The following is a 144,179-nucleotide window of genomic DNA, read 5'->3' as shown; positions in this document are numbered from 1 at the left end:
ATGGAATTCTATAGAGACTACTATGCGAAGAGCAGAAAGAGGTGCTGGACTAAACATTTAAATTTAGAATAATCGAGCATTCACAAATAAATTCTTTTATTGTTGAGTAGAAACGATTGTGCTGATATAGATATAGATATAGATATAGATATAGATATAGATTGAGATATAGATATAGATATAGATATAGATATAGATATAGATATAGATATAGATATAGATATAGATATAGATATAGATATAGATATAGATATAGATATAGATATAGATATAGATATAGATATAGATATAGATATAGATATAGATATAGATATAGATATAGATATAGATATAGATATAGATATAGATATAGATATAGATATAGATATATATAGATATAGATATAGATATAGATATAGATATAGATATAGATATAGATATAGATATAGATATAGATATAGATATAGATATAGATATAGATATAGATATAGATATAGATATAGATATAGATATAGATATAGATATAGATATAGATATAGATATATAGATATAGATATAGATATAGATATAGATATAGATATAGATATAGATATAGATATAGATTAAGGGCTTGTAGTTTTCAATAGCTTGAAACTTCCATCTCTCTGGTAGATAGAATATGTGCTCATACTGCTATGATATGTATAGTATTAAATCTAACATATATTTTTTAAATAATTCAACTTACATTATTGACTTTGGGCATATGCATATATCCATACGTACCTGCAATTGAAAATAGAAACAAAGATTAATGCGATTTCTTAAATTTAAATAAAAACAAGTAAAAATAGGCTAGGTTCGGGAGCAACCGAACATTTTTTACTCTTGCAATATTCTGGAAATACCTTAAGGTATACGTCAACCAACGGATCGAAATTCAAATAATTGTATACATATGTATATACTTATAAATAATAAATAAATATTAAATCATTGTATGGTGTTGTATTATCATGACACCTACTAAAAAAAATGTTCTCTGGGTTTCATTAAGGTACCTCACATACTCCATCATATGGAGTAATGTCAGCCGGATGTTCGAAAATCCTGATAACAGTTATGGTAAGTCTAGTTTTCCCTCAATTGAATCTATTTTAGGCACAAAGATATACTGTTATGAATAAAACACGTTCTCTCAATTTCATTGAGAATATTGACCGACATATTCAATAATAAATTCACCTAGAAGTTCGAAAATCATTATATTAGGTATATTCAGGGAAGTATTGACCCGATTCAGCCCATTTTTGATATACAGAATTATTATTAACAGAAAAGGATTCTCTCTGAAATTCAAATGTATATCTCACATATTGAGCTATATCTTCGGTCAAAAGTCAACTATAGATACTGGGGTCCACATATTCGGTATCTAGGAGCTTGAATAGTTTTGGTAGTATAGGAATTATTAGTGCAAAATTTTATTCCGTTCTATTAATTACTTCTTGATTTGTGAACTGGAAAGTGAAAGAATCAAGTGAAATTTAAAATTGTTTTATATAGTAAGTAGGCGAGGTTGTGGTCCGAATTCGACCGTTTTCGTACTGTTATATGGGAATGTGGGGAAAATTCTTTGTAGTAAATTTAGTCGAAATCGCTCTGCCAAGTGTCGAGATATGTGATTTCACAAAAAAGTGGGCGGTGCCAAGCCCATCGTAAAAATTTTCACCGGCTCCCCTTAAAGCCCTCTTTTACCGCCTCGAAGGTAAAATTAAATGTCTCTAGCGATTTTATTATTGATTTATTACGCTTTTAATAGTTTTGAACAGTACCTTTACATGGGGAGTGAGTAGGGTTATCTTCCAATTTTATCCATTTTCACATTGTCGTTAGGAGTTTTTATAATATTAGCGTTTAGCAAACTTAATTGTTATAGCTTTTGTGATTTAGAAGATATGTACATTAAACTTTCCCACAGTTGCCCCTCACTAGTGCGATCCCTTGTGCTAAACTACTGTTCTAAATCTTTTTTAGTGCTTAGTTATGGCACTTTATAAGTTTTCCTTAAAAAGTGGAATATATTAAATATTCCAGTGATGCTGCATTTTCAAATTACCAAGATACTTCTTCATTGAAAAGGGCGAGACGTGACGATTAGACAACATTTCTGAAGTGGTTCAGGATTAAAATCACCAAACAGTATCAGAAGGATGGGGTCATGTGTAGAAGTTCACGCAAGTGAGGAAAGTTCTCTGATCGCCATTCACTTGGGAGTGGCCAGAAACGATTCTTTTACATATGACTCAAGCAGCCCACGACTTCCGGTCTTTGACCAAGTATCCTCTGGTTAGCCTAAGAACATCCGTTCGAAGGTGAGCTAAAGTGAGAAGGCGAAACATCCCCTGCATAGGGTTGTGCGCTGGGTTTGGGACCCGCCACGTAAAAAGCCTACCCCAATGAACAGTAACAACCAGCCTCGGATGAGAGACCCCCCTTTTGATGACGACCACGGCAAACGAAATAAGGACTACGATTTAAGGGCATGCACCTGGAATGTCCGGTCCCTTAATTGGGAAGGTGCCGCTGCCCAGCTGGTTGATGTCCTCGTGAAAATAAAGGCTGACATCACCGCCGTCCAAGAAATGCGATGGACGGGACAAGGACAAAGACGAGTAGGTCCTTGTGACATTTACTACAGTGGCCATATAAAGGAGCGCAAGTTTGGTGTGGGATTCGTGGTGGGAGAGAGACTCCGTCGCCGAGTACTATCATTCACTCCGGTGAATGAACGTCTAGCCACAATCCGCATCAAAGCGAGGTTCTTCAACATATCGCTGATCTGCGCCCACGCTCCGACGGATGAGAAGGACGATGTCACCAAAGATGCCTTTTATGAGTGCTTGGAACGCACTTATGAGAGATGCCCCCGCCACGATGTCAAAATCGTGCTTGGCGACTTTAACGCCAGGGTGGGCAAAGAAGGTATCTTTAGCACTATGGTCGGTAAATTCAGCCTCCACGAGGAAACATCCCCAAATGGGTTGAGGCTGATCGACTTCGCTGGGGCCCGAAATATGGTTATCTGTAGTACTAGATTCCAGCACAAAAAAATTCATCAAGCTACCTGGCTGTCTCCGGATCGAAAAACTACCAACCAGATCGATCATGTTGTGATAGACGGAAGACACGTCTCCAGTGTTTTAGATGTGCGTGCGCTCCGAGGTCCTAACATCGACTCGGACCACTATCTTGTTGCAGCCAAGATTCGCACCCGCCTCTGTGCAGCAAAAAACGCACGCCAACAAACACAAGGAAGGTTCCACGTCGAAAAGCTGCAATCACAACAGACTGCCGAACGATTTTCTACTCGGCTTGCACTCCTGCTCTCTGAGAGCACTCATCAACAACTCGGTATAAGGGAACTGTGGGACGGCATTTCAAACTCCTTACGTACAGCTGCATCCGAAACCCTTGGTTTTCGGAAAGTGCAAAGGAACAACTGGTACGACGAGGAGTGCCGCGCCGCAGCGGAGAGAAAACAGGCTGCCTACCTCGCAACGTTACGATCGACCACAACACGTGCGGGATGGGATAGATACCGAGAATTGAAGAGGGAAGCGAGACGCATCTGCAGACAGAAAAAGAAAGAGGCCGAAATGCGTGAGTATGAAGAGCTTGATAAGCTGGCCGACAGGGGTAATGCTCGAAAATTCTACGAAAAAATGCGGCGGCTTACAGAAGGTTTCAAGACCGGAGCATACTCTTGTAGAACCCCCAAAGGTGATCTAGTGACCGATGCCCAGAGCATACTTAAATTATGGAGGGAACACTTCTCCAGCCTGCTGAATGGCAGTGAATGCACAACGCCAGGAGAAAGCGAACCCGATTCCCCAATCGATGACGATGGAGCAGACGTTCCATTACCCGACCATGAAGAAGTTCGAATAGCAATTGCCCGCCTGAAGATCAACAAAGCGGAAGGGGCCGACGGATTGCCGGCCGAGTTATTCAAACACGGCGGCGAAGAACTGATAAGGTGCATGCATCAGCTTCTTTGTAAAATATGGTCGGACGAAAGCATGCCCAACGATTGGAATTTAAGTGTGCTATGCCCAATCCATAAAAAAGGACACCCCACAATCTGCGCCAACTACCGTGGGATTAGCCTCCTCAACATCGCATATAAGGTTCTATCGAGCGTATTGAGTGAAAGATTAAAGCCCACCGTCAACAAACTGATTGGACCTTATCAGTGTGGCTTTAGACCTGGAAAATCAACAACCGACCAGATATTCACCATGCGCCAAATCTTGGAAAAGACCCGTGAAAGGAGAATCGACACACACCACCTCTTCGTCGATTTCAAAGCTGCTTTCGACTGCACGAAAAGGAACTGCCTCTATGCCGCGATGTCTGAATTTGGTATCCCCGCAAAACTAATACGGCTGTGTAAACTGACGCTGAGCAACACGAAGAGCTCCGTCAGAATCGGGAAGGACCTCTCCGAGCCGTTCGATACCAAACGAGGTTTCAGACAAGGCGATTCCCTATCGTGTGACTTTTTCAACCTGCTTCTGGAGAAAATAGTTCGAGCTGCAGAACTTAGTAGAGAAGGTACCATCTTTTATAAGAGTGTACAGCTGCTGGCGTATGCTGATGATATTGATATCATCGGCCTTAACACCCGCGCCGTTAGTTCTGCTTTCTCCAGACTAGACAAGGAAGCAAAACAAATGGGTCTGGCAGTGAACGAGGGTAAGACGAAATATCTCCTGTCATCAAACAAACAGTCGTCGCACTCGCGACTTGGCACTCACGTCACTGTTGACAGTCATAACTTTGAAGTTGTAGATAATTTCGTCTATTTAGGAACCAGTATTAACACCACCAACAATGTCAGCCTGGAAATCCAACGCAGGATTGCTCTTGCCAACAGGTGCTACTTCGGACTGAGTAGGCAATTGAAAAGTAAAGTCCTCTCTCGACGAACAAAAGCCAAACTCTATAAGTCGCTCATAATTCCCGTCCTGCTATATGGTGCAGAGGCTTGGACGATGTCAACAACTGATGAGTCGACATTGCGAGTTTTCGAGAGAAAAGTTCTGCGAAAGATTTATGGTCCTTTGCGCGTTGGCCACGGCGAATATCGCATTCGATGGAACGATGAGCTGTACGAGATATACGACGACATTGACATAGTTCAGCGAATTAAAAGACAGCGGCTACGCTGGCTAGGTCATGTTGTCCGGATGGACGAAAACACTCCAGCTCTGAAAGTATTCGACGCTGTACCCGCCGGGGGAAGCAGAGGAAGAGGAAGACCTCCACTCCGTTGGAAGGACCAAGTGGAGAAGGACCTGGCTACGCTTGGAATATCCAATTGGCGCCACGTAGCGAAAAGGAGAAACGACTGGCGCGCTGTTGTTAACTCGGCTATAATCGCGTAAGCGGTGTCTACGCCAATTAAGAAGAAGAAGAAGTATCAGAATCCCCAATATCAACTCAAAAGAAACATAAAATGGAGTTATTAGAGCATTTTGTATTCTATCCAGACTTAAATTATTGGGTTCGAATTTGAGGTGTTTTATTCCAATTGTGCTCGTTATGTAATGTGGAATATTAAAAAAGTGATCTACAATAAATAAAAGAATTAAAAGAAATTATCTTAAACAGCTACGCAATTTTATCAAATATCAATCAAACAGCCAACCAATTCACCAGGATTATCTTGTAACAATTGTGACATTTATTGATGAATTAAAGTTGAGTAACAGACACAATAAGTTCCGAGGGTATTACGTATCTAAACAGCAAACAACGCGCGCCCGCGAAGTTCTCAACAAGCCATAAACAATAGCCACCTAGCAGTAAGCGTGTAATACGGTACACCTATGTATATGTGACTTATATATTTATGGAAAAGTGGCAGCAGATTAGTATGGCAATTAAAAGGGTATTAGTTTTTATACGCCATAAAATGGCTGCGGACCGTCAGAAAAATCTTCTAAAGGCAAGTATGAAAAATAATTATAATAGAAAAGAGAAAAGAAGATAAAAACAATTATTTTGAAAATCAGGTTAGGTAAGGTGATCCATTTCGAGGTATCCTACTTTTTTAAAATAAAAACACAAAAATTTCAGATTTAATGGAGAAAGTATATTATCATTCGAAATAGCATTCTTCGGAGTTTATTTTTGAATATTATCTCTTTGAAATGTTAGCCGCGGCTACGTCTCAGATGGTCCATCCTTTCAGTCCAATTTTCAATGACTCGTTCAAGCATTTCAACTGGTAACTGACGAATGACGCGCGTGATGTTTTTCTCCAAGGCCTCAATCGATGCGGGATTGTAGGCATAGATCTTAGACTTACATATCCTCACAGGAAAAAGACTAACAGTGTGAATTTATACGAACTTAGTGGCCTATATACCGACCCAAAACGTGAAGTTATCTGCTCACGGAAGTGTTCTCTTAATAAATTCATTGATTGATGCGATGTGTAGGAAATGCGCCGTCGAATTGAAATCAAATATCGCCCACATGCAAGCTTAAATTTCAAGCATCAAATCTTCGGTTATCATGGCTCGTTAACAATCGCCATTGACGTTTAGATCACCGGCATCATTTTTTCTTTACTGGCGTAGACACCTCTTACGCGATTATAGCCGAGTTAACAACAGCGCGCCAGCCGTTTCTTCTTTTCGCAAGGTGGCTCCCATTGGAGATTCCAAGCGAAGCCAGGTTCTTCTCCATCTGCTCTTTCCAACGAAGTGGAGGTCTTCCTCTTCATCTGCTTCTCCCGGCTTTCAGAGGTGCAGTGTTTTTGTCGTATAACTCATACAGCTCATCGTTCCGTCGAATGCGATATTCGCCGTCTACTAAAAGGATAACAGATATAAGTAGTTTCATTAAGAGCACCAAACGGTTTGAGCACAACAATGAAACGGAATAGCAAGATTATAATCTCCTACCATAGTGTATCAATATGGCGCATCCAGCGCTAATTGAGTCTCAGAAAGCAGTACCCTACCTACCTATAATTTAACCCCATAATTTTATAAGAAGCAACGGCTGCCCTTATATTAAGTAAATTTATCTACATCGTATTGTAAATACTTTGAATATCCTTCATTCTCATAATCCTACGCCTCCCTCATCTGTCATAAAACATTTTCAGTTTGCATTGGGACTCACAATAATTACACAAATGACATCTGTCAAATTTGATTTTCTGATATAATAATAATGGCCTTTGTCACATTCATACATATCTTGTTTTTTACTGGCGGAGTTAATACATATACATTCATACAAATCGAAATATCTTTCATAACCAAAAATCTTACGAGATGGTCATTATGGTAGCTAGACAATTATTCGTACTCAATTCTCAAATTGTTCTGGTAAATGACTATCACTTCTACATATGAAACCGATTCAATTAGTATTTGCTACTGAACGTGCGGAAAATTTACATACCGTAGAAACAATTTTAGCAGACAACCCTCGATTGAATGTTAGGCATTTGCTTAAACTCCGTCATTTTGAAGTGAACATCAATATTATTTGTTGCAGTAAAGTTTGTTAATTTTTATCCACTCTTTAGCAATTCCTCATTCGCTTAACTACCGTTGCCATCCATTGATTTTGTAGATGTGAAGTTCGACTTTCCTGCAGCTACGTCAATCCGTCGTTGCAGCAAAATGTTCAATTTGCAATCAGCAAATCTCTAGAACCACTTCGCCATGCATTGTGGTAAAAGCCAAACTACGTTAAGCTCGCTTGTGTTACTTTCTTTGGATTTTCCAACTACAAAACTATGATATTCGTGACCTTTATCTGTAGAGCTTTGAACGCATATTTAGGTGGGTTTGGTGAAGTAATTAGTGTTTTGTTCATATCTTGCATATGCAGAATTAATTTTAGCTGCTGCTTTGCTATGATCTCGCACCGCTTCCACTATTTTTAACTTTTTCGGAACAGGCGAAAGACTTCACAGTTTTGTTTAGTAATTGTTTTCGATGTGTGGGATCATTTGGGCGAGTTTTCCAATACCCACACATGGAGGGTATTGTAATTGATTAATTTCAATAAACCCCATAAACATAAAGCTGTGAAATACTAGAAGCACAGAAGTTGAGCGTTGCTCTTTAGTTGATAGTATGCAGAAACTTCAGTGGGTTTAATGGGTAGTGGATTTTATGCTGAATTGTAAGCTGTTTATTTACGGTGACTCTTAATGAAGTTTCCAATCGAGTTCATTTAAACATTGTTAATTGCATTGATTTATGTTTCGAGATTTTCCCAAATTTTCCTGAATAGTGCGCTCGAAAATAAAGCAGTTAATACATATATAATTGGGCAACGAATGGAAAAGAAGTTATAAGTAACTTATGTACATCCTCTTAGCCAAAAATCCTTATTTAAAGCCATTGTGTTGAAAGATTTAAAAATGACACTGAACAATTTTAAATTTGGCTTGAAATTACATTACTTTCATCAATCAAATATATTTCATATGCAAATATGCACTTTTACCCGCTCTGTTCAATCTTCTGTGGCACATGCTCTTGATTTTGAAAGAGCATGTGTATAAAGGGTGTTATTTTAGACATTTCGTTTAGAAGAAGAAATAAAACTCATATAATTTAGTGTTTTGTCCATGAATTTAGCTTCATTTTAAAGTTGAGAGTGTACTATTTGGTTTAACCCTGGTCGAGACCAACGGTCTGATATACTTAACATTTTGAGAAAAATTACATTTTTCTTAACCTTTGAAACGCTCTAGCGGCTAAAGTATTTGACCTAGATAAACATACAAACCATTGGACATGTAACGAACATGAAAACAGATAAATCAACCGTGCGAAGTGATAGAAACATATCAAAGTTCATATATTTTCATACAAAATACATATATGGGGTCTAGCCAAGCACCATTGGTGCACTAAGGTGTAATATTATAATATCCTTTTTTCGTCTTTTTTGATACGATATCCTTGATTTTTTTCTGCATTCTATAGATAATAAAATTCTAGAAAGCTACCTGGAAGCGCAAGTCGTTTGCTATACTCTAAATATATTTAAATAACATTTAAAAACAAAATATGCCTGGCCAGACCCGAGGGTCTCGATGAGGGTTAAAAATGATTTCGGGCAAGTGACCGCCGAATAAAATTCAGTCAAGAATTCCAATTCTACAATTCTTCTTCGATCACTTTTTGAAGCAACTGGGGTTGTATGTCAGTCGTCTTGGACTTATCTACGTAGACTACTTCATATAATCCCACAAAATATATAGTAACTGTGTTTAATCGCGCCATCTTGAAGGCCACGCCTAGGCCCACAACATGAATAATTTACCAAAAGTTTTCTTCAATAAATTGGTTGTTTCTTTGGCTGTATGGTATGTAGCATGTTGAAACCAATGGTCGTCCACATTAACACCTTCCAATTCAGACATCAAAAAGTCTTTTATAATGGCTCTATGACATTCCTCATAGACTCTAAAACTGTGGATTGTGGCCGGCTTTACTTTTGAAGAAACATGGACCAAAAAATCCCTCTGCCCATAAAGCACACCAAATAATGGTTTTTTGAAGATGTAACGACGTCCAATTGGTTGTGGATTATCATCAATCCTTCCGCAAAACTGTTTATAAAGTGGATGAGCACAGTTCCAATAGTTAAGCGCAATTGCGGAGGGACTTATTGGGGTTTTCACTAAAAATCGCACATCTAAAAAAACACCCTTTACAAGTTTTATTTGACGCAATAACGCGCAGAGAGGGTTTGAATTTTCAGCATTTTAAATACCTCAAATCAGTCAACCACATAATACTAATAATATAATTATGTAAATGTCTGCCTGACACTGAATTATTTATTAAAATTAGAATAAAATTTCAAATTTCTAAAATTCAAAATCTAATGATTTCATATATATAAAGGTACCGTATTTGATTTTATGGTATTTAATAATAATCCTATTAAGGGCTTCTGATAGCCAAATTATAACTTCAACTACTAAATTGTTGAATTTTGCTGACAATTGCTTTAAAGCATAATTGAGTGCTCGCATTGAGTGTGAAATAGCCGCAACACAATTTCACGCTACAGCACAGTACAACATTCATTCATTCACAACTCTTCCATACCTTTCCCTTTATCTCTTTCTACTCGCGCCTTTCATTGGCGTCAGTTTCAGTTACTTCTGCAATCTTTTTGTTTCAATTGCATTTTAAACAATGGCATTCATAAACACTTAAGTTTTGCTGTTCAACTCAAAGCGCTGGCAGGCAGTCGAGCGTGATAGCCATTTATGTGGGGCGCACTCGCGTACATTACTGTGAATGTGACTATAGCACCCGCTGTAGTATGTATAAAAGAAGAATGGAGGCTTCTACCGAGGGAAACACTATATTGTTTGAATAGGACGTTGCAAAATATGACTGCAAGCAATGCAACAGTTGCGACAACAGCGCTATGCAATACAAGCAAGGGAATACTGCCGCCACTTTAAACACTTGTCCAGAGATAAATCCACGCAAATGCCCACAAGGCACACAAGGCAATAAACCGTGAAAATATTATATGTAATAAAGTAATACTGGTTACTGTAAACCGTTTTATAGGAATACTTTAAGGTATGATCTTTTAAAGCTTAATCAGGAACTGTAACCAACAAAATTGAAGTAAAAATGTAAAAATATTACGATCCAATAATCGGATTTCAGGCCTTTCCCCGCTTCTATTTCAAACGTTGGAGAGACTGAGGAGGCGCTGTAACATTTTTCACAAATGGATTGAAGTTAGCAGGGAAGGTTGGATAGGGAGTTTTCTGTGAGGAGCTCCACGTCAATCTTAGTTTTGGGCTGCCGGACCAGTGAAATATTTTCAGGCAGAAGTGACTGATATTAAAGTAGCGGTCTGTTTTTACTAGAAGTAGTATCAAGCTCCTTCATCATCAGACTCGTTTGGGTGCCTGGTCATAGCTCTGATAACTGCAAAGCCGAAGACCTAGCCAGAGCCGGCAGCCTTGCTCTGCTCAAATTGGAATGAAACTGTGGTAGATCTCCTTTGGCATCTTACGTTCCAGGACGGTACCCATGAATCTCAAGGGTCTTATGATCTATTACATGGAAATTGCAGGTAAAACAACGGAACGGCGTTCCAAGTGAGATCCCTGTTAGGATCGACGTGCTATTTTGCGTATATGGGAGCGTTGACACGTTGACAGCGCTAACAACAATCTGGTGGCATATTAGCACCACTGAAGATGAAGAAGAAGATTCTGAAAGCGATCTATGTATAAATATTGTTATTCGCCATGACGGTGTGCAATATTTGTTCGATATGCATATATTTTTACTTTTATTGTATATGTGTATTAGAGTGATTCAAAAAAAAAATTATTTTTATTTAGTTTTTAATTGTAACGGGAAGGTCCTCCTACATACAGTTTTCTATTTTTTCTTATTATCAGATAGAAAAATTAATATCTCGCTTCCAACAACTTGAAAAAATATCTTGTTCCTTAGTTTTTGTAGGAAATTGAATGCTCTACAAAAAAGGTTTATTATGATTTTTTCGTAAACCCAAACGTTTAAAAGATATTAACAGTTAAAGTTTGATTATTTTTGGGAAAATTTTTTATTTCTTATGAATTTTATAACTCAATGAAAAAAAATTATTATGAATGATGAAACTCATAGTTTTGTAGGAAATTTACTGCTCAATAAAAATGGTCTCATATGATTTTTCGATTAAGTTAAGCGTTTACGAGATATTCATCGTCAAACATCAATGCATATTAAGGTGGAAATAGGTTCCTAGACACCTCTAAGAAAGCTTATATGTTTAATAACTGTTAATATCTTTTAAACGTTTGGGTTTACGAAAAAATCATAGGGGGCCTTTTTTGTAGAGCATTCAATTTCCTACAAAACTATGGAACAAGATATTTTTTCAAGTAGTTGGAAGCGAGATATTAATTTTTCTATCCGATATATAAATATATATAGGACCTTCCCGTTACAATTAAAAACACAGTTTGGAGAGGCTTTCTTAGAGGTATCAAGGAACCTATTTTTCCGAGTACCAAACGAAAAAAAAAATTTTTTTTTGAATCACTAATGTGTATGTAGTAATCGTGAATATATGTATATATATTTAATGCCTATATGACAATTTCAAAACATGAAATACTCTCACAGGAACCATTTCAACCGTATATTAAGTTAAACTACCGCTAACTGCTTTCCAGCAGGTTCTACCATTGGAATGAGAAATTTCGCCTCAAACGATTTGTACAAAATTCAATAAACGTATGTTTAGATTGTGACGTTCCAACATGTTGTGGATGCCGCAAGCAATGAATTTTTGACAATATTTCTATAAATTTCTGCGAAGTATTCGAATTTATTTTTATTATGCCATTTCCCTTTTAATTCCAGTTGAAGGCTGCAACGAGTGAAAATATCACCCATTCAATACATTGGAATGGAAATATACATTATATATGTGTGATTTTATTTTAAAACTTTTGCTTTCAAATACAAAACTGAATTATGGGAATTATTATATATGAGTAAAGAAAAAAACATAATTAAGAAGAAGCTCTTTTATTTATAAATGTTTGTCTACACATTCTTGATGAACACGTAATTGCAATCCATAAAATAAGCCTATTTATCAGTAAATAAAATGTTAAATTTCATGAGTAAAAATTACTTTTAAAAATCTTGTTTACTCTTACACCATGGACATGAAAAGAAAGCTATTAGCTTGTGATCACATATATTCCCCTTAGATGAGTCACTATTCCGATCAAAACTCCAATACATTGTTGTTTCACTTATTAATAATTTTCAACGAAGAAAAATGTTTCTTGGTGTCTTCACAGAATTTGTCTGCTACGCTGTAAATTGTATTACAAATTCACAGAATATTCAAAGCAAAGCAAATTTAATAATAAGCTCAATATAATTCAATAAGAAACATGCCTTTGGCATGCGACAAATTTGCATGGGCAGACAGGAATGTGACGACGAGCCAGAACTGAAAAATATAATAAATAATGCGAAGCTAAATTTAATCTTTTTTGCAAAACTTTTACAAAAATAAGAAAAAACGCTAAATTCGGCTGCACCGAAGCAAATATACCCTTCACAGGTGCATTTCTTTTAGTAACTATGTGACTATGTTATTACCTTAAGCAGTAATCCATGTCAAAATTTCGTGAAGATACCACGTCAAATGCGAAAGTTTTTCATACAAGCCTTTGATTCGGTTTGTATGGCAGCTATATGCTATAGTTAACCGATCTGAACAAGTTTTTCGGAGATTACATTGTTGCCTTAGAAAAGAATCTATACCAAATTTCGTGAATATATCTTGTCAAATGTAAAAGTTTTCCATACAAGAACTTGATTCCGATCGTTCAGTTCGTATGGCAGCTATATGTTATAGCAGTCCGATATCGGCAGTTCCGACAAATGAGCAGCTTCTTGATGAGAAAATGACGTTTGCATAATTTCAAAACAATATCTTAAAACCTAAGGGACTAGTTCGTATATATACAGACAGACGGGCATGGCTAAATCGACTCAGCTCAACATACTGATCATTTATGTATATACTTTATAGGGTCTCCGACGCTTCCTTCTGGGTGTTACAAACTTCGTGACAAACTTAATATACCCTGTTCAGGGTATAAAATACTAAGAAATATTAACAGTAAACGAGGACGAGAAAATGTAATGATAGCAGAAAGAAAACAAAAGGAAAACACATTTAGTATATATACATATATATATATATATATATATTATGGCTACCGTTATAAGTTTTTTGCTTTCAACAAATTCTTCAATACATATAGCTCTTTATTTTCAAATTAAATCGTACGAAAGTCATATTATTTTTCCAGAGTATATAGCATGGAATTTTTTGATTTTATCCATTATTTTTTTTTCTTTTTCAAAGCAAGTAAACTTATAGCATTAAAAATATTCTTATACAAAAAACTTGATTTTCTATTTTTGTGGAAAAAGCTCAAAGCTTTGGGCTATGACAGTTATACATCAATTATAATGTACTTATACTAGTCGATGCCGATTAATATTTTGTTTCTCCAAACAAACTGGTTAATATTTAAAGTAGGTCATCCCATGGGGCCTCCTGTTTTATAGGAATTTTTCCCATGATCAGTTAAGAGATAGAGCTATACGTTTATTTTCATCTATTAAGATATATTTCGACAGCATAAAATATTGTGTAACATATGAATTACAACACCCCCTTGGAAAAAATTGAGTCGCACTTTCATCACGCTTCCGACTTAATTGAAATAAAAAGAATTAGCGGCGTTTTAATCTGTATGCTTAAAAGTACGAAATGAACTATTATCAAATGAATATAACCAAAATCATCTAAAAAAAAATTGCGAATTTTACTTATTTGTTTTTTGCGATAGAAAATCGGAATTTTGAGAATTTATAATTGTAGGCATTTACATGTGTTGAGAGTATTTTGAAGTCATTTCCTCAAATCGTTTTTGAGATACGATGTAGGAAGGTTTGAACGACACAGTTTTCAGAAAAAAGCGTTTAAAGTTTCAAGTCCGCCATTGGCCGCACCGCAATGGTTCTTCTTCTAATTGCTGTATCATTAAAATGATTTCGAGTTTAAAAAAAAATATTCTAGGCATCGGCCATGCCTTGTAGCTCTAACAGTTACAAATGAAACAAATTTAAATAGCCAAAATATATATCAATAACTTTTAGCATTTTTTCCCCATTCATTTTTTGTTAAGAAAAATATGTTTTATTTTACAAAGTATACTTTAGGTTGAACTCTATATGGAATGAAAATGAATGCTCAAAGTGTATAGCAATAACTTTTAGTTTGGCAAAACATCTCCGTAAGTTTCAGAATAATCTACCACTCAACTTTCCTTATTCTTAAAAAAAAACGCAAAAATACCAAGAAGTCCCATTTTATAACGATTACTCTACACAATTATTTTACGTTAACCTTTCTTGCCAACAAATTTAAAAATTTATACCCTCACCGCTTTTATAAAATAATTGCATGAATACTTTCAATAGAAGGTAATTTGCAGGTCTCAAATAATTTGCATATTGCCCAGGTTTATTTGGGAAACAGTTCTTCAATCAATGTTAAGATTGAAAATCAAAAATTCTTTACATAAAATGGTCTGGCGGTACAAAGCTCAAAAGAAACAATAAACAAGAACGAATCAGTTGGCTAAACAAAAATTCATTTAAAATCAAAGGGTAAAAATGCTAATGGGGAAGTGAACTTGAACTATGTAAAGCGAGTAGCCTTCCAAGGAAACAAGCAAAATAAAAAAGAAATAATTAATTAAAACACCAGTTGATCCAAAGTAAACTGTATTTACTCGGTACCAATGAAAGCTTCAAAAAGCTGAAAATTAAATAATGTAAAAAACCAATGCTTCTTGTACATACACTTTAAGTGTTCTAGGTCTGTAAATTGGCTAAATGAAGAACCAATTAACACATGTTAACCGCAAAGTCAATCAAAAGCTTCATTATTATTTTCAATCAGCCAAGGAAATATTTAGAAATCAAAGCATTGTGTTTGGTTACCTTGATGCACAGATGGTAATTGCTAAGGCAAATTAAAGGCATGAAGAATAAAATCAATACGTTTCAGGTCTGAAATACAATAATTACAAATTACTAAGCCAAGCACATAAATCGACCAAACAGAGAGTTTTAATTAAACTGAAAAAGGCAAAGATAATTCAAGGAAATAAGTAGAACAAGCAATCACTGCTTATCAAAGCACTCATGGCTTAAAGGTGTCCATACAAGCACCTGATTCCGATCATTCGGTTTTTGCCAGTTATATGCTTTAGTGGTCCGATATTGGCAGTTCTGACATATGGGTATCTGTTCACTAAGCTTACAGAGGCTGTTCTGTTTTAAATATATATATGAATAAATAAATACAATTCTAAAAAAAAATAATAATAAATTCAGCAATATCTTGACATGCTTCGTAATGGTGTCATAATTATAACATTTTTTTTGAATGAAATGGTATAGAATACTCAACTGTGAAATGTATGCATACAGTTTACAGCGAAATTTATATATTCACTACTTCGACGGTTGTGTTCGTTGGCACGATTGCAAAGATGCACCCGTGCATAACAACCCCCGGGATATAGCTTCATTGCAAATGCATTTTATTGGACGGCACACACTTTATCCTTATCATCCGTGGGCAGGACATTTCGGTTGAGTGCCTCGCGTTTATTGCATTACCGCAAAAGCCAAACAACCAGTGCTGGTCCGGAGCAACACACAAACACAATAATACACGTGGATGTCTACAGCAGTAATAATGGAAAGGAAACGCTTAAAGGTGGTAGCTATGTATATAAATATATACAACACATCAAGTTCCAATGTCATAGCAATAGGTAAACTACAGAGAGCTGTGACACATACATTGGTGCAAAGATCTTGAAGGAAGTGGCGAACTATAGAGCGGAATATCGAAAATATGCACACGTATAGGCACCTAAATATGCTTTTGTCAGCATATACTAAATGACTTAGCATTTGCCTATAGTATTGCAATTCAATGCAAACCATTAAGACAGACACCACAACCACGCAGAATATAGAATATAGAATAGAATATACATGTGTATTTATAGTATTTTTCGGAAGCCAATCAATATTCTAATTTGAATTTATGTAAGTCTACATAAGCTCTTTGAAACTAATATTTTCATTTATTAACCAAACCACTAAGAATATTAAGAATTTACACATATTTGGCCTAGCGCAATTCCTAAATAATTCAATATATTATATTAGATATAGAATAAGTTTATTGATTTCGATCGAAGTGCTTCTAAAAATGGTATTGTATTAATATAGCAATATGAAAAGTAAGTTAAGTAATAATATCAAACTTGAGTTGGTTATCAAAGCCGTGTTTGATATAAACTTATATTTATTCGAGATTTTAAATTGAAAGCGTACAAAACACAGCTTGTGCAAGACCCCAGCGTCATCGCTTAGCTTTATGAAAAGTTCCAAGAAGATCCGACGTTTTCGAGCCAAATTTTGTTCAGCGAAGATTTCTGGCTTAATGGGTATGTAAACAAGCAAAACTGCCGCATTTGGGACGAAGAGCAACCTGAAAAGATTCGAGAGCTACCATTTCATCCAGAAAAATCCAGGATTGGTGGGGTTTGTGGGCCGGTGGAATCATTGGTTCATAATTCTTCAAAAATGATGCCAGGGAGAACGTAGCCGTCAATGACGACCGTTATCGTGCAATGATAACCGACAATTTGATGCCTGAAATTGAAGCTCGTGTTCCCGGTAATATTTGATTTCAACAAAACGACGGTACCTCCCACACAAAACACTTCGGTGAACAGATAATTTCACGTTTTCGGCCGGTCGATTGGCCACCAAAATCATGTGATATCGCACCGTTAGACTTTTTCCTGTGGGGATATGTACAGTCTAAAGTCTATGTGGACAATCCCGCTTAGATTCAGGCCTTGGAACAAAAGAGTACGCGTGTCGTTCGCCAGTTACCAGTAGAAATGCTCGAAGGATTCATCGAAAATTAGACTCAATGGATGGACCATCTAAAGCGTAGCCGTGACCAATATTTGAAAGAGATAATCTTCAAAAAATAAATGCCAAAGAATGTTCTTTCGAATTATGATAAGCATTACCCATTAAATTTGAAATTTTTGTGTTTTTTCTTTACAAAAAAGTTGGGAACTTCGAAATTAATTACCCTATATAATATATAATTAAATATATAAAGACGACAATATTTTTAGTTCTGAAAGAAGATAAACTAAGCCGTTACAAAAATTTTTTAAAATGCCAAAGCAGTATTTGCATTACACTAAAAAATTGTATAAAATAAGAGAGCTTAACTAAGTTGCTTATACACTTCACTTGGCTGAATAGAAATTTTTACTTCGTAAACTTAGAACTAACACAATGACTTAAGACTTATAAAATTAGAAATGCTTTTTAGTATTTTACAAAATAGGAAGAAGGAAAACTCTAGCACACTAACAGTGGTTATACTAACAAAGGATTCAAATAAAAACATTTCCATTTATAAGAGAATGAAAACAATGTTATCCTAAATAGCAAAAATCCTTCTTTTTGGGTATGCCGCAGACTATACCTATGTATGCACGTGAACAACAGCAACTTAAGGCAAAAGCTATACAGTTAGAAAAGTATTTCCATATAGAAAAATGTGTCTGAAACTTTTAAGTTGCCTAAAATGATAGCAATAAAATTGTATACTATATAAAGGCTTCGTTAGTACCTTAAACAGCCTTAGCAACATAACGAACAAATTTCTTGTGGCATATTAAAAGTGAAACTATTCCCGCAGAAACTTATTAACATTTCTCACATGCATATTTACTGATCTTCAACTAATGCTCAAGCAAAGAAAAGCATGTTTAAGTACTGAAAATAATGTGTGTATACTTTAGGTGTGTTTATCACTATACTATTCTATACATACATATACTGTATTATGACTATTAGAGTGATTCAAAAAAAAAATTGAGTTTTTAATTGTAACGGAAGGAAAAGAAAAATTCGGTCAATTATCAGTACATCTCGGTTCCAAAAATGTTCATATTTTCAGTCACCAATTTGTCCTGATAATACTCTCAAACTCACATTTCTTTCCCGCTTTTGCGGTCAACTGATTTATTAACGTATAAGCAGTAAGAACTATTGTGATATACATTCAGAAAGAAATTAGTCTTCTTCTTCTTCTTAATTGGCGTAGACACCGCTTACGCGATTATAGCCGAGTTAACAACAGCGCGCCAGTCGTTTCTTCTTTTCGTTACGTGGCGCCAATTGGATATTCCAAGCGAAGCCAGGTCCTTCTCCACTTGGTCCTTCCAACGGAGTGGAGGTCATCCTCTTCCTCTGCTTCCCCCGGCGGGTACTGCGTCGAATACTTTCAGAGCTGGAGTGTTTTCATCCATCCGGACAGCATGACCTAGCCAGCGTAGCCGCTGTCTTTTAATTCGCTGAACTATGTCAATGTCGTCATATATCTCGTACAGCTCATCGTTCCATCGGATGCGATATTCGCCGTTGCCAATGCGTAAAGGACCATAAATCTTTCGCAGAATTTTTCTCTCGAAAACTCGTAACGTCAACTCATCGGTTGCTGTCATCGCCCAAGCCTCTGCACCATATAGCAGGACGGGAATTATGAGCGACTCATAGAGTTTAGCTTTTGTTCGTCGAGGGAGGACTTTACTTTTCAATTGCCTACTCAGTCCGAAGTAGCACCTGTTGGCAAGAGCAATCCTGCGTTGGATTTCCAGGCTGACATTATTGGTGGTGTTAATGCTGGTTCCTAAATAGACGAAATTATCTACAACTTCAAAGTTATGTCTGTCAACAGTGACGTGAGAGCCAAGTCGCGAGTGCGACGACTGTTTGTTTGATGACAGGAGATATTTCGTTTTGCCCTCGTTCACTTACCAGACCCATTTTCTGTGCTTCCTTGTCCAGCCTGGAGAAAGCAGAACTAACGGCGCGGGTATTGAGGCCGATGATATCAATATCGTCGGCATACGCCAGCAGCTGTACACTCTTATAGAAGATGGTACCTTCTCTCTCTGTTTAGTTCTGCAGCTCGAACTATTTTCTCCAGGAGCAGGTTGAAGAAGTCGCACGATAGGGAGTCGCCTTGTCTGAAACCTCGTTTGGTATCGAACGGCTCGGAGAGGTCCTTCCCGATCCTGACGGAGCTTTTCGTGTTGCTCAACGTCAGTTTACACAGCCGTATTAGTTTTGCGGGGATACCAAATTCAGACATCGCGGCATAAAGGCAGCTCCTTTTCGTGCTGTCGAAAGCAGCTTTGAAATCCACGAAGAGATAGTGTGTGTCGATTCTCCTTTCACGGGTCTTTTCCAAGATTTGGCGCATGGTGAATATCTGGTCGGTTGTTGATTTTCCAGGTCTGAAGCCACACTGATAAGGTCCAATCAGTTTGTTGACGGTGGGCTTTAATCTTTCACACAATACGCTCGATAGAACCTTATATGCGATGATGAGGAGGCTAATCCCACGGTAGTTGGCGCAGATTGAGGGGTCATCCAAATTAGTCAGTCAATTCAAATCCTTAATTTCCTTCGCTTCTTATATTTTAGTAGTAGACTCATTTTGTATTCCTGACTTGCAGGAAAACGTCAAAGCTAATTGTGTAGCCGCAATTAATTAACAAAAGATTAGATCTACAGGAATTCGAGGAAGGACGACCAATTAGCACTTTATCAAAAAAGCTGTTTGCCTTTCTATTAGTGAACGTAGATAAATCAGAAGAAAGGTTGATAATTTGGCGCGTGCAGACATCGCTGTCAATTTGCTGTGGCATAGCACAAAACAACAACACAAAAGCGCACTCAACCAACTGGTAAATCAAATCAAATTCCAATAACAGCATACCACTTTGCTGACCCAACGACAAGCTCGTGTCACCAGCAGCCAAGTACTGGAATTCAAATGAAATGGAAATCGGTAAATATAGCGTTGTGTTGATTATGACCGTATTGCTGATTACTATAATTTGTGTAAATAAAAATCACACGGTGATGAAGTGTGACGGTGCGTATACGTGAGGAAAATTGTTTTGATTTTGTTATATGAAAAAGTCACTGGAGAATTGTGTAATTGCTGAAGAATTAAGAAAATAATTTTAGTGACTTGCTTACTAAGTCTCAAGGAAACTTTTCCAATTTTTTACTGTTTCTTATAATAGTATATTGAGGCTAAGTAACCCAGAGTATATTAAATTATTTTAATGATGATTGAAAAAAAGTTGAAATGCAAAAACATGGATAAATTATATATTATTATAAACTGATTTTTAAGCGCTTTAGGTGTTTTACATTTCTGATTGTACGCTGAACAGTTGAAAGGCTTGCTTTTACTCCGGCTGATTCCTTAATCTTAGCTGCAGACTTTGTCGAATTTGAAGCAATTCTAACAATTTCGCGTACTAATTGTTCAGAGAGAGCTTTCTTTCCTCTGGATCCTTTAAAAATCTATCAACGGTTCTGGAGCTGCTTTTTATCTGTTTGGCGATGTTTCGATTGGGTAGTCCTTGGGAGTGAAAAAAGTATACTTTTTCACGTTCCAATAAGCTCAGAATAGCAGCTTTTCCCATTATTACTTTATATGTAGCTCGAAAACCATTTATTTGTTTATCTTTAGTACTTTCTCAATAAAAAAAAACCTGCACTTGTTTACGCAAGACAAAGAAATGTAAAGTGCGTCTATTTCAATGACCAACCGCAAGCGCACTTGATTGCCATAGACATTTCTGGAATCTTCGAATGTACAGTTATTTTTTCGCAAATCAACCAACTATGAGCAAATATTTTTCGGACAAGATTCGAACTTTGATAAGAAAAACATTTTGGACAATAAGAACAAGCGTGATTATAAATATAACAATTTATTATAAAAAACGTTGGTGCGTCTAACCTAAGGCCAGCAGTGTGTATGGATCCAAATCAGTGCAATATACATTTCAAATGAAATTACTCCAGCGTCTGAAATCCAAGGCAGAAAAACTCTTGGCGACAGGTGCTACTTCGGACTGAGTAAGCAATTGAGAAGTAAAGTCCTCTCTAGACGAACAAAGACCAAATTCTATAAGTCACTCATCAGTCCTGTCCTGCTATAGGGAGTGGTGAGTAAGAGGTACCTAACAGTGTCATAACCAAAGTAATGTAAGGATACCTGTGTCGGTAAATATGTATCCTCTCGGATAAAATTTAGAAGTTAAGCTGTTACTTTTACCTGCTCCATAAGTTCTCATTAAATAACGAACTTCCAGCTGGGTAGATACAGTGATAAATGTGGAGACACCTGCACAAGTTTGTACCAATCCATTTGCTAACTTTATAAAGACATACGAAGCTAAGCCATTATGACAGCCACCACAATCAAGCACACACGCTACGTAAGTGTAAAGAGCATTAGGGTTTTATGTGTTAAGCTATTGCGTTATAAATAAATGAAGAAGTAAGTGATAACAAAAAGTTTTAGGAAACTTTTGCACATAAATTACAGAAATTTGACTTGGATTCAGTAGAATTCCCAGTTTGGTAAATTTTTTGTTTAGCAAGCATCAATATTTTTTTATTTTGAGTAATTTTTCATAAAGAATGGCAAGAGTGCAAGAAAGCCATTTTATTGACATTCGTTTGTTGCATTAGAATTTATGAAAATTAGCAAGACATCGCATTAAGTCTATTTGTCTCAAAACTTTTTAAAATGTTCATTAATTTCAATTTGACATCGCTTTACTTTAGAATAACTATTTACGGCTTCAACATAATTTTCCATACCCTGATTAAAGCTCACAGTAAATTGATGCTTCTATAGTGGTTATCTGTGTATTGGGTATAATAAGAAAATATAAAAAGTTTTCCTAAATAATGTGAGCACTATGTACGTTACACTATATACACTCTTACCACCAAATAAATGAATAACGCCTTTTGGGTAAACTGCTCTAAAGATCAGACTTAAGCTGGCGTCTCGATTTTTACAATTGATAAAAATATCAAACAAAGAATTTGTCTCAAAAACCTTCCACCTCTTCAAATGATAAAAATACTAAAAAAAGTGAAGGATATTGTGCTTTAAAATCGACGGGCAATTTTTAGAAAGATGGCAAGAGAGTTCGACATCTCTCGCGTGTCCGTTCGAACATGATTTTGGTAAATATGTTGAGTATGAAACGCGTTCTTGCTCAACTCGTACCGATAAATCTATTTTTTTCAAAAAAAGTACGATTATGACTGAAATTAAAGCCAAGAATGCAATAAATACCATCTATCAACTACCGTATTCACCAGATTTAACTCCGTGTGATTTTTCCTTGTTCCCTAAACTAAAATTGCCGTTTCATGGAACCTATTTTCAATCGATCGAAGAAATAAAACAAAATTCGCTGTAGAAGCTTAAGGTTACCCAAAAAGTGCTTATGAAAAGTGTTTCAAGGACTCGAAAAATCGTTGACATAAGTGTATTAAGTGTAATGGCGGTACTTTTTTGCCACAATGTATGATCTTTTGCACACATATTTCAACAACAACGTTACTCATACGCCCTTTAAATAACCACAAGCAAGTTCAGCAATATTTTACAAATATTTCCGGCAAAGTGTTGAAGCAATAGTCTTCTCTTCACTGAATATATACATCGAAAATCGCATCTTAATTTTAATGCACCTATTTACCACCTTTATTCATTTTTCGTTCACTTCGCACATTTTCCTGCACAAAAACACTTTTGACACTGGAAGTGGTTCTAGCATCTGGATCTTTCAACCTTGTTTAAAGAAAGTTTTAAGCATCAGCAATTAAATGTTGGCTTTTGCGTCTGTTTTTATTCCACAAGCTTGATTACGTAGCTTGTCTTTTATATGTATTTCGTGATTTGGCAGCCTGGCAACTCACAACTTTATCATAAAGTTTGATATGTTATACGTTTTGACATATATACGAGTACTATTTGTGTTATCTCATCGAGAGTGCTTAGATGAACTTAATTCAATTATTGGCGACGAAGTTCCATCAAGGGTCAGGGTTTATCGATGATATGGTAAATTCAATTGAGGTCCTAGATCACTCCTTGTCCAAAATCAGTTGTTGTTCCGGAAACTGTTGATGTTGTGACTGATATTGCAAGAACGTCATGTGACCTATCAGAAGATTGAGACAAATATAGTCAATAGTGAGACTAGCGTAGATTCAAAATTGCATGAAAATTTGATTGTAGAATTTTTTTTCGCGTTGAATTCCACACAATTAGTCAATCGCTCGAAAAACGGCTCGTGTCGATTGGTCGAGAGTAATGTTAACAAAATACTATAATTATACTTAGAAACACGTCTTTGACATTGTAACAGCTGATGAATCGTGGATTTAGGCGTATGAGTTCGAAACTGAATAGCAGTCGACTATATGAACGTTTCAAAATAAGCCGAATTCATCAAAAGTTGTTTGACCAAGAATCACTTCCAAAAAAATGCGAGCTCTCACTAATCGACTGTAAAACATCATTTTGAGCAATCAAAAAATCCATTACGATCCGCCGTATGATCGTAAGTTAGGAATAAAAGTAACATCTTTTTTTTAAGTGACTCCGTTTTATTCCCGTATGTAAAAAATAAACTAAGTAGTCAACGTTTACCGACACCTGAAGAGACGGTTAATGCCTTCAGAACTCATGTTTTGGAGATACCTTAATCAGAGTGACAAAACTGCTTCGACAATTGGTTCAAACATATGCAAAAGTTAAAGTTGGAGAATATTTTAAAAACAATAAAGTGGTTTTCAATGACTAATATACGGTAAATTTTTTGTTCTCTAATCCAGAAATATAAAAGGCAACCTACGTAAACTATTTGATACAGCTGGGTAAAAACCTTTGTACTAAAAAGTAAAACCTTTTAAGTTTCATAAAACTTTCTTACAATGAAAAACGTTTACTTCTATATACAATCTACAATCTTTCGTCAGTTGAACTGGTATTTTTTAAAGCTTTTCAATTTGCTGAAAAATATTAAAACGAGCTCTTTCAAACGTAGCAAAAACATGGGAAAAATCAAATTTAAAGTCAATCACGTACGGATATACGACTTTGCCCTAAATATATGTGAGAACAAATCTATTGTTAGAAATTTAGGTTCTTTCATTGATGTGGCTTCCTTTTAAAAGATGCGAAATTAGTTTAGTTTCTTATACTTTCCTTATAAAATTCACATTATTTATAGGTACGAGTTATTTATTTCATAGAAAATAAAAATAAGCTAACTTATTTCCAACGAAACATCCGTTCCGCCACATTTTAATAAATTGAGTTGTGGCACAGCGTTGGCGTTGACGTTATACGTAGTTGCGGCACAAAGGCTGTTCGAGGCAGGTAAATCTATAATAATATCTACACAAGTGTATTGGTAACTTTTCTCAAAGCTTTCGCTTTCTATATGCGCACATCTCGGCATGTTACTTCCGCTGTTCAACTTCCGTTTTCCGGTGACAGGCAAAATATACAAGTAAGAGAATAAAATAAATTAGAAAGAAGAACAAAACAAAACGGTAAACGAGTAACAAATAATCCAACAAAGACAGCTTCAAGAACATAGATCATTATCAGAAACTAATAGACAATAAAATGCAGTGCCTATTGTTCCTACACACATGTTTGTTTAGATAACATGGTGTACAAAACATGCTCGCTTGTTGTTTAACTATGTAACAGTTGAGTAATAACAAACTTGTGCACAGAAAAGCACAGAACTCGTGCACAATAAATGTGATAATGTTGTAAAAGCATAGTATTTATATAAATAATATATTACTAAGGAAATCAGTGAAGTAGCACTCGAATTCGTATAATAGAAACGAATCAAGCTGGTATCAAATGACGAAAATACAGTGCAGCAATTAAAGTGTTTCCCACGCTTTGTCTAAGAAAATAATTCCTACTGTAGGAGCATTATATTTCCGTAGTAGCTTTTATTTGAAACTAATTTGTTTTTAAAATTTTTATAAATGACTGTTTACGATTAAACCAATCCAAATCCCTTCTTTACATTCACTTAAGAAAACATTATTATGTTACTTAAGCATATTCTATAGTATTTACTTAGAGTTATGTATATAAGTTAGGTAGGTATATATGTATGTCTATAAACAACCTTAAACCGCTAATTTGAGTATAGAAGTTTTTCATTTCCTTCACTTCTCGTGTGTAATCTTAACGCTTGACTATTATACTATATATTATAATGTACATATACATATGTTATACATATATTAATGTTAACATAAATGGGAATTATATGTGAACCTAAATATATAACTTAAATTACAAACACCTCAGATCAACAGTGTTGCTTATTCAAATTGATAATACGTCAACCAAAACAAACCTTCAGACACGCACTCACCTTCAAACACGCACTCACACATGTGTGCTTACTTCTATTCAAGCAATTTCTTTTATTACCAGAAAAGTTTTATTGTCCGCTTTTCCTTCCCACTAGGTATCCTTTGCCATTCTTGTATCGCTACTGGAAACTGACAACGAGACAAATATCCGTAGGTGTTATGTTGCAGCAAAACTTCTTACTACCATTTTTCCTGGTATTTTTGTTTTATAATTTTTCTGAGAATTTATACAACCTTGCGTATCGATGTTTATTGGCAAGTACAGATATGTAGCAATATAAAAGTTATTGGGATGGCAAAGGAATTTCAATAGTGGTATATACATATATATATAGTATAAGGTACACGAGTACGAAATATGGCGAAGGTTACCAATTGAAATATGATGATTTAATGGAATTTACACTTATCTCTTAATGATGAGTTCAGAAGGGGATTTATCTAATGGCAAGTGTATGATACAGTGATCTAATCTGAGTTATTTGCCTTGGATAATAAGTCATGCGAAATTTCATGAAGATTTGTTATACAAAAACTTGATTCCGATCATTCATTTTGTATAACAGCTTATAGCATATAGCGATTAGGGCAAATACAAATTTTCTTGGGACAGGTCTAAATCAACTCAGCTCGTCAAGCTGATCGCTTATATATATTTTATACGGTTTCCGACGCTTCCTTCTGGGTATTACAAACATTGAAGAAAACTGAGGGTATATTCAGAGTATAATGATATATGTTAATTGTTAGTGATAACCGTACATGTAAATGTGAACCCCAAACGAGACAAGGAATAAAAGCAAATTTCTGTGCAAATGACTATTACAGCAACCGAAAGATGCCAGAAATATACTACATGACCTTCTAAGGTGGGTGCTTCAAAATATTAATTAATCTATATATATTTATATCTATCAGTATTTGAAATTTGATAACGGTAAATATGTTGAAATTTAGCAGATATATATACTTTAAACGAAAGTTCCCTTCAACCCTCAAGTAATTTCTTTTTTTTTTATAAAAGGTAAAAAATGTATTATATCAAGATAAGTACATCTTAAAACATGTTCAGCAGGCAATCAAAATGAGCTTGACATATATTTTTTAAGGAGCTAAAAGAATAAGTTTTGGATAAAATATTTTCTTAGAGAATTTTTTATTTTCTTAATGCTATATAAAAATAGACTTTCATTACACGGCCGAATATCTGTAAAATTTTTACTTGCCTTCTTTTGACTGCAAATCGATAGTCAATCGTTAAAGTGGCAAGTTTTTAATTACCTGAAAACAGAAAAAGAGAAACATGTTAGAAATCAATCATTGAAAACAAAACATTCTTTAAATATACAATCGACCAAAGGCGTGAAATATTGCCAAGGGCATAGACAGGTGTTATGGCATATATGTATGTATCTACACTAGACCGGGTCGATATTTTTATTATAAAATGACGTATGCTGAAAATGTTCCAAGGATCATTCTTAACAACTTTGCCTAAGAGGCTATGAGTCTAAAATCGGCTTCGAGTCAACGATTTTAAATGCAAAGTTAAAAAATCTAAAAAATCGGTGGCAAAGGAGATTTGTGATGTAGTTGTCTCATCTTGCCAATTTTGACAAATGACCAATTGAATATCAGAATGCACCTCAATATTAAATGAAGGGATATTGTATGCAGCACCAATATGGATCATCCGGGCATGAACTAGTGCATAGACAGCCGACATGGGAACCTAGATTTCTACCTGACACAAATACTTATTAGACATGGTTGTGTTAGAAGCTACCTTTACAGATTCCACAATGACATTAATTTGAACTGTCCGACATGTACTCTGAAAATATATTATTTTACTGCCCTCGCTGTTCAAATACAAGGGTAAAACTAAAAACCACACGCGGTGTTAGTTTTACGGTCGATAATTTAACGACACTAATATGTCAGTCGATTGAGAAATGAAAAGCTGTTAGCGAAGCGTCAGCATTCATAATGATAAAACTGAGATTTTTTCAACAGATTGGGAGTCCGGCAGTGCGCACAATAGAGGAGACTTAAATGTCCTGTCCCTCCCACGAAGTGATACTTAGCCGGTGGTTCCATGGGAAACTCTTGAGTTGGGAGTTGGTTAGGTTTAGCGAATTAAATTACCGCACTCCAGCTTTCGAAAAAAAATTAGTATATCTCAAAAACTGATGGATATATTTTTATAATCCCTAAAAAATTTTAACTTAAAAATTGCAGGCTCCGAACCGATTTTAGACCCACAGAGTCCTTTGCTGTAGAACATTTCCCACTTACGCCATTTTTTCCATTTTTTGGCTCCCAGTAAATTAATCCGATCTAATGAACATGTATTCCGTCACAGACTTTTATCAACTATTTTAAAGTTGAAACACTAACTCGTTAATCCCTTTCCCGTTCTAACTTTTTAGTTCACACCCACTTAACATTGATTTGGGTTTTTAACCGCAGCTCAGACTAATTAATATTACAGCTTATTGACACTTGGCCACATTTAACACTCTCAGTGCTCAAAAAACAATCAAGAAACAATAAATTCTTTGTAAACTCTTAAGGCTACTTAAGTGGTAATTAGCACACACAAACAATACGTTTAAAAGAGTTTTAATGTGAAGGAAAAGTTTTTCTTACAAAGCCTAAAAGCCGCAGATGGTAAAAGTTTTTAGACAACAAGATTATGAGGATTAAACTTTACTCACATAAAGCTATTAATAAGTCTAGTTTAGTGGTCGGCATGAGAGGAATTCTGTGCATGTGAAGTGAGCCAACAAATGTACTAACAAATGCCAACTAATGGTCTAGTTATAACGATTAAGTAAACTTTATAATATCCTTAAATTTTGATTTTGTCATAGTGAAATTGTCTTGTTGCTTAAAGATTTAGAGACCTTGGAAAAAGTAAGGCCAACACATTGCCTATAGGGATTCACAGTTGTTTTCATATTTAAAACTAAAGAACCATGAATTTCACACACGTCGTACCGCAAACAAGTAATCTTTCACAGCACAATTTTGCCTACACATGCACATGCGTATATGTATGTTTTTTTTTTTTTTTGCGATAAACCGCTCAGCTGCCACATAACATAAGCTTTGGTGATGCATCAAACTTTTTGCCAATTCTGATTGCTGTATTCGTTTTCATTCGAAGCTCTCGTTTCTTGCCAATTCTCCCACCAGCAATCTATTTTTAAGCGCTTTGCACTTTTTTGCTTTATCGCTGACAAATTACTATGGTAATCTAGAAGCAAAAAGCATGCAACTTCATGCTGAGGTCAGCATAACATAGACTTACGCAATAAAAGGGAATTGCGTGCAAAAAATGAGACTATGGGAGAATATGCTAGGCAAATGCAATGTAATTTGGTAGGACACTGTCAGTACGATGAGCTTGCTCATCTAACCGAATGGTAAAATTTCATTCCTCAGTTGTTGGTAGCGCATTTAGTGTTGTCACATAGTTATGCTCTGGCAAAAGGAAGGATATGAAAGCACTGCACCTCTATTATTTCACTCATTTGGACTGAAGAACAAAGGGCGAAAACCGCAAAGATTTTTGAGAAATTTATATGGTTTGGGGCTGAATAAGTCGATTATAAAAGTATTTAGCTAAATTAAATATATACTACTTCAAATGACCCGAACTCATTTTTCTTTAACTCTGCGAATATGCAGAGCTGCTCACCACTTAGGTAACTCATTGAGCTTCATTTGGCCATCCATTGGCATTAATAAATAAATATCTTTGATTAGACCTAAAGACCGAAATTGACATTTACATGTGAACCCATAAGTAAAGTTTTCTTTCCTTTGAGCGTAGGCTAAGTAATTTTAGTTCTGCTTTCTCCAGGTTGAACAAATCAGCGAAGCAAATGGGTTTGGTAGTGAATGAGAGCTAGAGGAAATATCTGTTGACAGTTTTAAAGAAGTCGTACATAATTTCGTCTATCTTGGAACCAGTATCAACACTACCAACAATGTCAGCCTGGAAATCCAACGCAGAATAACTCTTGCCAACAGATGCTACTTTGGACTGAGTAGGCAATTGAGAAAGATAGTCCTCTCTCAACGAACAAAGACCAAACTCTAGAAGTCACTAATCATCTCTGTTTTGCGATATGATGCAGAAGCACGGACGATGACAACATCTGATGAGTCGACGTTACGAAATTTCGGGAGAAAGGTTCTGCGGAAGATTTATGGTCCTTTGCGCATTCGCAATGGCGAATACCACAGTCGATGAAACGATGAGCTGTATGAGATATACGAGGACATTGACATGTTGAATTAAATTTATTACAAATACAAGCAAAGGCATAATAAATACCCTCACTAACTAAACGCAAGCCAAACATTAACAATTAAATGGAATTAATATTGAATAGTAACTAATTTTTGATCATTTAATATTTTAAACTTAATTTTCCGTAAAAATAAATTAATATTTTTTTGAAATATTTTTAATTAAATTAATTTTTAATATTTTTAATATTAATTTTCATTTTTCACTCAATGCACTTTTTCCTCGATTAATCAAACTTAAAGCAGTTTGATAAGTACCTACTTATATCGCAATTACTCTCACCGGCTTCATAAATAATACATAAATATACTCGCCATGTTGAGGCCTAACTTTGTTGCAGTACTTTTCACTTGATGTGGATATCATAAAATATATATAAACCAACAAAAGCGTCAACACTTCCATCAAAGGTAAACATAAAATCGCAAGTACGTGCGGATGGAGGCTGTGTATATGTACATATGTATAGGCTAACAACAAAGTTCAAAAAGTGTTTACAGTTCGTTTACGCCGTTGCAGGGTTATGTTGGAAAAAAACAACAGCTTGTAATAAAGCATAAAACACGCGCAAAATAAAGTCAACACGCGCTTGGAAACGAAAAAGAGGAACAACAGCAATACGTATGTTTACGCTTTTTACATGTACATACGTATGTATGTGTACATCGCATCAACGCACATCAAACATTTTCATTACTTTCTGTTGTCAACTCATTTTCATGACTCAGTTCGGTTAACATTACAAAAAGAGCAGGCAATTATGTACACTTCAGTATATTGTGAGCACAGATGTGTACATATATTTATGTGAATATAAGTATGAGTGCATAGTGTAAGTGATCACATTTGTGGGTATTTTGTTTGTATGGGTACATATTGTGCATATCCCTGTTACTGCACTTTGGAAATCTATCTATAAACACAGTACAACCCGTACGCTTACGGATTTACTAAACCGAAAGGAAAGTCTTAAAGGGTCTTTCAATCGGTTTTCACAACTAACAACTAGTATAAACGCTCGAAGGACAAATAAAATACTACTACCAGGTTCTGTTACCTAATTCCTTTCAATTCACTTTGTATTGAAACTTTTGGTGAAAGGCTAATGTTGAAATCTTTCCAGAATTAATTGTGTAATTTTGTGTAGCTAACACTTGTTTAAAGGGTTACATTGGTTAACGGGTGTCAAAAAATCGTTCTTGTCTTATTATTTTGTCTTATTAAATTGTACAACACCTCTAGAATATTGTCCTAAATTTTCATGCTGATCTGAGTAATAATTTCTGAGATACAGCTTTAAGAACGTGTGCGCTCGAGGCTAGCTAGGCTAAGTGCGACATCTTTTAACGCGGTTTTCCTGAAGTCGGTTAGCAAGATTTCTCGAGAACTTCTATACTCTTCATGAAATCTTATACAGTTCTTTGAGATACAATTCTTAAAGACTTGGACGAAGGATTTTTTTCGATGACAACTATTTGAAAAAAAATATCGCGATATTTTCACTGAAATTTAAATATTTTTGTAAAAATTTCTGCCAAAAATCCAGTTTTTAGTTTTTTTCCTTCGTCCAAGTTCTAAGTTAAGGTTTTAACTAAAACACGTATTTCTTCACTTTAGATGCTCCTTTTCCGAAAGGCCACCGGAAATGGCGTCGTAAATGGCCAAGTGTATGTTTGTAACAATAAAAAATTTTAATAAAATATTTCATTTTTTATATGAAAAAAGAAATTTGAAAAAAGGGCTGATTTTTACCCGAGGAAACCCATGTAACCCCTTAATAAAATTTTTTTGTTTTCATTTCTTATTATACTTGTAAAATCAAATCTTTATAATCACATTTTGGACAACTTTTCATAAATACGAAAGTTGTTATTTCTACACGGCCACATATATACATTGTATATATTTTTCGTTACAATGTGAAAACCAGCCATTCCAACTAACACTCTCCCAACGAACTAATGAACATGCTTACCACCATATTTCCTGTATGCTTGCACCAACTGGCGCTCTTAATGAAACGCTACAGGACACCTAACGAACACACAGATACACATTCTATTTTAATCTAGGCTCTTCTTATTAAAGCTGACGGATTCCATAAATTGATGGACGCCAAAGTATACCCCAACTCACCATCTAACCACAAGCGTGGCAAAATCGGATTAATGTTGACCGTTGGTAAGGATAGAAGGTGAACACTTTGGTGTAAATCGGCAATTTCCTGAAATTGAGGTTGGCACAGTGAAACCCTCACAGCAACAGAACATAGTCAATCCTCTAAAAAGGCAGAACAAACTTTGAGATAAACTTGTATTTTTCCCTCACTGCGTATGAGTAACCTGAATTTACTGAAAACTCCCGTGAAGGAAACAAATATAAGACTATGAGACTGTATTAGTAGAAAATAATGAACTGAGTGACAGTCACTATTATATAGATGAGGGCTTATGCGCTTGCAGAAATAGAAAATGCAATTTACTTTCATCATTAGAACATCACTTGCACTTGACACCTGCCTTTATGTGTTCTCTATTTCTTCGAACTGCCTTTCAACAACTTTGAAGAATGCATTCACTTGACTTCGACGCTTTCACAGTTGTTAGCATAGTGGGTACCTTTTGTGAATTTATCAACTTCGGTTCGTTCGTATAAATTTTTGATGTCTTACCTCCGCAATGGAGGAATAAGGAATGAATGTAGGGACATTTATTCAACGGGCATATAGACGCATTGTCACTCACTTTTATTAAGTTTATTCATGTGCATGTGAATGCTCTCAGTTCTACATTTTTATGCTTCTTGTGAGCGGTAACAATACCATTACGCAAAATTTTAATTTCTGTATTTTTGCTAAATATCATTATTGTATTCTATATTTATGGCATTGTAGAATTATCATCATATTTTGGAGGTTTAAAACATTTTAACTGAACTACATATATATATGTGTATGTACAAGTATAAACATTCTAATAATCTTTATCACCACTGTTATTTGTCTTCATTTACCCATAATTTTATATAAATTTACACTCCTAAACCATTTTTATCACTAAATAAAAATTATTCCAAACAAAACCGAAAACACTAAACTTCGCCCGACTTCTGTGGTTCATTTCGTTATATTGACACGAATAACGGCCGCCTTTGCTGTTTACCAAATCATGTTGTTTCATGTTAATGAAGCTGTTGTTGATATGTTTGTACACTGTGGTGACCAGGTGTAAATATCAACATAAAAGAAAATGTGTCAAATTAGTTTTGCTAATTAGGGAAAATTGGTTGTGGCTAAACTGGGCATACACGTGAATTTACATTTTCCACTTAAAAAATTGGGGGGCTTGTTCAATGAAATGGCAACATCATGCTTATCAGCTGAAATATGCACAACAAAAATATCAGAAAATATCAACCACAGAAATTTGATTTCGCATTGATTCTGTCGGTATGTACATTGGTATCCAGCTAACTAGATGAGGTGCTGTGATTACTGAAAACACCAGTTTCAGTTGTAAGCAATGGTGGTATAACAATTCAATAGCCAAATATGCAAAAATAAATTTTGACAAACCAAACAGATACAGCTACAGGCAATTGGTTTACAGTGTATACATTAGCGCGGATTTTTTTAATGGGAGAAAAAAACGGAATATTGCGAATGCAGGAAATGTTCTATGGAACATTATGAACAGGGGGGTAGGGTTTTCAAGGTAAAAAAAAGACTTTTTTGTGAATTTATTTCTCAAATCTGGATTGAGTAATTTTATTCGGACCTTTTGTACATTATAGAGCAGACTATTGACAATGTAAGGTAATTTTTTTATGCAGAAATATTAAGGCATAAGCCGGAAACAGATATTCTCCCAGAAACACTTGAGTAAAAAGGCCTTTGCTTTGTTCACCATAACTCGGCTGGAAATTATGCGAAAATAAAAAATTAAGAAAAATTAGTTTAACTATAATCAAATATTCCCCCCAACGTTCTCTGAATTTTTTTTTTGCATTCAAAAATTTTTGGCGGCCATCTAAAGTATAAAACTGTTATTTTCCACTAAAAATTCCGCATTTTGTAGGTGGAAAACACGCTTAATGAAAAAAAAAAAAAATTATTTAATAAACGTTGGGGACGGTATTTTATATATTAAAAATGTGTTCAAAGTTTGAAATGAATCGATCAAGTAGTTTTGAAATGACAGTGAACACGGACTTTGAAAAAGAAGTTTTGAGAAAAACACGCCTAAAGCTGCACTTCTATCCCGACCGCCCTCAGCTGTTAGAGTTAGAGCGTTAAAGGCCAGGAGACTAATAAACCGATAACTTTAAGAATATTTCTTCTATCGACTTAAAATTTTAAGGACATATTCTTGAAATGTTAAACAATAAGATAAGAAAAACAAAAATTGAGTTTACGAAAGTGAGTGTCTTCAATTGTGATCGCATCCTAAAATGAACTAATACAACTGAAACTTTATCCAGACATAATTAATTTATTATTTTCTACCGAAGCTAACTTTATGTTGTTGGACTAAACTGTGAACGAACGTAATGTATAAGGAAATTAGAGAGGCAAGAAGCAGGTTACAACACCTATTAAATTTTGAGAAAAGCCAACTTAAAGAGATGTGAGACATATTCTTACAACGTAATGGATCGCATATATATTTCAATCCATCTACGTATGACCATATTTCACCATTATATCTCTTATTTCCTTAAAACTAATAACTTCTACACTTTTTCAATAGATATAAGGAGGAACTCAGCAACTCAACTCAAATCTGACACACACCTCTTTGCACCAACACTAACAAAACACAAACTCACGAATGCATTAAGCCAAAAACTAGTTGTGAAACTTTCTCTCGCTAAACATAAAATTTGCAGCAACACCGCTTAGTGACGTGACATGAAAGCTAAAGCATTACAAAAGAGAGGAAAACGAACCACATGAGAGAGTTAACCAGTGAAAGGAAATTCAAAAAAGTGTCTCACTGCAAATAACACAGTTTTTCAAACAATGCAACACCATTGCTGTTTAAGCTCGTTATATTTGTTGCTTTTGCACCATAAAATTGCACTAAATCGTGAGATATTGTCAACGTCAGCGAAAAACCACAACAATGTTGAATGGTTTCATTTTGGTGACACATGTTTATGGCAGCTGTTACAAAGTACAGTTCACATATTATACATACACACATACATACATATATCCATATTACATATATCCACACACACATTTCTGTCTGCGCACTAGTTGCAAAACGAACACAATTTCTAAATCATATGAATGCCCAGTAAGAAATTTGAAACTTAGTTATTTTACGTGAAGTATTTTCATCCTGAAAGATTATAATTACAAAGTTTTAGACATCCGATTGTTTATCTTAATTCAAAACTTGTTAAATTTGTACTTTAGAAAATACCATTATAATAAAGACTGTATTTCATTTTATGTCATTAATTTAAAAAAACGTATTACATTATTTATTTCTTTTTAAATTATATGATTATTACATTAAACGAAATATTACTTCACTATCATTAAATTTGTATTTTTAGAAAAATAAAATTCCTAGCGGGTATGTCATACGTAACCACACAAGAGCGAACCATATGTATGTATGTATATGTACTTGTATATATAGTCGAAGTACTTTTACAAGTTTGCGGAACTTCACTTATTTACGAGTATAATTACTTCCACCGAAGGATTAGAAGCAGTATGATAAAGCTGCACAAACAGACAAGAATGAAAATGAGTTTATACCCCAGGGAGCACAAAATCATATAAATATGCTCGTACATACACAATTAAGTGCAAAAATAAATATACATTAGGGTGTTCTTTATTTCCCAAGTTTATTGTTTTTTGCAAACACTCACTGAAGTTTCCATTTTTGCGTTCAAAATAAGGATCCAATGTAAATACTCGTCAATTTTAATCATATTTCTTTCTCCATGATCCCAAGATAATTTGATATTTTGCATTACGTAAGTAAATCAATGACTCTGAAAAAATAATATTCTAATACAAAATTTTCCGGGAGGTCCTAATGATTTTTTTCATTAAAACATTCCTTAAAAAGTTGTAGTCAAAATCATACATATCAGATGACCTAAGCATTCATACAAGTGGTTTATATATTGTGTTAATCATACGCCATGGTGTACTACATGAGTACAGTACATTTGGTGCATAATTTTAGCTGCGAATTACTATTATGATAAAGTAATGTTTGTTAAAAAAATCATTGAGCGCTTTTTGGAAGAGAATATTACTTTTTCAAAGTTGTAGATTTACTTACTTGGAGATATAACGTTTAATGCCAAAGATTTAAATATAAATATAAAATATGCCATATGCGAAAATTAAATGATTTAGGTTTTTTAACGTTGCATCCTGTTTTCTAAGCCAAAAACTAAAACTTTTGGGAGCATTCACAAAGAAAAACAATAAACTTCGGAAATAACGGTCACCTTAATGTATATGCGACTACGTGCAGACTTTCAAATACTAATAGCTTTGGAAAAGTAAAGGCTTTTTATGTTATTACCAACTAAATGGTTTCATTCAGTGTGTTCCGGAATCAAAGTCTTTGTGTTAAATCTTATTACAAACTGTATCAACCACTTAGTATATTTTCAACAGCCACAACTTTTCTGACAAACAACTACCAAAGTTAAAATTTCGGTAGTAAATACATAACATTGAAATTTCGAATGGCAGTGAATATTTTCAGAAATGTATAAATTAGTTTATATTGGAAACAGTAGGCTGACAAGCGCAGCTTTTTATGAACTGCTCCCACGCATGTGCAAGTATGCATGATAACATGCTTCTATTTATAATCGATATATGTAAGTAAATATAAGTATAACGCTCTGGCCCAATGCGATTAATAAATTCTCATAAAATTCAACTCTGCAGCAAGTACATATGCATTTTCCTACAAATATGTTAAGAAAATATTTCTTGAAAACATTTTCCAACTAAACCATGTAAACAGCTTTGATTTTACTTCAAATATGTGGAGGCAGCTTTATTAATGAATATAGAAGTTTCATACCACAAATGCAATTTCGAACAATACGAGTATTGCTGTGTTCGACAGTTGCCATAATGATATTTTGAGTTCCAATGAAAATATAACTAAAATAAACAAAAGGAAATATTTTCTCAGAAAATTAAATTTATAACAAAAGGAATATTTTCTAAGAAAATTCAATTTAATAATAGCACTAAACTAAAGAAGAGATTTCAATAGTTATAATAAATGTTCAACCAAAAGGAACTCAATACTGTGACTTACATACAAATATCTCAAAAATACTATTAATATCTAGCGCATCATCCAACAATTATGACAGTTTGTGAATCTTTAAGTTTCAATGGCAGACAAGCCTGATAAGTGCGTCAGATTAAATTAGGAATTGATCTGTTAATATATGAACACAATATGAAATTTCATGAGAATATAATACATCAATATGTTCATTATAAGTATTTCATCTTATATAATACATATTCATATGCAGGCCAAGAGTATTCATGTTCAAATATGTATCTGTATAAATGATGTTATTCTCTCACATAATAATAACACACTTGAATAGGTGACTGGTGGCATGTGTGTCATTAATAGTGATCAGATATAAAGCAGGTAAAGCAGATGCTTGAAAAATGAATTGAGTTGACAAAAGAATATGGAAAATATAAGAAAGTGTCGTCTGGCAACTTACAGTCTTGATGATAAATGAACCATACGAAGGCCACACATACATATAACATATTTATTGTTTATGGCTCATTAAAAGGACGATTAAAAGGAAAAATTACTTCTTTTCTTAAGCACTAGTTACTAATTTAAGAAAAGGAAGTAGCATTATTGACGTAAATGTGGATTAAAAATAAATAATTAAAAAATTATGAAATTGAATCATTAATCTTTTTTGCTGTTAGTTTTTCTGATTTTTTTTTTCAACTGAATATAAAACCATCATTTTACTGGTTTTCTATACTGCTACTCATCGGAAATAGATAAGATTGAGCAGAGAAACTTTCCTTTTGGAATCTAGCGAGCCGCCTGTAACATTGACACATACCTTAGATTCAAAATCCTTTAAAATTAGTTCATAGTATTATTATTTGAAAACTTAATAAACTTACTACAACTGTTAATTGATATGTCTATTTTTTCTATAGGATATTAGTGTAAAACCAAAATATACTGATTTGAGAAATTATACAATTAGTTGGCAGAATGAAGAAATCTATTTTTTTCTAGTCAAACAGTTTTCTCGAATACTTGTAACCATATTCCTTGTATTAAATGTTCTCAATTTATTCCATCAAAAATGTGATGCTATACTTTATGATTCGAAAAAAAACATAATTTTATGAACAACTCAACAATTTTCTTCCCTTCCTTTTGTTTAGCTTCTTCCTCTTAGTTCACTTATTAAAATCCGTTCATATATATTTAAGCTTATTAAGCTAAATGAATAACAGCATCGATTTTAAAACCACAAATTGAATTACCGATATCTTTGATTTTTTCTCTCTAATCTACTATGATTTCTTCTGCCGAGTAATTAAACCGCACTAATTGCATTTTAATGCGTGATTGCAAATAGCTTAAGCGCATTTACACTGTTCAAACATATATTTAATGGGTCTGTTTGCGTGTATTTGCATACTTATGGGTTGATGAGGGTAAGTTCTTAAAATGCTGTGGTAGTAAGGAAATCGAAATCACCAAATGAAAGTAAAGTAAGAGTTTGGTACGATCATGGACAGAATGGTTACTATTATTAGGGATTTTTTTCTAAATTAAAATTCTCAAAATTAAAAAAAAAAAATATGTGTGTTTATTTCGTGTGTTTATCACAATATAAGCATCCTAAAATGAACATCTCTAAGCGGTTTAACGAAATGAGTTCCGCTATCTCCCTCAGTCCCTCTACAAGTCGACTAATAAATATTTCATTAACCCACGCACACGTTTTAGATTCGAATAATATTACTATTTACATATTAAGTATATAGTTTAATCCTTTTCACTCCTTTCCTTTACTTTCTTATTACTTTTTGTTTCGAAAAGCAAATAATTTTAAATAATCTTTTTTATCTTTTTCCCCCGTTTTTTAACTTCTCGCTTTTTCTTTTGACCCTTTTGAGTTTGCTAATTAACGCCTTTTATGATGTTTTGACTAATCTGATTTTTCTCTTAATGAAAGTGCAAAGATTAGTGGTGTTAGCCAATAGTAGGTGAGTTGAAGTAAACAACATCAAAGGAAAGTGCCTGATGGCAGGTTTAAAGGCAAGTAAGTCGCAACATTCATTTCATTTAATTATGCAGAGAAAAAGATTGAAAGGGAATGCTCGTCCGCTATTGTAAAGCATTAATTAGCAAGTGACGGGGCGTATACGTAACATTTATGATGAGAGTCTGGTATGTAATAAGGTACCACAATTATGTTTGATATTGTGATGTCAGATTATTACACCCAGACTATTAGTATATATATAAAAATATATATATATATATTATAATTAAAAACTCCTGCATTGGATTGCATTTTCATTTGGAACTAAATAAGAATTTATGTTGAAATTTAAGAAAATACAAGTACTAATTTTGAGGAAACACTACAAGTCAATTTTGCTGCGTATATACAAGTATATGTATGTATATATGTACAGAATACGTATTAAATATGTCTTACGCTAGGCAAAACAAGAAAACAAAATAATCAATGGCGGTTCAAACATACAATGCAAGAGAATTCGAGACGGATAAAAATAGTCGGCCCATCAAAAGCTCAATATGGACAATAATGAGTAGCGATGAACAATTCTTGTGCACAAACAAGTCAAAGTCTTAAGTGAATTACATAGCATTGTAACCATTTGTTAGCAACCAAATTGTAGTAACAAAAGGGAAGCATACATTTCTTAAGGGTAAACAATATACCATATGCCATTGTATTGAGATGAGGGCGTGTGAGTATGACCTCTAGATAACAAAAGAGCATAATATATAAACGAAATTAAATACTTCACATATATAGGCATGTCCATACAAACGCACAATCACAATCAAGAAAATAACACGAGTTTATATATTTAAGAGCCCTTTTATACTGAGTCCCTTGTGTCCTTTATCTTCTTCAATGGGGTTTGCTGTTCAACAATCATCATTGTTATAGCTTTCACATTAAATGTTAATGCATGCCCTTCAACTTCTGATATCTTCCACTTTGTTTGCAACTTACGGTACACACATTAGACAAATCCCGAAATAAGCAGCTTTTCGAAAGCCTTTTTTGGAGGGAATACTCTAATTAAAGAATCAATACTATTTGGAAAATTGTCGTTGATACTTATTGACCTTTTTCGTTAATGGCCGTGTATCGTTTACGAAAAACTCAATAGCTTTTTTAATTATACAGTTTTGTCATAAAAAATATGAGTGCAGTTACAATTCAAATACACTAAAAAATTAAGTAAGAACAATATAATATAATAAGGTACAATATTTGCTCAATAATTCTTGAGATTTATCGTTCTATATTATCAATTATGTCATTATACTGAAGACTTTCTGAATGCCTTTACAAATAATGCCGCCGTTCGTAATAAATTACATCTCTTAGATTAATATTGCTTATTTACCCTTCGAAAACCCAGTAGGCTTCGGAAACCGGTTGACTATTTTTTATGGCTATTATGAGAGGCTTCTTCTCTCATGAACAAAATATTGGATAGTCGAAAAAGTATTTTCGTATTTCTAATCAAACTTCAACTTATTTTTTTATATTTATACTAATAAATAAATAAACAAATATGTAACCATTTTGGTCGTCCACTTTTTGCCATTTTTACGCTAGAGACATTATTCCATCAGTGTAAAACTTGCATCAGTGTAAATCGAAATTTCCAAAACGGAAGCGATGGAACCATTGTTGTGCTACATGAACTGATACAGCATCGTCTCTGTAAACTTCACAAGTGTCATTGGTGGCTTGCGTGACATCCTTCCTTTTTTAATACGCTTTTATTAGCTTCACTTGTATGTATGTGTGTTTGTAACTTTTTTAAGTGGTACTGAAACCTAGAATATTTGAGCGACACTGTACAAAGCCGATAGTAAGTTTAAGCAGCTCACCAAAAAGATGCGCTTAAAAGTATGCAACATAAAAAACCAGTTTGGGTGACATTTGAATTGCATATGTATATACTGTATATACAAGGTCTGTCGCAAAAGAAACAGAACTTTTTAAATATAACTGTTTCTGGTGGCGCCACCTATTGGTGGGTTTGATCACTTTTTGATATTTCGTAAAAATTTTAGGACAATTGGATAACTACAATCGATGTTATCGATCAAAAAGTGACAGCAGCTTTTGGTCATCGGTCGTAAAATGCAAAGAGCAAATATCAAATTTTGTTTTAAACTTGGGAAAGCGTTTACTGAAACATTTCAAATGATGAAAAAAGTTTATGGTGATCAGTGCCTATCCCGTAGTAATATGCATGAGTGGTTTAAGCGATTCCAAGAAGGTCGTGAGAACCGAAGACATCACCGAAAAAAAGTCGTCTGCAGAAGTCAAAAATAAAGACAATGCTGATTTGTTTTTACGATTCCGAGGGTATTGTACACCGAGAGTTCGTCCCACCTGGCCAAACGATTAATGCTGTGTTTTACTTTGGTGTTATGAAGCGTCTTTTGTCACGCATTCGTCGTGCGCGACCACAATACCGTGAGGCAGGGTCCTGGCGCTTGTTTCACGATAATGCGCCGTGTCATCGGTCGACGCTTGTCACTGATTTTTTGACAAAAAACTCCATATTAACCATTAATCACTCACCCTACTCACCTAATCTGGCACCCTGTGATTTTTACCTATTTGGAAAACTTCATTTGCCCATGAAAGGACACTGGTTTTAGGACATTTCAGCTATCCAAAAGGCGACGACCGATATTCTCAAGAGCATTCCGAAAAATGACCTTAAACGCTCACTTGAAATACTAACTGACCGGGCTAAACGCTGTATCGAAGCACAAGGAAACTACTTTGAATAAAAAAACATAACTTTTGAAAAATATTAATTTTTGTTGTTTTTTTTTAACAGTTCTGTTTCTTTTGTGACAGACCTTGTATGTATATCCTTAAAGGAAGTATACTTTATATAGATACATATAAGCAAATAAGCAAAATATAGCGAATTTCTTCATTATTTTCACTCATTTTTTAACAGCTGTAACTTTTCAACTTTCCCGAAACTTTTTTTGTCAAATGAAGCTTAAAATCTCCAACACTATATGGTATGAGATATACGACTGCAACGACATCTATTGACAAAATGCAAAATGACTTTTTCGACTACCCAATATATGCTTTTACACTCTCCGAAAACCCAGTAGAATACTACTAAAAGGTGAAATGAGTATACTTTTGAAACCGGTATCTTCCATGATTATTAGGAGAGGCTACTTCCCTTACAAATAAATCTATTTTTTTTTAATTAGATCTCTTCTTTAAACAATAGGAAAATTTCAAGTTTTTATCAAATTAAAATACTCTTCGAAATCGAAGTATTTTTGATTAACTTAAAACACGAAAAATATCAGTAGTTATTAGATATTGTGCGTCTTAGTCATTTTATTATAATAAATTATGCTTCAACTTTTCATTTGTGTCACTTTGCATCTCGCCTGCCAAGTTGTAAATTTAAATGACTTCCAAAGTATTTTGACAGCTACGCGCATAAATTTACCAATTCAAATACACGACGGAATAAAGAAGAGAAAACACTGTGACTAAACGCAAAACAAAAGGAAATACTCGCAAATATCTCTGCTGTTTTCCCTGTAGCCATCACCTTAGTCATTGGATGAAATTTTAAAAGCCACCTTTGAAAATAAGTGAGATTGCTTTGGTTTTCGGAAAGCGGTGGACGCATGCATACCCTTAACTTTTTCCAACAAAGAAAACACTCTGCTGTGAAACGAACTTTCGCGCATCGCCACGCCTAAGCTCATAATTTATGCGTATTTGAGTTTATATTTCTGCTTCGTGAAAAGAATTCCATCCTTTGTATTTGTAGTCTTATTTTACATCTTTTAACTGTTGTGCCTTTAATAAACTTCCTTAATAGCAGTAGAAGTTGCATAGATTTTCAGTTCTTCTCGTGCATAAATCTTATTTACGACCTGAAGTCAAAAGGGCGGATATAAATGACCGACTAAAAGGGGAGTAAAACTTTATGTAGGTATGTTTATTTATATATAAATTTTTCTTGAATTTACAAAAATATCAAATTCGCCTTTTTCAGTACCCTTAAAAATTTAAAAAGCTAGAACTCCTATCTGAACTTCCATCGATATAATTTAGCGCTGTTTGTTAATAGCTGGCTTCAGTTAATGGTGGTCGATTTGGATATATCCAAAACGTGATAAACTTAACCTAGACATTTGAAAAAGAAACTGGGTTTCCACATTAGTTACTTTGTTTACGTGTCAAATACTTTTGAAGGTGCTGTCCCAAGTGAAACAACGTGCCGTGATTGATTTTGTCGCTTTAAAGACGACGATTTCGAAATTTACGATCGACTGCGCGAAGTACGTCCAAAAACCTTCGAAGACGGTGAATTGGAGATGAATCTCGATGAGGATCCAAGTCAAACAAGAAGAAGAGCTTACTTCAGCATAAGGAGTCACCCGCCAAGTCATTTCAAAGCAACTACATGCGCTGGGAACGTTTAAAAAAGTGCTTCTGCTGTAAGATAACGCTCTGCCTCATGTTGCCAAACTCGTTGAAACCTACCTGGAAAGACTTTAACGAAAAGTTTTACCCCACCAGCTTTATTCCTCAGATATTGCACAGTCCGATTATAATTTGTTCCGTTCGATGGCACATGGTCTGGGTTAGAAGCAGTTCCACTCACATGGAAACATCGGACAAGTCAGGAGGGGCTAAGTTCGAGTACAACCGAATATTCTATACTCTTGCAACTTGCAATAATCAAAAGCAGGGAAATACCTTAAGGTGTAAAATGTCAACCAGAGAATAGGAATCCAAGTAATTATATATACAGTTGAATTTTTCCAACTCGAATCACCTTAAAGCACACTAAAACTTCGAGTCAGAGAGACTTCGTTTTATAGAAGCAAATTTTTATGAATTTTGACTTCTATTACCTATTCAAGAGTTCGAGTTATAGAAAATGGATTTGGGGGTAGTATCGATCCAATTTTAACAATTTTTGTCATAACTATCACTTGGTGTAAAGTTACTCGGTTGTTATATCTTTGTTATGTGGAGCCTAAAATAAATTTTATTGATTAGTCTCAATGGAGCCCAATCAATCCTGTTATGATGGCTATATTTCTAAAATTTACGAATTGTCTTCAGATAGATTGCAAATAAAATATATAAAACAAAAAATGTCTTAAGAGGCTATACCAGTGTGACACTTTCAAACAAAATTTTTTTTTTTTTTTGCTTTTTCGATAGTTTATATATTCTAAAATATCCTGTGAAATCGGCAAGGTCGTATCTTGAATAGTTTTTGAATAGCTTTTGAATGGCAGTGTTCTAAACAGCGACCGCTCAGAGGTGCAAACGTATATAGTATAAGTGAAACTTTAAACGCGTTTTTCTCGAAACGACATTTTTCAAAATTTCTGACATCCTAACTCAACGAGAAATTGACCGATCGGCTTCAAATTAAAACTGGGTATAGTTGAATACATTTGCTATATAATGGACTACGATCTTTTTGATTGGTTGAAAATTGTCAATTTGGCATTAAAAAAACGACAATTTTTTTCGTAAAAAAACGACTTTTTTTTTTTTTCAAAATTACGTCATTTTCTTAATTTTTGATATTTTTCAAAGATCGTAGTTCATTGTATAGAAAATATATTTAAGTTTAATAAACAATTAGAATTTTTTTGTTTCAGCTACTCATTCGACCGAAATCATACCAGCAGTTGAGGCACTTTTTTTCGGCACTTCCGCAGACAGCACATATGTATGTAACTCCGTTATTTTTCAATATTTTTGTAAAAAAAAAATTAATGTGGTTACAAATATACTTTATTACGTCCATAGAACGTCGAAATGTTCAATCTAGTACTTTCTTTTAAAAAAAATTCACGAAAATCGCCTAATTTTTCATGCGTCACACTGGTATAGCGCCTTAATGCTGTTTTGCTCTGAATAAGTTCTTCATCTGATATCGAACCAAATTCTTGAAAAATATAGGGTTCATATTTTAGAAAAAAATAAAATTTTGTTTCGGTAGTTTTTGAGAAAATTTTTTCGCTTTTTGTTTAATAATAATTTAGTTATGTGCTTTTAAAATTTATAAGTGGTATAGATCATGGAAATATTTAATTATGGAAAAAAATATGCGTAGCATATGCATGTCTTCTTCTAATGGCTTATAATTACTTCCATGATTTCCATTAAATACGATAATGCGAGTACACACATCCTATTCTTTTCATATGTGCAGCTTTTGTGCGTGCTTTCCCATAAGATTTAATTACAATGCAGTTAATTACGCGGAAAAGCACTCGGAGGATTGCAATGAGCATGGCACGCATTACTACTTGTATGTATTTTGCGCCATGTTTACAGGATATTCATATATGAGCAGTGCGTTAATGGAATCTACAAATCGTCACCTAAAATGCAAAATAACGCAACAACATTTTCGAAAATTTACAGTGGCGTTAATGAAACACAAAATAAAATGGAACAAGAGTGAAAAAACAAATTTAATATTGGTTAAAACTGGTTTATATGTATATGAGCGCAGAACCTGAAAATGTTGGACTTATGTAATATTATGTACATATGTAATTTGAAGTAGTGAATCGTATTCAATAAGATACTCAATTTCAAATTTTTTGATGATACGTTATTTTGCATTTTAGGTGACGAAATATACTTATGTACAAGTTTCAAAAAAATGCAGATAATAAAGACAAATTCCAGACTATAATATCAGAGCTAATAAGTTTTTTGTAATTAATATTAGAGTGAATATTCAGAAAATAATCATAAGTACTTACCAATAGTACTTATCAAAGTTATGGCTGTTATATATATTTGCTTATTGTGGATGAATCACAATCAATACATCAAATAAAAATCTATTAAATTACATTTCTTTTTATTATTTTATATGATTATTGATATGATGCTTTTGGTCACATCAAAAATTATCATGGATTTTTCCTTCAGTACAGTATGAAGCGCAAGAACACCAACATTGTATCCTAAAAGTTGACGTTAATAAAGTCATGGCTACAAAGAGGTTAAAATGAAGATTAATATTTATTAATCTTTTTAATTCTTATTGTTTTCTCAAACCAACCAGCTTTAAATTCCCAAATATATCTTTAGTCAAAGTTCAAATTGCGTTTAAATGATAATGAAATTGTTATTATGGCTTCCACATATCCCACCAGCTCCCAATTACTTTTGAGTTTAGATTTCAATGCCTTCAGCATTCAACTGTTGAAATGCGCGCACAAGCATCAAAGTTTGTTTATCATACATATACACAAGCTTACTTTTCCATTTACTCTCATCCCCCTCAGATGTTGCTGTTTCGTAGTTCGTGGCAACTGAGTGATTTTGGAATTAATTTAAGTCCCTTGCTGCGCTTTGCAGAGAGTAAACAATTTACCACACATCTAAGCCATGTGCGTGTTGGAACTTGTGCATGGCTTGGTGGTGTTAATCATGTGTGTTTGTACCATGAGCTTGCTCATGTTCTTGTTTAGCCTTGTGTTCTTCGCACTTGTAACTATTCTTGACATTTTCTGCTTGCAGCATTTTACTTACGGCACTTGTTGTAGTTATTTTCTTTGCTGCTAAAGGGGGTGTCAATAGTTGAAGCGATCGCAGCATTTACGGCATAGTAACTAATAAAATATTACTGTGGCTTCCAAAGGCAACGAATTTCAATGATTTTTGAATATCAGTTTACAATGCTACTTATTTCTCCGCTTTAAAGCTTTCAACTGAATTATTAATTATTTTTTTATTTTTATAATACTTAGAGAATTCGATAATGTTCAATTATCCTGATTGGTTTTCAGCATATTATTATAAGCTAGAGTAATGAGTTTTCATATATTAAATGAAAAACAAAAAAAAATTAAAGCTGAAAGCAAAAATAATCCTTTTTTGTTTTACGATTTTCATTCACCATTTGATTGCTGTTTGTACAACGGTTGTTTGGCCAAGCTTTGCAGCAGTTTACGATGCAGTTTGCTATTTTTCAATTTTCTCGTCGTTTTACGTATTTCGATTGCTTGGCAGCTTGGGTATTTCAATAAACAAACAATACTCAAATCAAGTTCAGCCGATTGGTAAATATTGCTGGTTGGTTTTGGCTTTGGAGCTTTTTTCGCTATTCTAGTTTAAGCATTTATTGGATCGTTTAACTGATTGGTGAAGGCTAACAAAATGTGAGAAAACTTACACGCGTAAAAATGGATCTTGAAAAACATCTAAACAGAGTTTTATACTCTTTTTATGCACTAATCTTAATTATTTCAGCAAAAAAAATGAATTATGTATTTATTTATTATGCAATTTGGACAGATTTTTAACAATTAGTTAACCAGTTTGTTGATTATTTAATAATTAACCGTTAGTTAACCTGTTTGTTGTATATTAAATAATTATGAAGCTTAAATTAATTTGCAAGATATTTAATATTCTATAAAAACTCAAACCTAAACTGAAATGTTCCTTCTTTATATTTATTTAATAAGTAAGAACGTCTCCACAATGGTTCACAAAACACAAACTAGTTTTACACTGACAGCAGGAAGAAAAACTTGCACTCCAAAACGGAACGGAACGAAAGCATAATTTCAAACATTTTTCTTACAATAATTCATTTCATTGTTCAGCTGTCTACCACTTGCCGTTGACAGTAATCGGCAAAGGGTCAAATACCAAAAAATGAGCCTAAAGCTTAAACAGAATCGCATTCCAAAGTATGTAGTATAAAGCGAAAAATTTTTTTGCGTGCAGTCAGGCGGTTAGGCACGTGATAAGAAAATTGTTCTTTAAGTATGCAATATATACGCGGTTTAAGCAATTGCAATGAGCAAAGTTTTTTATGGTATTTTTAAGTCAAAGCAGCCTTGCCTGTCTGGCAATTGTGTGCTTACAGTGAATAAAAAAGTAGTCAGAGAGTCAAATGTATAGTGAACTTACAATTTTTATTATTGAATGACTTTATATAAGAATTGATATGGATTATGTTTACTCTAAGAAGTCTAAAGTCTAATACAATGCATCTCAAGAAGAAATAAATTTACGTACAGTTTAAACTAATGAAAAATTCAATTCAATTCTGAGAGAGTCAGAAATTAAGAGTAAAATAGTTAAGCGAACATCGATATTATTCTTTAAAGGACACAGATAGTGTGATATCCTGAAGATATAATGACGATTTTTGGGTAAAAAAACTACTGTATTAAGTGTTTTAAACTTATACGTATTATATGAAAAAAACACAATTAAATTTACTTCATAAAAAAAACTTTAAATTTTTCATGATATCTGACTGCGCTAAAAAAGTCATCCCTTGTTGCTGTGACAACAACGACCTATGGTTGAAAAAAAAATCAACGACACGTTGAATATCTTTGACTTGCTAAAATTTCGATTTTTGGTCAGATCAAAAAACACGAAGGTAATTGCGTAGAGAAATATGGTAGTCGAAAAAGTCTTTTCGCATTTCTAATCAAACTTCAACATAATTTTTTTTATATTTATAATAATAAATAAATAAACAAATATGTACAATTTTAGTGGTCACTACTTTTTGCCATTTCTGCCCTAAAGACATTATTCCGTCAGTGTAAATCGAAATTTCGAAATTTCCAGAACGGAAGCGAGCGAACCCTAGTTGTGCTAGACGAACTGATACAGCACCATCTCCGTGAACTCTACAAATTTCAATGGTAGCTTGCGTGGCATTCTTCCCTTTTATATACATAAATTTCAAAATATAGCGATTTTCTTCATTATTTTCAATCATTTTTGAATATCTGTAACTTTTTTTTCAACTTCCCCGAACTTAATTTTTTTTTGTTAAATAAAGATTAAAATCTCTGCTTTCCAACACTATATGATATGATGTGATTGAGAGCACTGGAGATATACGACTGTTACGACATCTATTGACAAAACACGATAAGACTTTTTCGACTACCCAATATATGTATGCATAACATGCAGTAAAAATTTGGTAGTGATCGGATAATCAGAGAAATTATTCAAGTAAATTTTAAAAATCAATTTTTGAACAAAAAAGCAATTAAAGATAGACTGATGGAGCTGATTGAACTGAGCATTTACACTCTAAAAGGCTGTAAAGTTAAAAATTATTCGAGATATCGATTTAATAATTTTAGTATGTTATTTTTAAACTCAAAACCGATTTTACCCTAATAATTCTAACTATTTCATTGATTTTCGCATTTTCCCTATTCATCTCCCCTGGATGTGTTTATTGGAGTTTTAAAGTTCAAGGCTTTTCGTACTTTCCATGCGATTGCATCACACACCATTTATTTCAGCACGTACATTGTAATCGTTTTTCCTTTCCACTGCAAAATTGCTTGAGCATTTATACATACACGCACAATTGTGAAACATTAAAAAAGTGAGCATTTAACTTTATTAGGACATTCTAGTAAAACGTGAAAACATTCGGAAGAACGACGAGTTGAATTACGAGCAGCATTCGTCAAGTATATTTTTCTTTCTTTTAGCGATTAGTTTATCCGTGCTCATCCGTGCCCAAATGCTATATATATTTGTATGTATCTTCTTCTTTTTTGGCGTAGACACCGCTTACACGGTTATAGCCGAGTTTTGTATTTGTATGTGTGTTTGAGATATTGCTGACAACTGTATATAGTCAATTATGGTCATTTGCAAAACACCATCAACAGTCTGGACGTGCAGCGCCTCTACTGCTGTACAATGCTATAAACATTCAACACTTAAATATAATATACATATAAAGGTATATATGTATATATACACGTGCCGGCTCTTCGTGAAGGCGGTTAAAATGTGAGAAAATGTTCACACCTAAAAAATAAATATCAAGGACCACCAACTGACGCTTTCATTTCACAGCGATGCCAACTGTTGCCTCTATTATCAAATCGTTTTCTCTCATTGCCACCCTCACTCGTGACCTCGCTGATAACTGTATGATTCTGCCCACACTGACTGAATTTTTTAAGCACTTTAGAACTTCCTATCTTATTTTTATTTATTTGTATTTTTTATATTTGTTTGCTTCTCTATGTATTCGCTTAGCCAGCATAAGACCAATTGAAATAAATATATATTTTTGCACGCTTTCTTTTGCCTTTTCGCTCAATATTTGCTATGGCGATGGCTGTGAGGTCTGGTAGTTATTCGTATTTATCTGTGGTTGTGGTAGTTAGTGACATTGATGGTAAGACCGCCTGTTGCTTTCGCGTCTTGGCACTCAAAATAATAAAACGACATTTACGATTTTATTCTTCTTTCTACTACTTCTATGCACAGCGCCATATGTACTTACAGATTTAGGGCAACTTAGATGGTAGATATTATATTTCAATACCATACCCACTTTATATAGTGTGTTCAACATTTGTGTTAATCACGTAATGTTATAAACACAAATTTTTAGCTAGCAATTTAACCTTTAGGAGACTTTATATTCCTTAGATTAACTACTAGATTTAAGATTACTTTAACGAAATCTGTTTGGTCTTTTAATTTCTAAGGATCCAGTTCAGCGATATACATAGTGTTCGCCACAAAAGCAGTAGTACCTTTCCAAATAAATTTTTTTGCAAATATTAAGTATTAATATGAAGTTAAAAGATACCGTAATATGCATTTATAACAATAAATATTTCTTTTACATATTTTTTTAGCAAGAAAAAGTCTTCCTCACCACTAGACACGTTTTTTCGCATATCTTCCAAGATCGGTTACGGGTTCTAAGGAATTCAAAATTTTCAAAATGAATCAGCAACTATTCTATCAATTACATTTTTATTTATTTACTAAACAAAAATTCTCTCAAAAATAAATCAAAAAATACGCCTTTTCTGACTTGTAAGTGGATATAACCCTTTAAAAGGGAATACTGGCGTTGAAATTAAAAAAGAAAAACTAGAAAAAACGTTAACTTCGGTTGCACCGAAGCTAAATACCCTTCACAGGTGCATTTCTGTTAGTAACTATGTGTTCAGTTTGTATGGAAGCTATAAGCTATAGTAATCCGATCTGATCAATTTCTTCGGAGATTACATTGTTGCCTTAGAAAATAATATATACCAAATTTTGTTAATAGATCTTGTCAAATGTGAAAGTTGTCCATACAAGAACTTGATTCCGATCGTTCAGTTTGTATGGCAGCTATATGTATGTTATAGAGGTCCGATATCGGCAGTTCCGTCAAACGAGCAGCTTCTTGAAGAGAAAATGACGTTTGCAAAATTTCAAAACGATATCTTAAAAACTGAGGGACTAGTTCGTATATATACAGACAGACGGACAGACAGACGGACAGACAGACGGACATGGCTAAATCGACTCAGTTCGACATACTGATCATTTATATATATACTTTGTAGGATTCGTGACAAACTTAATATACCCTGTTCAGGGTATAAAAAAAAATTATATTTTTAACATTAGACTGAATTTTCCCGAAACCTTAAACGCCGTTTTCTTAAATCTATTGTTGTTCAGGCTTTCTCAAATTCTTTTAACGATCTACTTACAACTGAGCGTCTTCAGTATAAAAAAACATAACTATCACATTTGTTATTAAACGAAATTTTACATTTTTGTTTGCAGTTGCTCAAAAATACATATACATTATGTTCGTCATGGCGTATGAGTAATATTATTTTCTTACAAAAATATAAGCGAATAAATTTCTTAAATATTTAACTTATGAACGAAAAAAATAAAAAACACAAATTGCAGTCAAAACAAGCTGGAACAGTTGCAGAAGACATGTTCACATTACAATTCTGAAATTCTTCATATACGTGTGTACAAAATATGTTTCTGCATGTATTTTCGAAAGCCGCAATTTTGTTATTGCTAACAATATTACATAATGGCGGTTGCTGCTATCAAAGGCAGTGTGTGGAGACTTGAAAATTGTTATATGCGAAAACATAAAATTATGTAATTGGCACCTATTGTACATTCGCATGCATGCATGTTAGTACCCAGTTATATACAAAAACCCCACAATAAGGGCAAACCGCCTTGTTAGTCTTCCCACTAACCGCTCAGTCTCGTGCCACACCATTAAGTGGCTTTTTTGTATGCCGCCAACGTAGCTTGCAGCAAAATGTTGGAATTTAATTGCTTTCGCAACAACAATACCATTAATTTAATTTCCACATCCCAGTCAATAGAAGGCAGTGCCAAGGTTACTCACGTTCGCACACTTAGTTACACTCCCACACCCTTGCTTGTGTATACATATACCAGCCTGTGTTTGTATATATATACGCACGTAAGTGTGTGTACATTCAATGTCGAAGTGCAAATGCCATAGGAAAAAACCGTTAGTATTCGCTGCTTGCTTGCCCCCGCCCCTTGTGAACTGCTTCTCCGTTTTATTACACATTTTATCGTTTTCAATCATTTTGCTGATGTCACTATGACAAATTCTTAGAAAATTTCCAACTTTTTATTGCTGCTTCATGTTCTCACACTTTCTGCTAATGTACAGCATTCGTTTTTGTCATTTTGTAAATTTATTAAATTCACTTTTTCATACCCTACAGCGAATTTCCAAGACGTTCAAGCAGAGCTACAGGTTGCAAGTTGCATCAATGATGACAGTCATCAAACTTTTTCACTTTTCGACTTCGCTCTTTTGTGCTTCTATAGTTAGAATATATATTTAGTTACAGAGTATACTATTGTGTAAGTAATGAGTTATGCTTATTTTTAAATTTACCACGCGTGGCAGTCTTTAAATATATAAAGAATTTTAAAGTAATAGTCAACATTTTCAAATTTCTATAGTTTTCTGACGAATTGTAGATCTTTTAGGTATTAGCCTAGCATTTTTTTTTTAATTTTGGACTAACAACAAAATATTCAATTGAATTGGGATTGAAAAAAAAAAAATATTTCAATTTAATACTAAAAATGTTAGATGTAATAATAATACAAAAATCAGAATGAAATCTTGACAAAATAAAAATCTGCTCGTGCTCTGATACAAAAAATAAGAAATACAAATATATACATATATGTGACCTGGTCTACGAAAAGGGTGCTTAGGTGTCAAAATTAATGAGATAACGAGAAATAACGGTGAACGGAGAAATAACGAGATAACGGTGTTTCCCAGAAAACTAGTTTTCGCACGTTAGCTCCCTTTTCGTAGACCAGCTCACATATATGTATACAAATCCTAATACATTTAGGAGTTTCAAATAGTCTCATAAAGTTATAAGTTATAACGAATAAAAAACATAACATTGAGAATTGTAATTGCGTTAATTCATTTTTGTATGTAATTTAACAACAATATTTTATAAAAAGGGAAAAATTTATGAATTTATTATTTTACGATGCTTTATGACAAGTTGTGAGCACCCTAATTATCTTTTTAGAGAGAGTAAATTTCCTACACAAATAGGAGTTTTCCGATTTATAATGATCTTTTTTTAATGAGCTATGAAATTAAAATAAAAAGAATTATGGGTGCTACTGAACATTTTATAATCTTACAACTTGCAGAAATCAAAGCCAGGGAAATACCTTACCGGCAGAAAATCGGAGTCCAAGCACTTTTATATATATGTACATATTAGGGTGTTTTTTTTTAATTGAACTATTAATTTTTTTCAGTCCCTGAAAATTTTAGCCCTTAATATTAACATTAAGAACTGGACCAAAGTCTGTAAAAATTTTCCATAGAAAATACTCTACAATCGTGATTTGTTTTCTTTAAATTCCTACAGATCAGAGGTATTTTATGGCATCGCTTTGACTTTAGACGCATATTTCTCAGAATTGTTCACTCTACAAAAGTGCCCAGTGCAACAAAATCGTAACTCACACCGGCGAGATAGTACGGGGCTCTAAACCTGATTATTCCATGAATTTAGCATTTTGTTGTATCTCGTAAATGACAAGAGCTATAGAAAAAATGTTCATAACAAACTTGTTGGAAATTTTATTTGCTACAAAAAAGATCCGAGGTCAAAATCGCTATCATTAATACTTCTCGAGATATTCAGCTTTTTAAGTAAGGCTTTATAGAATTTTCATAGATGGTATGTAATAAAAAAGCGACAGATTCGACATACGATTTTTTTTTTTTTTTTGTAGTATATGGGAGTTTAAGTAGTATCGACCCGATTTTATCTATTTTTGCCAATACCACATGCTATTAACATTCGACATACTATTTCCTGGGTTTCAAAAAGTAAAATCACCAATCAAATAAAGTAAAGTTAGCCGGATGTTCAAAAAGTTATGAATAGCGTGTTTTGCTCTCATTTCATTGAGACAACTCACATATTGGCCGATATCTGCGGTATAAGTCAACCGGCGCAAAAATCTTTATATTATGTGTATGGCTACTGGGGAGGTATTGATCAAGTTCAACACATTTTTAATACACAGAAATACTGTTGTCAGGAAAGGTATTGTACATATATCCCATACATTGAACGATAATTTCGATCAAAATACATCTATAGATACTGGGATCCACATATTCATTACCTAGGGGCTTTAACAGTTTTTTTTGGATTTGGACAATTTTTCGTCATAAGGTGGCATACTTTAAATAAACTATTAGTGCAAAACTGTAATCCGTTATATTAATTGCTTTTTAATTTGTGTAATGGAAACTGAAAGAATCAAATGGAATTTAAAATTGTGCTATATAGGAAGTAGGCGCAGTTGTAGTCCGATTCCGCCCATTTTCGCACTGTGACATAGGAATATGACTAGAGTGCCACGGACGTAATTTGTTCTTTCATCTAAAAGTGAGTGGTTCCACGGCCGTCGTCAAATTATTGCCCTGGCTCCCATAAAGTCCTTTCATACCATCTCAAGTGTAAAATTTTATGTCTCTGGCGTATATAGTCATTGATTTATCGCACTTTTAATAATTTTTAACGGTACCGTTGTATAAGGAGTGGACGGGACCGATTAAATGATTTCGTCAGTAAATTCGGTTATTGTAGCTTAAGTGGCTTAGGAGATATGGACATTAAATTAACTAGAGGGCAAAGCCACGCTAACCTTTTCAAAGTATTAAGCCCACACGTCCCCCTTGCTACTACGATCCACTATGCCAAATTACAATTCTATACATTAATTTACTGCTTGTCTTTTATAAGAATTCGATTAATGATTATTTATGGGTGTGTCCATCTGCGAACTCCACCTTTTTTTGCCAAGGAACATGTATGCCAAATTTCGTCAAGACATCTTAATTTTTACAGGCAGACAGTCAGCAGGATTTCAACTGCTCTCGTCATCGTGATAATTTGTATAGATATAACTGTATATCTATCCCGATTAGTTTTAGGTGATACACACAAACGTTAGGTGAACAAAACTATTATACTCTGTAAAAACATGTTGCAAGAGTAAAAAAATAACTTAAAATAATCGAAATTCAGCCGTTAATATATTTGAAACGGTTAGGTTAACAAAAATATCGTAGAAGACCTTTTTTGTAGGATATTTAATTTCCAAAAACAATGTAGAAAGGAGTTTTTTTTCAAGTAGTTGGGAGCGACATTTGGTTTTTTTCTAACTGATAGTAAAGAAGAATGTAAAACGGTAAGGCAAAGGATCTTCCCGTTACAATAAAATGCTCTTACTTGGATAAATTTCCTTAGAAGTTTCTAATAACTTTTTTTTCAGAATACCTAGCGAAAAAAATCGTTTTTTTATCTACCCTAAAATTCAAGTTTATAGTAACTTGTTCGAAAATATTAACGAAAGTTAGTAGTTTAGCTCTAGAACACCAAAATATTTGAATTAATATCTAAATTTGACCAAGCTTCTTTAATTTAGAAGAAAATAAATACATCTAAACCAAAATCTCCCTTAATTAATTTTCTGAAAAATGGTATACTATATTAAATGTTTCACGAGGTTTGTAGCACCTAGAGGGAAACGTCGGAGACCCTATATAGTGCCATGTCCGTCTGACTGTGCGTATTATGCAATTTAGTTTTTGAAATATCGGATTAAAATTTTCCGCACGTCCTTTCTTCGCCAAGAAGTTGCGCAACTGTCGATACCGGACTACTATAGCATATAGATGCCATACAAACTGAAAAATCGAATTAAAATTTTGGTATGAAAAACTTTTTTTAATTCACAAGATATATTCACGAACTTAAGCATGGTTTATTGGCCAACCATCAATATCAGACAGCATATAGCTGTCAATCAAACTGAAGGTTTAAACTGTAGTCCCTATAAAGAAAACTTTCTTAATGGCCATTTTTTTAGATCATTCACCAAAACATTTAAATTATATAATTATATAGCTGCCATTCAAACTGGCCCATAAAAACAAATAAAAAATATTTTTATACTCTTTTAAGCTATAAGAAATACACCTGTGAGGAGTAATATAGCCTCGGTGCAGCCGTAGTTAACGATAACGATACCAATGGCACTTCCGGGTGTTTATACCTGTACAAACACATTTGTTGTTAAATAGAAAATTTGAGGAAAATATCAGCTTCCTACTTTTTGTTTGTAACCCTTCCTAATAAGAATTTTTGATGCCAATAAAAATATAGATCATCAGTTAGCTGCTACATATTCATAAATTAAAGTAGTCTTAGATATTCGGCCGAGATATCAACCTTACAAATAAAAAAATCATCAACCTTAAAAACAAAAATAAAAAATAAATCGTCTCAAGCTTCCGATTTCTTCAAAACACTAACCGATTTTAAAATCCCAAACTTCGAAAAAACTCATAAGAATTTACTTTTAGTATTAAGTGGAATAAAATGTCGACCAAATCAAAGCCACTTACATTTTATTTAAAATTAATAATCTACACAAAATTCAAAAAAGTTAAATGTTGCAATTTTTTTGTCTCTAAGACATCTACTAACAGTTACGTGGGGCGTCATTAGCCACAAGGCGTTTGAGCAGCAGAAAGTACTAAATTACAACGTCAAATATTAAGAGGTATTAGACCTGAAGATTGAGAGTGTGTAGTTGCAGCAACAGCTGAGCAGCAGAAAACAGCCAATACAAAAAAATGTATTCTGCCCTCAGCAAAATTCCACATTTTGTGACTTTCCTAATACACTCCGTAGTATGTGATTACATTTACTTTGACTTCCGCCCTTGGTTGCAGAATTAGCTGACTGCTTGCCTTGCTCGCCAGCTGGGTTTCTGACAGACGACTGGCTGTCGTCACGAGCTCACCACATATAGTACATACTGTGTTCGTTCGACCGTCTTTTGCAGGCGCTTTTCTTTCATGTGTGTTCTCTAGGTCAAGTTGTTGCCCTGCTGTGTGTGCAACAAGTTGCTACATTTCATGAATCATTGCCATTGTAGAGATTTCTGTTCTTACATACAGACATATGTTATGACAATATTTTTTTTATTACATGTATTCATGTGTTTCAAACTTCTCTACAAAACTTTGCTTTGCCTCGCCACTCAGCCCTTCCAAATAAATGTAATTTCATTTTTGTGAAAAGTTACAATAAAATTTTACCGAATTTCTACATCACAATTTTAGTCGTTATGACGGAACACGTGTTCATAGTTTGCTTTTACATTTGTGAACTTTTGTAACAAGCATTTTGCATTTTATCGTATATTCTAATTTATTTGCCCGAGGTTTATTAAAGCTAAGTGACAACTATGTTGCAAACGTAAGCATTTTCGGATTAGTTGCAGACACGTAGTCATAAATTTGTTACAACTTTATGTGAATGTGCAACTTTGACCACATACTCGAAATACGTGTACAGTTAGTATTTTATTCACTTTGTTCTGAAAAGTTGTTCGTTTATAGCCAAATTTTATTATTTAATAAAAACATGAAATAATAGATTTTTGTGTGGTTTTCTGGATGCAAAAATTTGAACGAATTTATTATTTAATAAAACAGATATATTTGACATAATAGATTTTGTAAGTAATACGCAAAACATTTTCTGGAATATTTATAAAGTAAAATCGCACGATCAAGCATGTTTAGAGAGATCTATTTACAGTACTCTTTTTGAAAAAAAATTCAATTATATCAAGACGAGTCAAGCAATAACGCGTTTCATACCCAAAATATCGAGCTCTCTTTCCATCTCCCTAATACCTGTCTGACGATTTTTAAGCATCATATCCTTCACTGTTTTAGTATTTTCATTAGTTGAAGAGGTCGAGGGTTCATTTTTCCGGGGAATTTAATTACAATTTCTGGCCCCTTTTTTGTCTCAAAGTACTTGTATGTATATACCAACTACTTTAGGCCAGTACCAAATTACTTTTAAGCCAGTACATTTTCTGCTTTTGAAAATGGTAGCAAATTAAATAAATCCATTGTAAGTTGAAAATCATTGATAACGAAAGATAAAATATCAAAATAATGAAGAAACAGTAATTAACGGGCGATCTGAAGTCGGGAAGAGGAAGGTAAGGGGCTTGGTTGAATTTCCAAAGCTAAAAATGGTTTAACTCAATTTCAGACGAAACTTCATCTGCTATAAATAAGTTATATGTCGAAGTTGAAGGAAATAAAAAGATCTACAACTTTGTTTTAACACTTTTTGCACATAGCCTCAAAATTTAAATGTGAAAATTTCAAATTTTTGAGATTTTATATTTTTAATCGTTCCAAAATACAATTTCTTTGAAAAAAAAACGTATTTTTTAAATTAGAAATATTAAGGGGTTTACGGGTTTCAAAAATCGATTTTTTTTATTATCTTATTAAATTCTACAACACCTGTGGAATATTGTCCTACATTTTCAAGTTGATTCGAGTAATAGCTTCAGAGATTCAGCATAGGCTAAGTGCTCCGTCTTTAAATGCGTTTTTCTCGAAACTGTGTTTTTGAAGTCGGATGGCAAGGTTTCTTGAAAACTACTCAACCGATCGACTTGAAATTTTACACATTCTAATTCTTAAAGACTCGTCTAAGTTGTAAGTTAAGGTTTTAACTAAAACTCGTATTTTATCACTTTATATGAACCTGTAAGGAGTTATCCTGCCAACGCGGGCGCATCTTTTTTCCGAAGGGTCACTGGAGGCAATGGCCGAGTTTAAAATATTTTTTTCCAAAAATTTCAGAATTTCTTTGTTAATAGTGTATGTTTGTAGCAAAAAAATCTAATAAAATATTTAATTTTTATATGAAAAAAATGGCTTAAAAAATGCTGTTTTTCACCCGACGAAGCCCATGCAACCCCTTAAGGGAGAAACTTTATTTCGGCTTAAAATCGAAAAAAGCGAAAGAATCAAAAAAAAAATTCGCAAGTGAAAATTTCAGATTATTTCGAATAAATGGCAAACTTTATGTTTGTTGAAATTCTACTTTCTGACGCTATAAAATAAAATTATTTTCTCGAATATTATAGATAGACTTTTTTATTTCAATTGAACTTGTCAATTAGTTACCTTTTTAATTAAGCATTTGATTAGCTCCCACTAATTAGTAATGCTGAATGAATCAGTAAATCACTTTAGTATGTTTTATATAATATTTTATATTTTCACAATTTTTTTTTAATTTTTTTATTTTATATTCAGAATTGCACTTTTTCACTTTATATAATTATATTTCACTTAACTGCTTACATATTTCTCAACAAAGCTATGCCAACGTGGATATTAAAGCTTTGGTTTCGCAAAAATAGTAATGTATGTCAGTATAAACTTTTCATTCGTTAACTGCGAATGTGTATGTCAATGTAATGTAGTGTTGTATTTTTACAACTACAATTCAAAATTTGTTTGCAAACTTTTTAAAAATTGTTGTCACTCTCAAAATACAACATTTTAGGGTTATTTGAACTTTTTCATAGCGCTTTGAATATAATTAAGTAAATATACTTGTATTTCAATATGTTATATTTAACACTTATTGTTAAGTTAACTATCTTTTAGATTTCTTGAAATTTAATTAACACTTAATTTAACTGTTTGTTAGTGTAGTTAATATTAATTAATTTGAGCAACAACAATAGCGTTAAACAAACAACAGTATCAAGTGGTTTTTCAAAAATTACTTTTCTATATATCTTTTTAATTTTAATTATTTGTTATATTTGATTCACGTATTTGTATTTTTTATTTAACTCTTAATGCAGATATTTTTAATACTGCTTTTCTTATTTATTTGCGTAAATAATTTTTAGTAATAGATTTTTATTATCAGAATTTATTTCAACAGATTTTCGATTTTTTAACAATTTTTTATTTATATATTTATATATTAGTATACTTCCACGTACGTAATTTATTAAAACACCACCAATTTTTTTTTTAATTTTTTTCACTTATAGTTCAAAATATATATTTTTTCTGTGAGCACAAAATTAATTTTCATCTATTTGCTTTCTGAAAATTTTTCACCAATATCGCAAATATTATATTAACACTGTTTCTTATTAAGGTCAGCAGTTTTTGACCGTTAACACTTTTTGAAACTGAATTTGATTATTTTTTAATACACTTCCACAAGTTTCGGGACTCAATATTTTTTCGCATATTATTATTATTATTTTAACAAGATTCACAAGGTTTTTATTAAACTCTCCAATATCATTTATAACAACTCTGGTATATATAATTTATTTTAAAATGTGCAAACACTTTAGTTTCCTCTAAATATATAAAATATTTTCAACACTCACTAACTTTTTGTACCATTATTTTTTAAATCACACACTTTTTCAAGGGCAATAAACCAACGTCAAATAATTCACTGAAAATTTAGTTTGTTGCGACCGTTTTACATCACTTTTTCATTTTTTTGAAAATTATTGCAGTTTTAACAACTTTCATCGCTTTAACAAACTTTTAGTTTTAATAGTTTCAAACTTTTTTCCGAGCGCAAGCTTGCACAATTCGAAATTGCGTGCCACTTTAGCAATAACAACAAAACATTTGATAGCACTTATCACACAAATTGAATTTTTCTAAAGTCACTAAAAACTTTTACTTGCTTTAAATTCAAAATTTTCACTCAATATTTTCAAAACTGTTGCTTAAAATTTTTTCTTAATTCTCTTTCAATATTTTTTTGTCATATAGTGCTTACTGATTCCCCTATAAGGAATTGCTGCCACTATTGCTTCGTTCGATTAGTTGTCGAGCGCTGAAAGTATCTCAATGTACTGAAGATACTTTGCAGATGACTCGTGCTAATATAGTAGAACAAAACGCGCAACGCCAAATAATTGCGTTTACCAAATGTTTTGCAAGGATACACAGGGATTTCACATTCCTATGTACAGACATTGCGAATGATAACAGGACGCAGACAAAAACAAAAAACGTAAGTAGCGCTTTCGAGCAGACGCAACAGTTTCGAACATCATTGAACGTTGTGTATACATACATGCAAGGAAACATTAAATACAAGCTGCGACTTGAAACAGCTGATAAGAAAGTTCGTTAAAACTTTCGAATGACCCAAGACAGTTACCACCTAAATTTGAGCTTTTATCTTTAAACAACAGCTTTGTATGAAAGTTATTAACAAAATGTTTGAGTGAGCATTTCGGGTGCGATTGAGTGAGAAATGGGTGCTGCTCACTGCGTCGGCGCAGTACGTCGTCCTTATATTTACCTTGAGCTAATATTCAAGTTCATCTTATGTCTTATTTACTTTCGGAGTAGAAATGAAGCTTTCGTTTATATGCACATACATATGTATGTATTTATTTTGGTTTTATATAAAACGTGGAAAAGTTTAGTGTTCGTTCGGTGGGCGAGAATATATAAAGAGAGTTTAAAGCACAACAAGCGTTTTGCGCTTATGGTCTAACAGTAAATTTCCCCTTTTGATTTTAGGGATTCAGTTTCACTTTTTGAATAAAAAGCATTTAAACATCATATTAAGGCATCTGTTAAAAGAGGATTAATGCTTATTTCAAAGCTTTGAGGCTTTTTAACAAAAGTTGTAGTCCATTATAATATTTGCAGACTTAGCTTAAAACAAAAAAAAAACGCCTAATCTAAAAAAGACTTAACTTGAAAAAAAATTGCTAGAAAAATTACTTCTGTGTGATTAATGTGTCAGCAGAGGGATTTTTTACTGACGATCCCAGAAGCGAGTGAACCATTGTTGTGCTACATAAACTGATACAGCATCGTCTCCGTAAACTTCTTCCCTTTTTTATACAAAAATTTCAAAATACAGCGAATTTTTTCATTATTTTCACTCATTTTTGAACAGCGGTAACTTTTTTTCAACTTCCCCGAATTTAGTTTTTTTTTGGTTAAATGAAGCTTAAAAAACCTTTGCAACACTATATGGTATGACACAATGTGATTGATAGCACTGGAGATATACGACTGCAACGAGATCTATTGACAAAATACGAAAAGACTTTTTCGACTACCTAATATTTAATTCATACTTCTTGCTCGTAAATATACATTAAGAAACCAAATCTGCAACTGTGAAAAAAATAATATTCTAACCAATCTTTTGCTTTAGAGGAAAGGTTAGAATGATTTTTCTTTTCTTAAAAACATCCATTTAAAATGTGTACAGTTATACATCAAATGTACTGAACATTCATACAACAGCCTTATAAAGTCAATATTACTCATACGACATGGTGTACTCTATGATTACTGTATATTTGATGTACAACTTTAACAGCTTATTTTAAATGCTACTTTCTAACGCTGTTAACTTTAGCCCAAACCCGACTATAAGATAATCAAAAAGCATCTCAATTGAATGGTAACAATTATGCCGATGTTGGATATGAAAAAATAGTCACCACAATTGCAAATTACAAGCATCGAGCCAGTTACTGTAAGGTTTGTGCTTGTGCAGTCCCCACCGAAAATTTCGACCAATTTGTTCTCTCTAAACAGTATTTACAGAGTTCTCACTTCCCCTACTTTGTCGCTTTGTCGCACTGTAACCAAGCTGTTAATACATCTGTCCTAATTCTAAACAGAGAACTTTTAAATGTTGCAGACTTTCCCCATTCGCTGTTAACAAACATGCTTATCTTAACAATCTGTTAATAACAGCATTTTCTGTGAAAAATATGTACGCTCTTTACGCTTTTATAGAACTGTTAGTTTCGCTCTGTGCATGTTGTTGGTTGCAACACACCTTAACTTTCCTTGACATACATATATGCATAAGAATTCACCTTGGCATTCACAAGGCTCGCAGTGTGCCGCAGGCATACTACCACACCCACCATGTAAACCGAAGCACGTTTACAATGCTTGCATATGACAACTTCTGCCGGAAATTCACACAAGCTGATGAAAAATCCTTGTGAACTCTACTTCACATCAATATACATACATACACACAGCCAGATGCGTATTTGTCTGGTTATTGGCAACGTCAAGTGTTTATGGCGTCCGAAATCTATTTTGAAAAAGTTTGAAATTACATTTCTCTTGTTAAAGAGTACCCGCATTTGTCTTCTTGTTGTTATTGCTATGTGTAACGCTAGTTGCAGTCAAGACAAATTTTCTTCCTTTCAGTTGTTCGGATGAATGGCTTTATTGGTCTCATAGTTTCTAGAACTAGCCATGATGAGCGATGAATGCCACCTGCTCGGCTATGACTGTGCGTATTTAGAGGCGCGTAATTGATATATCCATTTATGTTTGCTATTACCTTGTGGTGTTTTCAAGTTGTTCTACGCGCTTTTGTTTCTCCTATTAAGGTCAATTTTACTGCATCCAAAATTATCGACTTAAAAATAGTTTCAGCATTGAGGTTACCAAAAAAATCTAAATCCATGAATGAAATAATGATCTGAATACAACAAATCCTTCACATTCGCAGCGCTTAATGCAAACATAGCCCTAACCATAAATATTAAATCTGGAGTTGCTATGAATTATATTAAAAAATAGGCAATTTCTTTAAGTTATTTCAATTATGATCAGAATATTTTAACATATGTACATATGTATAGAAAATAAAAGATTATGAATTCATAAAGAATAAGTATTATGATTATAGACCCCGAAAAACTGGATATACATAACTAGTGTATTTTTAGAAAGACTGATGGTTAGGAACAAAATTTTAGAATACTCAATAGCTATGTAGGTATGTAGCTTTATGGGATTCTTTATAATAAATAAACCTTCTTTTTCGTCTTGAGTATTTTACCTACTTTAATTTTGAACATTATATAGATATATATATATATATATACATATATATATATATATATATATATATTGAAATTACCCATTACGGACAATCATTATAACTAGACACCTCAAATAATCAAACAAATTTCATGAACACAACGTTTTCTTTCATATTTTCATACAAAACCAATTCCTATAACCAGACATGAGAACTATCCAATGACCGGACACGGACAAGATTCCATAAAATATGTTAAGAGACTTGTATACAATGTGTAATTCCCCTTTTATTTAGTTTTTATTTGCGTAATTCCTAATTGCGGAGTTTTGCCACAGTTTTTTTAAGAACAATACGCAAAGAGATCACAGCAAGTAAATTGAATTGGGTGGGCGCTCAACGAAATGACATTGGCCCGCATTCATTAGATCAATAGAAATATACGCTTGAGTTGCAAGATTTTTTTTTTCATTCTGAGAACTATTTTGTTATAATTTTTATTGATGTTGTTCTCGTATGGGTACGGTTCTAGAATTTTTTGACACCTCTATTGAAAACATTTGAGTTCTTTTTTATTTGGGTAAATCGTTTCTTGAATATTTGCTCAACTTAAGGGATAACATCGGTTTCCTTGGGTAAAAAACAGCCCTTTTTCAACAATTTTTTCTAATATGAAAAATTTAATATTGTATTCAACAATATTTATTGTTACAAAACATACATTATTAGGAAAAAATTTAAATTTTTGAAAAAAAATATTTAAATCTCGACCATTGCGACGCCATTGTGGGGACCCTTTGGAAAAACGATGCACCCGAGTTGGCAGGATAACTCCTTACATATTTTTTCATCTCAAGTGAAAAAATACGTGTTTTAGTTAAAAACTTAACTTAGAACTGACATTTTTACAAAAAAATTTAAATTTCAGTGAAAATTTCGCAACATTTTTTTCAGGTAGTTGTAATCGTAACGAAAAAAATTTCGTCCAAGTCTTTAAGAAAAAAACCAAAAACATAGTTTCAAGAAAAACGCGTTTACAGGCGCCGAACTTAGTCTAGCTTGCCTCGAGCGCACAAGTTCTCAAGGATGTATATCCGAATCTGTTACTGGGATCAACTTGAAAATTGAGGACAATATTCTAGAGGTGTTGTAGAATTTAATAAGACAATAAAAAGATCGATCGATAAGTCGATCTGTTATGTGAAATTTCACTGTGTATATAAAGGGGGGTCGTTTTTTGCATTTTCTGAGAAAATTTATCAAAGTAACGTATATATTTTTTCACTATCAACAAGTAGAGGTTTTCCCAAACACAACGCCTGCTGACTTTAAAAACAAAAACTGATATTTTGAGGTGAGAATTTTGATTGAAAATTTGGTATTTTTCGACTTTAAGTCTAAATAAGTTTTTCTTCTTAAATTTTTAAAAGAAAAAATAAGTGTGTTTGTAAGAAGTTAACCTTACACCTAATTTTGTGAAAGAAATGTTTTTTACAATATGAAACTAAAAAAAAAAACAAGATAAAACGTTAACTTCGGTTGCAACGAAGCTAAATACCCTTCACAGGTGCATTTCTTTTAGTAACTACGTGTTCTGTTTGTATGGAAGCTATATGCTATAGTAATCCGTTCTGATCAATTTTTTTGGAGATTATATTGTTACCTTAAGCAGTAATCCATGCCGAATTTCGTGAAGATACCACGTCAAATGCGAAAGTTTTCCATACAAGAACTTGATTCCGATCGTTCGGTTTGTATGGCAGCTATATGGTATAGTAATCCGATCTGAACAATTTCTTCTGATATTACATTATTTCTATAAACAATAAATCATACCAAATCTCGTGAACATATCTTGTCAAATGAAGAAGTTTCCCATCCAAGCATTTGATTTCGATCATTCAGTTTGTATGGCAGCTACATATATGCTATAGTGGTCCGATCTGAACAATTTCTTCGGAGATTACATTGTTGCCTTAAAAAATAATCTATACCAAATTTCGTGAATATATGTATCTTGTCAAATGTGAAAGTTTTCCATACAAGAACTTGATTCCGATCGTTCAGTTTGTATGGCAGCTATATGTTATAGTGGTCCGATATCAGCAGATCCGACAAATGAGCAGCTTCTTGAAGAAAAAATGACGTTTGCAAAATTTCAAAACGATATCTTAAAAACTGAGGGACTAGTTCGTATATATACAGACGGACGGGCAGACAGACAGACAGACGGACATGGCTAAATCGACTCAGCTCAACATACTGATCTATATATACTTTATAGGGTCTCCGACTCTTCCTTCTGGGTGTTACAAACTTCGTGACAAACTTAATATACCCTGTTCAGAGTATAAAAAACCAAAAACATGGATATATGAAATTTTCTCATAAATTTTGAAGTTATTTGCAAAATGTGTTAATATAGAAGTTGTAAATCTTTTCAGTAGCTACAACTTTTTTCTATAAGACTGGTAGTTTTGCCGACAATTGAGATAAACATTAACCAAAATATGTTGATCGGTACATAAGATACATATGTATGTATGTTGTGATCCTCTACTATCTCTATGATGCCAAGATTTCAAGAACTTTTACTTTAGCGTTCATTGGAGGTTCTTATACGACAAGTTTTTGAAGACTTCACAAGCTTCATGGAATGTTTGTGCCACTCAATTACTTGTACATATTCGTCATAAATTAGACTCCTTAAAACGTTTCTACAAAACTATCAAAGACCGGGCTATGATTCCATTGGAAACACAAAATGTCATGCATACTCGTTGTTAATTTTTTTCCATATTAAAAATCGCCTGACAAACTTGTCGTGTCCTAAACAAGCAGCTCCCAGGAAAACACTAATTGTCATATGGAGACACATAAAAGAGAGTTGTACTCACTAAGAAAAGAACTTGTTATCGATTCCGCTTACCTGCGCAGCTTAAATGGACCACTTCGGGTCAAATTTGATCAGTTGATATTCAATTTTAAATTTTGCTTAAATATAAAGATAAGTGCTTTCTAGCTTTCATAGTGTGAAACTGGAATATGTACCATAAGTATGATATCGCCACCTATCGCTAATTTAAAATAAAGTTAACTGCTTTTTAGCTTTCATGATGTGCAACTCGAATATGTAGCATAAGTATGATTGCGCCATCTAGCGCTAATTTGGCCAAATACGGAGTGTTCAATTCATTTCATTTCTGCCAAATTAATTTTTACTTTCAAATATTTGAATATTCACAAAATTTTGTTTTAAGTGTAAAAATATCATATGTGACATTTAAATTCCAAAAAACTCACCTGTGACACTAAATAAACACTGCCTTGCCTGGAAAACGAAAGACTTGTATCATAAACATTTGTGCGCCATCTAACGCAGCTTTCAGACAAACACAAACACATATTTATTTACACACACATATATTTAGATTTTCATTTTTGGGTTTAACTGAATTAACTGATTTTATTTTACACACTTTTTATATATCACACAAAACTATAATTTCACATTAATTTTCTTCACACTAACTTTACTCCTTCTTATAAGAGATTGGCTCTTTTCAGCAAGATACAATAAAACGCACTTCTGGGCGGCCATTTTGAACAAAAGGAGGCTTCTCATTTTTGCAATTTCACTTGCGTATTGCCTTTGCAAATATGCAAATCTAAATCGGAAGACTTTATCTATCACACTTTTCACACTAAACGCGCACAATTTTGACACGCAAGCACTATAATTTTCACAATAATAAATATTTTAATCACGGCGTAACAATATAATTTATTCCCTAATTTTTTTGACAACCGCACGCACGAACTTCAGATCGAGTACTAACTGTTCGCTAATTGGTTCGTTGAATTTTAGAGCTTTTCGGAAGTTGACGAACGAGTAAAACGGTATTGGATAGTCGCTTCCGCGCGGATGTATTGTGCTTTTCGAATGTTCAACACTGATCAATTCGTTAATTTACTTCCGAGAAGTGGACAAGCGGAATTAACAAGTAAATATCACTTGGTACTCGATTTGATATACTAAATATTAGAGCATTTACAACTTGAAAGCCTTATTTTGCTTATTTGACAATTAATGAACTCATAATATGACGTAAAATAAACCATAAATAGACATACATAGAGAGAAGGAGAGAGAAGTATATCTTACCGAATCTTCATAAACTGAAATTTGGTTCTATATTGCTAATACAAAACTTATCGCATGACATTTAATTAAAGTCATATTTATATTCTCTATTTATATTCTCTATCATGTTTTACGTTTTCTACGAAGTTTGTAATATCCAAAAGGAGGCATTGGAGATCCTGTAATATAATATATATGTATGTATGTTTGTACATATATATGTATGTCTATAAATGATCAGCGTGACAAGCTGAGTCAATTTAGCCACGTCCGTCCGTCTATATATACGCGGTTTAGTCTCTCAGTTTTTTACTATAACATATAGCTGCCAAACAAACTGAACGATTAAAAACAAGTCTATGTATGATTTTTTTTTTTAGCTGACAAGATATCTTCACAAAATTTGGTAAGAATAATTACCCAAAACAACGATGCAATCTCCGAAAAAATTTTTCCTGTATATTGTTTTGATCGGACTACTAAATTCAAGTTCTTGTAAGAAAACACTTTTATTTGTGAAGGGTATTTCAGCATCGGAGTAACCAGAGTTGTAATTTTTTTGGTGCTTTAATTGGTTTGATCACCTCTCCAGTATAAGACGGAACTATCGCAAGATTGTTTCTTTTACAAATATTTTATTAAGTAAGTTTAAGAAAAGAAATTGTTTATCAAAACTGGGAATTCAATTTATATTACACGATATCTAAACTATTGATAGTAAAGCTCCAAATTCATGCCATCATGTATTTCATCTAGAAAAATAAGAGATATATATTTGTTAAAATTATGACTTATAACAATTATTATCCAACTACTCACAATCACATAGACGTATAGGATCTTTATAGATGGTGTACCACTTCTTTAAAACTATCTTTTCAGATTTTGTGCCTGTCTGCGCTGCAATTAACTTCTTTAGATCGCCAATAGTGTCATCCGGATTGCATTTCACTCTCACCTATTATAGAGGACTTTATAATTTGTTTGTTTTTAATTAAAATAATTACAGTTATTTACCTTTTTGCCCAATCGATCATTGCAAGTAATTTCAATCATTGTTGATATCCAGTATAACCAAGAATTCCAGAATTAACTCAATTGTAAAATATTCTAAACGCTTTGCACATAAATTTAGCTATATGACATTTGTCAAAATGCCAGCTGACAGCTAAAATATTTTGAAGCCAATGCATTTAAGTGATGCTTTGCTAAGGAAAATAGGTAAGATATATTTCTGGCAATCCATTTTATCTCGATAAAACGAGATTAGAGATAATGGTGATTTTGGAAAATTTAAAATGCTCTTATATTTAAAGTGTTAAGTTTTTAAATCATTAATTCATCTCTTCCAAAAAAGTATTCGTCTCGAATACACATATTAGAAATATGTAGATGCAGAAAATAAAATATATCTACCAAAAATTTTACAAAACTTGGCTATACATTTTCGGCGTACCAATAATTGCAACCTTGTTGATTGCAAGTAACAACATTTGTTTTGTTTACGAAAAGCAATACATCAAAAATCGTTTTTTTCATAAACCAAGTTAGTAAAGATTTTCTCATACACCAGCTTTATTTATTAGTTTGAAGTCCGTGTGAAACTAGTCATGTCTATGATACCTTTCTTTCCATCGTTGCGACCACAAATAGCTAATCGCATTTGGTTTGAAATTAATACCCCACCCAGCGAAGATGATGTTTTGCGTTATGAACGGGATCATGATAATTGGAAAGAATCTATAAAAAATGCGGCAAGCGATATTCCGCCTCTGGGTAAAGTTTTAACCAGACCTGGACCAGAAACTGATGACGAAGATGGTAATATATACTTCACATTCATTCAAGGGCGTATAATCTTTCTTTTATGATTCCAGCTAATGATGATAGCGATGATTCAGATACACACGATGATGATGATGATACAAATGACAGGGCTATTCCTGGTCAGCCAGAGCATTCTGCACTTTATTCGCCGGGTGATGATGCTAATCCAATTAATGAAGATGTGCCAACAACAGTCGACACTTTATAAGTCGGTTTTTCCTTTGTGGCTGTTTAGTTTTTTTATGAATAATAATAACTTAATTTTGCAATTACAAAAAGGGTTTATATTGTATCGACCACTCAAAACGAAATAGAACTTGGAAACCGAAAAATGCCACCTGCTATATGTTTATTTTAAGAACGATTCAGATATTTCAATAAAAAATAATACTTATATTTGAAATCTCTGTATAATAGTTTAATTTTTCTAAAGTAGAACAATTTTTGTATTTGAGGATTCTAACGTTAACTTTTTTATATCATTAGTAAAGGATTCTTGAAAATTCTTTGAGCCTGCGATTATAAAAACTGATTCCGTACCGTTACCGCCACTTCCATTGCTAATATCTCTCAATTCAGAATCGGAAAAACGACGTAAATGAACCGTTTCTTTATACCACAACTTTTTTTGAAACCAGGTACATTCTCCAGTGCATTCAGCTGTTTTACACATACGATGCAAACATTTCTGATGCGCGAGATATATATGACTTTTATAGTTCCAATACTTATTAAAGTCACGTATGGCGTCTCGAAAGAAAGCATGATCTATATCTTTATAACATGCTACCTGAAAAACGTGACTGAAGTCTTCTTCATTATCCAGAATATCTTTTACAATGCGGATGGTAGCTGCAATGGCAACACCTTGTGTTATAATGAAAATATTGCGTTCAGTTTTAGTGTTACTAAAATATTCGTAAGCACCTATAGGTCCTCGAAATTCGACAAAATCACCAACCTTCAGTTCTTTAATAAATCGAGACATTTGACCGCAAGGAGCGAGATTTACGATGATTTTGAATTCCATCGCCAAAGTATCCACCCAAAAAGGAGAATAGGGCCTCAGACAAACTAGCCCAGTAGCCAAATGTTGACGCATCATTACATGATAACCTGCTGGTATCATCAAAGCGAAATCCTCCGCACCGTCTGGCAAATAAGAAACACAAAAGTGAAGCTCAATTACTTCGACACCATTTCCATTATCATCTTCCCTGCCCATAGGATTATGTGGATATTTGCTTGACAGTCGAAATTTTCGATACTCCGAAATTACGTTCTGTTTTCCTTCAAGGTTATCACTATAAGTTCTCCGAAATCCGACATTTAATACACAATTTACGCAGCCATTACCGCAGCATTCACTCTCACTTATCAATGCAGTTTGATCCATAATATTCAAATTTGTGCAACAAGATAATTTCTCCCATCCGTTGTTTCCATATTCCTTATCAATTTTTGCAATTGAAACTGATTTGTTTCAAAGTAGTCTCTCATGATATTAAGACAATTGTTAAGAACTTTGGATCGCTCAGACGTTCAATGATATGGTGATAATTGCCAACAGCTGATTACCGATTTTTCAATGACACCTCATATGGTTTTTTTTTGACGTCTACTGATGTGTTATTTACAGATAAATAAGCAAAAAGTGGGAGATATTTTGAAAAGAGTTTTTTATACATAAATTATAAAATTTGCATCTGAAATAAATGAACTAAACACTAAAATATCTTATGCGGCTTTTACGATACACAATCCTTCATTTATTAAAGAGATCAGGCGAGATTATAAGTCAACAACGTGTTTTACATACGAGCGGTGGTATGGCCTGTAGCCGCTTTGAATATGTTAAAAACTACGAACAAGACGACAGCGTTTTACCAAATGTGTGGATAGTGATACGTTTAGATGGCAAGGGATTCCATAAATTTTCCAAAGCACACGATTTTGCTAAACCTAACGATGCCAATGGTATATATACAAATGGTTTTTTACTATTGAATTATTTTTATACATACATATATAAATATGTTCTGTAAACAGCGCTTAATTTGATGAACATCGCCGCGGTAACAGTAATGGAAGAATTCCGCGATGTAATTCTAGCTTATGGTCAAAGTGATGAATACTCATTTATATTCCGAAAGGAAACTAACGTTTTTAATCGACGAGCAGCAAAACTTCTCACATACGTAACCAGTTTATTCACTTCTGCCTACGTATTTAACTGGAATCATTGGATGCATCCCAAAACTTTACAGTATCCTCCATGCTTCGATGGTCGAGTTGTATTATATCCATCAGATCAAAACTTACGCGACTATCTCAGCTGGCGACAAGCTGACGTACACATAAATAACTTATACAATACCGCCTTTTGGAATTTAGTATTACACTCAGGACTAAGTAATCAAGAAGCCGAAGCTGAGCTGCGCGGTACATTCTCTGCGGATAAAAACGAATTGCTTTTTACTAAATTTGGCATCAATTATAACAAGCTTCCCTCCATGTTTCGCAAAGGTACTATACTATTGAGAAAGCGAGTGAAAATCAGCGACCATGATGGTTTAAATAGACAGCTAATTGTACCCGTGCACGATGATATGATACGTGAAAAATTTTGGAAAGATCATACAGAGTTGTTAGGCAAGTATAAGCCTGGCGACTACGAATCTACCTTTGATGGATTATCACCAATACTAAGAACACAAATAGAAAAACTGAGCTCCGGAGATGAAAAGCCACAAAATGTAGAATGTTCAAGTTAGCACAATATTTTTACAAAAATTATATCTAATTATAGAAATAAGTAACCTTTTTATTTAATAAAACATTTATTTGAAACTTTAATGTATGTATGTATCATTTACTATAAAAAAATCCTCTTATAATTCATAGCGGAGTGCTCTTAAACCTATTGCTGTTTAAAAGCAATTAGTATTCTTCATCGTCGTCGTCATCATCTTCTAAACCTCCGCTATTGCTAGACTTCATTTGTCGATGCAATAGCTCAGCATTTTGTTGAACAGCAGATGCTTGCATGCTAATCCATTGTTGTTGCTCTTCACGTGCTTGCTCTTCGCGAGCTTTAGCGAAAAGTTCTTGTTGTTGCCGCAGAAGTTCCTCTTCAGGTATACCAAGATTTTCAAGTCGTGTACTTTGACGTCGCCGTTTAGCTGCAACTTCTTTGCAATCATTCAAAACCGCCTCTGCTTCCTGTTTATAATCACAGAAACCCAAGCGGTCAAGAGCTTCTAATACATGCTCTGCATTAATTGTCTTTTTATTACGTCTGTTGCATACATCGTTAGCTTCTGATGAAATTAAGTGTATAAATTCTGTGCAGCAATTAAGTATCAGTTCTCGGCTCTCATTCGCAACACGGACTGATGGTACCAGCTCTTTTATAATTTTGTTAATACTTGCTCTAGGCAAAGTCAAGTCATCATCCTCTGTAGGTGGTGGGCACAGCTCATCTTGTGGGTCTGCCATTTATTACTAATATTTATTGCGTTAATCGTACTAATTTCAAAAATACTTTATACTTCGAGCTTATATTTGCAATATAGAATATATTATAAAATAAACATATGCTGTTATAATTTGTGTACTGTTTGACAGCAGCTTTAATTTCCTAAACATTGTTGACAAGTGTCAAAAATGACAAGCCGTCAAACAAAAATCCCCTTCAGTGTTGCAAAGTTTTTATAAATAAATAGTGGGTTTTTATAATTTCTTTAAATGCTGCCATAGAAATCTAATTAGAGAAATAAAAGGTTTTAAATATATAAGATACAGGCAGACAACAACTTCAAATGTTAAGTGTTGCATTGTCCAATTAGGCACAATAATACCAGTTTTTATTGTTGAATACTTAAAAATAATATTTTAAATTAAAAAATCTGTAGGAAGTGAATTTTGCAGTATTTACTATTACCAGAATTCCATATATTCAAAAACTTCTGCTAATAATGAACATATATATTCTTGAAGGCCTCTAAATTTCCCTTTTTAAGGCTAGTTAGCCAACACTGATCCCACCTTACATAAGAGGAAATTCACAACACCATTTTCTGTCAATTGCTTCGTGTCGTGAAAAATTCGGTAATTCTGATTTTGCATAACCAAAGATTGCGGAAAAAATTGTGATAATAATCAAATTTATACTACTTTTAGTTTTCTGCACGGTCCGGGACTTCAACTTAGCAAGATGATGATGCAGCGTGCTAACATTTTGATGCCAGTTGCCATTGAGGCGACTTTCCAGTCGCAGCCGCAGCGCGGCATGGCTACTTTGAAAGCCATCTCAATCCGTTTGAAGTCCGTAAAGAACATTCAGAAAATTACGCAATCCATGAAGATGGTGTCAGCTGCCAAATATTCGCGTGCTGAACGTGATTTAAAAGCTGCTCGCCCCTATGGTGTTGGTGCACAACAATTCTTTGAGAAAACCGAAATCCAATCGGAAGATAAAACTGAGCCAAAGAAGCTGTTGATTGCCATGACATCTGATCGTGGTCTATGTGGTGCCGTGCATACCGGTGTTGCCCGTTATATCCGTAACGAACTTGCTAAAGATGATTCCCAAACCAAGTTATTCTGTGTTGGTGACAAGTCGCGTTCCATTTTGTCACGTACATATGGCAAGAACATTTTGATGGTTGCCAACGAGGTCGGTCGTCTGCCACCTACCTTCCTTGATGCTTCAAAAATTGCTCATGAAGTGTTAAAGACCGGTTATGATTTCACTGAAGGCCAAATTGTCTACAACAAATTCAAATCAGTCGTTTCATATCAGTTGTCTACGCTGCCAGTATACAATGCACCAACCGTCGAGAAATCTGAGAAGTTGGCACTTTATGATTCACTTGACAGCGAAATTGTGCAGAGCTACTTGGAATACTCGCTAGCTTCATTGATATTCTATACTATGAAGGAAGGTGCTTGTTCCGAACAATCTTCCCGTATGACTGCCATGGACAACGCGTCCAAGAACGCCGGTGAAATGATTGAGAAGCTCACACTCACATTCAACCGTACCAGACAGGCTGTCATCACCCGTGAGTTGATTGAAATCATCTCTGGTGCTGCTGCTTTGAATTAAAAAATATAAAACGATCGAAGTAATGAATGGAAAAGTTTCGAAGGAAATATTTGTTTTACGTTTTCGAAATGCGGAATTTAACAAAATAGCGAATTTTTCGCCATAAGTTAAAATTTGAAATAAAATATTATAAACAAATAAAACTTATATGAATGTCTTTAATTTTTTTTTAAAGAGAGATATAAAACCTTAGTTAAGTGGAATTAAACATCATTTAATATGGATAGACGAATTTTCTTCTATTATTTAATTGTGTTGGATCATATCAGTTCAAGGTCGTCTCCAAATAGCCGAGGAATTTTGTAACTCATAGAAAGAATATTGGAGACCCTATAAAATGTATGTATATATGTGTATGGTAACCGCGAGGAGCTGAATCGATGAGCCATGTCCACCTTTCTATACATATATAATTAATAACTCGGTGTTTGAGTAATCGATCTTAAATTTGGCCCACGTTCTTTGATCAGCAACAAGCTGCTCATACGTCGGAACTGCCAATATCGGATAACTATAGTAAATAGCTGCCTTAAAAGCTGAACGATCCAAAATAAAGTTCTTGTATGGAAAATTTATTTATTTGATAAGGCATCTTCACTAAATTTGGCATATATTATTGTCCAAGACAACGAACGTTCCCTGAAGAAAATGTTTAGATCGGACCACTAGAACATATAGCAGCCATACAAACTGATAGAACATATTCAAGATAAAGATCTATACTACAAGAAATACAACTGATAAGGGCATTGTAGCTTCAATGCAGCTGAAGTTAACGTTTTTACTTATTATAAGTAGTTAGCGCATCTGAAATCCTTTCAAAGAATAGCAGTAATTTTGTTGAAAACAATATAATTTTCTCATTTAAAACATTCGTTTTATTTTAAGACATTATTTCTTAAAAATTAACGGAAAGTGGGAATAAAATCCTTGTAGTTCAATTTACATATCGGGGGGTTTGGAAGAACTGAAACAGAGTATACTTAAAAATTAGCTCCATCATGTGGCATTTCTTGGTATTTGATATAGTATATGTATGTACCAGGAGTTGTATAAAAATAAATTATGAGAGCAAAAGCACAACCTGAAATTGTTTATACGAGCTGACGTCGATCATATATTATATTACATCGTTTACTTTACAAATGTAAAAGACATTATTGTGAATATAGAAAGTCCTTTGCTATAAAGAAATGTCTTGAACGCATAGTGGAATTAACCACGATTTGATATTTCTCTAAGTTTTTTGTTTGTTTTATTTGTGTTTTTTTTTTTCTTTAATTTACTTTTATCATAATTTCTTCCATTTTATGGTTGTTGTTTATCGCTTGTTATTATCAAAAGTTGTCTAATTTATGAAACAAAAAGAAATACATTTATATAAAATAATAAAAATAAACATTTTCTCTCCTGTGCATGGGGATGCTCTAAGTCACCATGGCCGTCTACCATTTCTTTTTATGTTCGTCCATTGATACACCACCTGGACCCAGTGACACAATCATTAGTAAACCGCCTATGACGGAGAGCGTCTGTAAAATAAGATTACAAGTGTAATTATATGAAAGTATTAATTGTTATATTTAGATAAAATCACAGTAGCACATATAAGAAAATTATATTAACAACATACTGCCAGAAATTTTTAATAATCTAATATATTATCTAACATATTACCTGGAAAAAGTCGTATTTCAGAAAATCTCTAAGTGGTTTATAAGAAGGAATGGTCCACCACGCGTTATGATACAAATTGAGTACAGTCAATAATGCTACGAGGATGAGTGCAGACAATTTTGTTTTATATCCGATTGTTACCAGAACCATCAAAATTGAACCGACGATGTCTAATAAAATCTGAAAATATTTCAAAGGGTCATACTTGTATTATATTGCATACAATCTTAAATATTTATAATACCTGAAGGAAGCTCATTTCGAAACGAATTAGTGTAATAAACATAAATGCGAGCAGTATACGACCAGCGAGCTGCATTACATTTTTGGGTTTATTCTCACCAAGTGAGGGCACACCAGCAAATAGACTGCGTCCTTCCACACGTGATTCCGCTAAAACAAGCAGTAATGCACCAAGCAGTGCCAGATTGCGCAACAAGAATTGTATGTCCCAAAGGATAGAGTAAGCGATTGTCTAGTTTAAGGAACGGTAAACAATTAAAACTCATTTATCACTTAAATTATGGGTACTTAAACATTTCACATACCTGTAGAATTACAATGAAGAAAAGCACTCCAACAGCAATTTCAACCTTAAATCTAGCGATTACCATTACACAGCCACCTAGTTGTCCAAATAAATTCACAAGCACAAAAACTGTCGCCAAAAACTTGCCACATCCCCAACTCATATCCATATATTCACGTTGTTCATTCCATTGAAAATACATGCGCAAACCATCTTCAAAAAATGTCGCTATTAAACACAGACGGGCGACTGTAGGCAGGATATTTTTACCACGACGAATAACCTGTATGAAAAATAGAGAGTAGTTAATATATGTATATGTATATATACTATTATATTTTGTTTCATATCTTTTGTATAAATATAACAGCTTCGAATATTTTGATGTGCTAGGAAACTGTTTCAAATGCAGACGTTATTACATAAGGCTTTTATTTAAGATCCATCAGCGATTTTCATTTGAGGATATTCACTTTTGATCATAACAGAATGAACTTAAAAATGTCTATGTGATTGTAGTTAACAAGAGCAACTAGTTGTAACAAAATATTAACTATCCAACTAAAATAACAAAACATTGGTTCTTTCAACAATTACTTTTTTTTTAATAAATTTCATGTAACGTGCAAAAGTCTTGTAAAGACTTGAAAGATATGAATGTGATCAGTAGTTTTTTGGACAAGACGTGACTTCGTCACGAACACCGAAATTATAACTCAAAATTTTCCAGATATGTTAAAATATTATATTTTATACAACAAAATACAACAAAATATACATATAAACAAAGCGAAACTCATATTGAAACAAAACTTAAATTTGTGTTATAACTAGGTTATATCTTGGTTAAGATACGCTGATAACGATATGTACATATGTACGTACAATATTGTGTATTGAAATTTTTTTCTTCAAATTAAGTAAAACTGATCTGAGAAAGAGAGTATAGAATTACCAAACAATTTATGTGTATATACAAATATTATTTGACACCGAAAAGTTGGTAAAATTTTCAAATAGCAGCAATTTCCCACGCTGTCAAACAAAGCCATTCACACATGTCAATTAATATTTTACATTTGTTCAGTTGTTTTTACGGTAAATTTAAAACAGAACATTGACATTGAAATTTTTTTAATTAAAGTGAAAAAATCAAGCTCACACTTACTATTATTAAAAGGAACCTGACACAAAAAACTGATAAGATAATTGAAAAGTTACTTTACATTTTAAATAGTTAAAAAGCCTTAATTATATGCGCATACATGCTTCAGTCAATGGTAGATACGTATTATTGAAACTTTTTAAAATGTAACTATATAATACTTTTTCAGTTACGTTAGTTTTTCCATATTTTGTCCACAATACATACAACTATAGTAATATGTGCTCATCTTATGTAAATATGAAATCAAAGTGCATGTGTGGCATTTTAAATGCGACCGACATATCATTACTTAAACACGAAACTTTCGAAATATGTTAAAGACAGCTACAAATAGTAAAAAAAAAGAGAAAAACTAAACCGGTCAAGAGAGTAAATCTATTAAGCCCCAAGTAATGTTTGAGACGGAAGTTCGAAGCAGAAAGTAAAAGTTAGATACACTTGTAATGCAAGTTACATATGTATGTACATGGACGCATAGATTGCTGTATATTGACTGAGGGCAAGTTAATTATTTTCACCAAAGAGGAAATTGTTAAAATTTAATCTATGATTATACCATCTTCGTACTTTAGACTTTATTTTTAATTAGCATAAAACAATTATTACGAATAATACTTAAGCTTTCTTAAAAAAATTAACTAGTTATCAACAAGTGGCACCCGAATCTAATATTTAATTTTTTGCTTATTTACATATATTAGGAAATGCCTGATCACATACATAACATTGTTGGGTGAAAATTATGGATATTTCTTTATAAATTATTACTTTTCAAACTCATTAAGTACTCTCCCACATGTTATATCAATTCACTTGACGGCCCAATTGCATACAGCGCAGAAAACAAACTTATTGGAACGCCACTGGTACAATCATTACTGGTCTACAATTCATCATTCATATTAGAAAACATGATGTATGGACAGCAGCAATAGACAAACTAATATTATAATGTTAAAACAACAACTAAATATTGCTGATACGAATGGGTGACGTTGACAGTTTTTTCGTAATCTACCGTGCGGCTACTCAATTCAGCCGCACTCATCTCTTTCTAGTGCAAAATAGCAGGATGATAGCCGTAATATCTAATCAAGCCGTTATGATGACCACTTTCTTTAAAAAAAACTCACATAGCACATTTTTGGTTTCATTCGCTTTAATATTGGCTTCTTTGATTGTCCTACCAAGTTTTGTACCAATTTACCTGATCCGCCACATCCTCCGTTTTCGAAATGTATTCGTTGGGGATATTCATTTTTGTTTGTGTACTTAACGTTCGTCGTTGTCCCGGAACCTAAGCTCAATGGAACAAATTTATTCGTTACGGCTTGAATTATAAAGCCTACTTTCTTTTACGATTTCTCACTGCCCTTTATAATATTTAAAATAAAAAATATTAACAAAACTTGAAGAAACACGAACTACTTAAACACGAACCACGAAAACGAGACAAATGTTGGAAGAGAACACGTCTGCTGCATATTATCAGTGTTGTATTTGATTTATATATCCAGTGTTGTAAGTCGCCATTTAGAATAAAATTATAAATAAATAAATCCAATTAGAAAGCGCATTAAACCACGTTCGATAAAATTGAAAAAGATTAATATGTATTTGATTTTCCTTTATTCAAGCTTATTTGACATGTTAAACGACGAATTATTAAAAAAAAAGCTTATTAAATATAACATAAATGTCATTCAATACTCTATATTATATTACAAAGATTTACTGAATTTAAATAGTATTTATTATAAACTCAAAGCATTCTGACAAATAATGGATATACATAAGTATTTAAAAGTTTTCTATTGAGAAATATTTCTTATATTGCATTGTTAGACAAAATGCATATAAAGGGTGTTTAAAAAATGACGTATGATTGGTGTTAAACACAGAGTGTCCCAAAAATAAGGCAATATTTAAATTTGTCACCATTTATGAAGTAGTAAGAAGCCTACAAAACAAAAAATCGACAGCTGGCAGTTTATGTTTAGTACAAACGGAGCGTTACACTATAGAATAAGATGTGTTCATTATTGAACAATATATAAAAAATACTAAGAGATTGGCGGGTTACTTCAAAAATTTCATATAAAATATGGTCGGTATAGTGTTTTAACTTCGTGAACTGTGAAGAAATTTTTAAATAAATAAATCTTGTGTTAATTTTGGGACACCATGTAGATAATTAATTGAATTATTTTATCCAAATTGTATTATTAATTTTACAAAAGAAATAATTAAACTGTTGCTTCCTAGTTACCCTGTTTCATATTGAAGCACGAACATGGGAAGTGTACTGAAAGCTATACGAATATGCAAGCGATTATACAAAGATGATTTTCGAAAGTTTCGATTATTCTTTTCTTGTGATTGCATAGGGTGAACGTGTGTGGTTCTTCTCCGCAAAGGAAATTACATTAAACAGAATAAATAAATTATTTTGAAGCTATTTGCGGAACTATATACAAATTTATATAAAGGTAAATATTGTTAAAATATAAGAATAGTCAATATTTTATTTTCTATGGGTTTTCTATTAAATTGCATATAGATTAGTTATGCAAATCATAATGTCGGCCGCCATTTTGTATTTTCTGTATATGTAGAAAATTCCACGCCTTCATTTTCCACGTAGAAAAGTATTTTAAATATAATTTTTTTTTGTTTTGATTGCTTACAGGTATTATTAAGAATATATAAACATAAATAATGCCGCGTTATCGTGAGTGGGACTTAGCTTGCAAAGTATATGTAGGAAATTTGGGATCATCCGCCTCTAAATATGAAATAGAAAATGCTTTCAGCAAATATGGTCCCTTGAGAAACGTATGGGTCGCACGAAATCCACCTGGATTTGCATTTGTAGAATTTGAAGATCGCCGCGACGCAGAAGATGCAACTCGGGGATTGGATGGAACGTAAGTGCCTGTAGAAAATTTGCATTTTTTTTTTCATAATATTTTTTGATCAAAACTGCAGTCGCTGCTGTGGTACTCGCATACGCGTAGAAATGTCGTCGGGTCGGTCACGAAGAGATGATAGACGACGAGGAGGCGGTAGTGCTGGTGGCGGTGGCAGCAGCAGCGGTGGCCGAGGGGGAGGTCGCTATAGGTAAGTCAACGCAGTTTTATATAGCCTACATGAACGCTTTATTAATTTTAGCATTCTTGGCAAATTGTAAGAATTATATTATACAGTGAAATTTTATTACCTAAATATTTTGCGAAGGATGAGTTGTTGCGAAAATTACCATGCCTTGGTATTGTTCTTTTATTACACAGATGTGCAAATGCTTTAATTAGTATGTTATGCATAGATAAATTATATTAGAGAATTAAAGTGTAAAATATTTTTAACATGGAAATCTATAGGAACGAGTAGTGCAACATATTTTTAATTTTTGTTGCTAATACATACAGCCATAAAAGATGCTAACGTTTATAGTAGTAGATAAGTACTGTTATGGCTATTTCTTGATTACACACATTATTTCGTGTTTCTATTTAGATTTTGAGAAAGATATTGAAAGATTTTTTAAATGTAGTTTACGATAATCATTTTGCAGGATAAAGTCTACTGCTACTACTACTTCTAGAACTTCTACCTCCTCTTCCTTCAACAAAAACTACAAAAACAACATGTTCACGTATCACAACTACTGCTCCTTCTCCACAAACTTCACCACGACAAGCAACAAGCTCAACTTAATATCGTTCAACGACAACATTTTTGATAATAGTGAAAAAAATGTCAATCAACAATTTTTTAAGAAAGAATGTCTACAAAATTTCGACAACAACAATTTTAGTTATAGCAAACATCATTTTCAACATCACCAAAAACAACTACAAGAAAAGCCACAACACAGTACTTTCATCAATAAATTAATGATCATAGTTTTTGTTATCAACACGAACACCTTGAACACCACCAACACCAACGTTACAACAGTCTTGCACATAAAATTTGATCTCGTTTTCGCTGTAGTCATTGTCATCAATACCTATCTAACAATTGTTGTTGTCGCAATAGAAAACTGTAACAGTTGTCCTGATGTTAAGTGCAGTAAAAGATCAACAATCATTAGAACAGCAACTACTAGTAAAATAACTACTACCGCTACTACTACTACCTCAGCTGCAACTGCTTCTACAGTCACTACAACTATTGCTACTACAAGAATTAGTGCAACTAGTAAAAGTGTGCTTGGGCAGCAGGCGCAGGATCAGCATCAACGGCAAATTCCTAAGCATTTACTACAGCCATCATCATTAATACCACCACTACTACCACCACAACCACCTTAACAACTTGATATACTACTACCACCTCCTTCTCCTTTGTATAAGCAACTGACTGTGAAAAGTGTCCACAACACTACAATCTTCAGCACAACAAATACCATCACCAACAACAAAAATCACAACGACTTTGACAAGAAATGCAAACTTATGTGATAACAAGAAAAAAGAGTGTGCTTGGTCGGGTAATGTATGCATGTTCACCCATCAGTCTGTGTGTGGGGTGTACCACACAAAATAGGTGACTTAATCGTAACTTCGTTATTTCATTCGATGTAACTACATGATTTTTGTTTTTGTGACAAAAAGCATTATATTCGAACGCTTCTTCGAGACTGCTCTCAACCATTAATAACGACTTTACAACTAATACTGTTATAGAGCTCTCGAAACTGCTTTAACGACAACAAATTTTTCATTAAAGAGCAGTGGTTGTTTTCAATCATACACCGCATAGTCTGACTGTTGCATTGCAATTTTATGCGGTACTGTCGGTCTAATGTATAACTTTTAATGGAAATTATCCTAAAATTCAAGATTTAAGACAACTGAATGATTCGGGTACACGGGTTCTGAAGTAAAAGTATGACCGCAATTCGGATTTTTTTTTTTTTTGTATTTTTATTGTGCGAGGTAAAAGTGCTAGCTACGTTATGTTCTTCAGATAATCGACATTGAATGGCGCTTTTGTGTAATCCACCAATTACTCCATCAGTTCTGCAACTTCACTCTTGTCTCTGCAGTGGTTTCAACTGCACATACATATATGTATATCTTCAACATGTGTTCGAGCAATATTTCAACATTTACAATGAATTTAATCCACTCAACTCGTCAAAATGAAAACAAACGTTCAATTTTCAAAATGGGAAGGGCAGGTTGTCACCCTGAACATCGTTTTTGACATGCTAATGTGCGAAACAACGTATAAGTGCATCAAGAACGAAAGACAAAACGTGTGCGGTAACTTCAAGTAAGAATAAGTTCTTTCTAATTTAGATACTACCTAGTTCATTTTGTTACTAATATTCTAATATTGAGGATATTTCAAGTTGTGTTTAAATATTACTTTCAAGGTTAAACAAATTTACACTTTGACAAAGAACTATCCACTAATTGTAAATTCCATTGCATCCGAGCAGGTGAACACTTAGCAATGATCGGCTCAATGAACACCATTCACAACTGCAACATCTTTTTCTACTTAATATGGGTGAAAATATCTGCTCTGCTCAGCTACAACTCCATGACATCCTATTTCGAATTCATTACAACCACTTTGGCTGGTCCTTCGAGCGTTTGAGAGCTTGATTGGTATTTTTCACAGGGTCACCGCTATACATCAAGCTATTCAACGTTCCGTCTTTGCAACCGATCTCCAAGGCCTTCAATTAAATATAACAAAGCTCTCATATTGCATCACGGTCAACAGCAGCAAGCTAATGTCATCACTACTACTCCACCGATGCGCATACATAGTCAACCAGCGTCCCAAATTAAGGCTTTTTGTCTACTCCACCAACCCTATCATGTCTGATATGCGCAACAAACGCTTCTAAGTATCATTGTCACAGATGAATATCGGGCTTGTATACTTTGTTATCTGCTCAATGGTTTATTTTGCAATTTTTTATTATATCTTTTATTCATTTAAAATAGTCATCACAAATCAGTTGATTATCAACAAAAGAAACTCTTCCATTATCACCAAAAACCAACCATCACCGTACTACTACTACTACACCACCTCAACAAATATGTCCAATCAAATGAACGAGCTACTGAGCTGCAGTTACTCGTGCATTCAGCTTGTAATTTTTTTTTGACCCAAGGAATTGTAAATAGTCAGCAACGTAAGCCAGCTCGTCGAATTCGAGTTCAGCAACGCAGCAATACGAAAACGATTTGAAATAAATATTTATATCGACATTATCAGGCAACAATTTGGTAAAATTACTGTTAACTGAATCAAGATAAAGTACAGCGAAAAAATCAACCAAACATTCCCAATAGTTAGACTTGTGAAAGCAAAGGTCATAAATTAACTACTTTTCATGAATGAGATTTTTTTTATTATTTGAAAAGTAGCGTCTCTCATCCCTTGACTGCAAAATTATTTGTATCGAAATCTTCTCTACAACAATCAACTCTACTACAAAATCCCATCGAATATTTACAAATGGTATTAAAATCTTCAATACATGGATTTTTTAATTGTGTGCAGTGCTTAAAAACTTGTTTATCCAACAGCATATTAAATTTTCCTTTTTCTCTTTTTTATATGACAATTTCTTACAGATCACGCTCACCACGTCGTACACGCAGCCGTTCCCGCAGTTTTTCAAGAGACAGACGTAGCCGATCGGACTCTCGTGATCGCCATTAGATATAACAAAAAATCACAAAATTTTCTCAAATTGAATTCCCAGAAAAAAAAATATTTTCTTTACCTAAAATCTATATACACCATTATGTAGAAAGAGAGAACTTATCATTAGCATAAGTTTTAGTTTTGAGAGTAACTTAAACACTTACTGTACAGTATGCAGAAAACAACAAAAAAAAGTATAGATTAATTTTGAAAAACTGGTGAACTTCAACGTTCTGGAATTTGGAAGATTTTTTTCGCAGCAAAAGTGCGAAAATAAGTGGGCATTCCTGAGCAAAACAAAAACATCATTGGGTCACACAAAATACCCATAACACAATCTGTCTATCCACCAACAGACTAGTATTTCCAAAAAGCACCACATTAAGGTAAATTCTTAATTTTTTTTTATTGAATTACCGCATTCTATGTACGTTTGTGAATAATTACTTATGGAAAGCATTATTGATTAAGTCTTGCTAATTTTAAAAGTATAATAAAATACAGATAAGATATATAAAATAAAGAGCTGTTTTCTTACTATTTATTCATCATGTACAGTTTTCCTATGTACATATGTACGAGTCATAATGCAAAAAATTTTGTAGTTTTGTTTTTATTCATTTATTTATTATTTATTTGATTATTACTGTTTATTTGTTTTATATGGTATTTTGTTTAACAAAATGACTTTGTTTCGAAAAAGTGGATCTAATTGTGAATTGGTATGCGTTTGTAATCGATTTCATATAAACTTAGAGCATTGAGATACTCCTCCAACAGTAACTGTCACTGATGATTCATTCCTTGAGCGGCGTGTTGCCGACACAGGTGATTTGTTGTGCAGTGCCCAAGAAACGGCGTTAACAATTCCATGGGTAGGGGGAATATTATGGTTGAATTCTTTTCGGCTGATATGCTGCTGAGCGTTTGTAGATAACGAAGCTGAAATAATGAATTGCAAATAAGTTAGAATGTATTGATTCAAATAGACTACTGCAAAAGCCTTTGGAAACGATAAAAAAGAAAGAAATTCATAGTAGGTTGAAACCTATCGGAAACGAAAGGTAAGATAACAAACATTAGTTGAATTTTTAATGGATATATTTTTAATACCATCGGAAAGAAGAGAATTCAGACAATTAAAGCCTGGCGCCTTCTTTTTTTTGTTTTTTTTTTTCTTTTAAAGATCTGAAATGAAATTTTTTTATGGAAATATTTTTTTCGTTGTTAGGTAAATTTAAAAATGCAGTGTGTTGGGTAAGTTATATCAAATTTCGTGAAAGAAATACATTTTTTTACAAGATGAAAAAAGTCAAAAGTTGGGTTATGTGAACTTTTTCACATAAATTTTGAGGTTAGGACTCGTAGTTTTACCGGAAATAGAGAAAACCGTTTTTAAACCTGACAAATGCAATCACGCCTCTCCCCTTCCTTTTCCTGACCACAGATCGCCCCTAAATTATTTTTCCCCTAATGTTTTTATCTTCCGCTTCCGATGGGTTTAATCTTATTATGATTTCTTTAGTTTTTAAAAATTATCTTTTCTGGTCTAAAAAAATATATTTGCTTGCTTATACAATAAATTGTTTCGAATACGAAGCAATGACGCTCATGTCGAACGACATAGTAACATTTTTCTTGAATTTATTCAGAATGTCCTCAACGTTATTCCAAAAAAATGCCTTTGCCAGACGAAGGATTTCTGTTTTAAGATAAGTAAATTCTGGCAATCCATAGGAAATCACTGAACCACCGCAATTTTTTTCGACACCTAGCAGAAACACTGCTGTGCAAATCGATACCCTAGAAATTTTTTTTTAAAGATTGAGAGAAAGAACAACAAAAACTTGCTGGCTGACTTACATACAAGACATTCGGCCAGGCGGTCAAAAAATCCGCATCCTCAATATACATGCAGACATGTTAGAATGCAGCACTCGGCACACTATCAGAGGATATACCCCATTGGAATATCTTCATATAGAACACCGCTTGCTTCCGGTAAACTAACATAATGCATCTCTCTTAAAGCATTTTCTGCTGCGAAATTTCCCAGACATTATCCTTGCAGTCATCTACTCGCAGTGGAATCACCTCCTAGGAACATCAAGGGAAAAACTCGAAAACTGCGAAAAATTAAACAAGGAGTTCCGCAGGGTGTGTCCTCTCAGCTTTTGTTTTACATCCATATCTCGAAACTCCCACAGACTAGGAAGCTTCAGGGCTGTCAGAATACTGCATTCCGAACTACGACAGAATGCCTCTTGATGTCTTCTACCAAACACCTGCATAGTGAGGCCTGTTAAGAAGCATAATGAACTCTTCTCTAGGCATTTCTTGCTGGGATGCTTTCTTAAACATCATCCTTGTAGTCACCTACTTGGAGCGGAACCGCCTCCTAGGAGTAGCTAGAGATCATTCCGCAACTACGTCGACGACATCACACAATACGCGACCAGACTTCGTACGCAATTAATTTCCGACATGCACTGACCGCCATTTATAGTGGAGCCATGAATACCTTCACCGACTTCTTTCTAGTTAAAAGGGTACTCGGAGTCAAACCACCACCCATTGCAGACGAAAAGCTTGAGTTGTCGCGAGAACCGAGAGTGACCCTTGTGCAGCTTAGTTCTGGATAATGTAGCAGGTTAAACTTCTAATTATCCAGAAAAGCCTCTGATAAACTAAACATGCAAAGAGTCTCTGCATAACACTAACCCACTCGCTTAACACCCATGCTCGTTTCCTGGACCCATTGCTAAGTGATTCCTATTGATTGCACTTTCACCTAAACGGATTAGGTACTAACTACCATACAACAATAATAACAAGTTCCAAAGCTCCTAATTTCTTTGATGGGTTGAATAATTTTGGTGCGGGCGATAGATCATACACTGATTAACAAAACTAACATAGTCTAATTCTCGTAAACGGAATCTCTAGGCAACAGTAATTTTGAAAAACGTTGCGTTGCTGTCAACATAACAACTATATTGGCTTCATAAAATACTATTTGCATTCCTAAAACCCAAAAATCAAAATATTGTGTACGTACATAAGTTTTTCAACGACTAAAACTGTTATGTAGTAAATTCTCTGCTGCTGGCGTATGCCGATGATATTGATATCATCGGCCTTAACACCCGCGCCGTTAGTTCTGCTTTCTCCAGACTGGACAAGGAAGCAAAACAAATGGGTCTGGCAGTGAACGAGGGCAAAACGAAATATCTCCTGTCATCAAACAAACAGTCGTCGCACTCGCGACTTGGAACTCACGTCACTGTTGACAGTCATAACTTTGAAGTCGTAGATAATTTCGTCTATCTTGGAACCAGCGTAAACACCACCAACAACGTCAGCCAAGAAATCCAACGCAGGATAACTCTTGCCAACAGGTACTACTTCGGACTGAGTAGACAATTGAGAAGCAAAGTCCTCTCTCGACAAACAAAAACCAAACTCTATAAGTCACTCATAATTCCCGTACTGCTATATGGTGCAGAGGCTTGGACGATGTCAACAACTGATGAGTCGACGTTGCGAGTTTTCGAGAAAAAAGTTCTGCGAAAGATTTATGGTCCTTTGCGCGTTGGCCACGGCGAATATCGCATTCGATGGAACGATGAGCTGTACGAGATATATGACGACATTGACATAGTTCAGCGAATTAAAAGACAGCGGCTACGCTGGCTAGGTCATGTTGTCCGAATGGACGGAAACACTCCAGCTCTGAAAGTATTCGACGCTGTACCCGCCGGGGGAAGCAGAGGAAGAGGAAGACCTCCACTCCGTTGGAAGGACCTGGCTACGCTTGGAATATCCAATTGGCGCCACGTAGCGAAAAGAAGAAACGACTGGCGCGCTGTTGTTAACTCGGCTATAATCGCGTAAGCGGTGTCTACGCCAATTAAGAAGAAGAAGTAAATTCTCTACTCACCTGTAAAGCGGATGGGCTCGCAGAAATTATTTCAGATGCTTCCTTTAAAGCCCGTGATGATTTCATTTCTCCTTCAGCTGCGATAACTTTTGCGCGAGCCTCTCGTGCCGCTTCTGCTTCAGCCGCCATGGCACGTTGTAATGCTGTCGGTAGTGAAACGTCCTTGCTATAAGTGAAAGCAATACGCTATAAGTTCACTGATCAGAACTTTAATAATCAAAACTCACATCTCCACACGTTCCACTTTCACACCCCACGGATCGGTAGCTTCATCCAACGATACTTGCATTGTATGCGAAATAGTTTCACGCTCCGTTAATAGCTCGGATAAGTTTCGTGTGCCCAAAACATTACGTAACGTTGTGGCGGCCAACAAACGCGTTGAATGACTATAATTAGAGACTTGTATGACGGCCTTAAGAGGATCGCTAATGCGATAATAAACAACTGCATCAACCGTCACTGTTACCGAATCCTTGGAGAGCACCTCCTGTGGTGGCACATCAAACGAAACGGTGCGAAGATCTACTTTACAGTAATCATCTACGCATGGTAATACGAAAAACACGCCAGGACCACGGGCGCCTCCACTGCGCAGTCGTCCCATGCGAAAGATGACGGCGCGTTCATACTCGGAAACTACTTTGAAGCAGACAAATATGGAGATCGGAAAGGTGAGTATCATTACTACGACAGAAATCGCCGTCGCGAGTATCTCCACACAGCCCATTTCGTCATTCTCTGCTACGGTTGGAAGAAAATTATTTACACTTTATTGAACATTGTTATTTTTTTAATTAAGAAAAATGTTTTAAAATAATTTTGTTGTTTTAATTCTAAAAGGCAAGAAAAAATCCTCATTCCTTCATTGTTCCTTTTAAAAATAATTAAAGTTGAAGTATTGCACATATAATTATTTGACTTGGGCAAATACATACATACATACATATGTATGTACATATTCGATTTCAAAGCTGCACGAAAAGCATACATACATATGTACATATGTATGTATGTATCATTTGTGGTTAAAATGTATTAAAATCATAGAACCAAAGCAAATTTGATTAAACTTCTGCTAGAACTATAAAAAAATAAATACTTGAACATACATACATACATATGAACATACTTGAGCTATATTTATACGTGTGTGTATGTATTTTATAGTAAAAGAATTACAATATGTTTCACCATACTTTTATGTATATGCCAGTTAAAAAATAACTTTGAAACCCATTTCCATTTTTTCTTAACGCAGACATAATCATCAATCAAGTAAATAAATTGAAGCCTCCCATAAATTTTAAAAACTAAGCTTCTTGGATGTTGAAAAGGCAAAAACTGCCTTCTATAAAATCCATTCACTTTTGGAACCCATTCGGCATAAGCAAAAAATGTTGCAACCAATCAAAATTCGACTCACAAATATATAATTCGGAACGTTGAGATATGTAAGTACTACAAGTATTTTACTATAACAATTAATTAAGTAACATAATTTTCAAATGGCGTTTGCTTTTAAGGGGTTACATGGGTTTTCCTCAGGTAAAACAAGCCTTTTTCAATAATTGTTTTCTCATATAAAAAAAGGAAATATTTTATTACAATTTTTTTTGTTACAAACATACACTATTAAAAATTAAGAAAATTCTGAAAATTTTGGAACAAAATATTTTAAACTCGGCCATTGCGACGCCATTTCCGGTGACCGCTCGGAAAAAAGATGCGCCCGCGTTGGCAGGATAACAGTGAAATACGTGTTTTAGTTAAAACCTTAATTTAGAACTTGGACGAAGGGGAAAAAAATGGATTTTTGGCAGACATTTTTACAAAAAAATTAAACTTTTTCAAATATTTGGAATCGAAAAAATTCTTCATGAGTAGTTCTCGAGAAATCTTGCCAACCGACTTCAAAAACAGTTTCGAGAAAAACGCATTTAAAGACGGCGCACTTAGTCTAGCTAGCCTCGAGCGCACAAGTTCTCAAAGCTGTATTCCGGAAACTATTACCCGGATCAACTTGAATAAAAAAAATCGATTTTTTTGAAACTCGTAAACTCATGAAAATCCCTTAAGAAGATCCTCAATTTTTATATCAGATATGTTAAATTCTGTAAATCAATCTTATGCAGTCGGTTTCGATAGTAATTCGTTACTAGACTTATCGCATGAATATTTTGCGCAAAAATTTCACTTAATTTCGGAACATTCGGTAAATTGAGCCTTTTCCTCTATACAAAGGAATGCAATAATTTCTAATAAAATAATAAGAACATGATTATAAACATCAACATCTAGTAATATTAAAAAATAATTCGAAATTCCAATAGAATGTAGTATAGCTACATATATACAATATACACTTCTGGTCAATAAAAACGCACCACCAAGTATAATTGAAATAAGATCACATTAGAAATTTGTTATAAAGTTAGAATATTAGGACAATTTTTATAAGTTTTTCCACATAGTGTAAATTAGTTATACACAAGAATTTATCTCGAAAATGGTTTTTATAAGGAATAGCCAATTAATTCAAACAATTTTACAAAAATTTATTTTCCATGATATTCATTATTAAGTAAAAGAAAACAATATAAAGCTAATTTAAAGCAACTAACTCATTCTCAACACTACCGATAGAAAAGTAGGCTTCACAATAGGCTCTTCTAATAACGAGTTGTTCCTCCCTTAGCCTCAATAACTGCCTTAACTCTTGAAGGCGTGGAATTCACTAGGATCTCAATTAATTTCCTTATAACGGGGTCATACCAAACCAGTACTAAAATCTTCATCAATTGAATTTTATTTGTTGGGTTCTGTTTAGCAAGTTCACACTTTATTATTGGCTAACTAAATGTAAAAATTCGAGCTGAATAAGACATTGTATAGATGTTTTATACAAAATTTTTTCCAATCTAAACTTAGCCATTTTTGCACGATGGCATAGCGCTGAGTCATCCTGGAAGATTAGGTAATCCATATAAGGATAATGATACTAAAAAATTGTTAATCACTCTCGCATATTTCTGTGCATTCAATCATCCATCAACAAGGTGCAGAGGTCGCAAAACGGAGTATGGAAAGCAGCCCAAAATCATTTGTCTTTGAGGAAACTTAATTTTCTTTATTACACATTTTTCCTGGAACCTCTCACTACCTGAACGGCTCAGGTAAACCAAATTTTGAGAGCTTAGTAAATTAAATTTGCTTTCGTCAGAAGACAAATTTTGGTACTTTTTAGCCCAAGAAAGTCATGTAGCCTTCATTTTTCGTGTTAATGATGACTTTTTGGCAGAGAGTCTGAGCTTCCGCCTTATAAACCCATATTTCTAAGCCGTCGACGTATGGTTTCGACACTTAAATTCAATACTGCATCTTCGCTCTAAAGTCGCAGAAGTTGTCTGTTTTCTCAATTGGCATTTGAGGACGACCTAATCCACTTTTCCGCTCCAAAACATCACTATTTTTTTATTGTAAAATAGGAAAATACTAGTTGAATGGCTAAAACCAATTCTAGCCGAGAATATCACGTTTCTTCATCTAGGTATATCATTTATAATAACTATGATCAGGCATCACTTATCAGCTTCAGATAATGTGCAATAACAAATATGGTAAAACTATTTTGTTCTTATTTCATATGATTAAATCCGAAGCATAATATTCAAGTACTATCGGTTTGTTTAATCTCTATAATCTCTGAACACATTCAAGTGCCACCGTTTTATTGGTAGATATTACACATTTTAGTAGGTTGATGAATTTTTTACTAAGAATTTCGATATTAGTATTAAAACTACATAGCATATCAATATGCTTAATTCATTTTCTAAATATCGTACAAGCAATTAATAAAAACTCGATTGCTTCCCAATGAAGCAGTGAGATTTAATGGAAATTTTTCATTTCGTTTTGATTAGCTATTTTATATAGCTTATAAATTCTTATAATTGGCTTCGAAATGGTAAATGGATTCATAAATATTTGCACATGGATTCATAAAAGTGCAAGTGTAAAATTTGATTGTATTCTTAAATTGCATTGCATTGCCAATATATGTATGTATGTATCTCCAATTGCACGCGTGTAAATATATATCAGTCAAAACGTACGATTGTTTATATATTAATTTGTTTTTGCATATCCATCACTTATGTACATATACATACATATATACATAGATGCCTATATTATTAATTTTTCGGCACTTGAGAAGACCTCATGAGCTTCCGCCGTTGCTTCACGAAAATTAAAAACAAATTTTCAACTGATTGTGTTTTCAATGATGAGAACCTGTATAATTGAGTTTATTCTGGCTGCTTTTGGCAGGGGATTTGCATAATTTAATGGCATATGAAAATTCGAACGATTTATTTATTGTCTTTGCGTTTGGTTTTTGGTATTTGAGTTTTTAAAAACTTTCGGAAATCGTTTAAGCCAAAGATTACGTTGCGTGTGAGAGCAAATAGACACGTAGTAATATACGCTTTGCTTTCTCATACGGTAAATATATTTAATAATTTTCCAATAATAAAATTTGCAATTACTTTCGATTTTAATGATTCATTTGTACTTGTGAAAGATCTGTTGTTGTTGAAAAATTAGATTTAAAGCTGATTGGCGGCGACATACGCCCGCAGGATGGGGCTGACAGATTGAGAAGACTGCAGGAAATGTCTAGACAAGGTCACCAGGGAAACAATGGAACATCTCTTGTGCATTTGTCACGCATTGACAAGATTACGTTGTAAGCATCTAGGGTCGCCACGGTACACTGGAGGAGGTATCGTTAGTCAGGCCGCAGAGTCTGTTAAAATTCGTGTCAAGCGCGTCCAAGTTCTAAATTAAAATCGTGTCAAGCGCAGGCATTCTAAATGATGACTACTCCTCTTGGACCTATCAACTGAACTCCACCTGGTATTATCGACAAGGGCCAAAGCTGGCATATGCGTGGCTTATTGGCCTATCCGATTAACCTAACCTAGCCTTTGCTCTTTTATTTCATAAGTCGAAAGTAGAGGCCTACAAGCTTTAAGCCTACTCCATTTAAGAGCACAGTTTTTTTAATAGAAAATCATCACAATAATATTCTCAGAAGCTGGTAAAAACTCTCTTCCTGAACCAGTTTTCCATAAAAGAGATAAAAACCTTTTCTGACTAGTTCGTTTTCGGCTGAAAAATTACAGTTGTGAACTGTTAGTTCTTCTGGCTAGCAGAATGTTTACTACAGGGTATGCTTATAGTTGTAAATTTAGTTGCAAAATGAATCAAATCACTGTATGTTAATTATATTTGTAGATATGTACATATATCCATCGACAAGGTAAATTATTTCCCGTTCAATGCACTTCGTTGGCATTTCAAGTGTTTATTTATCTCTCAAACACCATTTGGCGCTGAAATTGCGAATGAACATTGCCTTGTTTATATTTAAGAAGTTAGCAAGTTAGAAGATAAATCATGTATTATATTATACGGAGAATTTTCTGCTATCGGTTAGCGCATAATACTTGTATTTTCGATTTTGCATTGCATACATATTATAATATAATATATGCATATACTTACATATCTACATACTGTTATAAATGTATCATTCAATGGCGAGTATCTAGAACTGTTTACCTTTATCTTATTTTATGATTTGACTTTCTAATGATATAAACAAAAATTTTTAAAGCGTGTCTACTTATGTACATATGTACGTACATACATAAAAGATAATTTTAGTACATACATATAATACATACACATACAACTATTTAAATTTAAGTAATATGCTAGTTTAGTGTTTTTATATACTTTTTAATGTTTATGCATTATTATAAAGCAAATAAAGCGATTAAAGGCATAAAGATTCTCCATCTACAATACACATATTTGCCCCTATGTATGTATGTACTTATATATTTACTAAGTATGTTGAACAAAAATTGTGTAATAGAAATGTATTAAAAGGAAAAGCAGTGTTTCTCCAAAGGCTAAATATTAACGGTACTAGGTCATTCTCCGCTATCCAAAAATTATTTGCGACCATCACTTGAATTAAGTTATTGAAATACTAGAAATGTTTGCCGAGTAGTCTTGTCAGAAAAATCCCAAAAAATCATTCAACTGTTCGGAGATACACTGTAACTAATATTTAAAATCTGAAAGTTTGAATACTGAGTTCTTATTTTTTATACACTGAATATGATATATTAAGTTTGCCAACAATGGAAATTTTGATAAAAGACCAGAAGGAAAAAGTCAACGGAAAAGATTGCCCCATCATAAAGTATATATACGTTAAGGAACTTAGTTCATCAAAACAGTCTTTTTAAAACGTATTGTGTCAATAAAAAAGCTCGTTTGGGTACCACATATATTGTCTGTGCTTAACACCGATTAACATCTGTGCTTTGTGCTGAAACGAAATGAAATCGAATCATTTCAGAAGGGAACGGTAACAGGAGACGAAAATATGGATCAAATACGACAATAATGTGCGAAAAAGATCATGTTCGCAAAGCCAAGATTAACGCCTCTCAAGGTTAAGCTGAGTGTTCGGTGGGATTGGAAAGGAATCATCCACTATAAACTGCTCCAGCCTGGTCGAACGATTGATTCTACATTTTACTGTCAACAACTGATGAGATTGAAGCAAGCAATCGAAAAAAACGGACAGAACTGATCAACTGAAAGGGCTTCGTCTTCCATCAGTACAACGCTACACCACACACATCTTTGATGACTCGGCAAAAACTGGGAGAGCTTGGCTGGAAAGTTTTGATGCATCCACCATATAGCCCTGACCTTGCACCATCGGACTACCATTTGTTTCGGTCAATATAGAACTCTCTTAATATAGTAAAGTTGGCTTCAAGAGAAGCCTGTAAAAATTACTTGTCGCAGTTTTTCACCGAGAAACCAGAAAAGTTTTACACTGATGGAATAATGTCTCTAGCGGAAAAATGGCAAAAAGTGATCGACCAAAATGGTACATATTTGGTTCATTAAAGTTCATTATAAATAAAAAAAAAAAAAGTTGAAGTTTGATTAGAAATACGAGAAGACTTTTTCGACTACCAATATAATATCTATATGGTAAGTGTTACGAGCTAAGTTGATTAAACCATGTCCGTCTGTACGTATGTATATCCGGGAAATAGTTCCTTATTGTTTAGATGCCGATCTGAAAATTTGCACACCTTCTTTTCTGCCCAATACGCTGCTTATTTGTCGGATCAAATTCAAGTATGTACGTGTATGACCAGACATCTTCAAGAAATTTAGCATGCCTTGGAGCGCTACTATATCCGAGAGAATTGTTCAGATCAGACTACTATAGCATATAGCTGTCATACAAATTGGCCGATCAAATTCAAGACTTTATATGGAGAAATTTTTTATTTGACAATATATCTTCACGAAATTGGGCATGGAACAGATCGAACAATTATAAAGTCAAGATTAAGATTTTTTTAAACTCTTTTATACTACAGGAAATGTAACTGTGAAAGACAATATAGCTTCGGTGCAGCCAAACTTATCGTTTTTTCTCGTTTGTGTTTTTATGATTTGCGTAGAATGACTCGGTTCCAGCAGAATTTAGCAATATCGTTACAATTTTGTTGCACTTTTCGGTCATTTTGGTGGTTTTTAAGATTCAACAAAATTGCTTGTTATTAATTATTGAAACTATATGCCTATTAGCAAAGGTAATTTTTTCACTTTTAATGTAAATATGTCCATAAATTATTATTATTTTTTTTAATTAACCAATTTACTATTTGTACAAAAATATCAGTCTTAAAAACTTGTTTTTTTAATATTGTATACAGTAAATTTTGTGGGTATGTACATGTTTTCAGTCCTTGGTAGACGCGTGATCCTTGCGTAGTTGGCGAACGGACATCCGTTGTTGGATAGCTGATAGCATGTGAGGAGGCTGGATTTACACGCGGGCGATGTTGGCTAGGTGTAGTATTCATTTTTAAATATTATCAACAAAACCGTTAGTTCTTTACGATTTTTAAACTCGCGCTATTTGCACAATTTCACTGCACCAATTAAGCAAATATCCAGCTTTAATACTGGCCGATTAGATGATCTAAACGTTGGGAGCTAGGACAAGCAACTAAATTGAGTTAAACAAAAATTGGAAAGCGCGAAGAGTTTTCAAAATTATTATATGCTTTTGTGCTTAATATAAGTATGTCTGTATGTACCTATGTATGTGTGTTAATATGTAGTTGTATACGATTGTTCATGAACGTCTACATTTTTTTGGTCCAGTGTTTATATTCCATGAGGTGTTCCTATTTACGTATATATACAAAACTTGGCGGCACACACTGGAAAATGTTTCCAGCGTATTGCGTCTACATGCATTTGTTTATAATTTTTACAAACAATATAGCCATCAACTAGTGGCTACGAGGTTTATTTTCTTCTAATTAAATGAAAATGTAAAATTTTGTTTCGAAACGGGATATATGGTATAAATTCATACATATTTTTTTTTTCAAGCACCTACCTACAAACGTACATGCTTAAATATTTTTAGACATTTTTGTTTTCATCGACCGTGCAGTACGAATACATGAATGTTTCTGATTTCTATTTAGTTGTTAATGTACTGCATGGCTGATCCACTCGTGCGCCGTCCTCTGCCGCAATAATCTCTGTGGCTAATCAGTCAATGAACAGGCAAATTATTGGGTCGTTTTGGAGTAAATGTATCAAGCAGTGTTCAATTTTTCATTTGGGGTCGAAAATGTTTTGATTAGAAGGAGTAAATACACAAACACATGTCGAATATATCAAATAGGATGCAAGGCAGTTCCGAGAAGAAGGGGCTTTGATATGACATTTTCTCCTTTCAAAATGCCAAACTCACTTGTTGTTGTTGTTGTTGTAGAGGTAGTTTTTCTATACTGCGGAAGTGACAGTCCTTGGCCGGATAAAAAATGCGGGACCGTTCCGCTTTCGTATGTAGAGCCGACTGTAGTGGGAACTTCCAAACATACATATGTACTTGTCGATCATATTTACTGAGATTTAATTGCGTAGGTCATTTTGAGTGGTTGATGTATGTATGTACATATGTATATGGTTGTGTGAATGTTTGTATATGGCAATAAATGACTCCAAAAACAAAATCTTTTGTTATTCAACCAAAAAGCATCTATGGTTCCTTATAAGATATTTAGGGAGTATTCTAGTCTAGAGGCATGTATTTCAGTTAATTTTTGATGTGTTGTAAAAAAGCAGTGAATATTTTTACTATCCATTTTTCTGTTAGTTGTTTGTTATCAATAAAAAATACATGAAGAAATAAAAATAGTTGCAAATTTTAATAAATAGTGGCAGATAAAGTGTGGGGTCTGGCGACGATCCCCACGATTTCAAGCCTTCTAGGAATCTGAAATAAAAACAAAAAACCTCTCTGTGGTTAAAAAAAAATACGAAATGGCGACGGTCTGAAAAAACGCAATTTTACTCCACTTTTATTTTAATAGTAAAAATTGAAATTTGGGAACATGGCTAGTTCCAGACGTAGACAAGTCTATAAACAAGATTCTTTAAAAATTTAAGGTAATTAGGTCTTAAAACCCTGAAAAACGTGGCTTTCGCTTGGGAAGACTGTTTCCAATAAAATGGTTTTAAAATTACAGTTAAATTACAGAAAAAACCCTTCACAAATATAAAAGAACATGTTTTTGCCCGGTCAGTTTGTATGACAGCTGTATATACATATATACATATGTATGTATATGATGTAGTAGTCCGATCTGAATAATTTCTTTAGATATTGTACCGTTGCCTATCCATGCTAAATTTCGCGAATCTCGTTAAATAAAAAAGTTTTCAAAACAAGAATATGATTTCCGTAAAAAAATAATAATATAAATTTTGAGGTTGTGCCAAAAGTGTGTCAACGGACCAGTTATAAATATGTTATTTTTAAATTTGCCATTTAACTTTTTTCCTCGGAAACCGAGATTAACCGCTTAATCCTTAAAAACGCAACCAAATTTCTCTTTATTAATTTTATTCAGCCAGTATACATATATTACAAAGTATCTATGTATATACATACATATGTTTATTATTAATACATATGTTTTTTCTTTTATTTTTACCGTTAATAATTATTTATTTTTATTTTTAAATTTCATTTTTTATACTTTCTTAATAACTATGCACAAATATTAGACGTACCCCATATGAAATAAATGCTTTAGCATTTATAAGGCACTTTCAAATCTAAGTATTTTTATAATTGCTTTCATATATTAGCAATACTAATTTCAATTTTATATTTTTCATCATTTGGTTTTAAATTATTGTCACTGAAAAGAAAAATATATTTTATATATTTCTTTTAATAATCAATATGGAAGCCAATTAAGAAATGGGTAACTCAAACTAGTCATCTAATTTACTAATACTTTAGCATTTCCGAAATATTTTTTTTAAAAGTATGTGCTTTTACTTTCTATAAATGCTATGTTTAAGTGTAATACATTTATTAATATAAGATTTGGTAATTTTTGAGCTCTAAATTGCACCATATACATATATTATACTTGTTTTCTATTTAAAGAATTTGGCTGAAATTTTGATTAATCAACAAATTGCTTTTTTTCTTAAATCAACGCACGCCAATTGCTGCCACAGAATGATAAATAAAAATGCTTATCTTAAAATGCTACAATTGTATATATCGTTTGGATTAATTGTAACGTACAATTGCACAATTGGCTTTTTAATTAAATAAAATATTTTACAAGATGACAGTAATTCAAACGTTTTTGGAAGTACAAAGACTTTAGAGATATTTTTACAGAAGATTTTACTAAACACGTAAATTTTATGAATTCCCCAAAATGTTTGCACGTTCATAAATATAAACATAATTCGTTTGGTTTTCAAATTACAAAGAATTCGCAAATTGCATGCAAATTTTGATTATAAACAAATGCCGATTTTAAAAATGTTTGTAAAAAACTAATAGAGTTTTGTTTTTAACTACTAGTACTTATCGAATCTCACTCTCTCATGTCACAACTACTATGTATTAAGATATTGTTATTGTGCATTGCGGTACTAATTGCTGAGCAATACCTACAGCATTATCATCTGTCTCTGCTTCATATTTTCCGATGGTGATATCGGATATATCTTTAGTATCCATTTGTCAATCATTGTACATGCCATCAACCAAGAAATCCATTCGGCGATAATGTCGCGTAGACCAGCAATCGCGGAATCGACGATAAGTGGTAATAACAACTCCAATTGCCAAGGGTATTGTGAAGAGAACTGTCATTATGGGTACTATGTAATCTCGGCTGCTATAATAGTTGAAGCCGTTGTTTAACTCTTGTGACGGTTGCACATTCGGTGGCACGACGGGGTCGTTAGCCACTGGCAGTTTTGAGCTAGATGCTACCATCGCATTTATAACGTTCGACTCTCCTGGCAAAATTGGGAAATCACCAAGTCCAAAAGTGATACTAGGTTTCTTTGGTTTGGGTGTGGTCGTAGTGGTGGTGGTGGTGGTGGTTGTAGTAGCAGTTGTATTACTGGATACGGGTTTTCCTTTGGTTGAAGCGGTAGTTTTTGTTGGTTTCGTAATATATTTTATTTCCGTTGTTTTATTTGATGCCTGCGAGATATTTTCGTTTTGCATTCCCGGTTTCAAATTTGTTGTTTTTAACTTGTCCTTTGGGCTTGTTACATCTGTTGCATTCACTGTTATTACACCAAGGTTAGTGGTAGAATTTTGAGAACTATCTTCTTTGTTTTCCGAATTTTTGGTAGCCATACCGTTTTTCCCTAACGCCTCTGTCTTATTGTTATTTCGATCTATCGGTATATTTGCACTTTTCGTGTTGTTTTCCGTTCCAGTTGGTGTTATATTGCGATTCTTATGTACATTGGCATTGCTTCCTGTTGTATTTAATAATTGTGACAAAGACTCTGTGTTATTTTTTGTCGTATTATTTGGCAATGCATTTTGCACTGATGACGTTGCTATGCCGACATTTTCACTATTTACCAAAATCAGACAATGCAAAATCTGCAGACAACCAATTAATAACAAAATCGTTCCCTTTTCCATTCTGTGGTACTTCACTTTATTATGTATTTGGCAATCATTAAATATTTTCAAAATTTTAGTAAGTCTGCTTGCAATAATAAATTCAAAATTTCTTTAATTTCAATGTTTGGATGCATAAATAAGTATTTATCAAATTTCCACAGATTTTCCGATCAGCTGTTTTATGTACAAGTATACACAGAGTTGATTTTATATGCAACAAACGAATTCTGAAATTTCTGAAATACTAACTATTAGGGGGATCATCTTAAAATTATTGGGTACAAAAAAATTTAGTCTAAATAAAATTATTAAGTTGTTTTGAAAGTATTTACCACTTCAACAAAAATGAATTATATATAATAACAAAACCCCTTAAGTTTATAAAACTCATATTTATGAAGTCCTGTTGTTTTTTTTTCTCTAACCTCTTCCATTTTTTATTCCTGTTATTGTTGTTGTAGCTGCAAAAATATATCTGCAGTAGATAGATATATACTTAGATAATTAAATGAGGATTGCACCCCGACCTAGGATCTATTGTGCCCTCTCCTGACTCACAACGTCTCAATTAGTCGCAGCAAATTGATGAGTTCCAATATACTGCTAGGTGCTATTGAGGCGATGTGACCCCTATTTGGAAACATGGATCCAAGGGCCTTAATCCTGCGTCTACAGACTGCTGTGCAGTCCATTAGCAGGTGTATATTTGCAGTAATTTGAAGGAATGTTGCCGAGTGACAATTCTAGGCCGAATTAAACTCCGGCTCTTAGACCCGTTTGTCGGTAAAATGGCCTCTTTCCTCTATTCTTACTTTTCGAATTTATGATAAGTATTCTAACAAAAGTAGTGAAGGAAAGATTTAAGCGTGCTCTAATATATAATAATTTATGCATATGTGTTAGTATTGTATACATATAAATTTTATAGCATACATTTAGGCTCACGTAAAAAAAAAATTCAAACGAAAACGAAACAAATTATGGGCTTTTGTTTGATATGAGGAATACATACCATACTATACTTATGTACATATAACATATTTTTAGCTTATTTTAGTGTACCAATTCTGACCTCTTGAAAGGTCTTTTTAACACCAGGAACTCCATAGTTAGATGAGTTAAAATGGTAATAATGGTGAGTCAAAATGAATTATTATGGCTATCTATCCATTCGTCCATACGCAAGATAACTCAATTAAAATTAGAGATATCTCAATAATATTTTCAAATAGACAAGACAAGAATCACGTTAAAAACCCCTTGTAAGTTTACTTAGATTAGGTTAAAATGGCTGATCCCTCAGCATTGCGGAGGGGATCACACTTAGACTGTTATGTACAGCCATTTGTGATGCTGAACGGAAAAAAAAATCGGTTGGATATCAGCTATCGTTGAAATCGCATTGAACCTATCACAAATGTGCGTAGGTGTTTTATATCTATTTCCGCTATTTCAGTTGGATGTCTAAAGGTATGACATCTGAGGTACTTTGCTTTGATTTAGCAAAAGTGGAATATTCGAGGAGAAAGTGTTGCGATGTTTCTATCTCATCTCCTTCCAAACAGCCGATCTCACATACTGTAAGATATTCCATTTTACAGCATGAATCCCGTTCGTATAATGTACCTTACTGAGAGCGAAGAGTTCCCTGTTTCTCCTGGGATTTATCCTGGTCCAAAAGGACCCTTAGACTGCACAGTTTCTGGTAGTTGACCAGCGCTTACTGATTTGGTCTGAGATCCAACAATCCATAGAGACACAGGAAGCCAAAGGAGCTCCTATCTGTTCTTATTCTGTCGTTGATGTGACTTAAGTGCCTTCCTAGCAAGTCTTTCAGTTTTCAATGCTCAAACCAGTCTAATCATGAAATAACTCGATGCTGGAGATAAGAGAGGATTCTAGACATCATTTTACTAGTTTTGACCTAACAGTCAGGGAACTCAGGGCTAATATCGGTGGAGGGTTCAGTGGCTAATAATCGAAGTATTTTGAAATAATATCAAAGTGTGTGAGAATTTCGAAGTGCCCAGGCTCGTTGTCATGTAAGTACCCAGATTCTGTGAGTGTGAGGCAGCTTTGCGGCTATATCCACCGTTGCTATATTCACCAAGACATTTAGTGCCAAATGGAATGGTTCGTAATGTACTACAAATAATGATGAGCGCGTCGAACACTCGCTAATTTGTTTGCAATGTTGTTTTTTCCAGAGCCTTCCACCACACAAAAACTCCCTAGAGCATTATAATCTTAATATCTATATATAAGTATGGTTTCATAGAACAAACGAACTACCTTTGATAACCGCATTTTTCCTATGCTTCCGCTGCAGCAGTATAGGGCAACCGATGCCTTCCTTTGTTTTTTGTCGATGTTGGGTTTCTCCAGAGCTTCCTGTCTAGGATGAGCTTTTGATACTTAACTCTGTCAGCAGTCTAATATATGATCCTCCCATTGATGGTAGATGTGCCTCCGGTTCAACGTTTTGCATGCAATTGTTATAATTCTCGGCTGGGATGGCCATCTTTTTTTGGTTTCGCTTAATTTTTGCACCGCCATTCGCTATATTATTGGATAGTTTCGCCGTCATGTTCATAAACTCATGCCTCACCACCAGGAATGACGCGTTTGATGTAGGTAGGGTCCTCAGCTGCGTTGTGAAGAATCTCTTTTGTGATCTCTATTCAACGTCTTTAAGAAATGTTGCGATCCTCCGCTATCTCTTTAATGCAAAGTCAACCATTTCCAAGTCACTTTTTTTTAACTTTTTCGACGTTATTCTCATTAACAAAAGTTCATGGATGACTCGACGACATAGGCTCCACTCACACTTCTGCAACATTTTTAAACAATTCCGTAGCCGTGAGTCCATTGGAAACAAAAAATCTCAAGAAAACTCGTTGTTAAAAAATGTTTACTACTTTTTTTTTATTAAAAAAAAAAACGTTTAATTTATTTTTCTGATAAATATTTATTTTTATTTTGAATTTCCAAATTATATTTATGTACATTTAATGCTTTTGACTGCTTACTGGCTAATATAAAAATGTATTTATATGAATATTACTTTCAAATACTTAAAATTGTGCATTATATATACAAAAGTAGAAAAAGCTTACTTAAAGAGGTAGTAAGATGAAACATATTTGTGAAAATATAATTTAACTCCTCATTCTTGTTTTTGTTGAGGTTTGTGGCTCGCTTTAATTTGTCCAGACTTGTCATACGCGCCATAGGTACCATGCAATCTGTCCAACCAACCGTAAACACCGAAATTATAATTGAATGTTGCATGATGATAATCGTGGAATGGCACAGAAATTAGTGACCAAGGGAACGCATAGCCAGCATGATCACTTAATATATTGTAAGTTGCGATAGCAAAGAATATCCAACCAGTTACAAGATGCGCACGAACCACACCCAAAGACAAAGCAATGGGAAAGGTATTCGCAAGTATGTGTTCAATTGGATGGCAGTAGTGTGCGACAACAGCAATGGGTGAAGTCCACTCGTGATGCTTCTTATGTATGTACCGATACAGGGCGCCATAGTGTAGCAGGCGGTGGCCATAATAGAAAATTATCTCTTCCAGCACACAGCATAGGGCCAAATCGAAAACAATTTGTTGTATCGATGGCAATTCGCGGATATTCAGAGTATTTTGATACTTATAAACAAAATGATAGAGTCCATAGGCTAGCGGTATAGCCACAAATGTTTGATTGAAGAGCACTACGCGCAGAGCCTGCGATGCGAGGTCGTATGAAAGTTAATTATTAATGTGGATATATAATCGGGTTTGCATAGTTTGATATGTATGCCCTTACATATGTATGTATATTCTTATACACAAAAATTGTGAACTTACCGGTAGTAAACGTTTTGTGTCCACGGGATCATTTTTACCGGGCTGCAACTTGTATTTACGTACAAAATGTGGTTTTTTAGTAAAGTCCACCAAAGTTAAAGCGGCAGCATAAAGCCAATAAATAATAAAAATCAAAAGTACTGTGCCATATACCCATAGTCGTTCTGGATCGTCGCCTAAAATGTTTGAAATTTAGATATAACTATACATTTTTTATGCAAACAATAAAATGTGAGCAAAAGCACATTCAATTAATTCATCTTCATTAATTTAATTGTTTTTATTTTTTCTGAATACTTATACACACCAACTACATCCAAAAAATGATTCCACTTCTCCTGACAGAAAGACACCGTCGCGTTCTGTGCGTTGCTCGCCATGTTGCTTTGAATTCTGAAACTATTCCGGTCTACGTGCGAAATTATATGTTGCAATTCTCTTCCAAAATTTATACCATACCATTCTCTCGAAAACGTCACAATTGAGTTGATAACAAATTAATACAGAGATCCAACCGAGATTATTGCAAGGCGATAATATATGGAATTTTTAGTGTTCGCTATCCACTCTCTCTAGTTGTTTGTAGATATTTCGCTGTTTTCGCATTGTTGACATGTGCGTCCATGCAAATACATATATATATTGATGTGTGTATGTATTTTGCGCTTTGTTTTGAGATTTTATAAATAAATTCGCCAGCTTTTTTAGTTATCTAATGAATAGTTTGTGTGTACCCTACACCCTTTATTGTATATTTATTTTATTTTAGGTTAGGTTATACTGGCCTGCTATCACGCCACACATAGATCATCTACTGGTCCGTAGTAATGCCAGATGGAGGTCCAGTTTAATTTGATTCGTCACACAGGTCGCCAACATTTATTTACGAACTTCAAGAGCGACTTGCTGACTACGTTTGGTACTTCTACCAGTCTTTTAAACTCCGAAGCTCCTAGATACTTGAGTCGAGTTCTAGGTAGTGCTGGGCAAAGGCATAGGAAGTGTTCCAGGGTCTCTCTCATGTTAACTTCTCTGCAGATTCTGAATGCATCGTTATCACTTATGCCCATCCGGCTCGAATCTGATGCCAGTAAGTTGTTACCTGCCAAGTGTCAATAGCCGTCCGCCAGTCCTTTCGAGATCGTGTGGTAAGAAGCAAGTGAAAACCCTTAGAGAGTTTCTTTCACATGATCTTGGTGATCCTGCATGTACTTAAGGCATTCCATCTCGCCCTGATCCACCTGTTAGCCCTTTCGTAAATTTCGTTGTGTATCGTTCTTAGTTATTTCCGGTCCAGATAGATTCCGGCTTCCACTCCATTGCCCATTTTGGATCCGTCTGTGTAGATATTGTAAGTTCCGCTGGTGTGGTGTCGTAGGCTTCTGCGCCACTCATCTTCCTTTAGTGTGGTCTAATTTTTCCACCAGCTCCCCGCTTATTGAACTCACCTAATGCCGCCAATCTTGCAGCTGGGCTTTCTACTGCAATCTCGATTGTTGGTGGGTTGATTGCCGCCGTTTAGCGCTCCCGTTATGTAGATCCATCGGTTCCATCGGTTTCCTTTATGAAATTTAGCGGCATAAAGTAAGATTGGCTTGACTATCGCTTTGTAACATTAATGCATGAGGCCAGGTGATAGGCCCCAAGTAGACATTTTCTTACATGTGTATAGGGTACCTCTGGCCTTTTTCACTCTCTCCTCCACATTGAGTTTCCATATCAGCTTGCTGTCCAAAATTACCACTAGGTACTTGGTATGCTCCTTAATTGTCAATTCAACTCTATTGAGTCTCGTGAGGTTCCATGGCGGGATTTTGTACTTCATTGTAAAGAGCACCAGACTCGTCTTTTATCACCCATCGCTGTATGACCGCTAGAGAGCTCTCCATCACATTACTGATTGTATCTACGAATCTCCCAGCCACAAATAAATATATTTATTTTAATTCAATCAAATTTTCCTGATTCCTTGACTTTTTCGTCGTTATCGTGCTTAACGAAGTTGGAGTGACGATTCGAATAGGGTGATTGATGATTCTATTGAAAACAAAATTTCTAGCAAACCCTCTCAAATTTGTTTCTATGGTCAAAATCGCCAGACAAACTGTTATCGTCGTAACCAGATAGCTGCCAAACACACACTATCAAAGTCTATTGCCTATCTAGATGAAAAATTTTTATCGATTCGGTTTGCCCTCGCAGTTTAAATGAACTAGTCCGGTAATTTGATCAAATGGTATAAGAGTAGGTACACATATGTAGCGTATAACACAATTCGTCTTGAGCCAATTTGTTAATCAAATTTATTTTATTTAGTGTACTCGAAATTACAGTTTTTTGAAAGGATTGGTGACAGGGCGTGACCAAGCGTTATAGTTGTGCACATAGTAACAATGATGAGTGTTGTCAGAAAGTACATACATTCAATGTATAGACACTACATATGTACGTGTATGTTTGTATGAATGTGCGATTTACACGTATCGCATTCCATATTGCAAATTCGATAAACTAAGCAGGATTTAGCAGTATTAATAAAAGATAAAGCTCCTTTCTATTTCGTCATTTATAATGAAATTTCATAAATGCAATATATTCTAAGGGCACTGTGATAATACTAGATAGATAGGAATTTTAGCATTAGAATAATCATGTACATTTTTTCACTTTTAAAACCAATAAGCAACCAATTTTATGATATTTATGAAATTACTAAATAAAAAATTACAATATTTAGAAATTTGAATACAATATACATATGTATATGTCTGATTCGAATTCGAATGTTAATTTTTTAATTGATCATATTGTCCGAATTATTTTTATTCAACTGAAAAATTATGTGTCTAACATTTATTCCTACATACTTATCTACCGTAGTATATTTATTTGGCAAACACGCGCCTTTCTGATTAGAGTAAACATCTGGTCACGTCGCTGTGGCTGAAGTAATTTGTATGCCAGACTCAAATAAAAATATTTTCTTGAACCGCATACAAATTATTATAGATCACTGTGTTGTAAATTTTTATCATTGCGAACTTAGAGACAGCTGCCGATATACTCATTCAACTCATCCGGTATTGTCATTGGCCCATGCCTCTGCACCATATACATACATAGCAGGACAGGGATGATGAGTTACTTGTAGAGTTTTGTCTTTGTTCGTAGAGAAAGGATTTACTTCTCAATTGACTACGCAGTCCGAAGTAGCACCTGTTTTTAGAGTTATTCTGCGTTGGATTTCGAGGCTGACGTTGTTGCTGGTGTTAATGCTGGTTTCAAGATAGACGAAATTATCTATGACTTCGAAGTTATGACTGTCAACAGTCCAGTCGCAAGTGGAACCACTGTTTGTTTGATGACAGGAGATATTTCGTCTTGCCCTCGTTCACTACCAGACACATTTGAAGCAGAACTAACGGCGGGGTTGTTGAGGTCAATGATATCATCGGCGTACGCCAGCAGCTGTACACTCTTCTAGAAGATTTTACCTGCTTTAATAAGTTCAGCAGCGCGAAATATTTTCTCCAGCAGTAGATTGAAGAAGTCGCACGAAAGGAAGTCGCCTTGTCTGAAACCTAATTTGGTATCGAACGGTTCGGATAGGTCCTTCCCGATCTGGATGGAGCTTTTTGTATTGCTCAGCGTCAGTTTACACAGCCGTATTAGTTTTGCAGGGATACCAAATTCAGACGTGGCGGCATAAAGACAGCTCATTTTTGTGCTGTCAAAAGCAGCTTTAAAGTCGACGAAGAGGGTGTGTGTGTCGATCCTCTTTTCACGGGTCTTTTCCAAGATTTGGCGCAAGGTGAATATCTGGTCAGTTGTTCATTTTCCAGGCCTTAAGTCACACTGATGAGGTCCAATCAGTTTTGTTGTTTCACACACTAATCTCGATAGAACCTTGTACGCGGTGTTGAGGAAGCTTATCCCACGGTAGTTGGCGCAGATTGTGAGGTCTCCCTTTTTGTGGATTGGGCAGACTTTTAAATTCCAATCGTCGGGCATGTTTTCGTCCGACCGTATTCTATAAAGGAGCTGATGCATGCTCTTTATCAGTTTTTCGCCGCCGTGTTTGAATAGCTCTGCCGGCAATCCATCGGCCCCGTCGCTTTGTTCGAACTTCTTCATGGTCGGGCCATGGAACGTCTGCTTCATTTCGAAATTTACATCTTTTTCCTCCGACCTGATTTCGATTTGTGAAGTTTTTATACCATGACTCCAACAAATATATTCAGTAGTACTTAAATTTATAAACCACATGATATCTTCATACGTGTTTTAATTTGGGGTCAACCCTATTAGTTTTTATAAGTGAAAGTCAATTTCGCATGTTTATAACTCTAATACGAGCAGAAAGACTATTATTTGTCTATGTCAAACTTCTTTAAATGTGTCTTAAAACATTACAGGAAAGTAAATTATTTGTCTGCTCCACCAATTTACAATTCGTTGCATTGTCCGACCATAACATAAATAAGAGCATAAACCTAATCTAAAATTAAAATCAAATTACAAGAGCGAATCCCACAATAAAAATAACAATCAAGGCATGTTATTAATCTTATTATTTAATTTAGCTACATATATCTGTGTATATAATATATACAATCATATCACATAAATTTATAGAATGCAACTTATGTAAAACTATAAATATTTTTTGAATAGGCATAATTACATACATACATACATACATTAGATGTACATAGAAAGCGAATTCAATACGATTTAAAATATATTGATTTGATATTTCAATAAGCTTATGTTGGATGATATTCTATTTGGTTGATGAATCCGGAAAAGCCTCGCGAGGCGGTACAAAACTCAACATCATAATGTGACGCGTATAGGACTTGGTAGCCCTAAATAATATATCAGTGCCATGTAGCCGATCCAAAACGCCTAGCACGCCAAAGCAATTGTTGAATCTGTTAAACAGCAGATAATTTAAATTTAGCCGATTAATTCCTACAAACACTGTTTTACTTACTTTAAGTGATGAAAGTCGTGTGCCTCCGGACTGGGAAAGAAGGGCAGATGATAACCGGAATGTGCGTTAAGTGTCGACAAAATGGCCAAAGCGAACCACATCCAAGCCGTAGCCACGTGTGTGTTCATTAGGAATACGCCAAGGAATGGTGGCAACAGATTGCTGAAGATATGCTCTATTGGGTGGCAATAAATTGCAGTCACCGCTATTGGCGCGGTCCATTCGTGATGCTGTTTGTGTATGAATTTATAAATATGTTTGTTATGCAATAGCCGATGTGAATAATAGAAGCCCAGCTCCTCCATTAGAATGCATACGGTCAGCTCCACGCATACCCAGTGGAATGTAGGTAATTCGCGTATCGAGTTCGGACCACGCAGCGTCATTAATTTGTAGCTGAGGAAAGCGAATGGAATGCCGACAAATACTTGATTGCTAATTACCCGCCATATAACCTGGTGATAGAGTTAAAACGGATAAATTATAATTAGTTATCAGTTACAAGCGGTGTGCAAGTTTTTATAACGGTTCATATTACTTACCTTCATTAAACGTTCTCTCTCAACTGGTTCATTTGTGCCTGGCTGAATTTTGTATTTGCGCAGGAATGCTGGACGGTTAGTCATGTCCATGAAAGTGTAAATACCACCAACAAACCAATAGACTATCATCGAGAATATAGTGCTACCGAATACCCAAAGGATCATGGGATCATCACCTAAAAGACATATAAATAAACAAATGTACGATACAATATACCATACTATAATGCCAACTTTTGAATATATTGGATAGCCGAAAAAGTCTTTTCGTATTTTGATCGTTGCGTAGATGTCGTTGCAATCGTATATCTCCAGTGCTGCCAACCACATTGTGTCATACCGTATAGTGTTGGAAAGGTGAGATTTTAAGCTTCATTTAACCAAAAAAAATTAATTCGGGGAAGTTGAAAAACAGTTACAGCTGTTCAAAAGTGAGTGAAAAGAATGAAGAAATTCGCGATATTTTGAAATTTTTGTATAAAAAAAGGAAGAATGCTACGCAAGTCGCCAAAGAAATTTGTGAAGTTTATGGAGACGATGCTGTATGTTCGTGTAGCACAACAATGGTTCGCTCGCTTGCGGTCTGGAAATTTCGATTTACACTGATGGAATAACGTCTCTAGCGGAAAAATGGCAAAAATTGGTCGACCAAAATGGTACCTATTTTTTATTTATTTATTATTATAAATAAAAAAAAAGAAGTTGAAGTTTGATTAGAAATACGAAAAGACTTTTTCGACTACCCAATATTTTATAGCCACGTATTTTTTTATACCTGAGTGTGTGTATGTAATTAATTATGCTTATATTTTGTAAGTCTAGTGAGGTTTTAAATGTAAATAATTGTAAAATTTTAAAAATATAATATATTCATACAACGTCAGGCCAGTGTTTTGGAGAACCAAAAAATTTTATCGAAATCAGTAAAACATTTCAATTAGCATACATCAGCAAGCAATGATTTACCTATTAAAAAATTTATCTATTAATCATGACCCACAATTTCAAACGATTTTTTTTAGAAGGGACAGTAAACTTTCAGCACTGTAAAGCGCCGAAAGTTGCATCACATACATGATTAGCCAAACTAAAGAAAATATTTTATTATTCTGTATATTTTAGGACTAAATTGTTATTTTCTAAAATAAAGAAGCCGATTTTATTCCAAATTAGGGCATAAATACACTCCAAGCACCAATATTTTCTTCAGATCTATTTTTATACTCTTGCAACATGTTGCTACAGAGTATAATAGTTTTGTTCTCCTAACTGTTGTTTGTAATACCTAAAACTAATTGAGATAGATATGGAGGAATGGAAATTGAGGTGTCGCTATGAAACATTGTACACATGCTCCTTGGTACTATGGGAAGTTGGTATCGCAGATATGCGAAGACTTATAAAGAGCTAAAAATACGCTTCAAATTAAGATAACGTTGAGTGAATAGGAGTAGTGTCCTTAAAATTTTAAGAAGTGGACGCCGCCCGTCCCTTAAAGGTTTAATGTACATATCTCATAACGATTATCCCCGTCTAACGAATATCTTGACAACTACTAAATGAGCCATAACTCATTAAATGAATTGGTCAGCATTAGAGTCAAGATCGTACGGATGGTCTCTATAGGGTCGGTATAAAAATTGAACAATGGGCAAGGTGCCGCCCACCTGTTACTTTAAAGGTACGCCATCTTAAGCAAAAATTTGTCAAAATTTTATCATAACTTTTCAAGCCCTCAGATAGCGATGTTGTGGTCTCTGGTATCTATAACTGACTCTTTATCGAAAATGCGGTCTATCCGTGAGACATACTTGTATGATTGAAATTCGGAGATAATTTTTTCTGATTGTTATCTATCCTCTAGTAAAAAATAGGTAAAATGGGCTCTAGTACTTTCAGTCCCCATATACTTCGTATAGTGTTTTCTGACTTTCCAGTTGAGTTTAACACTTTTATACATGCACATAAGTCAATTTGTGTGATATTAAGAAAGTATGAAATTAAGCATTTTCTTAAGGGGGAGGGTAAGGTTTTCATGGTAAAAAAGAATTTATTTCTTAAATATGGATTGATTAATTTTATTCGGACCTTTTGCACATTATTAAGACGACGATTTTGACGATATGTGTTTTTAGTTTATAAATTTTGGACGCGTTTTTCTTAAAACCATTTTTTCAAAATCCGTGTTCACTGTCATTTCAGAACTACTTGACCGATTCATTTCAAACTTTGTACAAATTTTTGACACATAAAATACAGTCCCCCAACGTTTAGTAATTTTTTTTTACATTAAGGGTGTTTTCCACCCACAAAATGGCGGATTTTTTTTTGTAGAAAATAGCAGTTTTCACTTTAAATGGCCGCCAAAAATATTTAAATGAAAAAAAAAAATATATCTCAGTACGATGGGGGGAATTTTGGATTACAATTTGACTAATTTTTCTAGGATTTTTTTTTTTTGATAACTTCCAGCCGAGTTATACACCGCAAAGTGTTTTTTTCACAAGAAGTTCCTGGAGAAGCTTTGTTACCGGCTTATGCTTTAATATTTCTGCATGAAAAAATTACCCTATATTGTCAAAAGTCTGGTGGTTAATAATGTACAAAAGTTCCGAATAAAATTACTCAATCCATATTTAAGAAATCACTTCGCAAAAAAAGTTTTTTTTATCTTAAAATCCTTACCATGTCCTAGTTTGTTAGGGATAAAAATTAGCAACTTCAAATAAAAGAAATATAGGCTTTGTTCTTGAGCGACTAAAGGTCTGTACTTGATATTGTAGGTAATTTCCTTAGTTAGTTAGATCAACAAATGAATAAACTGGTAAACACACAGCAATATTTTAATTCTCAATGAACTCCATAATGTATACCATAATACATATAATATAATATAAAAATTAGCCTACATTTCGGCGCGAAGATGTATTAATATGGAGACTTTAGGAGAAAGGTCAACCAAACACGAGCGTTTCCTTAATTGGTAACGGAGCTCATGTTATTGAGTGCCACATGAATTTGTACATACTCACTATGTCATACATGGGCAGCTTAAATTGGTGTCTTTGATTGTTTGCACGTATAGAAATATACATATGTATGTATGCAACGGGTGATCTAAGTTACTTTTTGCAATAGCCTTTTTTAGCTGTCATGTTCAGTATTGTTTGGCATTTAATCGTGGAAAGACACATTCACTTATGGTCAACATAGTCGGCCTACTGAACGTACTATTTCCAACATCTTGAGACCCAGAATTCTTTATTGGATAATGTTCGACCGAATAGACCACATCCAGAACGCAGTGAAGAAAATATAATAGTCGTAGCTGAGACTGTCCACGAAAACCGTGGAGAGCCGATTCGGCATCGTTCGCAGCAACTCGGACTCACGTATGGAACGACTTGACGCATTTTACGTCAAGATCTTAAATTGAAAGCGTACAAAATGCAGCTTGTGTAAAAACTGAAGCCGCTCGACCTTCCCAAGCGACATCGTTTTGCGCTATGGATTCTTGAAAAGTTCCAAGAAGATCCGACGTTATCGCGACATGATAACCGATTATTTGATGCCTGAAATTGAAGTTAATGATTTCGGCGACATTTGGATTCATCCAATTCCCACACATCGCATCAATTAATGAATTTAATAAGAGAACACTTCGGTGAGCAGATAATTTCACCACCAAGATCGTGTAATATCACGTCGTTAACTTATTCCTGAGGGGATATATAAAGTCTAAAGTCTATGCGGACAATCCGGCTTCGATTCCGGCCTTGGAGCAAAACATTACGCGTGTCGTTCGCCAGTTACCAGTCGAAATGCTCGAACGAGTCATCGAAAATAGGACTAACCGATGGATGGACCATCTGAGACGTAGCCGCGGCCAACATTTGAAAGATATAATCTTCAAAAAATAAATTCCAAAGAATGTTCTTTCGAATGATAACAAACATTCCTCATTAAATTCGAATTTCCATGTTTTTTTTTTAAGTAAGGAACCTCGAAATGGATCACCTGTTATTACTGCTTATGTATGCATTTCAATGAAAGCCGAGCTTCTTTGTTGCGTTTCGTACAAATATACACGAGCTACTCACACGAATATACATATTAATAAAATTTCAGTGTACATATACAGTACAAATACATATGTATATGTATGTATGTAAATATATACATATAGTGAACATCAATTTAAGTAGTTCTCACCATTTAATTGAATCTGACAAGTAATATATTTCACAGACTTGTAACATTTAGCAAAAACAAATTTTTGCAAATCAGAATTTTTATGTAAGTATGTATGCGTGGACGATACCGGCTTACTGTGTTGATTAAGCATGCAAACAAAAGTAATTGACTCACACATAATAAATGTGTAAACACTTGTTGATTCGGCAGAGAATAAATACATGTGTATATGTATGTATGTATGAGTATTTATAAATAAATTGTAAGTTGTATATAAATAAAATAGAAATTAGAAAGTACTTGCAATTTTTACATACAAAAATCATTCTAACAGTATGTAGATATGTAAACGTGTGTACTATAGTAGGAGAAAAAACAAACATGACATATACCGCAATAATTCGAATATAAGTGAAAAGCCTCCAAAACTAATTATGACTAAGAATATTTACAAATATTGCTGAGCAAATAAATAGGAGGGTACTTAAGTACATATGAGATGTATGTCAATACGCACGCGAGTACGTGGGTACGGTAATGGGGCTCGTTCTGCTATTTTCAAAAGCTTTTAGTATTTATACGTACATACGTATTTATGATTTGTTTTGTTTACATTTTTCTTAGCGACATGGTTACAATTAGAACAAGAATGACCGTGACCATCACAATCACGCGCAGCAAAGAAGATTAGATTGCGGTGATACAAAGATACATTTACATACATAAGTACATATGTATGTATGTGTGTATAAGTCCCATGCATAACCACACTTCCATATACATATACATATGTATGTATTTATATTTGTACAGTGAACTTCGAATAAACGAAATTTGCACGAGAGGGACTGAAATTATATTTTATATTAAAAAACTACCATTTGAAAATCAAATTTGACCCGGACTGGGCCATTTAAAGTATGTGTGCAAACCGAATGTTCGTGTGTGAGTTAGTTGATCTCCAGCTGTTTGTTTGCGAGGCGAACAGGTTGTCTGGCAATTTTTAGCATAAAAAAAACAGTTGAAGAACGGGGTTTCTTAAAATTTTCTGTTTCCAATGGAATCATGGCTATGGAATCGTTGAAAAGTGTTTTGTGAAGATTAACGCAATATTTATGTCGAACACAAGTATTTGAATATTTTGTATATTTTGAAGGTGATAATAAAGATTTATATTAAAATACATGATAATGTAGTACTTTTGTCAATCCGGGACAAATTGGATCAGATGACATATACAAATTAATAATTCTCAATTTAGATTTAATAATCCAATAAGTATTTTTGATACAAAAACTGATTTTGAAAAAAATTTAATTTTTACTTAAGCTGCAGAAAATTTTTTTATTATGCTGGGGAAAACTATACCACATCTGTCTGTCCGTCCGTCTGCCCCCGCAAGCTGTAACTTGTGTAAAATATAAGATCTTGATGAAACTTGGTATGCGGCTTTCTTAGTACAAATAATATTAAGAACTCGTAGATGGGTGTAATCGGATTTCTGCCCCGCCCACAAATCGCCATTAACTGAAAACCTATAAAGTGCCATAACTAAGCACTAAATTAAGATAGAAAACTGTAATTTGGCATAGGTGATCAAAGTAGCAAGGAGCACCTGTGGGCAAAAATATTTTGAAAAGTGGGCGTGGGCGCGGCTTCTAATATGTTAATGTACATATGTATCTCCTAACCCACTAAAGATACAACAACCAAATTTGCTAAGCTCGAATATATCGAATACGCTCGAACTCCTATTGACAGTGTGAAAATGGTGGAAATCGGAAGATTACCCCGCTCACTCCCCATATAACGGTACTACTAAAAGCGCAATAAATCAATAACTAATTACGCCAAAGGCATTAAATTCTTCCTCCGAGATGGTATGAGAGAGCTTTATGGACGATGGATGTGGTACCGCTTACTTTTTGGTGAAATCACATATCTCGCGACCCAACAAACCGATTTCGACTTATCTTAGTACGTGCCATTTTTTCATATTCCTGTGTCACAGTGCGAAAATTGGTCGAAATCAGAGTACAACCATACCTACATCCCATATAACAGAATTTTAAACTCCACTTGATTCGTTCACTTTCCAGTGTGTAATCAAGAAGTAATTAATAACGGGGTAAAGATTTGCACTAACAACTTTTTTATGACCAAAAATTGTCCAAATCCAACCAAAACGGATCAACCTCCTAGGTGCCGAATATGTGGACCCGAGTATCTAAGTATATTTGACTTTTGATCGATCAGTGTGTGAGATATACAATTCAAATTCAGACAGAATTCTTTCCTGTTAATAATAACTCTGTGTACCAAAAATGGGCAGAATCGGGTCAGTATTTCCTTGAACACCTATATACCTTATAAAAAGGTTTTCGAACTTCCAGGTGACTATGCTGCATATAACGGCCAATATTTTAGTTATCTCAACAAAAATTTCAGTATTTACTCATAACAGGGTATCTTTGTACCTAAAGTAAATAAAATTGTGCCAAAACTTGAATCAACCCCTATATAACTATTATCAAGATTTTTGAAGATCCGGCTGACTTTGCGTCATATGATTGGTGACTATATGTGAGGTACCTTAATGAAACCTTGGGAACATTTTTTCAGTATGTGGCATAATTATAGTTAATATACATATAAAGTATAAAGTCATATAAGTAATTATTCATTCAAGTTAATATATAAAAGCGGATCGATACTATCCCTTATACCACATATTATATGTATATACAATATAACGATTTTCGTTTTTCTAACAAACCTTATGCCGAATATGTTGGTCATTGTATGAGTTATATAGAGTATATGTATGTATATATAAAATTGCCTAGTTTCCGATCCTCTAGTTGACTTTTTACATCCTAAGGCATTGCCCTGGCGTTGATTCGTGCAAGTGGCAAGAGTATAAAATGTTCGGTTGCACCCGAACATAGGCCTTTCTTACTTGTTATTGAATGGGTTTAGACTTTGAACCCAGAACAAAGAAAAGAAATAAGTATTTACATATATTTCGATAAATACATACATATGTATATTAACAAAGAAAGTGTAAAGAATACCTTTCATAAAATATTATTATGACAAATAGATATGTGTATATATGTATAATAATATTTATATATTAGAAAGTGTTTTTGCGCCTATAAGAATTCCCCAAATAGATTGTATAATAAATGGCTATTGATTAAGCGTCTTAAATTATAGAAATCTTTTTCTATAGTGAGCGTCCCTTCCAAGAAAATTTCAAACTTCTACATTTCATTATGGCGTATCATAAAAATCAATTAGCCGTTCATAAAACGTAGATTAAATCTTCTAGGTACCTACATATGTACAAGTATATTTGTATAATAAAGAAAGATATCTCTATACTAGACTAATAAATTATTACAACACTGCCAAATTAATTGCCGATTAGGCGTTCATATTAATAGGTTATTTATATGCTTATATGGTATGCATTGTGACAAAAAAGTACACGGAAATTGTAAATAAAACGCAAAATATTTAATTATTCATCAATATTTATTTTGTCGCCTTCAAAGTAATTCCCTCCAGATGTAAGACACTTATGCCAATGATTTTTCCGGTTCTCGAAACACTTTTCATAAGCACATTTTGGGATGTCCTTCAGCTCCTTCAGCGAATTCAGTTTTATTTGTACGATCGACTAAATCGATTTTATTTGTACTTTTCAAGCAAAGGTGCTTCGATTCACTTCCTTCACTTTTTTAATATCTTCATCAGTTGAAGAAGTCGAAGGCCGCCCAGAACGAGGCATGTCTTCAACGATCTCTCGACCGTCTTTGAAGGATTTGTACCATTCGTAGCCTTGTGCTTTTGATAAAACTGTCACTGTAAGCCTTTTCCAACATTCGCAAGGATTCCGCACACGAAATTTGGTTAGAAATATGTATGTACAAAATTTGAAACAAATTCTTTGTTGGATATTTTTATCCATTGTAAAAATCGCAAGGCACTACTGAGGTGTACCGACTTAAGCAGCTGCTGTCAACCAACTGGTTGACAGATCGCGCTCATATTTGGCATAATAATTAAGGACAGTCCTACCAACTTAGCAAAGTACACTTTTTTCAAATATCTTTTTAATTACAATTTCCGGATGCTTTTTTGTCACAATATACATATGTAATCGCGTTATTTTAAGGAAATTTTTTATATTACAAACTCTATTAAAATTTAAAATAAATAAAAGTGTTTACAAAAATAAAAATAAAAGTTTATGTTCATATGTACATATGTATGTGTGAATGTATGTATATGTAGGTCATTTTGTTCAACTATATTTTTGTTAGATAGTACAAACATACATACATAAATGTTTAAGCTTTGATAATAAGAATGAAAGCTTCTGCGCAATTAGTAAGCCACAACGAAGGCTTAATAGCCGTTGATTCTAAATACATACATATGTACTTGTATATATGTCATGTATTTGTATACAAGAATAAATATATAAAAGAGATAAAACCTCTATATTGCTAGCTATTAATATTTTTAGTGGTTTATTAATCATGGGCTATAAAATACCAGCGTCGCTGTAGGAATATGAGAAACTGCTAAACTAGACATAAATAGTTTGTAGGGGTCCCAATAATCAAAACTATTTGGTACTTGAAATATCGAAATCAAAAAGCTTTGAGGATTAAATTTGTCTACCCTGAACAGGGTATATTAAATTTGACACTAAGTTTGTAACAGCCAGAAGAAAACTTCGTACACGTCGTGTATACGCGAACTTCTTCCCCAGTTTTTGAAATATCGGTCTGAAAATTTTCACACGTTTTTTTTCTTCCCAAGCAGCTACTCATTTGTCATATCGGATCGCTGTGGTATATTGCCGCCATACAAACGGTCGATCAAAATCAAGTTCTTGAATAGAAATCGTTTTTATGGATGAGATATCTACTCGAAATGCGGGTATTCTACAAAGGTTTTGTTTTGTTGCTCTTGTTGTTGTAGCGGCAGAATTCTGTCGACCTAACAGTCCTTCAAAGGACAAAAAATTCGTCCGTTCCGGTTACGTAGCCCCGACTTTCGTCCTTTTATGCTATAAGAAATGCACCTGTGAAGTATATTATAGTTTCGGTGCAGCAGAAGTTAAGGTTTTTTCCTGATTTTCACAAACGGCAGAACAGAAATAAATTGTTATACGAGTATATCTTTTTTCAGCAGACCCAACTTTCAAAATTATTACTTCCCGACGTTTTAAAAATTTCAAATTGTTTAGTTTGTAAGTACGTATGAATAGCAACACGTCGCGTGTGAATCTATGTAGATTATTTTGGTAGATAACACGGATTAGTGTTTACGACCTGATCAGCTACTGCATTAGTTGATCAATATTGATAATAAACAGACGTCATAAATCACTATTATTGACTATTACGCAATTTAACTTCAAATTTCACTTAGAATACATATTCCAAACGTTTATTTAGCTTTCAAGCTTAAGTTTTTAACTTCAACCAAGCTTACTGCGGTCAAAAAGCCAAAAAATAATATTGCAGGAGGCTATGAACTTTTATCAGCGATAAACGGAAGAGTGATCCACATACATACGTAGATACTTGTATGGTTAAACTTAAATACACACACACCTTCATAATTACACAAACAATCATCACCGTTTAAATACGATTAGTACGAATTCCTTTCGCTGTGCACTTACCTGTTTTATCGATAAATTTATCCCATTGCGCTTGCCAGAAATCGCCCGATGCACCCCAGAAGCTTTGCAAATGCCTGAGTAGAAACATATCCAAGTAGTAAAATTTCTCCATTATCAATGATATTACAAACGATAATGTATAACAAAAATAAAACAAAATTTCTTTCAACCGAAAAGGTGCATATATCGTATATATGAGTATCTATGCCAAGGCTTCCAGTTTAAAACTAAACCAAGCTGAACTTGAAACGAAAGTCGGAACTGCAATGCTAGGTAGTTACTGAATACATATGGATGTGTATGCGCATATGTACATACATATGTAATTACAGAAACGAAAATGGAAAATCACTAATAAACAAGAAAAAATGCACTAAACGTAATGGAAGAATGTACGTTGGAGAACCGAAATTCTGGACGGTTGTTAAAAGAATGTCAACTGGTGCCTGTGTTGTGATGGTCGAATGTATGCTATATATGGTACATAGTAGTTGGAAATTGACGGACAGCATGGGTCTCAATGGGCTGTGCAATGATCTTTGCGCTCCTAACGAAGTCTAAATCAAAACAAAGCGATCGGGAGATTTTACTCTCACCAATTAGCACGCACACAGCTATATAAAATTGTATCTATGAGTATGCAGAGATGTAAAAAGAGAGTTACTCTGTCTCTCTCTCTCTCTCTGAGGTGGTGCACTGGAAAATTGTTGCTATGTATTGGTTGACGTTCAATTGCGACTTACACTTTTGTAATGCAATCTGCTCGCGCTTACAATACAAATATGTACTCGTACTTATACAAACATACTATTTGACTGCTCCGCAAGGAAAAGTTTAGCAATTTTTTTAAATCTTTCTACTACCTATATAAATAGGATTTGACTTCATATGTACTATGTATATAGTCACCTAAAACGTAAAATAACGTATCATCAAAAAAGTCGACTCACTACATCATATTACTATATATAGATATCATTAAATTTTCAGCTTCCGCTTTCAGATATAACCAAAATATAACCATTTTATAACTAATATATAACCAAAACTCAAAATTTGCTTCTACGAGTGGTTTCTATTATATCGTTTTTCCTTCGCCTGTAAACTTATGAAAAGTGGTGTTACGTTATTTTGAATTTTAGGTGACTATATGTACATACATATGTACATATGCACATATATACTCAATAATATTTCATTGTAGTTAAAACTCATTAGAAATGTTCTGATCTGACTGTTCACGCTCAATGCTCATTAATTAATCTCATTTGATTGTATTTCAAGTCATTGATTGCATGCTTGCATTAGATGTCTTCGATTCGCCAAGCGTTAACATGTCCCTTGGCACAGGCGTCTTTGTTGGAGATAATCTTAAGCTTTGAAGAAAAAATATTACATTTACATATTTGATAGTAATTTGTTATATGAACCATTCACAATGGTGAAACTGGTCTAAAATGTGTAAAGCAAAACTTGGGATCATTAAAAATATAAACCACTTCTCTTTTATCAATTTAACTAAACTTGTTGACATGAGTTTAGACAAGAGACCATTTAGTGTCCAGAAAAATGACGAATCGAAGACGCGTACTGTGAGAATAGCGCCAGTTCAACAATTTCCGGCAGGGATTGGCTTTGTATAGGCCTATTTGTTTACATGACAAATCCATTACTTCTTTGTGAAAAAATACAAAAGCCTGTAGGAAAATCAAGTAGTCAAAAGTCAATTTAGAAGTTAATTTGGTATGATTTTTATGTTTTTAGATCAAGGTTCATATTTGATTATAAATTTTTAAGTAAAAAAAAACAGACCAGGCACATTCTGTCGAAGACAACCTCACACCTACTATGTATATGATATTTTCGTAAAGTAACTAATGCCACACTTTTTAGTCTTCACTGCTCATTTTTCCTCTAATTCAGAATTTTAATACGAAACCAGAATATTTGGAAAATACCTTTATGCATTATACTTTCTCTTTTGGACGTTTACAATTTTTTAAGAGTTGTAACAATTAAATCGTTTCTTGTATATGTGGCTGTAGGTCTTTCAGAGAGCGAGAGCGAGCTTAGGTATTATATATATGTACGTATGTATACATATTTATCGTGTATATGTGTGTATATACTGAATTATATGCGTGATTGTGCAAATTGTAAACAATATTGGCGCAACGTCAAAAGTAAACAATCCGTCAAGTGCGGACTGATAAAATATGCCCACATACATACATATGTATGTATGTATATACGGATTAAATGCTAGTACATGTGTGTATGAATGCAGAGAAAGGAACCTGTCTATGTGAATGTGTATATGCACTTATGTATGTATGTTAAATATGAAAAGAAAATACAAGAAGAAAGTAGTGACAAAGGCAGCGGCATTTCACTTTTGAATATGTGTAGATACATGTACATATGTATGTATGTATGTATAATAAAATACACATGTGTATACTTAAAGATATTTTTGTTGCGTATAAACAAAAAATATACTTATGTACATAAATGCATACATATACACATTGTTTATGAATGTTGTTTTGAATCAGGTGGAAGGCAAAGCGGTCATTAGCATTTCATTGAGTAGTGAAATATAGGAAAATTCTTTTATTTTATTTGGATTTTCATACTTGTAACGTTAAAGCAGAACCAAGAGAATTCAAATGTATGAATTTAAATACGACTTTCAGTGCTTTTTGTACCCTTCCATAAGTTTATTTGGCCATAATAGTTATTGGTTTTCACACCGGCATATTTGAATAAATTATTATAACGGAAAAAATTCAATGACTACGATACACCTGCCGCTCAAAAATGCCGTTAGTTTCCAGTTAACTTCTTTAAAGTGTCCAAACTACTTATAGAGAGATTTCTTTGGATTTTAAGGCCGTAATATTTATGTCGGAAGTGAAGTGCGCTGACTGGACAGTTTTTGGTGACCAGAAATTTTTCAGTACCAGAGTGCAGCTTGTACTAAAAATCGCACGTACATACTTAGATAACAGTGTTTTCGAATATTAGACCATACAAGATCTAAATTCTCTCATCATAACCTGTACAGAGTATTTGAGTTTACAACGAAGTTTTTAACACCCATTCCCAAAGTTTTTGAGATACTGATCTGAAGTTTTGCATAATCATTCTCTCTCCTCATTTATTAGAATCGATAACGGATCATTATAGCATATAACTGTCGTACCGACTGACCGATTAAAATTATGTTAACAAAATTTGGCCTAGATTACTGGCTACAGCAACTCTACTTCTACTTCTTCAGATCAGACCTCTATATAGTAGCATATCGTAATCATATAAACTGGTCCATCAAAATCAAAATAAAGATCTGTTCTTTTATAACCTTTTATGCCAAAAGCAATGCACCTGTAAAGGGTATTATAGCTTCGGTGCAGTCAGAATTCTGTACAACTAACTGGTCTTTTGAGTTTTCAGGAGGAGATGTTTCTTAACTTTCACAGATTTGCAATTATACTATATCGATGCACTGTGGGAGTACGTAAGTATGTACATATAGTACATATGTATGTAAGTATGTACATCAAATTACTACATCATTGGAGGTTGTGACATGAGTTGATCAAACTGGGCAATTAATGAGAAGGTAAAAGTAATCAGTAATATGTATGACGTAAGAAAAAATTTGTATACGAAAACGAAATGAATTTTGAACAGGATATGATACATATATGTATGTATGCATACATACATATGTATGTATATATACATATGCACTTTCATGCGTAATACTCACCAGGTCAGGACGTTCCGAAACACAATGAATACTGCTAGTGCACAAGTTATAATGAAAATGACACTGTGTAAAGATGACAACCAGCGTCGCTTTTTAGGCTCCATTGGTGGGGCATAACCAATACTTGATAAGGGTGATGGGGGTGGGGTATAATCGGAATCATCACCAGCAAGCAAAGCGATGCTATCGCCATGAGCATCAAAATCAATACGTTCCAAATGCTTTTCCGATTTCTCACTGTGCGATGTTGTTCCACCGGCATTGCCATTTCCTTTATCGTTAACATTGTTTCCACCATAACTACACCCACTAGCTGGAGTCGGTTGTGCAGCATTGGTTTCCGTAACTGTTTTTATATTATTCATTGAATTAACGTTGCTTGCGTATGATGAATTTGTTGTTGTTGATGTGGCATTAATTGAAGTTTTCAAATCGGTGGCCATATTTAAATTTAATTTGTTAAGTATAGCTTGTTGAATTTACTACAAATTGGTAATTGCAGCGATTGTATTTATTTGTATTTAGTAAATTAAAAAACGTTTCCAATTATTTTACTTTGCTCATTTTTCGTAGTTTGTTATTTCAAACTAGTATGCAGACTTTACTGCTTATGTATGTTAGTGTATCTAAATTAATTAAACTAATCACCATTTTTATGCCAAATCGATAATTTCGGAATATATTTAGTATAATATAAAAATCGATTGTTAACTATGAAAATTGGTTATCTTATTCCAATTGCTACCTCTGCTGATAAGTATCACTTTCGGTTAACTTCGTTACTTTTTCTTAACATGAATAATGATTAATTAAGCTTTTCTATATATTTTCCAAATTGTTATATTATTGTAACCATAAAAATGTACTGCAAATGTCTGTCTCTTAATGTGAACAAAGGACACGAATTGCTCACATCAAAACAAAAACAACATGCTTGATATCCTTTGTTTACATTTTGTTGGCTTGACGACAATTGGTTTCGAAAGCTCTCTTAATTTCTACTAATTTTATAACAGTGTAGTAAATTAGAGCAACTTTCACATAAAAATGTGATATTCTTGCAATTAGCAATATCAATAAAGAATAAAATAAAATAAGTAAATTATAAATAAAGAGTATTTAATTTTTTATGTATTTCAGTTCTCGCTCCAAATATTTTCATTAGCAATAACAAATCAATAAAGATTATTGCTTTTAATTCATATTCATCAATATGGCCAATACCGATCTGTATACTTACTTACATATATATGTATCCTTCTTTGCAGTTATGTCCCACTGTTCTGCAAAAGCTTCAATATGGCCTTGCCAGAAAATTTTAAGAAAATCCTAAAATATGAAAAGAGCTTTGTTTGTGGAGGGCATCACCATTCCACATGCAACCATGTAGGCAGTCCTTAGTTTTCTCTCTTTCGCACATGCTTTGTTTTGAGTGATAAATGGAGAATTGGAAAAATAGCTTCAGCAACACTTGCGCATCTGACAGCTGTTTAGTCTTTATTCACGTGTAAAATTGACAGGTACAAAATTAACGTAGTTGTTTTACAGTTTCTTGCCAATTAAATTCATTATTATTAGTGTTGAAAAAAATAAATTTGCATTTTTGCTAGTATTATGCAATTTGTTTTTGCATTTCCAATTATTGCTGTGGATAGCAGCACAATATAGACAAACAATAGGGCAAATGATAAAAATGATATTGCGTTCGTCGTTATGAGCTAGAGCGAGAGAGTACAATTGGATAGCAGTACGAAGTCAAAGAAATAATAAAAAACAAAATTACGAAGAAAGATAGATCGAAGACAAGAATAAATTTGGTATTGAAAAGAAAATATAAATTTTAGTGTGATTACATGAAAGTGAGTGAAGAAATCAGCAACAAAGTTATCGTGAAAGTACGCAATACATTTAAAATATTCATATGCAATTAATTACAAACTATAATAAGTAAATTTATGCAAGTTGTACAATAATAAACGCCAAGCTAATAACTTATTTTGTAATACGTGCAGAAAAACAATAAAATAAAAATATCATCCTGAGGAAAAATATCTTTGCATGCAAAAATATTTTACGTCAGTTTAAGAAGGAGCATTGAACAGCTATTGCTTATATACATATGTACATATATATAATGTGATTATTTTAGCTGCAAACCAGATAAAATGTATTTTATTAACTCAAAACAATTTGCATGAGTTGTATACAAATGACGTGGACGAAAAATGCACGATGAAGTTTTGAGTATTAAAAGTTTATATTTATGAACAATGAAGTTGTAGCATGGATTATAAATATTTGGTAGGAGCATGAAAGCAACGTCATATTTTGCACCCAAAGGCGCGTTTCGGGAAGAAAAATATGCTTATATACATATTAGCAAATTAGTTTAAAAGTTGATTATTTCGTATATATCTGATAACAAGTTTTCCAAGTTAATCATATTGGTTGCTTTTAATACTATATCAAACATATACCTACTTTGCAGTAGTCACACATAAAACGACCTTCACTTGCTGGTACTGCACGCTAAATATGTGCAATGTTTATTTCTTGTTTTTTGGCTTGTGGAACTGTGCCATAGTCATACACATGTACTCGTATATAGGAATCAGCATTTGCATTAATACTATAGATGAATATAAAACAATATATGTTTTATATTGTATAACAATAACGGCTGTGTCTCCCTGAGCTGCGCAGTTACATCTACAACCGCTTTGTTTTTGCATAGTGCTAAGTCTTTTATAGAAAGAAATCTTAATTTCAAAATTTAAGGAAAAGAGTGTAATTATTGTAATTGTAATGTTTTTTACGAAAACCAGAGTTATATAGATTCCATTAAGTATTCCTTTTATAACCGCACCCACAATAACTGCTCTATGTTACCATCCATCTCTACATTACGATGCACCATAATCCATACTTAATTGATTGGCATAAGTCAGCTGTGATTTGCAAAACATTGGAAATATTGAAAGATAAAGAGTTTTTAAGTATAAATGATGATGTGCCGTGTTAACCTTGTTTGATAAACATTAATGGGTTCTCTCCTATAGAGTTAATATAATAAAGTTTAAATACCATTTCAGATAGTCAAAATAGCTTCTCTGTATGGCTAAATTATGTAAAATTTGACTCTTTACTCATTAATTTTTATTTTCTTGCAGATACCAATAATCAAAATATACAACTATCACCTTAAGACAAATAAACGAGAATAGAGGCGAATAAGTACACACATATAGTATATGCAAGAATCTCACAAACGAAACAAAGGAGGTGCATCTATATTCTTCGATATTCTTGAGACTAGTGACGTTGTATTGTTTCCTGTTTAATAATTAATTCTTCGAGACCCAAAATAACCATATGGGTTAATACGCCTACAATATAATAATTTTATTAAAGGAAAAAAATAAAGAAGTAAAAAACAATACATACATATACAGAGATCAGAGCAAAGCGTAATAATTTGTGCGAATTAAAATATTCAGAGGAAATAGACAAACTCAACACAGCAAATTTCTGCCATCGTGTGGCTAGTGAAACTACAGCAGTAGATGCGTGTGTCATAATATGCAAAATAAAGTTTTCTATATCAAAATCAAAAGCACAACATAAAACAAGTAAGAAATAACAACGAAAACAAAAGTACTATAAACACAAAAGACACAGAATTAAAGAGAAGTGAATATTAAAGACAAGTGACATTGTCGACGTGGGTGGAGTAGTATTGCAACGTTAGCATCTCTATGGATCGTTTCGATTTGGAGGATGTGGTTGCACCGCCAACACACACTGCCGATGCGCCACTCAAAGATTGGCGTCTCAAGTATCAAGCTGGTACAATAAAAAATAGTGATTTTACGGAGTTTTTTCAAAAACAATCAAGGAAATATTTTCATTTCCGATATGAAAGAGAGCAAGGTGAGTAAATGCTTTACTATTATTCTCATTAAGCAATGTTTAGACATTCATATTAATTACCGTTATACGCAGACCACACAATAAGTGACTGAAAGTAACAAATTGCCATTTGTCTGCCCTTTGACAATGGCGGTAGCGACGACGGTTGTGGTTATTTATGTGCTTTGGTAACATTGACCATGGCAACATGATCTGATAACACATGCGTTCATTTTACATGACTAACAAATGCTAAAATTGTAATGTTATTCTTGTTAAGTAGATATGTCAGATTTCACAACTTCAAGAGGTTTTTGAGGTTTTATACTATAGCACCACATGTCGCTCATGGGTGTTATACTTTGATAAGCGGTTGCTTTTAACTATATTTTTCAATATAGTATCTAGTTATAATTTTAATTAAATATACTTAAAAAAAGTAAATTATTTGGAAAAAATGCCATAAAAAACAAATTATTGGTATATATCACACAAATTATTCAATTTTTAAATAAGCATATATTTGATGTTTTTTTTAGATTTTCCAGGTTTAGGTTCTTATTGTGGCTCGTATACATTGAGATAAGATTTACTATGCATACATACGTACGTACGATATATGTACATATTTGCCTGATATGGTTGGAATATAAAGTTCCGTTACGCTTATAGTAGTATTTTCTTACTGGTTTGCCTTGTTTCAGTGTAAAACTGTGCTGTAAATTGTCTCTTGTTCATATTAGTACAATCAAAGTTGAAACACTGTTGAAAAAATTGCAATATATTGTAATAAATGGCAAACATTTGTTATATGGATTGAGGAGTAACATAATTATATGCTGTAATGAGCATTATTATACTATTAAGTAGTTGGATAATTTCAAATATTTGTCAATTTCTTAGTTCTACTATTTTCGTGACGCAGTGAACTACTCAATCAAATCAATAATTGTTATAATATATTTATACTATATGACTTTATCGTTGAATGAACATAAAGCTCGTTAATTTATTAATGCGAGTTAAACAAATTAGCAATAGGTGATTGACTGCCGTGAGAAATTTCTCAGTAAAACACCATTCAATCGTGAGAACATAGCTGTTAAGCACGACACTTTACAGCAATGAAAGTTTTATATTTCCATCGTTAGTGCTTTACCGTTACAAAAATTATAAAAAAAATTTTTCGGATTTTTTTATTAAGCGGCTTTTTATATAATAAATTTTTATAATAAATAAGTAAAAAGTACGTTTAGGGAATTTTATATACTGTTGTTGTTGTAGCGACAGAATTCTCCCAAGTTGATAGTCCTTGACCGAATAAAAAATCCGGATCCGTTCTAATTACGTAGACCCGACTGTCGTGTAACGGTATTGAATGTACTGTAATAATCGACGATTAATTCTAAAAACTCTTGGCTTCCGTTCATCCCGGGACCTCCGAAATATAGAAATATTTTTTTTGCTTAAAATTATCTAAATTGCCTGACCATGAAGAAGTTCGATAACAATCACCCGTCTGAAGAACAAAAAAGCGGCGGGGCCAATGGATTGCCGGCCGAGCAATTCAAAAACGGCGGTGAAGAACTGATAAAAAGCATGCATATTATCGGACGAAAGTATGTCCAACGATTGGAATTTAAGTGTGCTCTGCCCAATCCACAAAAAGGGAGACCCCACAATCTACGCCAACTACCATGGGATAAGTCTCCTCAACATCGCATATAAGGTGAAAGATTAAAGCTCACCGTCAACAAACTGATTGGACCCTTATCAGTGTGGCTTTAGTCCTGGAAAATCAACAAGCGACCAGATATTCACCATACGCCAAATCGTAAAAAAGACCCGTGAAAAGAGAATTGACACACATCTGCTTTTCGATGCACGAAAAGGAGATGCTTTTATGCCGCGATGTCTGAATTTGGTATCCCCGCAAAACTAATACGGCTGTGGAAGCTGACGTTGAGCAATACTTAAAGCTCCGTCAGGATCGGTCGTCGCACTCTCCACTTGGCTTTCACGTCACTGTTGACACTCATAACTTTGAAGTCGTAGATAATTTCGTTTATTTCGGAACCAGTATCAACATCACCAACAATGTCACCATAGAAATCCAACGCAGAATAACTCTTGCCAACAAGTGCTACTTCGGACTGAGAAGGCAATTGAGAAGTAAAGTCATCTCTCGACAAACAAAAATCAAACTATAAGCCACTCATTATTCCTGTCCGGCCAAATCGTGCAGAGGCTTGGACGATAACAACATCTGATGAGTCGAAGTTACGAGTTTTCGAGAGAAAGGTTCTGGTCCTTTGCGCGTTGGCCACGGCGAATATCGCATTCGATGGATGTATGAGATATGCGACGACATTGACATATAGTAGTTCAATTAAAAGCCAGTGGCTACGCTGGCTAAGTCATGTCGTTCGAATGGACGAAAACACTCCAGCTCTGAAAGTACTCGATGCAGTACCCGCCGGGGGAAGCAGAGGAAGACTTCCACTCCGTTGGAAGAACAAAGTGGAGAAGAACCTGGCTTCGCTTGGAGTCTCCAATTGGCGCCACGTAGCGAAAAGAAGAAACGACTGGCGCGCTGTTGTTAACTTGGCTATAATCGCGTAAGCGGTATCTACGCCAGTAAAGATCGAAGGAATGTTTTTTTTGACAAAGAAAAGTCGTTTTTGTGACAAAATTTACTCTTCAGAGTTTATTAGAAAATGGATAACCGGATGGATTTATTCGATCAATACCTTTTCAAAAACATCCAAAAAGGTCATTTAAATTTTCAATTCAATCGTTTCAGCCGTTTCGGAGAAATTTGTCTACCCTACTCCGAAAACAGCGTTTACACTAAGTTATAAAATTTTTGTAAATACGCTTATATCTCAAAATCTAAATGCCGCTTGAACTTTAATTAGAACAAATACTTACATACTACAAAAGAATATCGATTTTTGAAATTCTTAATAATTCCACAAGAACCCTCTAATTTTAGAATAATCCAGATATGTATGTAAAATTAAATGATTAAAGATTATTTTTATTAATTGTTTAGAAATCTTGGTTGCTTCATAATATTCATAAGTAATATTCAATTCAGTTTTCAATTTTTTTCTAAATATATTTCATATTTATTTATTTTAATTCAAAGATTTTAAATCACATATGTACATACATATACATATGAATGATTTTTTACTACATAGTATATGCAGTTTATACGACGAAAAGTTCTTTGTGATGAGTCGTCAAAAATAAAAATAAAATAAAAACATAAAGTGCTACGTAGCGTTTTGTTTTCCATTTAGGACTTTCAAGAGTTCAGAGGCTTGATAAAAAACTTTTCAGTCATTAATATTTATATTTAACTACAATATGTAACATTAAAGCGACGTTAGCCGTAAAACTATTTAAACTTCTTAATTAATTAGCAAATTACGGTACTTTGGACCGGAGGATGTTTAAGATCAAATATAATTTTTGTGACAAAGGCAATTCGATTTTCAAAAAGTATCTGTTACTACGCCAACATGGGTATATATTTTCTAAATGGGTATTTAAATTTGGGGTGACATACTAGTTTATCGAAGACTCAAACGTATCCATAAGAAAAATAAAAAGTTAATAATCTTACAAGAAAACGATAAAGCTACAAACCATATAAATAATTTATAGACGTAATTGTTATTTATAATCTCGTCATCAGCATTTTTGTAAGTATTCACTCTTAGTCACTAAGTGGTGAATCGATTTGTAACCATAAAATTGTACGATATGTAGTATATATGTAATTATGTTAGTATACATAGTGTGTAAATATCCATCAAACCAAACTTCCATGATTTTTTTGTTTTTAATGCCTAAACATACATATGTAAATTTAATTAATCATCATAACTGCTGTATTCTAACGAATGAAAATGTAATTATTTTTTCTTTTTCTTTCAGATGCTACCAGACCCAGCTGTAAGTAAAATCGAATTGTGGAATTATTTTCGCTGATCATCGTAAAAATGTCATTGAACATTTAACTACATATCTCATACATTATTTAAAGTACTTTGTGTAGTTGTAAGATCTGTTTTCCGTTAGAAAGTACGGAATACAAGGCTTAAATCGAAAATGATTATTTTGAAGACAATTGTCTTTCCGGTTATAACTCAAATCAATGCGATCGCTTTAGTTTTTTATACCCTAAACAGGGTATATTAAATTTGCCACGAAGCTTGTAATACCCAAAAAGACAGGTCGGATACCCTAAAAAATATACACAGGGTTTCTCCGGAAAGTAATGGGACTGATTTTCTTTCGCCACGACTGTACTTCGGAGCGTCCGCGCACCGACTGGATTCGGTAGAGGATGTCCCAACGAGCGGCTGGTTAGTTGTCTCCGAGCAACTGGATAGTCAGAACAAATATTTTCGGGCGACGGAGACGTTTCTTACTTTAGTAAGAAGGGGTGTGTTTCGGTGGCACCAGCCCTTTTTATACGGTCGGGGAGGGGTCGCTGATGAAGACCAGAAGAATGAGCAAATTGAAAGTGAAAACGATGATCATTGTTTTTTTTTTGACATCAAAGGCATCGTCTACCATGAATTTGTTCCTCCTGGACAAACCATCAACGCCAATTTTTACGTGGAAGTTCTCAAGAGATTCAAACGAAGGGTCAATCGGGTCCGACAATACATCGTAGCCGATTCAACGACAACGCCCCGGCTCACACCACCTTTCTTGTGAACAGCTACCTAAACAAGGCCGGCATCCCAACGCTTCCGCAACTGCCCTACAGCACAGATGTGCCCCCTCCGGATTTTTTTGTTTCCTTGCCTGAAAGGGGATCGAAGCAGCATTCACCTAGGCATTGACGGCTATTTCGGAGAATGCCTTCCGTGACGCCTTCTGTGCTTGGAAATCGCGCTGGCATCGCTCCATCGACGCAGAAGAAGCCTATTTTGAAAGCTTTTAAATAATTAACAAATTAACACTCACCGATCCAAACGGGGTTAGATCGCCGGAAAAACAGCCCTTGGTCGGATGAGATCCCAGTCAATTTCGGTGCGTAGAACCGGCTGTCGTGGGAATTGCTTTTACACATAGCGCTTTTAAAGAATTGTAAGGATTGGTTCAATATTACTTTCCGGACAAATCCTGTACATACATTTTGCACACTCTCCAAGAAGCTGCTCATTTGTTAGAACCGTGAATATCAGAACACTATAGCATATATGTAACTGCCATACAAAGTAAAGGATCGGAATCAAACGTTTTAATTTGAGGAGATATCTTCACGAACTTTGGCATGGATATGGGTTATTGTCTAAGGCAATATTCCAATATCCGAAGACAATTTTCAGATTGAAATACTATAGCATTTCGTTGCCAAACATACTGAACGACCGGAGTCAAATACTTGTTTGGAATTTTTTGAATTTGTGAAGGGTATCATAGCTTCGGTGCAAACAAAATTAACGTTTTTCTTATTTATTCTTATTTGGCATATTCTTGATTGAATGACCTTCCAGCTTTTCGATTTTTTGGAAAATGTCTTTTTGACTTTCCAAATATCATTTTTTTAAGCAAAATTAGAAATTTTTTTTCGAAGTGCTATTTTATTAAATTTCATTTTTAACAATCGTATGTCATTGTACAAGCAATGCCTTACATATTTATAATATTTTTTGGTTTCATTTACGATCCGCAAAATCTAAATCTTTGTTTTTGAGTAACTAGAGAAATAGCGAGTAAATCGCTAAAATTAAATTATATTTTTTTAATTCTTTGTTTTTATTCACTAATTGTAAAATATATGTCAATCAATATATATATCAACATTTTTAAAAATTTCATTCAAAAGTTTTTTTTTTTTTCAAAATATCCAAAAATCAAGAATCTTAGCCATTTCTAACGAAAACAGAACTTATAAAGAACCTGAGTACTATGTGTTATTGGTTTTAGTTTAGGATGTTTTTTATATTATGTGTATAATCGTATTTTTGTTGCTGAAGGTCTACATTAAACACTCATCAAGAAATAGCTTTAATAATAAACAATATGTGTGCTTGCTCGTTAATATTAAATACTTATTTCAACATAAAAATCATTTCATCTAAATCCGTAACATTTGCTTGATGCGCTAATTTTATTATTTCAATATCGATTATTTATTTATTTTTTTTATTTTACGTTAATTATTATGTGTTTTTGGTTCCCCAAGGGGCAGATGTACTTTCTGCATTTAGAAACTATCAAACTAGGCTTGATGGCTCGCGGCCTCGTGGCGCCTGTAAGTTTTTTTTGCCAACACTTTTCCCAAAATTTAAGTTCACTCATCTGAAGAAATAAAAAATTCAAAAATAATCATAAAATACATAAATCAGCACAATCAGTAATTCAAAATTAGTTTAAATTAAACGGAAGCGTATCTTCAGTTTAATATTCATACATTCATTGTATTTAAAACTTACTGGCGACGCTACTAATATTCATTGCCTGGCTATTATAAATACATAGGTTGTTATGCATTTGCCATGCAAAAACCAGCAATAATAAATAATCAAATTGTCATTACTCACTTATGCTTGTATCTATATTTCTACTAATTCTATTTTTCATGACTCTTTTTATTATTCTCTTGCGCTCTTCTTCTATATGTTCATCACTTTGGAAAAACAAAACAAAATTTAGTAAAAATAACCTTCAACGAGGCTGGCGCCAAGGAGCACATCATAAATGTTCTGATGGAGTTCGTGTTGGGCGATAATCCCACAATAGTACTCGATAAACTACAACAGGAGGGCAATACCGCCACGGTGTGTGGCAAAGTATTCAAGAATGGCGAACCCACATATAGTTGCCGTGAGTGCGGCATGGATCCCACTTGTGTGTTGTGCGTGAATTGTTTTAAACAATCGGCACATCGCTATCACAAGTATAAAATGTCAACTTCAGGTGGCGGTGGTTGCTGTGATTGTGGCGATGAGGAGGCATGGAAAAAGGATCATTATTGTGAAGAGCATCTGGTGAGTACATTTCATTTGAGTTCATATTGAGTCATTTGCACATACATTTTGGTCATAAAATATGAAATCATCTCATGAATAAGTTACCACTTCGAAGTACAACAATCCAAGAGCAAAGGATTGGATGAAGTGGGAATTATAAATCCGACTGTTGCGGAAATGGATAGATTTTGTTTTGTAGTACGCCAATAAAGAAGAAGAAAAAGTTTTGTGCTACTAATGAGTCCAAATATTTATTTTCGTATCCAAAATGCATTTGATTTTAGCTGTCTGACTATAAATCCATTCATTCCAAAATTGAGTTGCCCTTTTAAAACTGCCTTGAAATGAAGCGAAAATTCGAAAAAGTATGGCTGTGCTCGTAAATGATCATATTTTGCCTAAATCATTTACAGATACATATGTTAAAAGTCTTGTTCAATATTTCATATCGTACATAACCTCGCTTTCCTCCGAAAATATTGTTTAGGACATAGTTACCAAGACTTACATATAATAATTAATTAAATAGTTAATCAGTGTTTTAAACATTCAACGAAATTGCGTTTTTCGATTCTGGTTCTTTTTTCGAACCTCATTTGCTAGATTATTGGACTGTTTCGACGTTATATTTGTAAACCCACATTTCGTCACCAGTAATAATGCGATTGATGAATCTAGTTTCCTCAGCTGCGGTATGAAACCTCCAGTCCTGGTCAAATTTGATCAGTTGGTATATGAATGTATGTATGTATGTATGAATTTTAAATCAACTTGACCGAAAATTTGAAACTACGAAAGTTTGTGAGTAAAATGTGATTGATTCTTCAATTTTTCAAAAAAGTGGTTTCGAAAATAAAGAGAAACACAGTTGCATTTCGGCCAGGGGAATATTTTTCACTCAGCACAAATACAATACCAATCAGAAAATTCGAAATAATTTGTATGGTTAACCCTTATGTGGTACTTCGAATATAAAATATTACATTTTGATTAAACGTTTTGAGTTTTTCCGTTAACATTAGTGTTAAGTTCATTTTCTAAATTCATTAAACGTATTATAAACACCACCGCGTCATTAAACCTGATTTTCCACCATACTCATACAAAATTGTAAGACGCAAGAAGATTTTGAAATGTAAACATTAAAAATTTCCAGCGCGGTAAAGAGAATCCCATCAGTAGTACAATCATCACGGATGCCATACAGGAACGTTGTGAGCTGACCTTCAATGCAATACTTACATTTTGCGTGAATTTCCTTGAAATCGAACCGAATGCGAGTCTCGAGTGCTTGGACGGCGACTCAGACGATGGACAAGACGAGTGCTTTTGCACCGTACTCTACAATGACGAGTCACACACATTCGATCAGGTCATACAGACTTTGACGAAAATTGCCAAATGCCGTCAGAAGGACGCTATGGAAATTGTGGCGAGTATCGACCGTGAAGGTCGCGCCGTTGTTAAATGTGATAGCTTTAGTGAGTGTCAGCAACTGCAGGAGGCAATTGAAAAACAAGCCGTCACCGTAGTACCAGGTATACCACACTCACGCGCTAATCAATCCCTGCGCGTTTCCGTGCTAAATATACGCGCCGTAGCTTGTCAGCAATTCGCATTGCAATTGCTCACATGGTTTCAGGAGTTTCTCATCAAACACAGCATTTTCCGTAAAATATTCGCACGTCTAATAATGGATCGTAAGTCACCTTATTGCATACGACACATACTCGAGTATGATGTGAAGCTGTGGAAGACAGCGCGTGCCTGCTGGCATCGCCTGCTCATCTCCGGTCTGCTGATGGAGTACGACAACAAAATGGCATTGGCGCAGGAATTCTCCAAACATTATGCTTCGATTGTGCAGGATTTCATACGTGACGATCACGAGCATTCATGCTCGATTGTTTCGCTGAGTGTGCAGTTATTCACCGTGCCGAGCATAGCGCATTATCTAATGGCTAACGAGGGTATTTTTCACAAATTGCTACACACATTCTATCATGCATCGATAGAGACGTTCATCAAGAATAAAACACTACAATTCTCAAAGAATATAAATGCACCGTTCAAACGTGCCGCTTACATACTCTACGATTTGCGTTATATACTCAGCTTCAAGCCCGATGTGTGGACGGATGGATTGCGTGAGGGTTTTCTGGAAGGTTGCAAAGCGTTGCTGAAGCTGTTGAACGTGATGCAGGGCATGGAGTCGACGACACGTCAAACCGGCCAGCACATGGACTACGAACCCGAATGGGAATGCGCTTTCAATTTGCATATTAAATTAGCCACCGCTATCACTTTAGTATTAGAATGGTGTTCAACTGATTTGGCTGTGCTGACTAAACTTTATCAAATGGTAATGCGTTATCTCGTTTCGAATACTTTTATTGTGGATACCACGATTAAACGAGAAGAACGTCATGTTGCCGGTCATGTGGCCGAATGTATAATCTACGATGTAGCTTCACGCCCCGTTTCAATACATTTACCATTGTCTCGCTTCTTTGCTGGCATATACTTGCACTTGGGCGCATACGGTTTGACCTTCGATAATGCCGTTGCTGGCAATAAACGTACACCCGAGGAGATTATGGAGCCAATTTTATGCACACAAACGATGATCGCTCAGGTAAGTGGTTTTTGGAAAAAGTCTTGTTGCAAAGGTGTTAATTATTCAAAAATTAATTAAAATTATAGGTGCACGCTGGCATGTGGCGTCGTAATGGCTACTCGCTGCTTCATCAGCTGTACTTCTATCGTATTGTACGCTGTCGCACGGAAATGTTGGATCGCGACATTATTGGCCTACAGATTGGTGCCGCTTTAATTGAGAGCAACCAATATCTCATACATATACTAAATAAATTTAATTTAATGAAGTGGATACAACCGGATTATGAAAAGAATTCAACGGCGGAAGCGGTGGAAGATGACTTCCTCTTGCCCATGATTGAAGAATTTTTAGAATTACTAATCGTAATCATTGGCGAACGTTATGTACCCGGTATATCGAATGTGGCGGAAGAGGATCGTACAAAAAAGGAAATAATACAACTGCTTTGTATTAGACCATATTCGCATTCGGAGTTGAATCGCGCTCTTCCAGATGCGCTCAACGAAACAGCCGTGGAAGATGTTATCGATACTGTGGCAGTTTTTAAAAAACCACAAAGATCAGACTCTAGAGGCGTTTACCAGCTCAAAGAAGAGCTGTATGAAAATTATAATATGTATTTCTATCATTATACCAAGGAAGAAAAGTCCAAGTCGGAGGAGACACAACGTCTGCGTCGTAAGAATAAAAACGAACTCGTCTGTTGCCCACCACCTAAGCTGCCCAAGTTGACCGATGGATTTGTGTAAGTTGCTGCGTTATGCAATATGTTAAAATTATTATTTATGTATGTTTATATTCTGGCAGCTCTATCGCTAATTTGTTGCAATGTGATGTGATGATGACGATATTAACAACTGTGCTGGATCGTGCCATCGATCTAACCTCAAATAGTTTTGCGGAAAATCATTTACAAGAAGTAAGTTAAAATACTAAAACATATGATTTTGCTTGGCAATAACTATACCACGCAAATTTTTTACAGGTACTCTTTCTAATTGGTTATGGCCTGCAAGAGGAACAATCGGGCTACTATCCGTTTCTTTCATTTTATGAACAGTCACAAAAATACAATATGTTAAGTAAATTAGAAGAACTGTCGCGTAGTTCTCGTGTAAGTACTGTTGCTATAGCCACTCCAATATGGTTTCCGAAATTGTGTCATATATACGTTGTCCACTTTTAGGTTGAGGCTCATCGCGATTTCATACTCTGGACAATACAAAAATTCAAGGAGCTACAGGCCAAAGGCAAAGCTAACGAAGCCGATCTCAGTGCAATGTTGGCAGATGGTGGTGAAGATGTCGAAATATCACGACCACTCACTGCTGCCGAAAAGGAGAAGCAAGAGAAGGAGGAACGTGCACGCCTGGCTGCTGAACGCCGCGCTAAAATAATGGCACAAATGCAAAATGCCCAAAATAATTTCATGAAATCGAATGCGGAAATGTTTGCCAGCGCTAATGTACAAGCGAGCGGTAGTCGTGATGCAACCACAGCAATGGAATGGCAAGAAGATGTTTCGAATATGGACGAAGAAGGTGCTGTAGCATACAATTCACAGGCTTGTTTGGGCGTGGAGCGACGTTTGCAGCAGCCAGAAGAGCAGAGTTTCAAATGTATACTCTGTTTTGAGGATTGCACCGTTAGTAAGGATGGACCGACACTCGTGTATTCGGCATTCGTACAGAAATCGAAAGTATTGCCACCCGATGCAAAATATGCATGCTCAGTACACACGAGCAGCTGTGGTCATGTGATGCATATTAATTGTTGGCAAGAATATTATACCAACGAAGAGACAAAAGAACAACGAAGGCCACATCGCAATCGCCAACCGTTTCCACAAGCATCACAGAACACTGAATTTCAGTGTCCATATTGTCGTTGCCTGAGTAACTCAGTGTTGCCACTGAGTGCACCGCTATCGAAGTACTCAATGCCACTGGTTATACATAAGGGCGAGGATTTATTCCCCATAGACATGTGGATTGAAGTTATGAAAACATTGAGCGATGAATTAATTTTACCCCCCATCGAGGGAAATTTCGATCGTGTCTTGCCACCGGCTGACACAATATTGTCGCGCGCTAATCTGTATGCCAATATCGCACAGTTCGAGCGTATCGCACAACCCATTGACAAGTTGGAACTACCGGCTAGCTGGATAACATTTGCCCAACGCTATATCAAATCGATTCGGCAACATGCGCCCGCTGATTTTGATGATTCTGAGAAGGATGGCTTCTTGTGGCTGATACATACTTGCATCTATACAGTTCGTGCGCTGGAAGTCCACCATCGTGCAGTTGCCAAACCGTTTAAGAGTGAAATGTCCATACGACAAAAGAGTTGCATTAGCGGTTTGGTGCGTGCGTCCTGCTTATATGGCACGAATTTAACACACACCGATGTAACAAATCTGAAACCCGCTGTGGCCGAATTGTTGGACACAGTCTTCAAGCAAAAGGGCAGCTGTATATTGGAATGGAGACCTTTCAGCATGATGGTACAAATGACATGCCTGGTGCCGAATATACTTTTCTCCTCTTCGCGTAAGTATTTATTCTTATAATCTGAGCAGGGTGTATTACGTTGGCTACGTTGTTTGTGACGTTCAAAAGTTAACGTCGGAGATCCTATGAAGTACATAAATAAATGTCCATCGTGGCGAGCTGAGCCAATTTAGTCATGCCAATTTAGTCTATCTGTCTGTATATATGCGGGATATATGTATGAACATCGATTTGAAATGTTTCACTTGTCCTTTTCTTGAAAGAAACTGCTTATTTGTCGGCACGAATTGTTATCCATGGCATCGCTAAAATATCTTAAGGAAATGTTTTGATCGGACAAATATAGCGTGACTTCATAATTGTCATACAAAGTGACCGAAACTCAAACCCTTGTATGGAAAACTTTTTGATTTGACAAGCTATCTCTACGAAATTTGTCAAACTCTACAAGCTCCGAAGAAATTATTCGGATCGGACCACTAAAGCTTATAGCTGCTATACAAACTGAACGATCAAACTCAAATCCTTGAGTCAAAACTTTTTAATTTGACGCTATTTTGAATGTCATGGATTATTATCCAAATTTGTCATGGATTATTATCCAAAGCAACGTCACAGTCTCCAATGAAATCGTTTTGATCGGGCAACTATAGCATATAGCTGCCGTATTAACTGACCATTCAAAATTAAATTCTTAAAAACAATATTTAGATGTTGTTGTTGTAACGGGTACATAATCTCCGTTAGGATGGTAAGGATTAGATAACTTGTCATCGACGTCATCCAACGGTATTTTGTATTTGTGAAAGGTATTCTAGCTTCGGTGCAACCGAAGTTAACGCCTTTTCTTTTTATAATTTTCTTTTGTAAAAATTGTTCTCACAATATTTATTTCTACAGACAAATCTGTTGTGGTCAATGGCAGCATGCTGGACTTCTATGCCGTGCAGTTATTCTTCCTCGCAAATATGGTGAAGGCAATTGTGCTCTTCCAACCACCAGACATGGATGTCGACGAAGACTATGACCAGGAAATCAAACAGTTACCACAAAACATACGCGACAACATAGCAGAATTCTATCGTAAATATAATTTTGTTGCACGCCAACAAGCCCACGCATATGTGCAACAACAACAACAACAAACACAGGCACAGTCACAAACACAAGCGCCAGCAAAATCCGTGGAGGCATTAGTACAGGAAACACAGTCAACAGAAATCGATGCCGATCTCGAAGTTTCGATGAGCGAATATAATGCTGATAATGAATTTAAGGTACCGTGCGATTTGGGCACCATCGCCGCACTGTACGCTCACATCAAAAAGCAAATGAGAGAATATTTACGATGTTGTTGTTTGTTCTTCCACTTCGTCACCGAAGTGGAATTCCCCGATGAATTTCTTCCCGAACACAGCGACACATACGAGAATATGTGTAAATATTTAGGCTTGGAAACCGGACTGGCTGCATATTTTGACAGTGCCGGCTGCTATGCATCCATATTAGAGACATTTGCCACCCATCCCGATTTGGTGTACTGTGATGTGACAACGTTGAAGAAACGCTGCGGCCGTAATTTCGATTTAGTGCCCTGCACTCAACGTGTGCCAAGATTAGTGGATCTACCCGAAGATTATAGCGATCTTATAAACAGTGTTTCGGACTTCATTTGTCCGAATAATAAGCGTGAAGAGATGAAAACGCCAACGATGTGCATGATATGTGGCAAAATTATTTGTGCACAGTCATTCTGCTGTCAACCGGAGTTGGAGGGTCGTAATGTGGGCGCTTGCACTTATCATGCCAATTCTTGCGCTGCAGAAATTTGCGTTTTTCTACGCATACGCGATTGTCAAATTGTGTATTTGGGTCGTAATAAGGGTTGTTTTGTGAATCCTCCATACTTGGATCAATACGGCGAGACTGATCAGGGCTTAAGACGTGGCAATCCGTTACGTTTATGTCCGTTGCGCTACAGCAAAATTCAACTAAATTGGCTGAGTCACACTCTGCATGAGGAAATTGCCCGACTCAATGATAATACGTCCGTTGTGGCAACACAGTGGCATCACATGTAGTCTTTTTGGTCGCGGCCAACACAAAAGTTGTACGAGCAATGATGCGCTGGACACTTGAGCGCAACCGGAACGGCGTGAACAAGTTGGCAACTTCTTCAACATATGTGATTTATGTGTGTGTGCGCTAAAGGAATCAACCTCATCGGGAATATTTTAGCGTGACTTCTTTTGTCTAGTACTAATTTAGAAATAGAGGGAAGAAAACATTGGAATTTCATTCCCGCTACGGTTGTATAGGTTTGCCTTTTTGGTTTTGTAAAGAACTATTTTTTTATTTTATTTAATTTATTATAAACTAACTATAATAAATGCAGCTGAGAGCTGAAGTGTCTGTTAGCCAAAAATATATGAAAATACCCCGTGGGGCAGTTTAGTTGGTAGTGAATAAGATAAAATCGCAACGCTTTTCAAGATACATACAACGTATACATAAATACATAACATACATACATACATATATTCTATAAACATTAACTGTGACTGTTTAACGTATCTACAAAAACAAAAATTGAAGAAGTTTGGTATAAACGAAAAACTTGAATAGGCAAAATGAAAACCTAACTGCACACAGTACTTCTCTGGCACTCGTTAGAACTTTCGCTCTATATGCAATACTACTATTTACAAAAACAAAAAAAAAATGTTATTAATTATAATTTAACTATAACGACAAACAATTGAAGAAACGAAAAATTTAAATAAATCAAAAAACAAAGCAAAATCAAATGTTTACATGTCTTGAACGTGAAGCGAGGTGTTGGAGGAATGTACGATTTTTTATTTTTTAATTATCACTTTTACCATCAAATTATTTTAATTTTAATTATTTACGTCAGCAGCCATACTTTATCGAGCCTTATACTATATGTTTACCCCTATGGATTTTAAATCTATTCTAAGTAAGGACTCTACAAATTGAATTATATTTTTGACAGCTTTTTTATTTACATATGTATATAAGAATCTTCCGAATATTTTGGCGACCCATCACTGTAGTTCGCTGAAGTTATGTAATATATGCATCA

General features: G+C 34.1%; 13 protein-coding genes across 18 annotated transcripts; 5 read left to right on the top strand and 8 right to left on the bottom strand.

Annotated features, from left to right (window-relative positions):
* Nucleotides 1–69,528: 69,528 nt before the first annotated feature.
* LOC126759874 (ubiquitin-like protein 5) lies at nucleotides 69,529–70,072 on the bottom strand. The gene is made up of 3 exons (XM_050475054.1): nucleotides 69,931–70,072; nucleotides 69,733–69,871; nucleotides 69,529–69,665 (listed from the first exon to the last, which is right to left on the bottom strand). Exons 1-3 carry the CDS (start codon nucleotides 69,967–69,969, stop codon nucleotides 69,622–69,624), a joined length of 222 nt encoding a protein of 73 aa, XP_050331011.1. The 5' UTR covers nucleotides 69,970–70,072; the 3' UTR covers nucleotides 69,529–69,621.
* A 331-nt stretch (nucleotides 70,073–70,403) lies between these two features.
* On the top strand, nucleotides 70,404–71,143 carry LOC126759872 (anaphase-promoting complex subunit 15B). The gene is made up of 2 exons (XM_050475052.1): nucleotides 70,404–70,734; nucleotides 70,791–71,143. The coding sequence occupies exons 1-2, from the start codon at nucleotides 70,524–70,526 to the stop codon at nucleotides 70,946–70,948; spliced, it is 369 nt and encodes a 122-aa protein (XP_050331009.1). The 5' UTR covers nucleotides 70,404–70,523; the 3' UTR covers nucleotides 70,949–71,143.
* LOC126759854 (uncharacterized) lies at nucleotides 71,132–72,321 on the bottom strand. The gene has a single exon (XM_050475020.1). It carries the CDS (start codon nucleotides 72,134–72,136, stop codon nucleotides 71,168–71,170), a length of 969 nt encoding a protein of 322 aa, XP_050330977.1. The 5' UTR covers nucleotides 72,137–72,321; the 3' UTR covers nucleotides 71,132–71,167.
* A 35-nt stretch (nucleotides 72,322–72,356) lies between these two features.
* LOC126759855 (probable tRNA(His) guanylyltransferase) lies at nucleotides 72,357–73,596 on the top strand. Its single transcript, XM_050475021.1, has 2 exons — nucleotides 72,357–72,717; nucleotides 72,790–73,596. The coding sequence occupies exons 1-2, from the start codon at nucleotides 72,480–72,482 to the stop codon at nucleotides 73,512–73,514; spliced, it is 963 nt and encodes a 320-aa protein (XP_050330978.1). The 5' UTR covers nucleotides 72,357–72,479; the 3' UTR covers nucleotides 73,515–73,596.
* LOC126759870 (protein Dr1) lies at nucleotides 73,544–74,386 on the bottom strand. The gene has a single exon (XM_050475047.1). It carries the CDS (start codon nucleotides 74,236–74,238, stop codon nucleotides 73,681–73,683), a length of 558 nt encoding a protein of 185 aa, XP_050331004.1. The 5' UTR covers nucleotides 74,239–74,386; the 3' UTR covers nucleotides 73,544–73,680.
* Nucleotides 74,387–74,739: 353 nt separating this feature from the next.
* LOC126759859 (ATP synthase subunit gamma, mitochondrial) lies at nucleotides 74,740–75,997 on the top strand. Its single transcript, XM_050475024.1, has 2 exons — nucleotides 74,740–74,850; nucleotides 74,923–75,997. Exon 2 carries the CDS (start codon nucleotides 74,957–74,959, stop codon nucleotides 75,848–75,850), a length of 894 nt encoding a protein of 297 aa, XP_050330981.1. The 5' UTR covers nucleotides 74,740–74,850; nucleotides 74,923–74,956; the 3' UTR covers nucleotides 75,851–75,997.
* Nucleotides 75,998–76,705: 708 nt separating this feature from the next.
* On the bottom strand, nucleotides 76,706–80,690 carry LOC126759863 (surfeit locus protein 4 homolog). The gene is made up of 5 exons (XM_050475029.1): nucleotides 80,432–80,690; nucleotides 78,076–78,339; nucleotides 77,772–78,002; nucleotides 77,528–77,707; nucleotides 76,706–77,382 (listed from the first exon to the last, which is right to left on the bottom strand). The coding sequence occupies exons 1-5, from the start codon at nucleotides 80,480–80,482 to the stop codon at nucleotides 77,296–77,298; spliced, it is 813 nt and encodes a 270-aa protein (XP_050330986.1). The 5' UTR covers nucleotides 80,483–80,690; the 3' UTR covers nucleotides 76,706–77,295.
* An 898-nt stretch (nucleotides 80,691–81,588) lies between these two features.
* LOC126759851 (RNA-binding protein 1-like) lies at nucleotides 81,589–86,428 on the top strand. Of its 2 annotated transcripts, none has more exons than XM_050475017.1 (4): nucleotides 81,589–81,713; nucleotides 81,914–82,151; nucleotides 82,213–82,344; nucleotides 85,833–86,428. In XM_050475017.1, exons 2-4 carry the CDS (start codon nucleotides 81,943–81,945, stop codon nucleotides 85,918–85,920), a joined length of 429 nt encoding a protein of 142 aa, XP_050330974.1. In that variant the 5' UTR covers nucleotides 81,589–81,713; nucleotides 81,914–81,942; the 3' UTR covers nucleotides 85,921–86,428. The 2 variants fall into 2 exon arrangements, with proteins under 2 accessions (XP_050330974.1, XP_050330973.1); XM_050475016.1 differs by having other exon boundaries at nucleotides 82,799–86,021.
* A 131-nt stretch (nucleotides 86,429–86,559) lies between these two features.
* LOC126759853 (band 7 protein AGAP004871-like) lies at nucleotides 86,560–97,939 on the bottom strand. Its single transcript, XM_050475019.1, has 4 exons — nucleotides 97,695–97,939; nucleotides 90,073–90,589; nucleotides 89,846–90,011; nucleotides 86,560–86,847 (listed from the first exon to the last, which is right to left on the bottom strand). The coding sequence occupies exons 1-4, from the start codon at nucleotides 97,822–97,824 to the stop codon at nucleotides 86,692–86,694; spliced, it is 969 nt and encodes a 322-aa protein (XP_050330976.1). The 5' UTR covers nucleotides 97,825–97,939; the 3' UTR covers nucleotides 86,560–86,691.
* Nucleotides 97,940–99,853: 1,914 nt separating this feature from the next.
* LOC126759858 (probable serine/threonine-protein kinase nek3) lies at nucleotides 99,854–102,122 on the bottom strand. Its single transcript, XM_050475023.1, has one exon. The coding sequence runs from the start codon at nucleotides 101,961–101,963 to the stop codon at nucleotides 101,037–101,039; it is 927 nt and encodes a 308-aa protein (XP_050330980.1). The 5' UTR covers nucleotides 101,964–102,122; the 3' UTR covers nucleotides 99,854–101,036.
* A 2,796-nt stretch (nucleotides 102,123–104,918) lies between these two features.
* On the bottom strand, nucleotides 104,919–106,303 carry LOC126759862 (fatty acid hydroxylase domain-containing protein 2). Its single transcript, XM_050475028.1, has 3 exons — nucleotides 106,121–106,303; nucleotides 105,814–105,989; nucleotides 104,919–105,690 (listed from the first exon to the last, which is right to left on the bottom strand). The coding sequence occupies exons 1-3, from the start codon at nucleotides 106,191–106,193 to the stop codon at nucleotides 105,112–105,114; spliced, it is 828 nt and encodes a 275-aa protein (XP_050330985.1). The 5' UTR covers nucleotides 106,194–106,303; the 3' UTR covers nucleotides 104,919–105,111.
* Nucleotides 106,304–110,371: 4,068 nt separating this feature from the next.
* On the bottom strand, nucleotides 110,372–125,925 carry LOC126759845 (fatty acid hydroxylase domain-containing protein 2). Its single transcript, XM_050475006.1, has 5 exons — nucleotides 125,028–125,925; nucleotides 121,253–121,326; nucleotides 111,352–111,527; nucleotides 110,810–111,264; nucleotides 110,372–110,747 (listed from the first exon to the last, which is right to left on the bottom strand). Exons 1-5 carry the CDS (start codon nucleotides 125,468–125,470, stop codon nucleotides 110,597–110,599), a joined length of 1,299 nt encoding a protein of 432 aa, XP_050330963.1. The 5' UTR covers nucleotides 125,471–125,925; the 3' UTR covers nucleotides 110,372–110,596.
* A 524-nt stretch (nucleotides 125,926–126,449) lies between these two features.
* LOC126759832 (E3 ubiquitin-protein ligase UBR1) lies at nucleotides 126,450–143,880 on the top strand. Of its 5 annotated transcripts, none has more exons than XM_050474979.1 (11): nucleotides 126,450–126,547; nucleotides 128,198–128,957; nucleotides 132,885–132,902; nucleotides 135,151–135,219; nucleotides 135,621–135,955; nucleotides 137,094–138,572; nucleotides 138,641–139,302; nucleotides 139,365–139,476; nucleotides 139,543–139,671; nucleotides 139,744–141,112; nucleotides 141,974–143,880. In XM_050474979.1, exons 2-11 carry the CDS (start codon nucleotides 128,783–128,785, stop codon nucleotides 143,152–143,154), a joined length of 5,529 nt encoding a protein of 1,842 aa, XP_050330936.1. In that variant the 5' UTR covers nucleotides 126,450–126,547; nucleotides 128,198–128,782; the 3' UTR covers nucleotides 143,155–143,880. The 5 variants fall into 5 exon arrangements, with proteins under 5 accessions (XP_050330936.1, XP_050330934.1, XP_050330932.1 ...); XM_050474977.1 differs by lacking the exon at nucleotides 126,450–126,547 and adding an exon at nucleotides 126,622–126,886; XM_050474975.1 differs by lacking the exon at nucleotides 126,450–126,547 and adding an exon at nucleotides 126,622–126,922.
* Nucleotides 143,881–144,179: the final 299 nt, after the last annotated feature.

The sequence above is a fragment of the Bactrocera neohumeralis genome, chromosome 5 (genome assembly GCF_024586455.1).
Source record: "Bactrocera neohumeralis isolate Rockhampton chromosome 5, APGP_CSIRO_Bneo_wtdbg2-racon-allhic-juicebox.fasta_v2, whole genome shotgun sequence".
NCBI classification, from domain to species: Eukaryota; Metazoa; Arthropoda; class Insecta; order Diptera; family Tephritidae; genus Bactrocera; species Bactrocera neohumeralis.
The sequence above is the reverse complement of the archived record's forward strand: the minus strand, read 5'-3'. Positions and strand labels throughout refer to the sequence as shown.

Bases quoted from the DNA above. Each gene is read 5' to 3' on its own strand.
- LOC126759862 (XM_050475028.1), bottom strand. From the start codon at position 106,193: ATGGCGAGCAACGCACAGAACGCGACGGTGTCTTTCTGTCAGGAGAAG. The intron at 105,990-106,120 runs GTGTGTATAAGT...CAAACATTTTAG, and splicing joins TCATTTTTTGGATGTAGTTG to GCGACGATCCAGAACGACTA. The intron at 105,691-105,813 runs GTAAGTTCACAA...CTCGCATCGCAG, and splicing joins ACACAAAACGTTTACTACCG to GCTCTGCGCGTAGTGCTCTT.
- LOC126759853 (XM_050475019.1), bottom strand. From the start codon at position 97,824: ATGAATACTACACCTAGCCAACATCGCCCGCGTGTAAATCCAGCCTCC. The intron at 90,012-90,072 runs GTGAGTTTTGAT...TTTCACTTATAG, and splicing joins AAAGTGGAACGTGTGGAGAT to CAAGGACGTTTCACTACCGA. The intron at 86,848-89,845 runs GTGAGTAGAGAA...TCATTATTTCAG, and splicing joins CGAGCCCATCCGCTTTACAG to CTTCGTTATCTACAAACGCT.
- LOC126759863 (XM_050475029.1), bottom strand. From the start codon at position 80,482: ATGAATATCCCCAACGAATACATTTCGAAAACGGAGGATGTGGCGGAT. The intron at 78,340-80,431 runs GTAAATTGGTAC...TTTTTCATACAG, and splicing joins CGGAGGATGTGGCGGATCAG to GTTATTCGTCGTGGTAAAAA. The intron at 77,708-77,771 runs GTATTATAAATA...AAATATTTTCAG, and splicing joins TCGAAATGAGCTTCCTTCAG to ATTTTATTAGACATCGTCGG.
- LOC126759872 (XM_050475052.1), top strand. From the start codon at position 70,524: ATGTCTATGATACCTTTCTTTCCATCGTTGCGACCACAAATAGCTAAT. The intron at 70,735-70,790 runs GTAATATATACT...TTATGATTCCAG, and splicing joins AGAAACTGATGACGAAGATG to CTAATGATGATAGCGATGAT.
- LOC126759845 (XM_050475006.1), bottom strand. From the start codon at position 125,470: ATGGCCACCGATTTGAAAACTTCAATTAATGCCACATCAACAACAACA. The intron at 121,327-125,027 runs GTGAGTATTACG...GTTTCTACTCAG, and splicing joins TTTCGGAACGTCCTGACCTG to GCATTTGCAAAGCTTCTGGG. The intron at 111,265-111,351 runs GTAAGTAATATG...CTCTATCACCAG, and splicing joins AGAGAGAACGTTTAATGAAG to GTTATATGGCGGGTAATTAG.
- LOC126759855 (XM_050475021.1), top strand. From the start codon at position 72,480: ATGCGGCTTTTACGATACACAATCCTTCATTTATTAAAGAGATCAGGC. The intron at 72,718-72,789 runs GTATATATACAA...TTCTGTAAACAG, and splicing joins TAAACCTAACGATGCCAATG to CGCTTAATTTGATGAACATC.
- LOC126759851 (XM_050475016.1), top strand. From the start codon at position 81,943: ATGCCGCGTTATCGTGAGTGGGACTTAGCTTGCAAAGTATATGTAGGA. The intron at 82,152-82,212 runs GTAAGTGCCTGT...TCAAAACTGCAG, and splicing joins ACTCGGGGATTGGATGGAAC to TCGCTGCTGTGGTACTCGCA. The intron at 82,345-82,798 runs GTAAGTCAACGC...ATCATTTTGCAG, and splicing joins CGAGGGGGAGGTCGCTATAG to GATAAAGTCTACTGCTACTA.
- LOC126759832 (XM_050474979.1), top strand. From the start codon at position 128,783: ATGGATCGTTTCGATTTGGAGGATGTGGTTGCACCGCCAACACACACT. The intron at 139,477-139,542 runs GTAAGTTAAAAT...AATTTTTTACAG, and splicing joins CGGAAAATCATTTACAAGAA to GTACTCTTTCTAATTGGTTA. The intron at 139,672-139,743 runs GTAAGTACTGTT...GTCCACTTTTAG, and splicing joins AACTGTCGCGTAGTTCTCGT to GTTGAGGCTCATCGCGATTT.
- LOC126759870 (XM_050475047.1), bottom strand. From the start codon at position 74,238: ATGGCAGACCCACAAGATGAGCTGTGCCCACCACCTACAGAGGATGAT.
- LOC126759858 (XM_050475023.1), bottom strand. From the start codon at position 101,963: ATGGAAAAGGGAACGATTTTGTTATTAATTGGTTGTCTGCAGATTTTG.
- LOC126759874 (XM_050475054.1), bottom strand. From the start codon at position 69,969: ATGATTGAAATTACTTGCAATGATCGATTGGGCAAAAAG. The intron at 69,872-69,930 runs GTAAATAACTGT...CCTCTATAATAG, and splicing joins ATGATCGATTGGGCAAAAAG to GTGAGAGTGAAATGCAATCC. The intron at 69,666-69,732 runs GTGAGTAGTTGG...TTATTTTTCTAG, and splicing joins TCCTATACGTCTATGTGATT to ATGAAATACATGATGGCATG.
- LOC126759854 (XM_050475020.1), bottom strand. From the start codon at position 72,136: ATGGATCAAACTGCATTGATAAGTGAGAGTGAATGCTGCGGTAATGGC.
- LOC126759859 (XM_050475024.1), top strand. From the start codon at position 74,957: ATGATGATGCAGCGTGCTAACATTTTGATGCCAGTTGCCATTGAGGCG.